Here is a 144,179-nt window from a genome sequence, read left to right on the forward strand (position 1 = left end):
TTCGTCACTATTCAAGTGGTAAAAGGTTTAAATTTATAGATCAGTGTAGCTAAATGTATCATGATAACGATTTGGTTCTATATATATATCACCGTGAGCAAATTAAGTTATTTTCGCGGATATTTGTCTTATTGCGTTAATCTTCTTTACTTTACTTTGAGGTGATTTTTTTGGCCGATTTTCATTACTGCAAGTTAATGTCTTTAAAGTAAAATAATACCAAAGGGGCAATCAACATCTCAAACCATGAATCAAATAAAGTTAATTAAAACCATGAACAAAATAAAATTAAAGTCCAAGAGACGAACAACAGTCCAAAAAACACAGCATACCATGAAAACGAACACTCCTAAAACAGCGAATGATCTTATGAGGTCAGGAAGGGTATTTAACTTTTTCATTTTGTTATTTCACAACTGCTTATAGTGTTTTATGAGTTTTGAACAGCGGTTTTGAACAGCGGTATACTACTGTTGCCTTTATTTACATAAACAATGACATGCATTTGTATTTGTAAAGCTTATGTAGAAAATACTCGAAGCATCATTTATTCAAATAGTTAAAGCGATTAAACTTCTCAACACATTTAATATGACTTCCTATAACACGATTTTAAACTAAATAAGAAGCAGTCGCATTTTATTTAGTTCGTTTACATCCCGCTTTAGACAACCAAGTGTTTCTAAACAAGGTTACTTATTTCAATGTTGCCTACGATTTAGTCGCAAAGTAATGTTTGCATTTAAACATGATTACAAAAAGAAAAGTAAAAAAGTTTGACTTCGTAAAAAACATATTTTAACCTCAATTACCTCGCATATATTCTTTTCTTACTTTAAATACCCCTTCTTTTATTATGGAAAATCATTTTCCTCCCTGATATTCACAATTAGCGATGTGCTATTTTAACATAGATTAACAAAATGATCGCTATTTGCAGATGGCAGATTTTTGGGCAACTGCAAACACTTCAATAGAAAGCTGTTTCATGAACAATAATTAATTATAATTGCATCTTAAAATTACAAAACAAATATTCCTTGACCTAAAACATATACATTTATCTATTTTTTTAGCATACAAATATCGATTCCCCAAGATATATTTTGCTTTTTGAATAATTTTTCATTTTTTTAGGATTTGTGATAAATTTCAATTTTCGGGAAATTTTGTGCATCGAATCTCTTATTTTTTGTTAGATTTGGAAATTATGTATCATGTTCCATAAAGTTCATATGATCTTTTGGAAAATTTTATGGTACAAGAATTAGAAAATGGCGTTTTATTTAGTAATCGCAAAAATTGGAATGTTTTTTTCATGACCTTTGACCTTGATTTAACAAAAATTGCACCGTACGATTTTTTTACGACCGGGCAAAACAGAAAGTACAGATTAACAGCTTTCGAATGATATATAATACAGCCGTGTGTTAGGTGGGTGCATTAAAGTCGTTAACTAAGCGTCTTTTTGAAATAAGTCACTCGCCTATTAAATCAAACGTGTCTAAATATCTATATCTGTTTACCTTCAAAGTTCAATAGTCCCAAAAGACCAATCTTAGACACAAAAGCGTCGATTTGAAAGTGCGACAGAAAGGCGAAAATTAGTTTTTATATATTTCATTGGAAAAATAACCTAATGATTGAAAATTTGTTAACGGTAGTAGCATCTGTATGACAGGCAACCTTTTTTATTTATTAAAAAAAGTTAATGTCCATCCTTTAAAATTCTGCAAAAAAACCCTCTAAAACTTAAAGACAATAATAGATGATTTAGGTTATTTTTATATTTTGATGCTTTCATGTTTATGTCTGGACATCAAAGAATAGACTTCGGGGTATAAATACAAAATTCAAAATTTGCTAGTCAATTCAATATATATACATTGTTGGGTTGATGTTAAGACGAGTTGTATATACATAATGTACACAGCCATGTATCACCATCATTGCTGGTGATCCGATGGATTAATCTGTTGTAGAGTTGTCACTGACTCAGACGTACTTATCAATATAATTATTTTCTGTGACTGTATCTTGCATTAATTTGTAGGATCCTTTACTATAGATAATTGAGCTGATCTGTAACAATAACATCTTCATGCCTTATATATCATGTACTGTAGTACGACGCTAGATTAAAACTGACGAGGAAAGGTAACACACGGCCACCGAAAGCTTTATTATTGTGAGGCCCAGGTGGTCGTGTGGTCTAGCGGGACGGCTACATTGCAGGCGATTTGGTGTCACGATATCTCAGTAGCATGGGTTCGAATCCCGGCGAGGGAAGAACAAAAAAATTTGCGAAAGCAAATTTACAGATCTAACATTGTTGGGTTGATGTTTAGACGAGTTATATATATATACTTATATATAAATATAAGTACGTCTGAGTCAGTGACAACTTTACAACAGATGTATCCATCGGATCGCGATCAATGATGGTGATACATGGCTGTGTACATAATGTATATACAACTCGTCTAAACATCAACCCAACAATGTTAGATCTGTAAATTTGCTTTCGCAAATTTTTGGTTCTTCCCTCGCCGGGATTCGAACCCATGCTACTTTGATATCGTGACACCAAATCGCCTGCACTGCAGCCGTCCCGCTAGACCACACGACCACCTGGGCTCTCAAGAAAAGAGCTTTCGCTGGCCGTGTGTTACCTTTCCACGTCAGTTTTAATCTAGCGGCGTACTACAGTACATGATATATAAGGCATGAAGATGTTATTGTTACAGATGTACTGTAGTACGCCGCTGGAGTTTTAATCTAGCGTCGTACTACAGTACATGATATATATGGCATGGAGATGTTATTTTTTACAGATCAGCTTAATTATCTATAGTAAAGGATCCTACAAATTAATGTAAGATACAGTCACAGAAAATAATTATATTTATAAGTACGTCTGAGCCAGTGACAACTCTACAACAGATAGATCCATCGGATCACCAGCAGCGATGGTGATACATGGCTGTGTACATTATGTATACACAACTCGTCTAAACATCAACCCAACAATGTTAGATCTGTAAATTTGCTTTCGCAAATTTTTTGTTAATATATATATATATATATATTGTGTGTGTATCAGGAACATACATTTTATTGTTTTTAAAACCAGTATAAAAAATCTAGGAATAAACATGAATAGATTGCATTTTACATGTGCAGCCTCAGATACGATATCACAATTAAATCTCAAGACGTAAGTAATAGCAAACTATATCAGCCAGCCTTTCCTAGAGGCTTAAGAAGTGCTAACAATATTCATGCAAGTTATAAAACATATGAAGAAATATATATTTTTCTTAAATCTGGGTTCATTTTAATTTAAAAACATTTGACCTTTAAATGTATTATATCTTCGTTTGATGTGTTTGCGCTTTTGATTTTGAAATTTGTTACGGACTTTCCGTTTTAGATTTCTTTACTTTTGTTATTCAACTTTTTTTAGAAAAACAATAAAATTCAATTATTCCTTAAAAAAAATCAAACCTTAAATAAATCAAATAATACTATAGTAAAGAAAGATGATATTTAAATCCTATTCCATCGCATACTCGATTAGCGTATACTATTTGATTTACATAACTTGATACAAAAAAAAATAGATACCATTGAAACTATCGGATGTAAACTTATGTGCTTTGGTAGGGTAAGCGGATTCTTATCCACTAGTGTCAACATTGAAAACAACACGTTTAATAATTTTTGCATTCGAAACGCTTTTCCGGATTTACCCTCATCAACCGTCATGTTGATCATGGTAGGCGAAAATCGGTGATGAGTCGAATTCTCTAATTTCACAATCAATAAAAGTAGGACGTCACAATGACTAGAACAATAAACACATATTCATGTTTATCAATCCATTATAATCATTCACATCATTTTGGAATTAGAAAACATAACTCTTGTGTTTCCACTCATGCAATTTTTAAATTTGTTATGATAACATCGTTATATTTTTGATCGTATCTCATGTATCTGTTGTGTACCCCGAGCGGGGTTTCTTAGGTCCTCTATGATGTTTCATTTTCATCAATAATATACCACGTCAAGTGAATTTCAATGATGAAAATTAACACTGTATATCTGTTTAAAAAATTGAACATTATAAGTAGGATTTCATAGACAGATTGAAGGCTTAAAAGTTGAAGAGCAATGAATCACAATAACCCAAACAATTATGTCAAATCTGACTTAGGCCATCTCTATGCCTTGGATAAAAAAAACTAAGCATAAACACGCACACATAGATCATGATATGGTACTCATTGATAAATTGGAGAAAAAAAAGTAATCAATGACAAACAGCAACAAACAAGGTCGAATGAAATTAGGTTTAGAAATGTAACAGGGTTAGACATTTTCAAAAAGCGATGTAAACTCGTGAATTCATTTTGATATAAAAACCAATAGTACAAATCTAGAAAGAACCGCGTGTATTGCAAACGAAGAGACACTTATTCTTCGATTGCATTATTTACAGTTCGAATCCGCTTCTATCAATGTCATTAGGAATGTCCAATACCGAATATTGGAAAGTGACGGCTGCATAAAACTGAAATAGCTGACAGGCTTTGGTAGTCTCACTTTTTATAACAATAATATAATTGATTACAATAAAAGCATGTACATTCATAGCTAAAACATTTCGAAAGGAAAAACCAAACACGGAGTTTTTTGTGCATATCATTTAGACTTGTTCACCCCCTCATAAACTGTACATCAAAAAGTAAAATTACAAAAATACTGAACACCGAGTAAAATTTAAAACTGAAAGTCCCTCATCAAATGGCAAAATCAAAAGCTCAAACTCATCAAACGAATGGATAACAACTGTCATATTTTAAACTTGGTACAGGCATTTTCTCATGTAGAAAATTTGGGTTGAATATGGTTTATAGCTAGCGTAACCGCTCATTTGTATGACAGTCGCATCAAATTACATTACATTCACAACGATGCGGGAACAAATCAAACAGACATAATAGATAAAAATGTCAATAATACAGCAGTCAACATCGTGCCATAATCATAATCACTAAAAGAAACATACAAACATATAACAAAGAAGCACAAAATGGTATACAGACCAAGCATATTAGTAAAAATTGACAAGAATAAAAAAAATTACCATATTACAATTACACAATGACGGGATGTAAAAGAACAGTGCCACGCACGTCATGTATGTAGCGATGAAACATAAAAGGCATATAGACAAAGCACATATCTAAATTGAAAGACAAGCAACAAACAAGTTAAACAAATAGGTTACACAATGCATGCAAACATATATTAACAAACGGAAATAATTATTAAAATGATAAAGCACTAAATTTGAAATAGAACAAAATAGTTGTTTTTGTGTTCTTTCAACTTGAGCTGGAGGCTAATACATTTTGCTGTAATTTAATGATGATGCATATGTAAAAGGAGACTTCGTGCAAGCTGTAACGAGACAGCAACATGAAGAACAAAATGCCTATTTAGAGTTTCTAAATGATGTCAAATAAAAACATCAAAATTATATGGGGTTCCATAAAAACCCAACGAATTGCTTTTACCTTTGATAATATTACGTTTGTCAAATCTTTGCACTGAAACGCTTGTAACGCAATATCAAATAATTAAAAAATAACATAATTTTGATTTTATTCTACCAAGCTTTTATATGGTAAATGTTTGCATACAACTATTGATCACTCTCGTTATAAAGTGATGTTCAGATCAATTAAAGCACCGTTAATCCAATCAGAAAGAGCAAAATTTGTACTGTTAAAAAGACCCATACAAAACATTACATAACTGAAACTCAGTCAGATAATCGGGAATAAGTACACTCATCGTTGTTAAGATAACAACTGCGATTGATTGCACAATATACATGACAATGGCTGATTTCAAAACAATAATACTAATGACACTTTAAATGTCTCTTTGTGTTGTCAGGTTTTAGATCATATCACAAAAATTCATCAAAACGAAAAACACACGAATAGTTTCTAGTGATACCTCAAAAAGAACATCAAAGGCCAGATCAGGCATAGAATGTTCAGCAGTATGCACCAGTGATGAAAACTGCTGTTCCAGCAGCTATGACACTCACTCAAATATGTGTTCATTATTTTCGACCTGTTCGACAGAGTATTCAGAAGGATGCTCAATAACGAAAAAGACCCCTGAACCAGGTAAAGTTTATTTTTTTTATTACACATGAATGTAATCAAATTACACAAAACGTAATTATTTATTCGAATATTTGTGTCATATTATCTAATAAGAATTAGAAAAGCTCAAAAACTGTATCGTGAGTAGGTACACTTAAGCCTGATACGATAATTTTGGTATTTTGATATCAAGCTAGGAAAACAGGACTAAGTCTAAGATTCAGTACAGATAAAAAAAAGAATGTGTGCGGTAAACTGTAAAGAAACATCCACTAAAACGAAAAATCTTTTAAAAAGGTCTATACTTTAGCAAAACGTTCTTAACGATTTTTTTTAATTTATATGTGTTGAATCGCCATAAAGTCTGGTTTGGTATCTTTGGTTATTTCTTGAATTGAAACATGCAATAAGGATCTGAAAATGGTGTTGCAGTTATATCAGATGCCACTTACGAAAGCATAGCATCATTAGAAATTAGTGAGTGTAAATATCCTAAAAAGTCATAAGTTCAAACTCTGATTCTAAATATCAAAGTCAAGCATATATATTTTGGGACTGTTGTACCATCCAGCCTCATTCAGCAATAACATCAAATAATAATAATGGATTATAGATAAGAAGAAATTAGAATACATATGTATTGAGGAATCAGAACGGTGCTCAAAATGGCAATTAAATAAATTTTGAAATATAAACTAAAAAGGTGCAAGAGTAGAATAAGACATTTACTTTCCCTGAAAGAAAAAGATGACGAGCGCATACGTAACTTTGCTGTGAACATTTATTGTATTATTATTTTAACGTATTCCAAAGCATGGCAATCCCTTCAATTGAATCTCTATATCGTTTGCAAAAGTATACGTGCTTATGGTCAATAACACTCCACACAGAAAAACATCACCAGGAAAAAAGAGTGTGCAATGTACAAATAAACTACTAATTAATAGTTTATAGGTGATATACTAGTGCTGTCAAATTATACAATATTTACCTAACCGTTTATTCGAATAATCTTTCAATCAATTAACTAGACATAAGTGATCCATTGAACAAGTATATAACACTGAATGTTCAGAGAAAATGTACCCTAAGGGTGATTAAGTAAGATAGATATGGTTATTTTGGGGTTTCAATTAACCTCAGGTAAAACACTTGCCAAATTGGGGCATCCATTTAGCTGTTAGAAATTTATAAATTTGCATACAAGTCTGATCAGAATGGGGACAAAAGAGCTTCTGTCTCGCGTAGAGAAAGGGTCCGGATCTTCTCACGTTAATACTCCTTGCATCAACTCATTAAGGATTCCGTATGTGACCTGTTGCAAAAGTTAATAGCTGTTCTTGCTGTCCCTATTAAATGTACGTCTGTCATTTGAAAGAAGCTTTCCAAATAGCCGACGCTCCATGCCGGTCATCTCTCAATGCAGGACCTGCCTATTGAAATAATTGTAAGTTTACTCTCATCCTAAACATTCACGAAATATTTTCAGCTGAGCGTTACGCAAAACACAATCAAAAATAAAAATAATAAATGTCGGCAGTTCTGTACCACGAATGTAGAGATGTATCATTCGACGTTATCGTCATATATTATCCTAATACATTACGGTCAGTTCATGTCTGCATAGTACTGCAATGACCAGTATACACTTAGTTTGCTTTTCACAAATATATAGTTTCAAATATCGTCACTGAGCCTTTGAGTTTGACGATTTTACATGTTTCTTCAACACAGCGAGAAAATCTCGTTCCCGGATGCAGGCTTCAATAATGTGTAATATAGGCGAGTGACATATTTCAAAAAGACGAAAAGTTAACGACTTTAATGCACGGCTATATTATATATCATTCGAAAGCTTATAGTCTGCACCTTCTGTTTTGCCCGGTCGTAAAAAAAATCGTACAGTGCATTTTCTGTTAAATCAAGGTTAACGGTCATGAATAAACATTAATTTGTTTTGCGATTATTAAACAAAAAGCCATTTTCTAGTTCTTGTACCATAATATTTTCCAAAAGATCATATGAAATTTATATAACATGATACATTATCCATGTTATCATGGTCAAACAAGAAATATGTTGGAGTGATAGCATGGACAATCGAGTCGACGGTTGACCGTACCCGCCCTTGCTTGTTACACCCTTTGTTTGCTAAAGAACCCTTGTGTTAATTCTTTTAGGGGCTCCCTAGTTGACCTATTGAAATTTCTTACTATTTTGGATCTATATTTTGTTGTGTTGAATTTTATCAAATCATTGACTTTAATTAATTTTTGGTCAGTATATACTATGTTTGATACTGAACATAAAGTAAAAACAACTAATCGATCATTTTTTTTTTTACTAAATCTTAGCCCCCATATAATTTGTTGTTTCTATGGCAACACTATCACTAATAATGCCTTGAATGTTTTTAATATTTCCTCAATATCTGTATAATGTAAGCAAAAGTGTATACATTCATTCTTATATGTATAGAAGTTCATTAAACGAATTCATTAAAAATTAGCACTTATCAAAATTTTTGAAAATGCATAACGCGACGGTACCCAAATTGCACCTATTTTGACAGTTTTTTTCAACTACGTTTTTTATGATTAAGACAAAAGTCTCCATTTTGTGTTTATTTTGTAGCCGTATCCTTCTTTACTATATAAGTACACCAATTTGAATTTCAATTCATATGGAATCATAGAAAAATTGGTCTGAACTAACCTCCAAACCATCAATGATTCTGTAAAAAGGAGTACCCAAATTGCATCCATGTTTAAATTCGCATCGTCAAAAGTCGAATAACAGAGCTTTTGTTTATTTTTTTCAAATATTTTAAACAATTGGATATTTGTCCATGCTTACTCTTCTTTTTTTAAGAAATGAATACTTTAAACATATTGTATTTGCTAATTTTAAAAAGATGACATTTTGATGACGTCGCATGGCGACGTTTCAGTACATTTTGCTTTTTCAGTAAACACTTCATCTGTTATTAAATACTGTGAACGTTTTGTGTATATCTAAATATATTTACCTATTTTGAAAGACATGTATAGTATCAAATCATAAAAATAAAAATTGTTAAGTCTCTATAGGAGATCTTGTAAGATTTCCGCTGCTATTTTTGCTAAATAGGTGCAATTTGGGTACTCGTTGCAATTTGGGTACCGTTACGTTAGCTTGTTTCCATGGCACTACATTCAATGGCAAATATTGAACAATTGAATATATGATTTTTTATAAATGTTTTTATTTGTTCTTTTTAATTTTTCTTGTTAATTTTTTTATGATCATGAAAACAGACTGAAATTTCTTCATAATCAGCACTTGTATCCAGATTAGAAAAATTGTATTTGTTTCCTTAAATTAAAAGTGATAACACCATATCGATATGCTATACTAGCCAAATTATTTACATACACATGTGTGTATACAGTGAGACTTAATAAGTGTTTTAGTTCTACTTTTGTGCAAATTTAAGAAACTAACTGAAACTTTTTCAAAAGGTATTAAACTTGAGTATCATCATAAAACTGTTTCCATAGCAACACAGTAAAAACTATCATACCATTATATATTTATATGTTTAAAATTTTGATGGTTACAATGATTTCTACAAATTTTATATATTATTCATTTTTTCTGACTGCAGAATTAGGTTTTAAAACATTTTTTTTTCAAAATTTATCAAAAGTTTTTTTATGAAAAAATGAAATCTAGGCATTTTGTATCCATGGTAACAAAAACATGAGACGTACTTCCCCATGACTTTTTCACATCATTGATAAGATAAGACTATGGTTCTTATGAATTCGAAGTCGACTTAAATTCAGGTGTCCGCAAAAAATTATTGTGAGCATTCAAAAATGACCAAAAAAGTTTTTTTTTTTACCTAATGCAAACCACATAAAAAGGGGGGTGTAAGTGATTATGATTGAAAATGAATATGCAAATATGCAAATATCAGTTATTGAATCAAATTAATAAAATGCATATATTTAATAAAATCATAAAAAAAAACTTTTTCTTAATCATTTATTAAAATATACGATTTTTGTTTAATTCAGAAGTTAAATGGTCAACGGGAGATAACAATGAACATATCTTTGAAATGTTAAGGAGTACGTCAAAAACTTAAAATTCTCTATCATAAGACTAATCTGTGACGTTCAGATCAAAAGAGTTATAAAGCCAAACAAGTACAAAGTTGAAGAGCATTGAGGACCCAAACTTCCTAAAAGTTGTGCTAAATACGGCTTAAGCAATCTATCCCTGGGATATGAAAATCCTTAGTTTTTCGAAAATTTCAAAGTTTTGTAACAGGAAATTTATAAAAATGACCATATAATTGATATTCATGTCAACACCGAAGTGCTGACTACTGGGCTGGTGGTACTCTCGGGGACGAAACATTCACCAGCAGTGGCATCGACCCAGTGGTGTAAATAGTTATCAAAGGTACAAGGATAATAATTCAATACGCCAGACGCTCGTTTGAACTCTTAAGACAGTGGTAAATCAAAAAGTTTGGCGCGTTCTTCGTAAGGAATCTGATTGAGGATACAAAATTGAAAATGAAAACAGGTACATTTCTGTGACAGTGTCAATGTCAAGAGAAGTGTTTTGAGTGCTAGATATATTTTCATGTCGCATGTTTGCTTGTGTTTTTCAAAAGACAACCAATAAGTTGTGTTTTGAAGACGCAACAAAGAACTCACATGCATATATTTATACATCTGATGTACAGTGGTTGTCTTCTGTTAATGTATTTAGGCTTAAGGCATTTTCTCTATTCTTTTTAATTTTTGACCATTATTCTACATATTAGATAATCCTTATAATTCACATCCTTATTATCTATTCTTTATATTTTTTGGTTTCTCTATTCTTTACAGATATTCTACTATTTACTACATTCCAACCCTTCTAAAAGACAAACAGAAAAAACACCTTGCGAAATTCTTTAATTTCACTTTCCGATATATTGATGATGTCCTATCACTGAATTACCCATATTTCAGCCAATACTTGCATCTCATATATCCCAGCGAACTTGAAATTAATTTAAGGATACTACTGATTCTAGAAGGACTGCTTCTTACCTTGATCTTTTCCTCAATATAGACACAGATGGACGACTTCACACGAAAATCTATGATAAACGGGACGATTTCAACTTCCCAATTATCAATTTCCCATTTCTCAGCAGTAAAATAACATTTGCCCCTTCGTATGGTGTTTACATAACTCAATTATTACGTTATTCTCGTGCATGTTCACACTTTACGGACTTCATATACAGGAGTGTGATCCTAACGCAGAAACTGATCCAACAAAGTTGTCATGTTGTAAAAATGCGTGAAATTGTGAATTTTAGCATTTTCATCTTTTTGTGTCGTGTTTGGTATCAAAAGTCATTATTTCTTATGAGTAATTAAGTTTCAATATTTTTATTATGCTAGAAGTGCATTTTAGTCGGAAAACAAGATTTTGAATTATTTTTGAAATGATTTTATAAAAGACATGTATTAGTCGTTTTAGCGTTACTAGGAAATATTAATGGATTAAGATTAAGATTAGATCGTGAGAATACTTTTTGACAACAATGGTCATCAATGTAATTTATTTGTCAACACCTAAACTGTATATAGAGTGAATAATGTCAATTAACACTAAGTCTTAATTTAATCTGTTTTTGCTATATTTCATTATTTAGAAACTTTTTGTTTATAAGTACCCTTTTCCGTTTTCATTGGTCAAAACGTTTCTATGATAATGTTTTATAAAGATGACTTTTGAAACGAAAAAGGGAGAGAGAAAAATAGAGAGAACCATGTGACGCACCGGTTCGCCCCGCTCTCGATCTACGAGCAGCGGCGGGTAAATGTATATTGCCATGATTACTGTTTTGTAAATATTGTTTATGAACTGTGAATGTATATATGTTGGATGGAAAAATAAAGTATGTGAACGTTCATGTATCCAGTATCGTGTATTGATTTATAACAACTTTCCAGTATGGACCTTCTGTCATCAAAACCGGGCCTAAATTGTTTGGATTGTAAAATACTGTTATTCATTTCCGACGGACTATAGAGTTAACAAAAACAAAACACAACAACAAAACAACCACATGTATGATCGACAATTCAAATTACGACAAACTAGGATTTTCTATAACGTCAAATATTAAGGAAATTCTAAATGTGTCAAAGTTATGAGGAGGACATATTAAAAATGACACTCCGTAAATTTTACGGACACCATCACGAATTGGTTGATCCATACGATGTATCTTTGTCCAAACTAACTATGGACATTTTTACCACGTGTTAGATTGTTGGTTGTCATTACGTCGTCTGATCTTTTTCAGTATTACCGAACGTGATTTATTCCCGAATGTGACTGTTTTGCTGAGTGTAAATTCGTTTTGCGTTAAGACGTGGCACGGTACTTTTCCATTCCAAATCAATTTGTTGGGTTTTGATGATGTGTTTGTTGTTGTCATCGAATTTTGTCAAATCACGGTCTCAACTTTGTAGTTGTAAATCGTATTTTTTTTCTGTTGTATTCTTGTGTTGTGTTAGGGATAACTACCACAGGCACTTGTTTCTATCCATAGGAAGGTCGACTATCCATATACTTTATATGGATAGTCGACCTTCCTATGGATAGAAACAGGTGCCTGTGATAACTACTCATCCAGTTCATTTGGTAGATTCAATTATGGATTAACGAAATTTACACTATATATTTGGTTTGCAGTTTGATCAGAAGAAACTCCCACAAAGGTAGATAATACAATTAATTATCTATAATTACTACTAAAATTAAATATTAATTAGTATTATAATTTTCACTGTTATTGATATAAGTTAGATAAGTCATACAAATCTAATCTTGAATTTCATCCAAATTCTTTCTTAATTTTCGGAACACGTTTTAGAAATATAAGTGTGACGTCACTTTGGGCGTTGCATTGACTCATGATGGCTAACAGGGCTGTGATTTTGTAATGTATTCGTTTTTATTCTATAGCTAGTCACCACAAGTAAAACACAGTTTAATCATGCATATCTTTTATATAGTCATTTTATAAAATTTACTGTTTGCAAAACTATACATTATTCTTGATAATGATGTTTTTGTCCCAGGCGGATAACCATGATAACCCTGGCCTCACAACTTGGAACTTTTGGTCCTCGGAGATCTTCAACTTTGTAGTTGTTATGGCTTTCAAACTTTTAACAACTGAGCATAGTTTTGTCTGGACGTAGAGCGCGTCTGGCGTATGCAAATATTTTTTAACCTGTTACCCTTTGGTGGCTATTATTCGTTTGTTTCTCTGTCCTATATTTTCTCCCATTTATCTGTTTTATATTTATTGTAACCCTGTCGTGAAATGTTGTCATTTTAATGTTATAATTAACACTGCCATTAAAGCCGGAGGTTTAGCATGCCACAAAACCAGGTTCAACCCACCATTTTTTCATAAAATTCCCTGTACCAAGTCAGGAAATGGCCATTGTTACATTATAGTTCGTTTGTGTGTGTGTGTTACGTTTCGGTGTTGTGTCTGTGTTGTGTCGTAGTTATCCTGGTTCCCGGTACTACGTTCCAGGTATTAGCTATTAGCAATACTCTCTCACGAGGTATATGTGTAACATACTGAATATTGCGATCGGGAACCAGTCTATGTCGTAGTTCTCTTTTCAGTTTGTAACCCGGATTTGTTTTTTCTCCATCGATTTATGAATTTTGAACAGCGGTATCAACTTCCGAAGCAAGGTTGTCGGCTCTCCGGACATTCCCGAAGTTCTGCGTTTAACACCCTTGCCTTCAGCCGTACTCACACCGTGCAAGATCTTGCAGAGATTAAGCATCCGCAGCGCATGCATACATTTTTTCGTTAATTGCATAAACATATATTTAAAACATGTTTTTGTATTAACTTTAACGGTTCATTTTTAAACATACGACAATTTGTAGCCGTTTGACCATTCTGTGGAAAGTGCGTACATGCGAACTACTTTGTTTACGTTTTCCAAGTTGGCGGCCGCCAGCGTACAAACCATACAGGTATGATTTTTTACTTATATTAAACGATATAACTATTTTAAATCAATGTATATGACAGAATTCAATTGCATAGGTGTCAGGTCTGATCGCTGGTGGACATTAAACAAAATTGCCGTTTCTTGGAAGGAGAAATAACAGAAATTTAAAAAAGGGGGAGGGAGTACTTAAAAAAAATGGTATCACACTTTATTTTAGCTGCCGCCTGCGGTACCATACTGTGGCATGCATAAATTTATTCTCATAGACAGAAAATAGTGTTTGCTGGATATTAAAGATAGTATGATTACAGTAGGATCACCCCCTCCCCCCCCCCCCCCCCAAAAAAAAATAACCCACTGCATTATCATTATTGTTTGGCATTAGCATGATCAAGGATTTGTACTATACAAATCCTTAGTAAGTAAATCAGTAATTAAGTAAGTAAAAATTTATTTGGATTCAGCATATTGACAAACAGTACAAACATATGCTCTAATGAGCTTTTCACCGAATATAAAAACATATGCAATAAAAAATAAAACAAGGCATGCGGCATGCAAAATAAATTATAAAAAGCAGCACCAAAAATTGGCTCTAAGCAATAGCATATACATGTATCTGCTATTGGAAGCCGCATGCATGATTAGGAATCAAATGAGCTAGCAATCAAAGGTTACCTATGAAATTATGGTGTCATTATTTATTTGTACATGTATGTTATGAAAAGAAAAAATCTACTTCACAGGTTTTGAAAACTAATTATATATTTTTCTCTGTGTCTATAATTTCTAAACAATTAAAACATTTAAAAGCTGGAGTATATATCAGTAACACTCAAGAATGTGTCCACTGCTTGAAAGGAAGATAGATAGATAATCAGAGGCTGCAAATACTAATAGTTATGTTCAAATGCCAGAATCATGTATTTTAATTTACAAAAATGTACAAGTACAATGCATAATCACCCATTTTTTTTACTATGTATACAAAATGTACATGTACATTCCATTTATCAGTTGGATCATCTAGCTACTAATGGCTAGTTTACAGAAAACCAGGCATATTATATAATACTTTTATATTCCACTAACCATATATTATATGATTATATATTTTTAATTTTTGTGTTTTTGTTGAATTTATGCTATTTTGCATTGGTGTCCTTGTCTTCAATTTTCCCCCTTTAAGACTTGCATGTGTAGGCTGAAGGTAAAGACACAGAAGAGTGCAGGGGGAATTCATGATCAGTACCCTTCTTTTGTTGACTAGCTGTATATTTTAATATAGTGCTGATTCTGATGATAGATAATTATTTTTTTAGGTTTCTTATACTAAGTAACTGATTATCATGACACTGTCATAACATGAGGTGCCAGGACAGGCAGGAGATGTGAGAAGTAGCAGTTTTAAAATTTTATTGCGGGAAATGTTAATTTCAATAGTATTTTATCTTTTGGTAAGTTTTAGATAGTCTTATTGTCGAGCCTGCAACTTTTGTTGCAGAAAGCTCGACATAGGGATAGTGATCCGGCGGCGGTGTTAGCTAACTTCTTAAAAGCTTTATATTTTAGAAGGTGGAAGACCTGGATGCTTCATACTTTGTATATAGATGCCTCATGTTACGAAGTTTCCGTCAGTCACATGTCCAATGTCCTTGACCTCATTTTCATGGTTCAGTGACCACTTGAAAAAAAAGTTCAGATTTTTTGTAATGTTGAATTCTCTCTTATTATAAGTAATAGGATAACTATATTTGATATGTGCGTACCTTGCAAGGTCCTCATGTCTGTCAGACAGTTTTCACTTGACCTCAACCTCATTTCATGGATCAGTGAACAAGGTTAAGTTTTGGTGGTCAAGTCCGTATCTCAGACAATATAAGCAATAGGGCTTGTATATTCGGTGTATGGAAGGACTGTAAGGTGTACATGTCCAACTGACAGGTGTCATCTGACCTTGACCTCATTTTCATGGTTCAGTGGTTATAGTTAAATTTTTGTGTTTTGGTCTGGTTTTTTTCATACTATATGCAATAGGTCTACTGTATTTGTTGTATGGAATGATTGTAAGGTGTACATGTCTAGCGGGCAGATGTCATGTGACCTTGACCTCATTTTCATGGTTCAGTGGTTATAGTTAAATTTTTGTGTTTTGGTCTGTTTTTTTCATACTATATGCAATAGGTCTACTATATTTGTTGTATGGAATGATTGTAAGGTGTACATGTCTAGCGGGCAGATTTCATGTTAAGTTGTTGAGTTTTGGTCTATTTATCTAATACTATATGCCATAGGTCAACTATATTTTGTGTATGGAAATATTTTATGATCTTTATGTCAGTAGCGCAGGTTAAAATCAAACTTAGTTTAATTTTGGACCCTTTGGACTTTAATGTAGACCAATTTGATAACGGGACCAAAAATTAAGAATCTACATACACAGTTAGATTTGGCATATCCAGTCTTCATAACGAGTGGCAGCCCAGGCAGCCCAGGCTGGTAAAATTGCTCTCGGGCTTGTAAAAATCAGATCTACAGGCCAACAGAATCTAACTAAAAAATTTCAAAAATTGAGCTGCGGGCCTGTAGATTTAGCAGTTCAGCGTGAAGACTGCATATCAAAGAACCCCAATTATTCAATTTTTTATGAAATCAAACAAAGTTTAATTTTGGACCCCGATTTGGACCAACTTGAAAACTGGGCCAATAATAAAAAATCTGAGTACATTTTTAGATTCAGCATATCAAAGAACCCCAAGGATTCAATTTTTGTTAAAATCAAACTAAGTTTAATTTTGGACCCTTTGAACCTTAATGTAGACCAATTTGAAAACGGGACCAAAAATTAAGAATCTACATACACAGTTAGATTCGGCATATCAAAGAACCCCAATTATTCAATTTTTGATGAAATCAAACAAAGTTCAATTTTGGACCCTTTGGGCCCCTTATTCCTAAACTGTTGGGACCAAAACTCCCAAAATCAAACCCAACCTTCCCTTTATGGTCATAAACCTTGTGTTTAAATTTCATAGATTTCTATTTACTTATACTAAAGTTATTGTGCGAAAACCAAGAATAATGCTTATTTGGGCCCTTTTTTGGCCCCTAATTCCTAAACTGTAGGAACCAAAACTCCCAAAATCAATCCCAACCTTCCTTTTGTAGTCATAAACCTTGTGTCAAAATTTCATAGATTTCTATTCACTTAAACTAAAGTTATAGTGCGAAAACCAAGAAAATGCTTATTTGGGCCCTTTTTGGCCCCTAATTCCTAAAATGTTGGGACCAAAACTCCCAAAATCAATCCCAACCTTCCTTTTGTGGTCATAAACCTTGTGTTAAAATTTCATTGATTTCTATTCACTTTTACTAAAGTTAGAGTGCGAAAACTAAAAGTATTCGGACGACGACGCAAGACGCAAGACGACGCAGGACGACGACGCCAACGTGATAGCAATATACGACGAAAAATTAAAATTTTTGTGGTCGTATAAAAATGATATGCAATGCTGTACATATACTATAAATCTATTAATTAATGATTTTTTCTTCTAGAATTGACATATATGGAACTGTAACACGGAGAAGCTGACTTGAAAGAAATATACTTAGTATTTTGTATGCTGATAGAGAATGACAGTCACAGACTTTTATTAATGTTGTAATTCAAACAATTATCATACACACAGGAAATAAACATATATAATTTTTACTTGGTTTTATTTTAAGTCAATCTATGGAGAAGGGTCATAGTCAAAAACTAGTAAATTTTGATGTAAGCCATTACATACATCCATATGGCCTTTACTAATGAGAAATAGTTCTAAGCCTAACATATGTTAATGCACCAGAATACATTTTAAGAATACATAGGCGGATCCAGGGGGTCCGGGCCCCCCCCCCCCCTTTTCGTGGGAAAAATTTGGTTGATTATATTGGGAATCATTGAAGCATGACTGGAGTGGGCCCCCCCTTAGGTCAGTCAGCCCCCCCCCCCCCCCCTTAGGAAAAGTTCTGGATCCGCCACTGGAATACATGGTAATCTCTACTGAGTTTTAGGTGCTAAGGTCAAACATGAAGAGATTATGAAATTGCATGGTCAATCTTTTTTTGATGATGTGCCATTAATTTATAATTACGATGATAAAGAGTTGAGTCATTTTTTAGCTCACCTGGCCCACAGGACCAAGTGAGCTTTTCTCATCACTTGGCGTCCTTAGTCTTCCGTCATCTGTCGTCCATCAACTTTTACAAAAAATCTTCTCCTCTGAAACTACTGGGCCAATTTAACCAAACTTGGCCACAATCATCATTTGTGTATCTAACTTAAAAGAATGTGGCAAGTGACCCGGCCAACCAACAAAGATGGCGGCCATGGCTAAAAATTGAACATAGGAGTAAAATATAGATTTTGGCTTACAACTCTGAAACCAAAGCATGTAGAGTAAATCTGACACCGGATCATATTGTTAATCAGGTCAAAATGCATTTGTTCTGAAATTTTCTGATGAATGGGACAACCCATTATTGGGTTGCTGCTCCATAATTGGTAATTTTATGGAAATTTTGCCGTTTTTGGTTATTATCTTGAATATTGTTATAGATAGAGATAATCTGTTAACAGCAATTATGTTCCGCAAATTAAGATACACAAATATGTCAAGATGACAGAAATGGTCAGTTGACCCCTTAAGGAGTTATTGACCTTTATAGTCAATTTTTTTAAAACTTTTACAAAAATCTTCTCCTCTATAACTACTGATATATAAAAAAAAGAAGATGTGGTATAATTGCCAATGAGACAACTATCCACAAGAGACCAAAAATGAGACAGAAATTAACAATAAGAAGTAACCGTATGGCCTTCAACAATGAGACAAATTGAACCAACCTTGCCCACATTCATCAATAGGGTATTTATTTTTTAAAAATGTGTCCGATGACCCTGGCGGTGAACTAAAATGGCTGACATGGCTAAAATTAGTACTTAAGGTAGAATGCAGTTTTTCGACTCATATCTCTGAAACCATTTAAAGCAAATCTGACGAGGATACAAATGTTCATTAGACCCAGATCTATTTGCCCTGAATTTTTTTAGGCCAATCAGGCAATTTGTTGTTGGATTGCTGCTTCTGAATAGATAATTTTAAGAAATGTTTGCAGCTTTCGGTTATTATCTTGAATGTTATTATAGATAATACAAATACTACAAATAAGTCAACATCACCAAAATGGTCAAGTGACCCCTTATTAAGGAGTTATTGCTCTTTATAGTAAATTTTTAACAATTTTCTCTTCTGGGCCAAATAAAGGCAACAGTAGTATATCGCTGTTCGAAACTCACAAATTGACTGAGAAAGTAAACAAATCCTGGTTACAAACTAAAACTGAGGGAAACGCATCAAATATAAGAGAACACATAACAGAAACACAACATACACATTGTGTAACACACACAGAAACGAACTATAATATAACAATGGCCATTTTCCTGACTTGGTACAGGACATTTTAAGAAAAAAAATGTAGGGTTGAACCTGGTTTTGTGGCATGCCAAACAACCCGCTTTAAGGGCAATGTTCATTATAGATAGAGATAATTGTAAGCAGCAGGAATTTTCAGTAACGTTAGATCTACAAACACATCACCAAAACACAATTTTTGTCATGAATCCATTTGTGTCCCTTGTTTAATATGCACATAGACCACGGTGAGCGACACAGGCTCGTTAGAGTATTTTGTTTAGATGCTATAAGCAACTGGCTAACTATATAGTTTAAATTTAAAATTTTGGTGCTTTAATAGCTACTTATGCCGTATGGGTTTTGGTGATTGTTGAAGGTCGTATTGTGACAAATAGCTGTTACTTTCTGTGTCATTTGGTCTCTTTAAGAGTTGACAAAGTGGCAATCATACAATATCTTCCTACTAAGCAATATTGCCGTAAGATATGAACAATCATCTTTGCCATATGTACATAAATTCACCATATGTAGACACTTATTTCATGATAATGGAACACCGTATCGGTGGTCACTTGGTAGCGTGTTTGTCTAGGGGTCGTGTGTTCAAATCATGGCTGTCTGGGTCAAACCAAAGACTGTAAAATAGGTGTTTGAGGCTTCTCAACTAAGCACGTAGCATTAAGGGAATATTTTTTTTTATCATAATGAACAATTGAACAAAACATATGGGACGAGAACTGTCATTTGAGACAGATAATTTGAGATTTTTTGGTTGAACTAGTTTTGATTGATTGATTAGAAGTGTTTAACGTCCTGGCAGCGATGAATATTACACATATATATCTATGTATATATAAATATGTTCCGGGCCATACGAGTATGGTCATGACCGTATGGTTATATACTCATACTGTAAACTTAAATATTATCCTTAGCATATAAGTTCCCAAGGGACAATATATTAAGTAAAAACTATCCCTACAGATGAAATATTAGTAAATAATGGATATTTTTTACCTTTAAAAGTTGTCCCACTCTAAAAAAGATTATCCGCTACGAAGGATAAAATCAATGTAGATATAATATCCTAAGGATAAAAGTGAGTAGTAAAATAATTTCCCATGGGGTAATATTACCAAGAAATTTATCATTTCTAGGGATAATATTTCTACAAAATTATATCCATTTGGGATAATATTTCAGTAAAATTATATCCGATGGATACAATGTCATGTAAATACTATCCTACTGCATCTTGATCAATGAAGTGTTTAAACATATGGCACATTGCTTTAAAGAAACAAGTAAAATGATAATAGATAATCATTTGTGTCAAGATGGATGGAGAGGAGTATAACGTTTTGTACAAATATCTGCTGAATAAAGAATACCCCCAAAACAGCTCTTTAAATGAGAAACAAGCATTACGAAAACGTGCCCAAAGCTTTTTAATTAAAAACAAATAAGCTGTACTACAGAATTAATGAAGGTAAGTTTTATATTTATATTTGTATAATCATCAATAATTAACAGTGTTTGTTTTGAAATATGTTTTGAATTAAATAAAAGAGATTTTAAACCCAAAAATAATCAAATATCGATCATGGATCAGAAGATGTAGATAAAATAGAACTATCCCATAAATAATATCCACAGGTTATAATACATGTAGTATACAGATATTCCCTAAATTTCCTACTAAGGACTGTTTTTAATTTTTTCGTAAAATGATCCGGGAGATAAAATGTCTTTGAATATTTTATCCTCTAGGATAGAAAATTGCAACATTTTATATCCCACAACACTAAAATAATATCCATCATTGTGGATATTTTTTTAGTGTTGGAGATATAATTTGTGGCAATTTTCTATCCTAGAGGATGAAATATTCAAAGACATTTTATCTCCCGGATCATTTTACAGGGGGGATCAAATTAATTGTTACAATACGAGTATGGTCATGACCGTATGGTTATATACTCGTACGAGTATGGTCATGACCGTATGGTTATATACTCATACGAGTATAGTCATGACCGTATGGTAATATACTCATACGAGTATGGTCATGACCGTATGGTTATATACTCATACGAGTATGGTCATGCCCGTATGGTTATATACTCATATAGTCGGGATCATTAACAAGTTTACAGTAAATACTTTTAAAATCTTCATAAGGTATAACATTTTAGTTGTAATGTCATTATAAAAGGTATCAAAGGTCATTTTATTATATAATAATGATAAAAGATTAATTGAATAAAAATAAGCAGTTTCAAAATGTTCTTGTATGACATTATTAAGATTGCATCTTTTAATATGTTGTTCTATAAGTACTGTTTGTTTTGATTTGCTTATGTAAAGGGTTATTTGAATGTTAGAGTGGGGTGCTCATTTTCGCCATAACTTTCCATGTTTTCTTCAGTTTATGTTCAGGTCCGAAGTTTTTATTTTTGAAGTATACTGATTTTTCTATATGAAGATAACTTCAAATGCAAAATATTCTTAGCTTTAAAACGTGTTTGTTTTGAGAAAAATCATCTGAAAAGTTAGATTAAGGGTGTTTGAATTTCCTGATGTTTTGTCAATGGCGGACACATATTCGCCGTTTTTACACATCTATTTTAAAACCAAATAACTGCAGCTTTAAACAATATTTATCAAATAAATTCCTTTATAGATGAATAGCAGACATTTGAAAGGTGTAAAAAACTGAAATTCAGGGCAATCAGTCAAAGAATTTTTAAGAAATACTTCTTTGAAATCGTTTTTGTCATTCAGAAAATTTGCTGAAAATCGTTGTCCGTTTTTCGGTCCTTTACGGTAAGTGCCGAAATTTGGTCTCATTGCCAAAAATAATCATACTTGTTATAAAAATATAACTTACCGGCATAATTCTTACATTTCAACCATCCTTTGACGTTTTTACACCTCAAAATCATAAAACGGCGAAAAAAGTGTCCACGGCAAATATGAGCGCCCCACTCATGTAATTAAAGTAACTTTTAATGAATTTTTCAATTTCAAAATTCCACATTTTTTTTTTTAAATGACCCATATGTAAAGCTTTGAAATAAAAGTAAAATTGAGAATAGAAATGGGGAATGTGTCAAAGAAACAACAACTCGACCATAGAACAGACAACAGCAGGTCTTCAATGCAGCGAGAAATTCCCACACCCGGAGGCGTCCCTCAGCTGGCCCCCATACAAATAATAATTATATATACTAGTTCAGTGATAATGAACGCCATACTTAACTCCAAATTATACACAAGAATACTTAAATTAAAAATGATACAAGACTAACAAAGGCCAGAAGCTCCTGACTTCGGACAGGTGCAAATATGCAGCGGGGTTAATATGTTTATGAGATCTCAACGGTTGAACCCTCCCCCTATACCTGTAGCCAATGTAGAAAAGTAAACGATAAAAATACGCAAATTTCTATTCTGGCAAATATTGATAATAAATTTCCAATATCTTAACCTGAGGAAAAAAGCAATTAAATAATTTAAATAAGTCTTATGGTAGATTTTTTTCAAGCTGTCTTTTCGTTTCCACTTGCAGTTTCGACTTTATAAAGTAAATGTTTTTCTTTTCATTTTAACAATTCATTTAACTCTACATTTAATAAAATGCAAACTTGAAGAAAACCTATCGAAAAGTTACAAAAGGTAACTGAAATTTCAATAAATCGAATCGTATATTATCAGCGTCAATTCATTTCTATTTCCTTTTTGGGTCTTTGGTGTAAACCCCCAAAAAGTAGTTCCGACCACAAAGAGTAGTGTCCCTTTGAACGCTTGTAGATTACAATAGAAACTGGCAGTTTCTATATCGTGACGTCACAATACAAAATAGCAAGTCCGCATAAACGATCAGTGACGCAGAAAATACAAAATACCGGTGACGGCAAGGATTGATTGCAGAGTTTATGAGCTTGGAAGTTGCAGCGGTATACTACTGTTGCCGTTCTTTATCTACTAAAGTGGCGAATCTCTTGTATCCCCGAGGAACCAGTAATGACGCACCTAACGTTGTGTTTGTCTCTGCATTTAATCTACCATTTAAAAGAAAAAGAAACACGGAATAGAATGAAAGATTGATCACTTGTTAATGTATTTCAATCATTAAACAGTTGATTTTTGAAACAGTAAAAGCAATAAAAATCATGTTTGCTAACATTACAAACGGACTGTCAACTTATGATGGGTACCAGTAATGACGCACTATAAACAAACCAGTAAAAACCACTTGCAGTGTACCTGATGTTCGAAAAATTGCTTCAATCCGGATAATTTAAAGTTAACACTATTCAGCAAATTTAATTTTAATAACAAATTTTGACATTTACAGTCACTTTTATGATCATGTTGATAGCAACACAATTTTTTTCATTAATTTAATTGTAACCTATATTTTATTTCAAATTTTATATAAAATTGTTCAAAATTTATCAAAGTGACATATATATTTCATATACTTGAAAATAAGAAGTAATTGCATTCATAAAACAACATTGACATTAAAACATTCACACGTACAATGAATGAAAAAAATCGATAAACAATAGAAAATTATATAAGCGACGATCATTTGTTCTACAGTGATTCCCGCTTAAATGTAAAACCATGTCACATGACAGTCATATGATTTGAAAAACACAAACTGGGGCAGCATGTGCTTACATACTTTTTCCGGCCAAAGTGGATTTAGGACTGATAATCATTCTGGGAAGGGTAGACTGTTTTTGACCTTAATAAAATGGCGGAAATTGCATTATCTTTACTAATTCAAGCAATAATAACATTTCTGGACAGAGTTTGAGGCATCTATGTTGTAGTCATATGACCTTCACCATCATGTTCTGAATAGTAATTATCGATGACGTCACAGCTTTTGTTTAGAAATCTAAATGGGTGCGTCATTTCTGGTCCGCGTCAAAACAGGTACCAAGACGATATGATATGTCTGTTTGCAGGTTATTCTAGTGTTCATTGCAGTACGTTTTGATCTAATCATACATTTCTGTCTTCAGATAGGCCATTCAAAAACGAAAGTAGGATTTTTAAGTATTCCATTTCAAGTTATCTAGAGATTAAACAGATTGAGAAGGTAAGTCACATCTCAAGGGATCATCTGCGCAACACATATAAAACAAACTGTAGATTCAAGAGGAAATGGTAGGAATTGACAAAATTGTCACAGTCAAAGATCACAGATCACAAGCCTTCACGGTGACAAGCCCAGGAAATCAAAAATATGGCAACAACCCAAAAAGTACTTCTACTTGTGACATACATGTAAAGTTCTAAAGAATGACATTTCTTTGTTATATTCCAATATACATGTTCAATGTACATGTACCAAATATACAAACACCTGAATTTCATCGGATAAGGTTAGGAAAGGAACTACCATAATTTCTATTTATTTTAGAGGGTAAGGGGGAGAGGTGAAGAATGGGGTCGACAGGGGGTCGTACGTCTTTTTCTAATTTCCTTGTCCAAATAGTTATGACATCTCAAAAGGCTCTTTTTAGCTCACCTGACCTGAAAGGTCAAGTGAGCTTTTCTTATCATTTGGCGTCCGTCGTCGTCCTCCTTCCTCGTTAACTTTGACAAAATCTTCTCCTCTGCAACTACCATGACTACTGAGCAAAATTTAACCAAACTCATCCACAATCATCATTTGGGTATCTAGTTTAAAAAATGTATCAGGTGATCCGGCCAACCAACCAAGATGGCCACCATGGCTAAAAATGGAACATAGGGATAAAATGTAGATTTTGGCTTCTATCTCTAAAACCAAAGCATTTATAGCAAATCAGGCATGGGTAAAATTGTTCATCAATCAAAATAAATCTGCCCAAAATTTTCAGAACAATCAGGCTACTTGTTATTGGGTTGCTGCCCTTGAATTGACAATTTTAAGGAAATTTTGCCGTTTTTGGTTATTATCTTGAATATTATTATAGATAGAGAAAAACTGTAAACAGCAATAATGTTCAGCAGTGTAAGATCTACAAATAAGTCAGCATAACCAAAGTGGTCAGATGACCCATAAAGGAGTTATTATCCTTTATAGTAAATTTTTTACAATTTTTTTACAATTTTTGTAATCTTTTACATCTTTTACAAAAATCTTCTCAGACTCTTAAACTACTGAGACAAATTTAACCAAACTTGTCCACAATCATCATTAGGGTATTTAGTTTTAAAATTGTGTCCGATGAACCCGCCCGCAAACCAAGATGGCCGACATGGCTAAAAATAGAACATAGGGGTCAAATGCAGTTTTTGGCTCACATATCTGAAACAAAAGCATTAAGAGCAAATCTGATGATGATAAAATTGTTCATTTGGTCAAGATCTATCTGCTCTGAATTTTCAGATCATTCAGGCAACCCGTTGTTGGGTTGCTGCCCCTGAATTGGTAATTTTAAGAAAAATTTTGCAGCTTTTGGTTATTATCTTGAATATTATTATAGATAGAGATAAATTGTAAACAGCAATATTGTACAGCAATGTAAGACCTACAAATAAGTCAACATGATCAAAATGGTCAGTTGACCCCTTAATTTTTTACAATTTGCATAAATTTGGTAAATTTTTACAAAATATTTTCCACTGTAACTACTGGGCCTAGTTCATTAGAGATAGAGATAATTGTAAGCAGGCAGAATGTTAAGTAGGAAAGATCTACAAACACATCAACATCACCAAAACACAATTTTAACATGAATCCATCTGTGTCCTTTGTTTAATATGCACATAGACCAAGGTGAGCCACACAGGCTCTTGGTTTATATGACTGAGAAAAATAATTGGTGAAGAAAAAAATCATATGGTCATGATGCAGTGATGGTGGTGTACTTCTATTTTTGCTACAGCCTTTTAAGACTAAATGAAAGTACCCATTATTGATGATTTTCCCAATTTTCATAAATTTTTACCTATTTAATCTTTTTTAATACTTTCAATAAAGATGAAGTGGACCAATCTGAATAAATTTAACTAACAAAAACTATAGGTAGGTGATATTTTTTTATAAATATTTTACCTGTACAATTATAAGCCATCTGTAAAAGTCTTATAAAATCATTGTTATTTTTTAATAGTTTTTGAGAACTTAAACTTGTCAATGATAAAACTATGACAAATCAAGAGATAACATTTTCCTGCCAAACTTTCCAATGGCTAATATCTCGAAAACAAGTACATTAACTAGCATATTAATCTATTGTAATAAAAATTCATCTTATCTAATAAAATTTGTAGATTTAGCTAACAAAGTCCTTATATTTGTATAAAGTAACATAAGTTTATAGTGGAAAATTGTTTTAACGTTAAATAAGCTACAATTAAAAATGTCTCGCTAGTCCCTCTCTGTGATTAATATTAATTTAGATAACTCTGGTAAATTTCCCAATCAATCTATCATGAAGGGGAGATATATAATTCGACATTCATTTATAGTCTTTTTTTGATGAACGGTTTTTATACGCCCGTCTTTTAGACGGGATGTATTATGGTATACCGTTGTCCGTCCGTCGTACCGTCCGTCTGTCCGTCTGTCCGTCCGTCGTCCACACTTCGGACAATAACTCAAAAACACTTTCACCAATTTCCATGAAACTTAAGTGAATTGTTTATATCTATTGATGTAAGCTCCCTTTCAATTTTTATAAATTTCAGATTTTAAGTTTTGGATTTATGGGGCTTTATTCATAAAAAAAGGAGGATTTTCAACACTTCGGACAATAACTCAAAAAGGCTTTCACCAATGTCCATGAAACTTTGGTGAATTGTTTATATCTATTGATGTAAGCTCCCTTTCAATTTTTATAAATTTCAGATTTTGAGTTTTGGATTTATGGGGCTTTATTCATAAAAAAAGGGGGATTTTCAACACTTCGGACAATAACTCAAAAAGGCATTCACCAATGTCCATGAAACTGGTGAATTGTTTATATTTATTGATGTAAGCTCCCTTTCAATTTTTATAAATTTCAGATTTTACATTTCCGTGTTATGAATTTTTATGCTTAAAAAAGGGGGATTTTCCAATTTTGGGACAATAACTAACACTTTCACAAAATTTTATGCAACTTTGATAAATGTTTATATCTATTGACATAAGCTCCCTTTCCATTTTTATAAATTTTAGATTTTACGTTTTCTTAAGTAATGAATTTTTATACTTAAAAAAGGGGGATTTTATGAAACTTTGGTGAATATATTAATGTAACATCCCTTTTGATTTGTATATATATTTCTAGTTGATCATATAAATTCATTTAAAGCATAAAAGACAAGTTAAAAGAGCAATGGGCGTATTATGCGCTAAAGCTCAGCCCTTTATTTATATTGGTATGTAATCATTTTAAACGTTTCAAATTTATGAAATTATATTCGTACATCAATGTTTTTGATACACCTATAACAAAAACTGAAATATATTGAATACATTTTGTAATTATTCAAAATCATATCAGAATAAAATTGAGAATGGAAATGGGGAATGTGCCAAAGAGACAACAACCCGACCATAGAAAAAAACAACAGCAGACGGTCACCAACAGGTCTTCAATGTAGCGAGAAATTCCTGCACCCGGAGGTGTCCTTCAGCTGGCCCCTAAACAAATATATACTAGTTCAGTGATAATGAACGCCATACTAATTTCCAAATTGTACACAAGAAACTAAAATTAAAATAACACAAGACTAACAAAGGCCAGAGGCTCCTGACTTGGGACAGGCGCAAATATGCAGCGGGGTTAAACATGTTTGTGAGATCTCAACCCTCCCCCTATACCTCTAGCCAATGTAGAAAAGTAAATGCATAACAATACGCACATTAAAATTCAGTTCAAGAGAAGTACGAGTCTGATGTCAGAAGATGTAACCAAAGAAAATAAACAAACCTATACTTAATTATAAAATAATAAACCTGTTAAAGGGAGACAATACTCCCATAACTTTTTTTTCGAATCGGCACATAATACAAAGGAATGTCACTCTTGCATACAAATGACACATCAATATAATTAATTAACTGTGCATTCGTGCTGCACCTTCAATGAAGATTCTAAATTATAAATATAACCAAAAGATGTTAATCTATAGGATAGTGAAGACTAATGAAAGCTAACCCACTGTAAAAAAAACTCTTTGAAATTTTTTAAAACTTCCTCAGAAAAATGCTGGAGCCACTTGACTTTCATAGCTCATAATTAACTTTTTTACACAATATTTTAGTAAAGTAGTAAAAGATTATTTGCTTCGCAAAGTGTAAGACGCAATACAAAACGTTTGCTTGCATCATCTTATTCAAATACAGATTTAATTAAGTCCTGAACATTTCGACATTTGTTTGTTAATTTTCAAAAATACCGGTTTGTAACAAATCACAAGTACATGTTAAGATCCGACTAAATACCGATATCTCGATATCGTCAGGTAAATATGCTACAATGATTAACCTATTTTATTTTTGCTATTTTGGTTCCTTGGTTAATCTTCTATCAATATATACTAGTGTTATGAAAAGCTTGTTGTTTTGAAAACTGAGTGTGGAACTTCCTTTAAGAATTGATTAAAAGAATTAAAACATGATGACCTCTTAATATAAATATATGTAGTCTGAGTTACAATGTGTGTTATTGATCTGTAAGTTATATATGTCGTGTACATGTTGTTATTTTGTACAGGTTATGACTTGTACAAATATTTCATACAAGTAATTACTTGTATGAAAAAAATTACTTGTATGAAAAAGTAAAATCACAAAAATACTGAACTTAGAGGAAAATCAATTCGGAAAGTCCATAATCACATGGCAAAATCAAATAAAAAAAACCGCATCAAAAATGAATGGACAAGAACTGTCATATTCCTGACTTGGTACAGGCATTTTCAAATGTAGAAAATGGTGGAAGCCATCATACAGGTTTTTACTTGTACAAATACAATTGTACAAGAAATTATTAGTACAATTTTTACTGCGAAAAAGATAATAACTTGTACAAATCATTATTCTACCATAGCTTATTTGATGCTCACATCAAATCGTTTCCCTTTTATAAGGATGTACAGTCCAGAGCTCCAGATAAGCTGCGTATTTGCGTGATCACGCAATAAAAATAATTAAAAACCCAATGCAATTGCCCCTGGATTGCAGGGTTCAATAACCCAATTAATTTAAAGGAAAACCCAATTATATGCCAAAACCACGAGTTTTTAACGCTTTTACTCGCTATCGTTTGCGTTATTTACCCTTATCTGATCACAGTCGTAGCGTAAATCTATTTTATAATATTTATCATTGACATTGGAAATGTCCTATCGTTCTAAAAATAGAACCCTGCATCAAGTAGCTGAAATGGGTCCCTGTTGGAATTTTCCGTTGCTCAACAGGTACACGTGAATATGAAAACATTTCGATCTTCTCGGCGTTTATCCAATTAGCGTGTGTCATGTTGTCATATTTTTTCGAATTGCTCGGGACTTATCATAACATACAATGATTTAAAACGAAAGTAAATGTCCGCATGTTTTCATCTTCTTTCTTTTTGATAACTTAGGGAAAGTTATGATAATAACAAAACTCAGCTAGTGTTTTTATGAAGCATCCATCAAACGCACGTGCGTGTTTGCATACCTTAACGAGAACATTGCTAGATAGATAAACACGGGGTTACGTCAAAAACGAAATCAGTTGTAAAAAGTGAAAGGTATATCTCAAATCTGGGAACTACTTATTATTTTTTTTTTTAAAGTAGGTCTGGCAAATAGGTGAAAGTACTGGCAAAACTTTCTTACAGCACCTAAATTTCACATAAAAATCTAAACACTTAACCGGCCCACGCCTACCCCAACTAAACTGTAGGGTTATCATATGGGATCTAGAAAGGTAATTAGTTACTGTCCAACTAGTGACACCATGCAGTTGCAGTTTATTTATAAGTTGTGAGAAAATAAAAAAAAATGGAAGAACGTTTAAAACGGGACATAAATAAAATGTACAATTGCTCGTCAGTGAATAAACTAAATAAAACAGCTAGCACATATATACTAAAGATGGAAAAACATCTGAGGTTGATATAATGTGATTATGCCTGAATATTCAATATTGTGTTGATGAAAAAACCCAATACATAAAGGAGCTTAGTGGTTAAAAACCCAATTTGATATTTGCTTGAGGGGTGAACTGAAATTGATAATGCAATTAAAAATCTTTATTACCCAATTACGTAAAAAAATGGTGGGTAAAAACCCAAATTTGTGAATTATCTGGAGCTCTGAGTAGGGGCAGCCCCGATGTTCCGACACCCCGTTAGTCCGACACCCCATTGGTCCGACACCCCACTGGTCCGACACCCCATTTATCCGACACCCCATTAGTTCGACGCCCCATTGGTCCGACACACCAATAGTCCGACAATACAATTAATCCCGACCAATAGTAGTAAGCTGATACACAGAAACTTACTAATTTGTGAACCTAGTGTTAGACCAGTTTTTTAGAGCAATCAGGGACACATCGATAGTACTATTATGTAAATATTTATCTTTACGAGGAACAACATAAGATAACTTGCATACCGAAACTGTGAACACACACTTTCCACATCAATTAACTTGTCAATTCCCCCGCTATTCGAACAGAATTGCTTACCCCTCACCCTCAATTGCGGGAGATGCAAACAACAATCTCCAACTTCAACTCATTTATTGGTAAATGAATTGATTCAATATTGTTGATTACAGATATTGATTCATTGGTTAGTTTGACCGAAACCGAAAACTTTGAGTTCTTTCCGTATTTATTTGATTGTTTATTGTTTGTCCTATTATATAGATCTATTGTATTTGAAATAAAAGTTAACACAAATTCAGGAATTTTGCGACTTAGATGAAGGGGTACCCCTAGAGTATCTATATCAAAGGCAACAAAAAAATCGACCTATTATGAATATAAGAAAAAAGGACAATACAAATATTCAAGTAAAACAATCCCTATACATTTTTGTTAAAGGGCCAACTGAAACACGCCTCCGGGTGCGGGAGTTTCTCGCTGCATTGAAGACCCATAAATGGCCTTCGGCTGTGGTCTGTTCTTTGGTCTGATTGTTGTCTCTTTGACACATTCCCCATTTCCATGCTCAATTCGAATATTAAGAAAAATGAAAGTTGTCCAAAGCAAAAACTCGCACTCACAACCTGAAATGTAACTAGGTGATCTGGAGGATATAAACAACACTACAAAGAAAGTCTCATCAGAGGATCGTTATATTCTTACTTGTTACCGGTATTCGATTGTGCAATAGTAATTTCACGGAACCAAGAAAAACAAGAGTGCACACGCTGAAATGTCTCGCCTTCTTTACTAATCATTGATTTTATGTTGATAGTTTTAAATATAAAGCTTTATTACAAATGTCACATAAACTTAACATTAACAAAGAAAACTAAACATTGACCAATGAACCATGAAAATGAGGTTAAGGTCAGATGAACCATGCCAGGCAGGCATGTACAGCAAACAATTCTTCTATACAACAAATATAGTTGATCTATTGCATCCCTATAGTTTAAGAAAAAACAGACCAAAACACAAAAACTTAACACTGAGCAATGAACCATGAAAAGGTCAAATAAAACCCTCGGGACTGACATATAGATCATAAAAATATTTCCATACACCAAATATAGTTGACCTATTGCATATAGTATTAGAAAAAAAAGACCAAAACTCAAAAAACTTAACTTTGACCATTGAACCATGAAAATAAGGACAAGGTCAGATGACACCTGCCAGCTAGACATGTACACCTTACAACCATTCCATACACAAAATATAGTAGACCTATTGCATACAGTAGAAGAAAAACAGACCAAAACACACAAACTTAACTTGAACCATGAAAATGGGGTCAAGGTCAGATGACACCTGCCAGTTGGACATGTACACCTCACAGTCCTTCCATACACCGAATATACTAGACCTATTGCTTATAGTATCTGAGATAGTGACTTAACCACCAAAACTTAACCTTGTTCACTGATCCATGAAATGAGGTCGAGGTCAATTGAAAACTGTCTGACGGACATGAGGACCGTGCAAGGTACGCACATACCAAATATAGTTATCCTATTACTTATAATAAGAGAGAATTTAACATTACAAAGTAGTCACTGAACCATGAAAATGAGGTGAGGGTCGTTGGACATGTGACTGACGGAAACTTCGTAACATGAGGCATCCATATACAAAGTATGAAGCATCCAGGTCTTCCACCTTCTAAAATATGAAGCTTTTAAAAAGTTAGCTAACGCCGCCGCCGGATCACTATCCCTATGTCGAGCAGGCTCGACAAAAACCACGTACATATATATTATTACAAAAAGTATCTAGCTAGGCAAGGTATCAAAATATCAACAAAATAATGCAATTCAAATATTGAAAGTAATGTTATGGCAGTTCTGTGTTTGTCTGTGTTTTTATACGCACGTTAAAATTTTGACTGGACGTATAATGGTATACAAATGTCCGTCTGTCCGTTTGCTAATCTGTCTGTCCGGCGTAAACATGTCGCATCGTAACTTTAGAACGACTCATCAAAATTTCATGAAACTTATAATAACATAGTTGTTTCTTATGATTATCGAACGATCTGTATACTTTTTGATGACAATAAGATTAAAACTTTTTGAGTTACGGGACTTTGTAACTAAAACAAGGGTGTAATTTTTTCGCCCGCTTCATACAAAATGTACTTTGGTCAACGCTTTTACACCCCAATAAATTTACAAAAAGAGCATTCAATTCTTAAATAAAATTGAGAATGGAAATGGGGAATATGTCAAAGAGACAACCACCCAACCAAAGAGTATACAACATTTCTTTGTCAAAATGTTCAAACTTCTTGAGAAATATATATCAGCAAAAATCATGCATATCATAGTCATGATAATATAATGCATATATAACAGCGTTCGCAGCTACCTAGATACATGGGTCGTCTTATTGGCCATAATGCACGCGAATGCATTACAAGAATTGTATGCATGCTCCTTATTAACATAATATTACGGACGTACTTATACAGGCATTTACCTTTGAAAACTACCTCGTAGTTTATAACATACATAGACAATATATACTGTCATCTCGTGACTGTACATAATTCAACTAGAGGCTCTTAAGAGCCTGTGTCGCTCACCTGCATTTACTGATGCTTAGATAATCATGTAAAACAAGGTTAAAATCATAACTAATAGTATTAAATAACGATAACAAAAAACTGCAAAATTTCCGTAAAATTACAAACTCAGGGACAGAAACCTAACAACGTGTTGTCGGATTCGACTGAAAATGTCAGGGCAGATAAATCTAAATTCAATAAACATTTTTGCTACCTGTCAGATTTGCTCCAAACGCTTTAGTTCCATAGATATAAGCCAAAAACTGCATTTTATCCCTTTGTTCTATGCTTAGCCATGTCGGCCATGTTGGTTGGCAGGCGTGGTCATCGATCGGACACATGTTTTAAATTAGATACCCTAATGATGATTGTGGCCAAGTTTGGTTAAAATCGGGTCATTAGATTCAGAGAAGAAGATTTTTGTTAAAGTTAACAGACGACGACGAAGACGGACGACGGACGCCAAGTAATGAAAAAAAGCTTACTTAACCTTTCAAGTTAGGTGAGCTAAAAATGTACCTATTTATTAGCATATGCATGATAGCCATATTACACGGAGTCTAATGAACAGCTTCGTTATCATTGAATAGAATTAAGGAGTAGTTGATAACATAAATAAAATAATTTGAAGTAAAAGTTAAGTAATCAGAATATATTACTGTAACAAAATCGATTGATTGATTGTTGGTTGCTTTACGCCGGATTAGCACAAACAGGCTATATCGCGGCGAGAGCATATTTTTAAAATAAGACAAAAAGTCCTTCAATATACTAAAATTCTAGACTACAGCAAATTGATTATTTACAAATAAAAATCAACAGTAAGATAACGTGATAAAAATTAAAAACGACTTAAATATTATAACATTTTTATATTCTATAATAAATTCCAATTTCTTTTAAAAATGCAACAATATTTGTAAATGGAACATTATTAAATAAATCATACATATTATTGACATTGAAATGCTTCTTACGAATATCAGCAAAATCAATACAATTAATTAAAACATGTTTAATAGTATACATTTGTGTACTTGCAGTTGCAAGATACACATTGTGGTTCATCTTCATTTTTTAAAAGATATTCGTGTGTTATTCTAGTATGACCAATACGACATCTAGAAATAACACACTGATCTTTTCTGCACATAAAATTATTAAAAGATTTGCCTAAATTAGGTTTAATTTCATGTAATTTATTATCATCTTTTTTACTCCATTCATTTTTCAATATATTAAAAACATATTCTCTAATATTAGATTTAAAATCAGTATATGGTATATCACAGTTAGATAAAGGGACACCCAGGGCATTCTTTGCCTCAAGGTCTACAGCTGTGTTTCCAAGGATTCCAACATGACTCGGAACCCATACAAATATTATTTCTTTCAGAAGAATTTTTAAATTCCTCATTACATATACAATTTTGAGAATTGTTGGGTTTTTAATTTTAGTATTTTGTATAGCTTGTAAGCATGAAAGTGAATCAGAACATATAATAAATTTGGATTTATCTGAAGAAGCAATAAATTTCAAAGCCAAAATTATTGCTTCTGCTTCAGCAGTAAAGATGGATGCATCAGATGGCAAACGGAGAGTTGCGGCTCTGTCCCTGAAGACAGCAGCAGATGCAAATCTGTCACCATCTTTTGATCCATCAGTATAGACAGTTGAAAAATCTAGATAATCAGCTTTAATTTCAGCATAGTGTTGCTGAGTTAAAAGAGGATTTGTTTTATTTTTATTGTGTTCACGGAGATCAAATATCATTTTTGGTTTGGGAAGTTCCCATGAAGGACATTTGCAAGTTTTAACTTGAGCAACAGATTTTAAATCAAAAGAAGCTAAATGTGGTTTTAAACGTATACCTAACGGAGGAATTTTATTTTCATGTTTTGCAAAAATATCTTCATAAATCGGATTAAAAACACAGCTGTAGGCAGGATTATCTGGATAGGCTTTTAGTTTGACAGCATATTGAAGTCCAAGCTTCAAACGTCTGTTAGAGAGTGAGTGCTCATCAGACTCTACATACAGACTCTCAACTGGTGAGGTTTTAAATGCGCCAAGACAGAGACGCAAACTCTGGTGATGCACAGTATCGAGAATCTGTATGTAGGACTTCCTTGCAGAGCCATACACTATAGAGCCGTAATCTAGTTTAGATCTAACTAGAGATCTATATAAATTAAGTAAAATGTTGCGATCAGCACCCCAGTCAGTACTGCCGACAACTTTTAAAATATCTAATGCTTTTAAACATCTCGATTTCAACATTTTGATATGGGGTAGAAAGGTTAACTTTTTATCGAAAATTAACCCAAGAAATTTGGTTTCATTAACCATTTTAATTGGGTTGCCGTACAAAGTTAGCTCTGGATCAAGATGCAATTTCCTTTTGTTACAAAAATGCATCCCGACCGTTTTTGACGTGGAAAATTTAAAACCATTTTCCGAGGCCCATTTTTCAATTCTTCTAAAATCGACGTTCCTCGCTTAAAGTTTTTATGATTTTGCTAATTTTCAGGTAGGCTTCAACAAGTGGATATATGAAACACCTTTTAGGAATTTATAAGTCAACTGCGATTGTCGATTCCCTGAAATGGAACTTGTTTCCCCTAAAATTGTGTGATGATGTTGTTTTAATCGTGACGATATATATATAAAAAGGAAGATGTGGTATGATTGCAAATGAAACAACTCCGCACAAGAGACCAACATGACATTACAACTATAGGTCATCGTACGATCTTCAACAATGAGGAAATCCCATACCGCATAGTCAGCTTTAAAAGGCCAAATAGTTAACACATAAACAAACGACAACCACTGCATTCCAGGCTCCGACAGGCACATACATACATAATGTGGCGGGATTAAACATGTTAGCGATATCCCAACGACCCTCCCCCTAACCTGGGACAGTGGTACAAATGTATAACAGTACAAAATAAGAACGAACTATACAAATCAGTTGAAAATGGCTTAACTCATCAAATGGACAAAAATACAAGTGGACGTGGCCGGGTACTTGTACATCCCAAAAAGAAATTGACAATAGGAACAGATTTGTTAGCATGTGTTTTGAGTGTAAATTTTATATATCTTGTAATGTACGAATGTAGTTTGCAATTATGTTTTTCAGTATTTCAAGCATTTGCATAGTTGTATATAATGCCATAATATATGTTAAAAGTGTCGGACTAACGGGGTGTCGGACTAATGGGGTGTCGGACTATTGGGGTGTCGGATCAATGGGGTGTCGGACTATTGGGGTGTCGGACCAATGGGGTGTCGGACTAACGGGGTGTCGGAATATCGGGGCGACCCCTCTGAGTACACCTCTAAGGAGGCAAAAATCTCTAGAATTAAACTTTTTTTCTTAGCCTGAATTTTTGGTTAATATGACTGTAAACAAAATAATTGGTGAAGAAAAAATCATATGGTGGTGCACTTCTTTTTTTGCTACGGCCTTTTACGGCTGTATGAAAGTACCCAATATTGATGATTTCCCTAATTTTCATAAAGTTTTACGTATTTTTTTTCTTTTTTTTTTCAGTTTCACAATTAATCTTTTTTCATACTTTCAATAAAGATGAAGTGGACCAATCTGAATAAATTTAACTCACAAAAACTATAGGTTGGTGCTAATATAAGAAAGTTTTATCGTATTTTGATGTTATTTTGCGTCTTTACCATGCTGTCCATTTTGTGATTTTTCTCTGTTTTTATTCAGAACAAAACACATATTATTTCAACTTTTTGGTTAGAATTGATCGAAAAAATACATATCTAAGAAATTTGAAAATGAAATAAAATGATATGGGATGTACACGTTTCTGAAAATATAATTTGTTTACCCCTCACCACTTTTTTTTAAATTTGGCTAAAAAGACTGACTTGATTGTTAATAAAATTTGAAAAAAAATAATTACTCAAAAATTACTCATTGTAAATATTCATTTTTTTTTCCGCAGAGTTAAGATTGAATATAACAATTTTTTGTAAATTCATTGATATTTTCCACTTGTTTCACATTTTTTTTTATATAATTCCAGAACGAGACTGAAACGTCAGATTGCATAATAAACAAAAATATGAGCAAAGCATTTCAGTTTAGTAGTCAAAACTAAAGTGTAAGATGGAAAACAGTGTAGAAAAGAAACTTTATGATGAAATAATTAACTTGTGCCATGACAATAATTCTTTTGGTAATTTATTATTAACAAACCAAAGAAACAGATCAAGACTTTAAATAATGTAATGGAAAATTTAGTTCCAAATGACTACATGTACTTACAATATTATACTCTTATATCTTGTCATAGTTTTAAAATATTTGAATTTTCTACACTTTTTTTAAGTATTCCCCATTCCAAACTAGAAAAACCAATTGAAAGAGTTGGTATTGCTTTGTTTCATGAAAGAGAATGGCCAACGTAGATACAAGTATCTTGTCTTAGGGAGGGATACATTCTATTTTGTAAAAAATCGCACTTAAAGTTCAAACAAAACATTCTCTGAAACAAACATTATCAAGATTCTTGATTTCATGATTGACAACTTATTTTTTACGTCTAAAGGACAATGTTTTTTAACAAACTATCGGCATTCCATGAGAACAAGCTGTGCCAATCTTCTTGCCTACTTGTTCCTTTATCAACTCAAATAAACATTTGAAGAACAGAAATTTCAAAAATACATCCGCTGAGTGATTATGATGATCTACTAGGAAAAAACAAACAAACAAATAACTAAGAGAAAATAGTAAATGAAAAAAATCCCGGACAAATGACAAAAAAACTCACAAAGCCAAAGAAAGGGGTGTCAAAAACAGTGAGTTGTACAAGTTGTTATTTTTTTCTCCACAAAAGTTGTACAAGTAATTACTTGTATAGTTATTTTGTACATGTAATATCTTGTATGATGACATCATACAAGTATTGTATAAAGTTTTTGTACAAGTAAAAACTTGTACAAAATAATAATATGTACACGACATATATATATCTGCCATCCATAATAATTATCTAGTATGTATATATTTGGCATGTTGACCATTTCACAGATATTTCATGCTTAACAAATCTCTGCAGATTTCAACTTTGTTTAGATTTTAAGATTGATATGGTTTGGATTAAATGACCAATGCCATGGTATAAACAAAATTATTTATTGTAACCTTATTATCAAATTTAAACCATATCACACTCTATGTTGTGCTAAATATTTTGTCCCGCTTGGTCTTTTACCAATTAACAGAAATGACAGGTTTACAAAGTAAATATTAAGACGGCCGGTACAATCACTATATAGTTGTGCACTATGTAAAAACCATTATACAAATTAAAAATATAGATAATAAAGAAATCTAAACATCTCAGATTTAGTTATAACAAGCTACAGTTATATAACTGGAAGTTGTTATTTTTGCTCTCTTAACAGTGGGACAAAATGACGTCATACAATTGTCGCTTTAACAGACAACCATTGTCGAAAAAGAAGTAGGTGTATGCAATTAAAGGCAACCTTACTGCCTTCAACAACAAAACATACAGTATTATCAGCTATATATGAACAATTCAATTCAGAAAACTGCATGTAACCTCAACGGTAGTCCTATAATTTAAGACTTTGGAGTTTCATATCATTTACACTCAATGTTTTTTATGGGATATTATTTTTACTATCAATGTTGAAACCCAAAACGTTGAATGTAAATGATATGAAACTCCAAAGTGTTATATAATCTGATTATAGGACTAACTGTAAGGGGGCCACTACATATATACACAAGGTGAAAAACGTTCCGGCGGAATAGGTCACTTTTTCAAGCTTAAAATTATGTGAATAGGTCAAGAAGACTATCAACAATATATGATTAGGTTGATAAAGTTCCCATAACTTCATTGTATGTCATCTTTTTTGGTAGCCCCAACATCTAACAGCTTGAATTTATAACAAAACAATTTGACAGACATGAACCAAAAACAACCACTGAACCACAGGCCCCTGATGCCATTCAAAAAAGATTCTTTTTTTCCCTAACCTTAATTATCAATGATACATTTTTGTACTTTAATTGTTTGATAATTTCTATAAAAATGTTTAATTTCTCATTCTTTAAGTCAAATATATCTTATATCAATATAAATGTTATATATATTATGTACACGGTATTTGTACATCAAAAAGTAAAATCACAAAAATACTGAACTCAGAGGAAAATCAAATCGGAAAGTCCCTAATCACATGGCAAAATCAAATGACAAAACACATCAAAAACGAATGGACAAGATAGTTTTTGTTATACGGCCGCACAATTTTTGCAGTCGTATATGCCATCACATTGTCCACGCTGTAACTGTCAGCATCGTCTGAAGACACTTGGTTTCTAGACAATAACTTGAGTATAAATGAATAGAAATCTATGAAATTCAAACACAAGGTTTATAACCACAGATTTGGAAGGTTGGGATTGATTTTTGGGGTTGTGGTCTTAAAAGTTTAGGAATAAGGGGCCAAAATGGGGCCCAAATAAGCATTTTTCTAGTTTCCAGACAATATTTTATGGAACGGTGTATTGATATCTCTGAAATCATGCATATACCACAAGGTTCTAAATCAGAAAGTTGATTGGCTTTTTGGGGGATTATGGATTTTTAATGGCCTGCCATGGGACAGGCACATAAAGAATGTGGCAAGGTTAAACATGTTTGCTGGCACCAAACCCTTCCCCTAACCTGAGTCATTGCTGTAACAGAACAACATAAGAACAAACAATAAAAATCATTTGAAAAGCTGTCAAACGATTTACACATGTTACAGGAAAGAACAATGCATGATTAACTGAAAAGACCCGAAATGGATAGAAAAAAAAATGAACAGAAACAGCATTCAAACCTATGATTGCGTTGGATACCTCAATTTTTATACGTGTGCATGTAAAACAAATTTCGTCGTAGACGTCAGGGGACTTACTTAAATAAGTGATTTTCTAAATCACTGATTTAAGTAACATTATTTCCATAAAGGTTGGAAGTTAGAGTTGTCTTTCTTTAATAATCACCTATTTAAGTAGTACAAATTAATCACTAGAAGAAGTGATTTAATCTTATTGTTGCTTTAAATATAGAATACTAATGATCCAGGGACTAATTATGTTTCTAAATTTATCAGAACCAACATCTGTGTTGTCTAGGATGACCAGGTCATTTCAGGTGATGACCTTGTACTGAATCTAGGATAATGACATAAAAATCACTTGTTTAAGTATCAGACCTCAATTTCCTTCCCAAAAATCACTTCTTTAAGTATCATTCTTTTAATAATCCCTACTAATTTCAACACCCCCGAACAGTGAGATTTTTATCGCGAACAGTAGAATTTTATTACATAATCTGAAAGATGAAAACTTGAACTTCATAGGAAAAATACTCCCACTGCTGGGAAAAATCTTTTAAGAAAGTATCAGTTCATTATGTAAAGCCATTATAATAGCATTTTTTCAACTAAAATAGAATTTTCAGCTAAATGATAGCATCAAAGGCAGAAACCTTTCTACTTAAATGAAGCAAAAAGTTTTTGTTTTTTTTAATTTTACTAATTAAAAGATATTATTTAAACCTATGTGTTTAAAATTTTGAAAAAAATACAAAATTCCAATTTGTGACAAAACCATGATTTTGCTACTCAAATAAGTGATTTAAAAATCACCTATTTCAGTAAGTCCCCTGACATGGTAGAAGGGTCTAAATACAGCACAAACAACATTTTCCAAAAGACCAAAAAAGTGGAAAAGTATATTTAAACAAAACGCAATATATATATTGTTATTGATTATTCATAATAAGTGAATGGATCATTCAAACTTTATCTTAGGAGATAACTGTATTGAAATTTAAGATTGGCCCTTGTAAAACCTAGATTTTAATGTCGCAAACTGAGTTTTCCTAGTGACGTGAGACTACATAGATTCCACCTCCCCAACTGTATTTGGAATGAAAAAATGTTGATGCTAAAAAATATTAATAATCAGTAAAACAGAAATCCCCTTTTCACAGCACAGTACAACATACCACTAACAAAATTTCAAACTTTTTTTGCAGGCACCTGAATATGTGACATGGTTTAACTTTGACATAGTTGGGAAGGCAAGACTTTAATATACTGTTTCTGGTGGCGGCGATGGCTTTAACAATGTATTAGTTTGTGATTAGGTAAGTTTCAGAGTAACCATAATCAGGTTGGCACATCACATTTTCATTTTTAAAAATGATTTGGACTGGACCCTAAGTCATGGTCTATTGTGATCTTGGAAAATGTTCATAGAAAAACATGCAGTAAAAGATCAACATGCAATAAAAAAAAGCACAGGAAAAGCACTTAAACTCTAGAATTACAGTCATGTGACAGTATAAAACAAAAATACAAGAACAAGCCAATAATGTTTTAAGATTCCCGATGAAGTTAAATAAAAAAAAGAGCTTATGACCAATCAAATTTTAAAGAAGCTTTTTTTTTATATAAATTGCTAATAAATTAAGGTAATTGACAAATTAAGCATGTTATCTCATCTTTGAAAATCATGAGAATAAAAAGTATTGACAAAAACTGTAAACAGTAAAAGTGATAAGCAATACATGAAAATTTATATACAAAAATGCAGAAATCACCATGACGGCTTAAACCATGAACTAAAAAAAAAGAGAAGGTATGTGTGGTATGATTGCCAATTTGCAATGAGACTACTTTCCATCAGAGATCAGTTGACGTAGAAGCTAGCTAGTAACTATACATATAGGTCACCATACAGTCTTCAACAATGAGAAAAACCCATACCCCATTGCAATGATTGCATTAAACATCATTTCATGTTTTATTTATTATCTTAAGATCTGCTGAAAATAAACATAACTGAACCATCAATTTTCTCCAAATTAAGAGATATTGTCTTTTAAAGAAAATGTTCACGAACTTTAATTGTGATTTTAGATATCTATTTTTTAATAACCCATACAGAAAAAATGATAGGATGGCCAAGTGCATTGCTCTACTGGCTGCCAGTTTAACAAACAGTTGAGGCAGTTGAGGGCCAGTTGAGGGCTACCTGGATTTTTGCCATGCAAATTAGGTAGCCCTCAACTATCAATGCTCAACTTCATGCAAATTAGTTGAGCAAGGTTGAGAAAATATCATAGTTGAGGGCTAGGTGTCAACAGTTGAGCAATGAGAGTTGAGGGCTACCTGGCCAACAGTTGAGCACCAGGTCATTAAAAGCTGAGGGCTTGGTGGCCAATAGTTGAGGGCCAGGTCATTAAAATATGAGGGCTAGGTCTTTAAAGTTGAGCAGTATTTGGTAATTGCAAACTGATGACTACACATTGTAGAAAAAACTGAAATTGTGTATTTTATGAAGCCAAAATACTGCTGAAAGATCTCAACTCACAACTGACTACATGACTGCTTTATCCTTGCCTTTTAAAAGTTATCTAGTAAGTGAAATCTAGTTACTCCTGCAGCCATATTAATTTTTAAGCAAGGAGATATATATTGAAATACTCTGAACAGGAAGTGTTGTTCAACCAGAAAATATATATATATATATATATATCTTTGTGCAATGATATTCAACACTTTTTAGTGTTTTGTTTTCCATCTATTTATCGGTATTGTTACACAATCTTTCAGACTCATATATATATATATATATATATATATATATATATATATATAAACAAGTCTAAATTGAAAACTACGTTCAAACCTATGATTGCGTTGGATAAAAACCGCAATTTTTATACGTGTGCATGTAAAACAAATTTCGTTGTAGAAGGGTATAAAAACAGCACAAACAACATTTTCCAAAAGACCAAAAAAGTGAAAAAGTATATTTAAACAAAACACATTTGACTAACAGGTCGAACAACTGATGTTCTTTAACCCTGCTGACTGCTATTGGCGATTGCCAAATAAAATTGATCACAAGATGTAACAAAATGGATCTTAAAATAACTTTAATACTAAACAGAAAACAATTAACTAGTGGCTAAGATGTTATGCCACAAACATAAGGTGTTCATATTTTTTTGTACACCAGATCCGGATTTCGACAATAAATGTCTCTTCAGTGATGTTAGGGATCGAAACGGTATTTGGAAGGCCATATATAATGTACCCTCGTTTTAAGATAGACTCTTGAATTTTAAAGAGTCAATAGGATGAACGGATCATATAAACCGGAGGGAAAATATGATACAAGCCCAAACGAAAAAATATAAACAAGTCTTAATTGAAAACTACGTTCAAACCTATGATTGCGTTGGATAAAAACCACAATTTTTATATGTGTGCATGTAAAACAAATTTCGTTGTAGAAGGGTCTAAAAACAGCACAAACAACATTTTCCAAAAGACCAAAAAAGTGAAAAGTATATTTAAACAAAACACATTTGACTAACAGGTCGAACAACTGATGTTCTTTAACCCTGCTGACTGCCATTGGTGATTGCCAAATAAAATTGATCACAAGATGTAACAAAATGGATCTTAAAATAACTTTAATACTAAACAGAAAACAATTAACTAGTGGCTAAGATGTTATGCCACAAACATAAGGTGTTAATATTTTTTTGTACACCAGATCCAGATTTCGACAATAAATGTCTCTTCAGTGATGTTAGAGATCGAAACGGTATTTGGAAGGCCATATATAATGTACCCTCATTTTTAGATAGACTCTTGAATTTTAAGAGTCAATAGGATGAACGGATCATATAAACCGGAGGGAAAATATGATACAAGCCCAAACGAAAAAATATAAACAAGTCTAAATTGAAAACTACGTTTAAACCTATGATTGCGATTGCCATTGCCATTGGCGATTGCCAAATAAAATTGATCACAAGATATATATATATATCTTTATCTGTCATTTGTGGATAGATGTCTCATTGGCAGTCATACCCCAGATTTCTAGTATTTCACAAATTCATTATATTAGAATATTCTTATTTTATTAGTAATACTTTCTTAAACAAATTTTCTTAATAATAAGATAAATATGTCTCCTGTCTTACACATTTTGATAATATATAAATTAATGCATAAATATATTGTCTAAATTTTTAGCTCACCTGACCTGAAAGGTCAAGTGAGCTTTTTTCATCACTTGGCGTCCGTCGTCTGTCATCCGGCGTCCGTCGTCCGTAAACTTTTACAAAAATCTTCTCCTCTGAAACTACTGGGCCAAATTTAACCAAACTTGGCCACAATCATCCTTGGGGTATCTAGTTTAAAAAATGTGTCCGATGACCTGGCCATCTAACCAAGATGGCCGCCATGGCTAAAAATAGAACACAGGGGTAAAATGTATATACTCAAGCCAAGTTCAATTTTTAAATGTTTGAAGTTGTTTAAGGTATTGTGACAGTGTGATCCCTTTGAAATTTGCCCCTAATAATAACTGTTAATTACCTAAATCTTGAAAATTTGATATATCTTAAATGTTTTTTTTTATCTTTATGTTAAGTTAAATTACAGAAAAATGTATAAAAATATGTGCTTCCCGTTATTTTGCCTCAAACTCAAATATGTACATGTATAATAATACTTCCTGTCCATTTGCACTTTACACAGAGATAAATGGAAAACAGATGGCACATAACATTTATATCACCAGGTCATATTTCTAATTGCTCAACATAAAAAATCAAAGTCTGAATGCTCAAATTTTCCTCAACTACAAAAAAATCGAATTCTGAATGCTGATTTTTTGCTCAACTATATGAAAACCAAAGATCAATTGCTCAACTTTTCCTCAACTTTATGGCCAGCTTCAATTGAGGGCCAGTTGAGCGACATCTATCAAACATACAGTGCTTGGCCAGGTATGAGTTGAGCTTAGATGTTCAACACCTAGCCCTCAATTATTTTGCTTAAAACATCTAGCCCTCAACTGTCTACCACATGGCCATCAACTGGCACTCAAATTTTTTTTCTGTAGGGGAAGCAAAATGCACATAAAAAAGATTGAAACAGTACAGATATTATAATGGTCAAAATGGTCACCCAGCATCCAAATTGACCTGTTCAGACATTTTAATTCATTTATATCTTTTTTTGCAGAAAATATACCAGATCATGCAGATTTCATAGTGTTTTCTTCATAAGATGGACAACAACCAAAATTTAAGCCTATATTCATGATAGTATTGTCACATAGCAAATAACTTATTTAGAAATTGTAGTAAAGATCGTTTGCTTGATATAATTCTGCCAACAGTAAGGAAAGGAATATAGGAGACTTAACTATGGCATCTCTCTCTGTAGAGGAAGAAAACTATGTTAGAATGAGTTTGTTATTAACAGGAATTTCTCCTCGTGCAGCAAGAACTTTCTTTGATAGTGAATTTGCTCCAGTATGTTTAGAATCTACAATAAAGAAGGGGTATAACAAATTGTTTGACTTAAAAAAGAAGAATAGAGTCAACCAACCACAGTGGAACCTCTTGTATCCCAGATTTCCTGGTAATTACATATTACAATGTTGTATCCCTTTCCTAGATATGGGCAAAATAAATGGTTCCTTGCATATAAAGCAATATTTATCAATAATGCTGATCATTTATAACTTAATTTAAAATGATGTGGCTTGATGTGTAGAACATTTCTGCACACATCTTTGGAAAATATCATGTTTTAAAAAAATGACATTAAACATGCTAAAAACAGACGCCAAAATTGTCAGGTCAGTGCAACTCTATTTTGTGACATTTATGATTATGACAACTTTTTTTTTAAAGACACAGTAAATTGTTTTATGGAGGTAGGTGCCCTGGATTCTTATTAAAATGTTTAACAACTATTATGTCTTAGTGATGACTTTAACTCACAATGAAGCTTTTCCATTAAACAGTTTTGGGACAAGTGAGCTTTTGCCATCACTTGGCGTCTGTCGTCGTCTGTTTTTGTTCGTCATGGTTCGTCCTCAACCATCTGTTGTACGCTATTTCTTAAAATATGGCCGCCATGGCTAAAAATAGAACATGGAGGTAAAATGCAGTGTTTGACTTAATCTCCAATCTGTTCATTTGGTAAATTTCTATCAGCCCTGAAATTTTCAGAGGAATCTGATAACCCATTGTTCATGTTGTTGGGTTGCTGCCAATAAATTGGTTATTTTAAGGAAATTTTTCAGTTTTTGGTTATTTTGAATATTATTCAATTGAATATTATTAATGATAAAGATACACTAAACAGCAATAATGTTCAGAAACATATTAGATCTACTAATAAGTTGATATGAAAAAAATTGTCAATTGACCCCTTAAGGAGTTATTGCATTTTGAGGACAATTTTACACATTTAATTTATCATGTTTTCTAATTTTAAAAATCTTCCCCTCTGAAACTTTTAAACCAATTCCAACCAAACTTCAGCTGATTGATGCTTAGGGTATCTAGAATGAATTTTGTGTTTTATTTTCTGTTTCGTCTATAAACATGGCGCCATGGCTTAAATATAAAATAGGAGTCAAATGCAGTTTTTGGCTTGTATCTCAAGCACTAAAGCATTTAAAGCAATTCTGATATGAGTTAAATTGTTAATTAGGTCAAGTTCTATCAGCCATAACATTTTTAGATGAATCTTTCAACCCATCGATGGATTGCTGCCACTAAATTGGTAATTTTTTGGAAATTTTGAAGTTTTTTAATTATTATGTTGAATATTATTTTTGGTAAAGATAAACTGTGAACAGCAAAAATATTCAGCAAAGTAAGATCTACAACAAAGTTTACAATCTTCAATCAACCCCTTTAGGAGCTACATGTACTGCCCTTTTTAGACAATTTTTTCTGAATTTGTTCATCTAGTTTGCTTGCTTTTAAACTGCTGAACTAATTTCATGCCTCGTTCACACGGACATTTAATTCGAATTGAATTCGAATCCAAAGCGAATCGAATTCGCTTATCATGCTTATCGCGTTCACACACTCTTCTTTTTTTAATTCGAATTGATTTGAATTAACTAATTCGAATTAGTCAATTCGCATTAGAAATACGTTTTTGTTAATACGAATTTAAAAAAGCTAACGTCGTTTGGACAGTAAAGAGAATTTGACGCGCATTGCAATTTGAATTAGAATTGACGTTAGGACATAAAACGTTTCGAATGCGAATTAAACTAATTCGAATTTGTTAATGCGAATCGAATTCGAATTACGTGTGAACTCAGCATAAGCAACACTTAGGCTGAATTAGTTTCAGAATATCTAGTATACATTTTGTATTTTATTTCCTTGTATGTCAAGAAACATATATAGCCACACTAGGACTAAAATGGAGGGTAATATGCATATTTTTTTCGCTTTTGAAGAACATATGACAGATCTAAAGAACATTTAAATGGAATGTTTAAGACACTCATTAATATATATTGAAAAGCAAAATTGTCATAGTGGAAAGATTTGAAGCAAAAGATAACAGGTGAGCGATTCATATGGAACGCCAAAACTATCTTGTTATGACCATTTTCATTATATGATGTGCATTTACCTTTATATGATGTGCACTTGTCATTATATGATGTGCATTTACCTTTACATGATGTGAACTTGTCATTATATGATGTGCAAACACCTTTATATGACGTGCAAATATACTTATATTATGTGCAAGTATCTATATATGATGTCCAAACATCTCTTTATGATGTGCAAATATACTTTTATGATGTGCATATATACTTATATGATGTGCATAAATACTTATATGATGAGCAAATAGTCTTATATGATATGCAAACATACTTATATGATGTGCAAACATTCTTATATGATGTGCAAATATCCTTATATGATGTGCACATATAAACTTATTATGTGCAAATGTACTTATATGATGTGCAAACATCCTTATATGATGTGCATTTGCCTTTATATTATGTGCAAATATCTTTATATGATGTGGTTGTGTCATTATATTATGTGCTTGTAATCTTATATCATGTGGTTCGGTTAAATTCATTATATGATGTCGAAACGTCATTATATGATGTGCTTTCATCGTCGTTATGGTCAATGAACATGATTATGATTAGAATTATTACTGTCTACGTCATAACTGATTCCGATCTGCTTCTGCAGAACTAATATAAACCCGGGTCAAATCTGTAGCTATCGTTTGAAAAATGGTTGAGATGTAAAAAGAAAAAATCCTTGACATGTTTGTTCCTCGATTTAAGATGAAAAAATCACACCAGATATTATTGGAAAATTGTCAAATTGTGAATTGCAAAGTTTAGTTTTAATCAATGGGTCTACAATGATGAACATACGAGGTCTGCAATAATAGGCGTACAGTTAAAATTTTAAAATAAAGAAAATTAATGATTCTTGTATGCCATGCTCTAGGCTCATTGTACTATGCTTATAGTTGACAATATCTTTATATCTAGTGTTAGCGTCTTTTTTTTAGAAGTAAATACATGAATTTCCATTTTTGTTTTGTAAAGTTTGCTTTGCTGATCATTTTAGCTGTGGAAGTTTGTCTTTATCTATCACTTTTCTGTAGAAAGACACAAAAATGGACAAAAACCGGACATTGATAGGGTAATGACTAATATAATGGACCGGTCATTTGCAACCCCCATAAAGAGGGGATAGTAAGAAATTAAGGGAGCCTTTAATTTTGATTTTTTTAAAAATAAAATGGTCGTATTCAATTGTTTATATTTATAGATTTGACGCAGTATAATGTTTTTGCGATGTGTTCGTTGTCAGACAAAAACGTTTTAGAAAAATGGGGCCATAACGGCACTTAAAACAAGCAATTCTTAGGGTTCTTTGATATGTTGAATCGAGCAATATATTTAGATTTCGGATATTGGACAATATAATAGGTAATTGCCCAATTTCAACTTTTGAAAATCATAGACCACATTTATTATGTGTCACAAACCTATGTTGCGTCAGATATTGTATAATAAATTAATTCAAATTCAGACCTGTATAAAGCCTGAATGGTTATGTCCATACTTGCCCTAACTGTTTAGGGTTCGACCGTCATCGTACCATTGCGTACTCCCCCCCCAGTCAAAATTAATATTAATAGTTTTGACTCGAAAGACGTCAATTTTACGCCTAGCTCCGCTAGCCTCATCTGTTAAAATCTAAATCCTTATTTTTTCAACAAATAATTTCTTCTAGCAGAGTATGGTTTCATCTGAAACAAGTAATATTGAATGAAGGTGTGATAAATATCAATGAGACCATAACCGACATATCCAAATTAAATTCCAAGTCGCAAACAACTTCCTCCGCACTTGAAGTTCTAGATCCACTATTGACGTACGTGCTATTATAAACTTATATAATGCAAAAGGAATTTAATGCGGTTTTTTTTGGTGTTATTACGAACAAATGTATTGAGAAAGGTGTGTGTAATTGTTCTGTGGTGAGTTTTTTATAGGGGGGTGTAAAGTTTATGTCTTTGGAATGATTGTGTTTTTTTCCTATTTCACGGTAATGACTTGGGAAAAATTTAGAGGAATTCTTTCCTACCCGTCCCCACCACCAATAACGAAAATGACAATAATTATAATTTACTTATTTTTAAATCTGTTTTTAAAAAAAAGAAGATGTGATATGATTGCCAATGAGACAACTCTCCAAAAGAGACCAAAATGACACAGAAATTAACAACTATAGGTAACCGTAAGGCCTTCAACAATGAGCAAGCCCATACCGCATAGTCAGTATAAAAGGCCCCATGATGACAATGTAAAACAATTCAAACGAGAAAACTATTTTGCTAAGAAAAGGTTTCTCTATAAATAAGTATCAAGATAATAGGCAATAAAACAACAAAACTCATAAGAGCCAAAATTGCCCAAAATGGGACCTTAAAATTTACCATAGCATATATTTAGACACATTGCACTATTATTTTTTTTGTAGTTTTAAAGATTAACGCAAAATATTAAAAGTCGACCACCGCCGTAAATCTTCACTAAGAAAAATTTAAAACACAACTCTCTATCTGTCAGAGACCACCAGGCCTCAGTAAACAAAAAATAAATACAGTGTTTTTATGTTCATTCAGACACAAATCTAATTAAATTACAGATATTGTGTGTCCAAGCTATGCTTACGCGGATCTGAAAACGCTCCATTCTATTTTCTGTTTAAAGACCATTTGGGATTCTCAGTTTTGTCGGATTTATATACACCTTCAAAAATGTGAAGGCTGAATTTCATTGGCTGATGTAATATTTACTAGAACACAGTATCAAAGGACTGAAGTACTGAACATCGGATGACCGCAAGTTCTCGTGGATGGTCACACGCACTTGTCTAAAAGAAAATCACATCTCAATACCTGAAAGTGTGGTTAACTTACAGAGATATTTTTTTCTGAGACAAGTTCGTGCTTGGATGATGAATAAATGACAGGGAATTCAGCCACCCCGTAATCACAATTATATTGTAGTGATACAAATCAGTATACTCTGGTTTGTTGTTATATATTAAATTAATATTTGTATATAGCAGTTACATGTATACATAATTTTGATCCAAATGCTATAGCATTCTATTCTACTATTCGAATAATAGTGCAGTGCAAGTGTATGGTGAACACTCTTCTGTAATAATTCGGATTTTCTAATAGTTTGGATTTGTGTAGGCATTCATTTTTCCCGCATAAACGTTCTTGAGATATTCTTCCGCATGCATTAACACAATTGTTCTGTACGTGTGCATATATATAACTTACAAATGTATAAATATATTTCTAACGACGCAAAATTTTCATATTATTAATTTTAATGTTCTAAAAAAAATGTTTTTATGAGTATTACTTGAAGCGACAAGGAATGTTATTTTGCACTCGATTATGTCTGCGTTTTTATACGATCGGTACATGTACCAGTCAAAATCTCTGTTGCGACAATACATCAAGAACAACAACAAAACATGAAGTGTGGGCAGGAGGACGTGTACTTCCTTGTTCCAGGACAAACATATTTTTCGACTTTATTGAAAAAAAATAAAAATTATGGTCATTTTTTTTAATTTGATTATTGTTTTATTTTTTCTCTCATTTTCAATGAAAACAATTATTTATGAAAAAGATAAAATATCTTTCAAGAAACTTGGAATCAAACATTTAAAAAAAAACATGCCCCCCCTTTCCCCCCCCGCAATCACCCAAAAAAAAATCAATGGGCAGTATGTTAGCCCTGTTTACGGAGTTGTATATCTGAAAGGCTTTCCTTTTTTTTTTATATTACATGTAACTGTCAAGTGGCGGTGCTTTCATGGTAGCATATTAGCCTCTAGTGTTGCTGGTCGTAGGTTCGAATTCCGACCGGTTCAAAACAAAAGAATTTAAAATTGGTATTTACTGCTCTGCTAAATTAAGGAGTAAAATCAAAGACTTGTTTGGCTCAGAATCAGAATAATCTGTCCGGGTAAGTTGAAATGGATTTCTGCGAAGTAGCATGTTAAAAATCCGACTCATGGTGTCGGTCTATTACAAAACAGGGTTAATTTTCATTTCACATTAATATGTTCCCGTACGGATATGCACCTGTCCCAAGTCAGGAGCCTGTAATTCAGTGGTTGCCCCATAGAAAAAGATGACAAAATTCCATTGGAATTCCACTGGAAAGCCACTGGCAAAATCAGTGGATTAACCACTGGATTCCAGTGGAATTCCAGTGGAATCCAGCGGTAAAAAATGTCTGGCATTCCACTGATCTACTGGAATTCCACTGATTTACCAGTATTAACTCCAGTGGAATGCAACAAGTTCCAGTGGAATTCCAGTGGTATTTTCTCTGGCATTCCACTGATCTACTGGAATCTTCACTGGTAAATCAGTGGAATTTCAGTAGATTCCACTGGAATTATCACTGGTAAATCAGTGGAATTCCAGTAGATTCCACTGGAATTATCACTGGTCAATCAGTGGAATTCCAGTAGATCAGTGGAATGCCAGACAATTTCTCTCCAGTGGAATTCCAATAAAAAATTGTTGTATTGAATAATTTGCGGTCACAGTACTTGTTTTGGAAATTAGGGTTTCAGTAAATCATGCATCATGCTAACTCACAGTTTAACAAAAACAACCATAAATCTTTGTGGTATGATCATTCTTTAATCTTCACTATAAAAAATTCATTTCTACTGAAAGTACAAATATAATGAAGCAATTATAATATCCACACTATAAAAATTATACTGCATGAAAATTCCAATTTAAATAAAAAACTAAAAAGTTATGAGACATAGGATCAGCGTTTTCTTCAGAAAATTTGTTCAGATGGGGATATAATCACAAGCCCGCCTTGTTCTTAAATTGTATTAAAGAATACACCATTTTTGAAGGGGCATTAATTGAGAGGGATCTCCGTCATCCCTTGCTCTGAAGAAAACCCCTGAGGATGCCCCTATTGTTTTCTACACCTCTGAAACCGCTTCGCCAATTGGAACCAAACTTGGTCACAAAAGTCTTTGAGCGGTCCCATTTCAAAATTGTATCCGTCATGTCCACACATGATCCAAGATGGATGCCATTTTGGGAAAATGTATTCAAAGATCTCCTCTTCTGAATCTACTGTACCAGTTGGAACCAAACTTGGTGACAATGGTCCTTAGGTGGTTTTCTTTAAAAATTGTATCCGACATGTCCACACCTGATCCATTATGGCCACCAGCAGGGAACATAGTTTAACATTGGACCCTAGGGGAAAAGATTGCTCATTTTGTTCCAATTTGTCAAAAAAACATGGACGGTTGCTGCTGTTGGGTATCCAACAGGTTACCAGGTGTGCAGCTCCAGGCTCCAGGGAGCCTCTGGTTTTAGGCCTTATATATATTGTTTGTTCAATTATTACACGTTAATTTTGTATTTTTTTATTTTGTAATTAGAAATGTACATATGTCATTTGGGATCTATGCATTGTATCAGTATTTATGTTTATAATTCATATAGATTTACTTAAATTATATAAATTTAAAAAGGGCATGTTGTTTGTTATATATTATATTGTTTGTTCAATTATAACTTAATTATATGTACATTTAAAATAAGATATTTTTTTTTCCTTTTGATAGTGAGTCCCTGCGAAATGATTATGAATAATTCATGAATGTTCATGGATGATTCATGAATGATTCATGAACACAATTCATGAATTGTTCATAAAAGATTCATGAACAGTTAATGAACTAGACATGAACTACAAATGGACATGCATGTTCATGAACCAGTGAATAATGAACTATTCATGAACACTTTGTGTTCATGAACTCTTTGGTTCATTAAAGTTCATGAACAAAAATAGTTCTTGAACTTTTATTATTCATGAATTGTTCATGATTTTATAGTTCATGAACACGCTTGTCCATTTGTAGTTCATGTCCTGTTCATGTATAGTTCATGAATTTTTTATGAATGATTCATGAATTTGTTCATGAAATATACCAGTCCATGAATCATTCATGACAGAACACATGAACTACTGTGTTCATGAACTGTTCATCAGTAATTTAATTCATGAACATTGTTTGTCCACTTGTAGTTCATGAACTGTTCATCTAAAGTTCATGAAATTATTAAAAAGGATTTTCTTGAATATTCATTTTTGTGTTATTATCATAAGTAAACTCCTCTTCCTGTCTGTAATTGAAATTGCTGGACTTCCAACTAGAAATGCTACATAACATCTTGGTGAAGTTGTTCTGCTTGAAATTCTTCCCAGTTGAACAGATCTTTTAATCAATAAATGCATCTAAGTTTCCCCCTGCAAAATCAAAAATCACTCCACAAAGAATCAAAAGTCCTTGATATTTGTTTTACATAAACACTCAAGATTAAACAGTTTCTAACAGGTATAATACAATGTAATAATTTAATTTAATAATTGTTGTTTTTATTAAAATATCAATAGAGTATTAAGATTAATAAGTAAACATGAATACTACTTGCCTTTTCATGACATTTCAAATAATGTACCCCCCCCCCCCCTTTCCCCTTTTAATTTGCCCACACACAATCATAAGAATGGCTGAAGCATGAATTATGTTTACCTTGAAATAAAATATATTGTACAAATCTATCAGTTATTCCTGAATGGAAAACATTAAACCAACACTGTAAAATGTAAAGGTTACTTTCACTTTCTGGTGTTTTATATTTATTATAATTAATCAATAATTATTATAATGCTTCAACAAATAGTTATTCAGCAAAAAAAAAATAATCAAAAATATATATAATTTACTTATCTGATAACAAATCTGCTTTATTTTGACAGCTTTATTACTTCATCTTCATTTGTATTGTAAGCGTCAAAACCACCATTTTGCTGACGTAATTATGACGTTTTTCTATTCCCAGTCACTTGTAATCATTTGTCTGCATTGCAATCTTTTGTCAAAGTCATTGAAGCGTTTTACAATAGGTAAACGTAATTCATTAAATATGATAATTATTGACACCGGTCTGCAATGTTTGGGAAAGAATGAATTGTCATTAATCTGGGCTTTGTTTCCAAGTTCCTCTATGTGCCGTATGATGGTTAAGAAAGGCACATGTTTGAACTTGGAGAGACAATCAGAAATTACATCTTTAGAAGAAAGAAATTAAGTTTACCATTGTCATGATTGTAAAAACGAAACATGAGAAACATCTCCAGCTCAAAGTAAGTTACAAAACTTCAAAGTTAGTCCCAAATTTTGTATGACTCTCAAAATGTAACACTCTTCTGGTGTAGTATGAAAAAAAAAGAAAAAGGTGCTGAGCTAATTTCTGTTGTTCAATGAAAAGGAAATATTTTTTATGGACATACTTTTGCTTATGATTACTTAAGCTTACACTACATTTGTAAACACATTTGTATCACATGTATTGAAGTAATATGAGGCTCTACCTGCATGCTGTGAAAGGGAACTAATCAAATCTGTATGATTTTTTTTTAATTTTGCCTCTGCCATAGCGGAGGGGGCAATACGTTTTACCCTTGTCCCTCTGTATAGATGTACATGTACGTCCCAAAGTTGGTTTCAATTCTTTAAACTTTTGGGGAGTCGCAGCACAGCAAAAGTGAGTATATCAGTGGTTGTCGTTTGTTTATGTGTTATTTGTTTTTCGTTCATTTTTTCACATAAATAAGGCCGTTAGTTTTCTCGTTTGAATTGTTTTACATTGTCTTATCGGGGCCTTTTACAGCTGACTATGCGGTATGGGCTCAATGCTCATTGTTGAAGGCCGTACGGTGACCTATAGTTGTTGATGTTTGTGTCATTTTGGTCTTTTGTGGATAGTTGTCTCATTGGCAATCATACCACATCTTCTTTTTTATATATTTATATTTTTAATGCTTTTTGATAAACAAACATGTACATGTATTTACACTTTTGCTATTCAACTGAATTTTGTCTCAAAATGATCTCAAGATCTGTAAATGAATAACCTGGAGGTCATGATAAAAGCACTTTAATTGTGATGTCATAATACAATGTATAGATGTTTATGAGAACTTGTATGACAGTCAAATTTATGAATTTATTTATGAACTTAATGAATTCATTTATTCATTAAAAGTTCATAAAATGTTCATGAACATGTGTTATGAACAATTTATGAACATTATGAACTGACTCACAGTTCATTAAAGTTCAGAAAATATTCATGAACTGCATTTTATGAACTATTCATGAACTAAATTCATGAACAAACTTAATGAACTCATTATGAACAGTCATGCATTGTTCATGAACATTCATGAACAGTTCATGGTGGTTCATCATCAGTTCATGAATTTCATCTCGCAGGGGTCCAGTGGTATTCCACTGATTTTTTTTCCCACTGGTATTCCACTGATTTTTTTTTCCACTGGTATAATTTATTCAAAATTCCAGTGGAATGCATCTTTCCACTGGAATTTCAATGGTAACTCCACTGGAATACCACTGGAATAAGTCATTCCAGTGTTGTCCAGTGGTATACCACTGGTTTCCACTGGAATACCAGTGATATTTTCTATGGGGTGTCGTCTGTTGATGTGTTACATACCGGTATTTGTTCTTCGTTCATTTTTTGTACATAAATTATGCCGTTAGTTTTCTCGTTAGAATTGTTTTACATTTGTCATTTCGGGGCCTTTTATAGCTGATTATGCGGTATGGGCTTTGCTCATTGTTGAAGGCCGTACAGTGACCTATAGTTGTTAATTTCTGTGTCATTTGGTGTCTTGTGGAGAGTTGTCTCATTGGCAATCATACCACATAGTTATCAATTTTCCGCTGGACGTCAAGCACACATTCATAATCATGTGAGTGTGCAATAAATGCATGAAAACATAATCAAAAGATGCAAGCAAATATCATGCACCGAGTTGAAGGTCATCCCATATCTCCTTTAATTACTTTTTTCGGGGGGGGGGGGGGGGGGGGGGGCTGGGTGGCCGAGTGGTCCAAGTTTCTAGCCTGTCAACACTTACATGTAAGTTGTGAGTTCGAATCCCACACATTGCAGGTAAGCTCGATTCCAATCTTAATTGAATAGAATTATTAGTTTGCGTACCGAAAGTCGGTGGTTCCCTCCGGGGACTTCCACTTCTTCCATCAATATAAACTTACCGCCACGAATTAGTACGATAGTGTTGAAAGTGGCGTTAAAAAGCAATCAATCAACAAATTAATCAACACATCATCCATACCGGTATAATTATATATGCAAGAAAGGATAATTTTGTAGCTATCGTTATAAAATATTTTTAAAATTGACTTTGAGTTCATTGGTGTCTTTTGCAATGAATAGAAATAGGAAGATATGATATGAGTGCCAATGAGACAACTCTACATCTAAGTCATAATGTGTAAAAAGTAAACAATTATAGGTTAAATTACTGCCTTCAACACGGAGCTTTTACTCAAACCGAACAGCAAGCTATAAATAAGAGCCACACAATTTGTTTTATCATATTTTCGCCGCTGCCGGGAAATTCTTCAACTAGTTCCTGTATTAATTGATCTTAATCTTCCGCCGAAATGTTTGAAACGTTAATTTTTGTTAAAATGAACTGTCTCACTTTATCTTAAAAATCCACTTTCGCTTAAAAGATTAAAGATCTATTTCTAAAACGTAATAAGTTAACCGTATGCTCATTATTGTAGATCCCGTATATTCATTATTGTAGACCCATCGATTAAAATTCATAATTTGACAATTTTCTATCAATATTTGGTGTGATTTTTTTTCATCTTAAATCGAGGAACAAACATGTCTAGGTTTTTCTCTTTTAAATAACTTATTTGATCCGGGTTTATATCAATTCTGCAGAAGCAGATAAGAATCAGTTATGACGTAGACAGTAATCATTCTAATCGTAATCATGTTCATTGACCATAACGACGATGAAAGCACATCATATAATGACGTTTCGACATCATATAATGAAGTTAACCAAACCACATGATATAAGATTACAAGCACATAATATAATGACACAACCACACCATATAAAGATGTTTGCACATAATATAAGGGAAAATGCACATCATATAAGGACATTTGCACATCATATAAGTACATTTGCACATCATATAAGTACATTTGCTCATCATATAAGTATGAATGCACATCATATAAGTAGGTATGCACATCATATATGTGGAGTTGCACATCATATAAAGATGTTTGTACATCATATAAAGATGTTTGGACATCATGAAAAGATGTTTGGACATCACGAAAAGATACTTGCACATAATAAAAGCATATTTGCACGTCATATAAAGGTGTTTGCACATCATATAATGACAAGTGCACATCATATAAAGGTAAATGCACATCATATAATGACAAGTACACATCATATAAAGGTAAATGCACATCATGTAATGAAAAATGGTCATAACAAGACAGTTTTGGCGTTCCATAGATTCAGGCTATTGAGAGTCCTTGTTATAAAATACATTTGTATCAAAACGGTTTTCAAAACAAGCTTCATTTGCAGCAAAAATCATCACAAATACATAATAGTTGTAATATAAATAAGAATCTATGTCATATCATCATATAACAAATTGCTGTGTCTATAAAAAAGTATTTTTAGCTCACCTGGCCAAAAGGGCCAAGTGAGCTTTTCCCATCACTTTGCGTCCGGCCTCCGGCGTCGTCGTCCGGCGGCCGTCGTCGTCATCTGTAGTCGTTGTCCGTCGTCGTTAACTTTTACAAAAATCTTCTCCTCTGAAACTACTGGGCCAAAATAAACCAAACTTGGCCACAATCATCATTGGGGTATCTAGTTTTAAAAATGTGTGGCTTTACCCGGCCAACCAACCAAGATGGCCACCATGGCTAAAAATAGAACATAGGGGTGAAATGTAGTTTGGCTTATAACTCATAAACCAAAGCATTAACAGCAAATCTGACAAGGAGTAAAATTGTTGATCAGGTCAAGATCTATCTGCCCTGATCAACAGATCAATCGGACAACCCGTTGTTGGGTTGCTGCCCCTGAATTGGTAATTTTAAGGAAATTTTGCTGTTTTTGGTTATTATCTTGAATATTATTATAGATAGAGATAAACTGTAAACAGCAATAATGTTCAGCAAAGTAAGATTTACAAATAAGTCAACATGACCAAAATGGTCAGTTGACCCCTTTAGGAGTTATTGCCCTTTATAATCAATTTTTAACCATTTTTCGTAAACCTTAGTAATCTATTACAAAAATCTTCTCCTCTGAAACTACATGGTCATATTATTCCAAACTTGGCCACAATCATCTTTGGGGTATCTAGTTTAAAAAATGTGTGGCTTGACCCGGCCAACCAACCAAGATGGCCACCATGGCTAAAAATAGAACATATGGGTGAAATGTAGATTTTGGCTTATATCTCTGAAACCAAAGCATTTAGAGCAAATCTGACAAGGGGCAAAATTGTTCATCAAGTGAAAATCTATCAGCCCTGAAACTTTCAAATGAATAGGACAACCGGTTATTTGGTTGCTGCCCCGAAATAAGTAATTTGAAGGAAATTTTGCAGATTTTGGTTATTATCTTGACTATTATTATAGGAAGAGATAAACTGTAAACAGCAATAATGTTCAGCAAAGTAAGATTTACAAATAAGTCAAGATGACCAAAATGGTCAGTTGACCCCTTTAGGAGTTATTGCCCTTTATAGTCAATTTTTAACCATTTTTCATAAACCTTAGTAATCTATTACAAAAATTTTCTCCTCTGAAACTACATGGCCATATTAATCTAAACTTGGCCACAATCATCTTTGGGGTATCTAGTTTAAAAAATGTGTGGCGTGACCCGGCCAACCAACCAAGATGGCGGCCATGGCTAAAAATAGAACATAGGGGTGAAATGTAGATTTTGGCTTATAACTCATAAACCAAAGCATTAACAGCAAATCTGTAATGGGGTAAAATTGTTTATCAGGTCAAGATCTATCTGCCCTGAAATATTCAGATCAATTGGACAACCCGTTGTTGGGTTGCTGTCCCTGAATTGGTAATTTTAAGGAAATTTTGCTGTTTTTGGTTATTATCTTGAATATTATTATAGATAGAGATAAACTGTAAACAGCAGTAATGTTCAGCAAAGTAAGATTTACAAATAAGTCAACATGACCAAAATGGTCAGTTGACCCCTTTAGGAGTTATTGCCCTTTATAGTCAATTTTTAACCATTTTTCGTAAACCTTAGTAATCTATTACAAAAATCTTCTCCTCTGAAACTACATGGCCATATTAATCCAAACTTGGCCACAATCATCTTTGGGGTATCTAGTTTAAAAAATGTGTGGCTTGACCCGGCCAACCAACCAAGATGGCCACCATGGCTAAAAATAGAACATAGGGGTGAAATGTAGATTTTGGCTTATAACTCATAAACCAAAGCATTAACAGCAAATCTGTAATGGGGTAAAATTGTTGATCAGGTCAAGATCTATCTGCCCTGAAATTTTCAGATCAATCGGACAACCCGTTGTTGGGTTGCTGCCCCTGAATTGGTAATTTTAAGGAAATTTTGCTGTTTTTGGTTATTATCTTGAATATTATTATAGATAAAGATAAACTGTAAACAGCAATAATGTTCAGCAAAGTAAGATTTACAAATAAGTCAACATGACCAAAATGGTCAGTTGACCCCTTTAGGAGTTATTGCCCTTTATAATCAATTTCTAACCATTTTTCGTAAACCTTAGTAATCTATTACAAAAATGTTCTCCTCTGAAACTACATGGTCATATTAATCCAAACTTGGCCACAATCATCTTTGGGGTATCTAGTTTAAAAAATGTGTGGCTTGACCCGGCCAACCAACCAAGATGGCCACCATGGCTAAAAATAGAACATATGGGTGAAATGTAGATTTTGGCTTATATCTCTGAAACCAAAGCATTTAGAGCAAATCTGACATGGGGCAAAATTGTTCATCAAGTGAAAATCTATTAGCCCTGAAACTTTCAAATGAATAGGACAACCGGTTATTTGGTTGCTGCCCCGAAATAAGTAATTTGAAGGAAATTTTGCAGATTTTGGTTATTATCTTGACTATTATTATAGGAAGAGATAAACTGTAAACAGCAATAATGTTCAGCAAAGTAAGATTTACAAATAAGTCAACATGACCAAAATGGTCAGTTGACCCCTTTAGGAGTTATTGCCCTTTATAGTCAATTTTTAACTATTTTTCATAAACCTTAAGTAATCTACTGTACAAAAATCTTCTCCTCTGAAACTACATGGCCATATTAATCTAAACTTGGCCACAATCATCTTTGGGGTATCTAGTTTAAAAAATGTGTGGCGTGACCCGGCCAACCAACCAAGATGGCGGTCATGGCTAAAAATAGAACATAGGGGTGAAATGTAGATTTTGGCTTATAACTCATAAACCAAAGCATTAACAGCAAATCTGTAATGGGGTAAAATTGTTTATCAGGTCAAGATCTATCTGCCCTGAAATTTTCAGATCAATTGGACAACCCGTTGTTGGGTTGCTGCCCCTGAATTGGTAATTTTAAGGAAATTTTGCTGTTTTTGGTTATTATCTTGAATATTATTATAGATAGAGATAAACTGTAAACAGCAGTAATGTTCAGCAATGTAAGATTTACAAATAAGTCAACATGACCAAAATGGTCAGTTGACCCCTTTAGGAGTTATTGCCCTTTATAGTCAATTTTTAACCATTTTTCGTAAACCTTAGTAATCTATTAAAAAAATCTTCTCCTCTGAAACTACATGGCCATGTTAATCCAAACTTGGCCACAATCATCTTTGGGGTATCTAGTTTAAAAAATGTGTGGGGTGACCTGGCCAACAAACCAAGATGGCCACCATGGCTAAAATAGAACATATGGGTGAAATGTAGATTTTTGCTTATATCTCTGAAACCAAAGCATTTAGAGCAAATCTGACATGGGGCAAAATTGTTCATCAAGTGAAAATCTATCAGCCCTGAAACTTTCAAATGAATAGGACAACCGGTTATTTGGTTGCTGCCCTGAAATAAGTAATTTGAAGGAAATTTTGCAGATTTTGGTTATTATCTTGACTATTATTATAGGAAGAGATAAACTGTAAACAGCAATAATGTTCAGCAAAGTAAGATCTACAAATAAGTCAACATGACCAAAATTATCAGTTGACCCCTTAAGGAGTTATTGCCCTTTATAGTCAATTTTGACAAATTTTTTCGTAAATTTTTGTAATCTTTTACAAAAATATTCTTCTCTGAAACTCCTGGGCCAAATTTAACTAAACTTAGCCACAATCATTATTGGGGTATCTAGTTTTAAAAAATGTGTGGCATGACCCGTCCAACCAACCAAGATGGCTGCCATGGCTAAAAATAGAACATAGAGGGGAATTGTAGATTTTGGCTTATATCTCTGAAACCAAAGCATTTAGAGCAAATCTGACTGGGTAAAATTGTTTATCAGGTCAAGATCTATCTGCTTTAAAAATTTTCAGACAAATCAGACAACCTGTTGTTGGGTTGCTGGCCTCGAATTAGTAAGTTTAAGGAAATTTTGCAGATTTTGGTTAATATCTTGAATATTATTATAGATAGAGATAAACTGTAACCAGCAATAATGTTCAGCAAAATAAGATATACAAATAAGTCATCATGACCAAAATTGTCAATTGACCCCTTAAGGAGTTATTGCCCTTTCTAGTCAATTGTTAACAATTTTCATAAATTTTTGTTAATTTTTGTAAATTTTTAGGAAATATTTTCCACTGTAATTACTGGTCCAAGTTCATTATAGATAGAGATAATTGTAGCAACAAGAATGTTCAGTAAAGAAAGATCTACAAACACATCACCATCACAAAAACACCATTTTGTCATGAATTTATCTGTGTCCATTGATAATGTGCACATAGACCAAGGTGAGCGACACAGGCTCTTGAGAGCCTCTAGTTTAAAAATGTCAAGAAAAAGTGTTTACTCCTGACAACTTTGGCATCTTTTTTTAACATCATTTTTGTTTTATATATATATAAATACTCGAGGTTTCCAAAAGATATTTTGCAGAATTAATTTACACAATAAGCCACAAAATTCAGCCCATTGTTCCGTGTAACACTTATCAATTCAAAGTTTTAAAAAGTTTTGAAATTTTAGATTTTTGGAATTTTGATCAAAGTTTTAAAATATCTAAATTTCAAATTGTGTAAAAGTTTTGAAATTTTGAAATTTTAACCAAATTATTAAAATATTGAAATTCTAAATATCGTTTTTAAATTTGATAGTTTAATTAGGAATTTGATCAAACTTTTAAAATACTAAACCTTACGTGCAATTTTGATTATTTCACTTTTTGAAAGTTTAATTTTTAAAATTTTTAATTAAAATATCAAAAATAGAAAAGGGGCAAAAAGAGGGGTACCTGTAAAAAGCGAAACGAAATAAAAGCGAAACGAAATAAAAGCGAAACGAAACGAAACAATATGAATTGAAAACATACTGATACTTAAAAGTTTATGTATGAAATAAAACCACAGACAGACAGTTGTAAGCGGTAAAAATTGGATGACAAAATAAATATTTCTCAAAAGAAGAGAATTCATTTCAAAACTAGACGTACGGCTCTGATATTGGCCATTTTACTTGCTGGTTTCCAGTAAAAACTGAACAACTCGCAGTAGGTCAAATAGTATGGTTAGGTTGAGCATGTATATATATTTTCTACTGATCTCTAAGCAATAAAAACTAGGCTCAATACACGGTGTATTATCTCTTTTGATTTCAAATTTTTCTGTTTTGCTCTACGACTTCTTACTTTCTGCAATCATGTTGGCTATAAAGAATATATCATTTCATGTACATTATGAACGATCATCCTTAACGTTTTGATCTGTTCTTTGTTAGTTGTGACCCTAAATATTCAGCTTTGAGCGTTCCCTAAGAAGGTCGATCAAGAAAAGCGCTTCGGTCGTAACTTTTAACGTTATGTTTTCATTTTTATCGGTTGTATGACGATCATAATTAAATTGACTTGTATCAATGATTTTAGTTAATATTTTTTTGGTACGGTAGGAATACTGAATGCATGGTGTCCCAATTAAGGTTGTGCTAGTCTACAATGTGGGAGGTTTTTAATATTTATATATATCTTATTTACGCTGAAATTAAGAGTACTAAGATCAAATATTAGTAGATTGGAGCCAAGATACTGTTACAAGGTATCTATAAAAACTCATCATAGATGGATACCAGGATATAAATTTTGCCGGTTTTTGCGCCAGACGCGCGTTTCGTCTACAAAAGACTTATCACTGACGCTCGAATCAAATTAAGTTAAAAAGGCAAATAAAGTCAAATAAAATTAAAAACGCCAAATAAAGTAAACGTTTAAATCCAACTTATAGCTCTGGTTTTGTAAAAGTTGAAACCTTTCATATCATATATAAACGTATACCATAAACATTATTTTCACGAGCATTCATATTTATGATATAGTTGCCGCTGTACTACATTGCGCCCATCTAGCATTCATATTTATGTAATAGTTGCCGATGTACTACATTAAGCGCCCATCTATCCATTTGTAGGTGTCGGCATTTTGAAAATTGAAAATTCTTTTCAAAAGTTTATATCAGCAATAAATGGTAATCTTTTGGGGAATCCAATATATAGATAGTCACTTTTTTTTTACTTTGATACTACCACGAGGGACTTCGATAATGGTACATTAAAAAATTCTGATCCCCAATTTGATGAAAAAATAATATTCTGTGCCAGCAGAGGACAAAAGAAAAATTCTGAATCCAAATTTTCTCCATGCCTTATAGTGTTTAATTTTGAACCAGACAATTTGATTAATAGCGATGAAAAACGTAATAAAATTGTTAGCGCTTCGACAAAACAATTACACCCCACTTTTAAAGTTAAATGGTTGCTCCCTTATAGACAACGTTTGGACTGGTTATCATATACGTAGCTCCAGGTCCTAAATCAACCACTGTTTTTAAATAGTAAATATAAGGAAAGTGATTTTTTTGTATTAAGGGATATTATTGTTCCGTATCTGCATTTTGTTATTTGAGCATTTTTAAGTTATCGTACAACAATCGACTTTAAGCAAACTAAAAGAACACATGTACATCCAGTCAGAATGGGGCGTGTAAAGAGAAGCCACACTGTCAGCTGCATGATGGATTTTTCCATTTTTGGCCGTACACCAATGTTGCTCTCGAAAAACCAGTACAATGTAAAACGCTGAATTTTAAGTAAAGAATTCACCTACGGAACGCTGAAACTGAAATTTTCAAGTCAAGAAAAATAAGAACCGAAACAATTGAAGAGGTGTTTGGTCAAAGTGAAGTTGAAACATATCAAAATCCATCTATAAGGGCTACTTTGTCCTAGGGAGTTGAATCCTACGGTTCTTCGTAATGTGTATGTAAACAACCTATTTTAAATTATCGATTTTTTGTTGTTGCCAGTGGCAAATATTTCATGAATGTTCCAGAACAAATTAGCAATAAATGCAACAGGGAGAGAGTGTGCATAATGAAGACATATAAAACCTTTCAATTAGTTTAATTGAGGTCTGGAACTGGCGTATGGCAGTAACTGCTAGACTTATATATAGTAGTCCTTTGTTAATTTATTATCATTGTCATTTTGATTAGTTTCTTTTGTTTCCTATTCTGACATAGGACTTGTATTTCCTTTTCAAGTGCGTTTTACTGTTCGTATTACTGTGTGTTTTTTCATTCTTTATTGGCTAGAGGTATAGGGGAGGGTTAGGATTTCACGAAACATGTTTAACCCCGCCGCATTTGTGCGCCTGTCCCAAATCAGGAGCCTCTGTCCTTTTAAGTCTTGTATGATTTTAATTTTAGTTCATTGTTATATTTCGGAGTTTAGTATGACGTCTATAATCACTGAACCAGTACACTTTTTTTGTCTAGGGGCCAGCTGAAGCACGCCTAGCACAAGGTTCATTGCGACGCTATACATTAAGTATTCCTTCCGTATCATTTCTTGGAACTGAAATAAATCATAAAAGGCAATATATTATCGTCATGCAATCGATAAAAAAGAAAACAAAATGTTTAAAGTTGCATGCGACCGAAGCGCTTTTTCTGGATCTACCTTCATCAGAAACATCAAAAAGGCGAATAATACTATTTGGTTTACTGCGAGTTGGTCAGTTTTCACTGATACTTCTTAATGTTGGGCACTGGTTAACACCAAATAGCTCTAAATTATTTATCTCAAACGCTAACCTTATATAAGACATTTAAATCAACTTATTTGATTCCGGTTTAAATACCGTAGGTTTAAGTTTGTTTTTTTAATAGATGCACAACCTTAAAATTTCGGGATACTGTTATCCCATGTGATGTCTAATATGTTTCATAAAAAGCGACTTCTTCTTTTCATTATTTATTTTGTAATTAAAAATGATTTGATATATTTCGTGCTATTTATTTATAACTAAGAATAATTGTTATCAGAGCCGTGTTAACATCAGTGTTCACAGGTACCCCTATTTTCGCCCCTTTTCTATTTTTGATATTTTAATCAAAAATTTAAAAAATCAAACTTTCAAAAAGTAAAATAATCATATTGCACATTAGGGTTAGTATTTTAAAAGTTTGATCAAATTCCTAAACTATCAAATTTATAAACGATATTTAAAATTTTAATATTTTGATAATTTGGTTAAGATTTCAAAATTTCAAAACTTTTTCACAATTTGAAATTTTGATATTTTAAGACTTTGATCAAAATTCCAAAAATCTAAAAATTTCAAAACTTTTAAAATCTTTAAAATGATAAGTGTTACACCCTTCCCTAGATCCTCCATCAATTTCTTCATTTTCCATCAACACTTGATGGACAATTGATGGAAATTTGATGGTACTTGATGGAATTCCATCCCAAAACAAAAATATCCATCAAAGAATGATGGAAATTAGAAATATTTTTTCCATCATCATTCTTTTGATGGAAAATTTGATGGAATCTTTAACCCCTGATGGAAAATTGGATGGCATTTTTACCCTTTGATGGAAAATTGGATTGCATTTTTACCCCTGATGGAAAATATGATGGCACTTATTCCATCTGATGGTAAATAGGATGGAAATGAAAGAATTTTGATGGAAATTGGACTTAAACATTTTCTTTGATGGAAAGAGGGATGGTATTTGGACTCTGTCATTTTTCTTGATGGAAAAAAACTTAGAAATTTTTTCCATCACAGGTGTCAGGTGCCAATCTGTTTTCCTTTAACCTTTGTGTACAGGATGTGACATCATAAATGAACACAGAGTTTGAGACCCAATGAGGAGAGCACATGTTTTTATGCATTCTTCTGCAATATCTCTAACTTATAACATAAAGATAAACTACAAACTATAAATACATATTTTTTATATAATTTATAGCAATTATTCAAGATTTAGATAATTAACAGTATTTATTAGGGGCACATTTCAAAGAAATCAAATTGTCGCAAGACCCTACACAACCTCAACAACCTCAACAAATCAACAAATTAAAATTTGAACATTCATGAACATGCAGACAAGAAGCAAAAAAAAAAGTTAAGATGGCTGCCAATAGAGTAGTGAGTTGATTTTTAGCTCTGCAGTTTTTGGCAATTTAAAGCAGGTTTTTGAAGGAATTTATTTATGGAAATCATATCATGATGTTTGGAATTTGATGAACTTTACAAGAATATGATTTTCTTCACATTTTGTTGAAAGATGGATTTACTATAGTGGATTTATATATTTTGGATTGGAAAAAGTATTTGTGATTATTGATTTTTGAGTTGTGTTATCTGTATTACAACCATGCCTGGGGATAATAAAGGTGTAAGAACTGTACAAACTATGTTAGCATCTAAAAAGCCTGGGAGCAATGATTCCTCTAAAGACTCTACAAAGGAAAAACCATCCAAGCAGAACAAACGATCCCATTCAGATGTTGCAAATGAGAGTGTAGAAGGAATTGACTTGACTGGTATTCAAAATGATTTAAGTGAAATTAAAAAATCTCTTGAGGGTACAGTTACAAAGACTGATCTTAATAGTGCTATGGTTAATTTAGTACAACAAAAGGACTTAAAAAGTTTAGTTAGTGACATTGTCCAGAAATTATTAAATCATTTTGAAGAGAAGATCACCAGTAAGTTTGAGTGTAAAATAAGGGAGTCAACTGGAAAACTTGATGATAAGTTAGATACACTGATGATAGAGAATGAGGATCTGAGGGAAATAATCAGGGCAAAAGATAGAGTTATTGAGAACTTAGTGGAAAAGGTTGGTGACAATAATAACAGATCTATTGATGCATTGAAGTTAGCCAATTACAATGAGCAATACAGTCGGAAACATAACATAAGAATGCTCAACTTTCCTGAAAAAAGGGGTGAGAACTTGAAAAAAGCCTTTGTTGAACTAGTAAATAGTGACCTAAATGTAAATATTGAGCCCAGTGATGTGCTAGCCAACCACAGAATACCTGGAAAAGAAGGTTACCAGAAGCCTGTTATCGTGAAGGTTAGAAACACTGACACTAAAATACGGATAATGCGACAAAAAAGATCCTTGAAAAATGAACTTAAATTTCATGATGATATAACACAACGCAATATTGGACTTATGGCAAGACTTAAAAACACTGAAAAATTTGAAAATGTATGGTTTTACAACTGTAATGTGTATGCCAAAACTGAAACTAGTAGTAGAATAAGATTTGACCTGTTTGATAATGTAGATGAAAAAATGAAAAAGAAATTGAAAGAGGGAACTTAATCAGTCTTGTTTAGTCAGTTACATCATTTAATTTAATTTTTGAATAATGTCCAGCCTTTTATTATTTTCAATAGATAGATATAAATGTAAAAGATAATTGCTGAAGTAAAAAGTGTTTTATATCAGTCGTGAATTACATATTCCTATATAAATACATTTGTAGTAAAGAATATAAGAGATATTCATCTTGAAAAATTTGATTCAAATAAATTATACTGTCACTATACAGTAAAGGGGAAATAACTCTAACATTTATAATGATATAAATATTCAATTTTATCTCCCTTTTTAACATCTATTCCTTTGATAGAATTATGTATATACCCCCGCTTTAAAAAAGGGGGGGTATACTGTTTTACCTCTGTCTGTCCGTCCGTCCATCAGTCTGTCAGTCCGTCCATCAGTCCGTCCGTCAGTCAGTCCGTCCCATGAAACTTTCGTCACATTTTTCTCAGGAACTACACATCCACCCTTTCTGTAATTTGGTATCAACATTTATATATGTCAGCCATACCGTGTGATGCGTTTTCAGATTCATCACTTGACAACTTCCTGTTTACCGAACACTTGTCTGATTTTACACATGATAGCCAAGTTGAAAATTTTTGTCGCATTTTTCTCAGGAACTACAATACAAGGATTTCTGAAATTTGGTTTCAGGATTTATATAAGTCAGCTATACCGTGTGATGCGTTTTCAGATTCATCACTCGACAACTTCCTGTTTACCGAACACTTGTATGAATTTACACATGATAGCCAAGTTGAAAATTTTCGTCACATTTTTCTCAGGAACTACAATACAAGGATTTCTGAAATTTGGTTTCAGGATTTATATAAGTCAGCTATACTGTGTGATGCGTTTTCAGATTCATCACTCAACAACTTCCTGTTTACCGAACACTTGTATGATTTTACACATGATAACCAAGTTAAAAATTTTCGTCACATTTTTCTCAAGAACTACAATACAAGGATTTCTGAAATTTGGTTTCAGGATTTATATAAGTCAGCTATACCGTGTGATGCGTTTTCAGATTCATCACTCGACAACTTCCTGTTTACCGAACACTTGTATGATTTTACACATGATAACCAAGTTAAAAATTTTCGTCACATTTTTCTCAGGAACTACAATACAAGGATTTCTGAAATTTGGTTTCAGGATTTATATAAGTCAGCTATACCGTGTGATGCGTTTTCAGATTCATCACTCGACAACTTCCTGTTTACCGAACACTTGTATGATTTTACACATGATAACCAAGTTAAAAATTTTCGTCACATTTTTCTCAGGAACTACAATACAAGGATTTCTGAAATTTGGTGTCAGGATTTATATAAGTCAGCTATACCGTGTGATGCGTTTTCAGATTCATCACTCGACAACTTCCTGTTTACCGAACAATTGTATGATTTTACACATGATAACCAAGTTAAAAATTTTCGTCACATTTTTCTCAGGAACTACAATACAAGGATTTCTGAAATTTGGTTTCAGGATTTATCTACGTCAGCTATACCGTGTGATGCGTTTTCAGATTCATCACTCGACAACTTCCTGTTTACCGAACAATTGTATGATTTTACACATGATAACCAAGTTAAAAATTTTCGTCACATTTTTCTCAGGAACTACAATACAAGGATTTCTGAAATTTGGTTTCAGGATTTTTATAAGTCAGCTATACCGTGTGATGCGTTTTCAGATTCATCACTCGACAACTTCCTGTTTACCGAACACTTGCATATTTTTACACTATTAATATTATCCACTTGCGGCGGGGGTATCATCAGTGAGCAGTAGCTCGCAGTTTCACTTGTTATTACTTGCCATACTGTAAATTAATTAATACATTCAATGCTGAATGAAGAAAATAATAAGCAACATCTTATGTTTGTATGTGTGTATGTTTGTGTATGTCAGATTTGTTACAATTGTATATTTGTGCTTATGAACTTACTTATATGGTTTTTAAAACATCACTTCATCTATAATCATTATAGATGAAGTGATGTTAATAAAATTACGTTCTTCCAAATGCCATCACTGTCTTTGAATAATGTAAACATAATTGGGAGGACTTTTATGCCAATTTTTAGCATTGAAATAGCCAGACCATATACAAATTTCCAGGTGGTCCACAGGACTACTGATTAACCATGTTTTGGTAGTCCTCCTAGATTTTAGGGGGGCACCGGACTACCGGACTACCGTTAGTGTCGAACCCTGTAATCATGGATAATAATGTAACGATATTATCAATGAATGTGAGGGGTCTTTTCTCAAATTCCAAAAAGAGGGCAGATGTATTTGATTGGGCTAAGAGTAAAAATACTTCAATAGTGTGTTTCCAAGAAACTCATAGTATTAAAGACATTGAAAAAAATTGGGAGGATGAATGGGGAAGCACATGTTTTTTCAGTCATAAAGACAGTAAAAGTGCAGGTGTCTCTGTTATGTTTAAAAAGGGTCTGGATTGTGTTGTGCATAATTCTGTTACTTATGATAATGGTCGTTACATTGTTTTAGATTTAACAATTTTTTCACAAAGATTGAGTTTTGCCTGTTTGTATGGTTATAATACTGATGAACCTTCATTCTTTGATATACTTATGCAGAACATTTTATCCTTTAAAAACACAAGTGTTTTATTATGTGGTGACTGGAATGTTGTTTTAGATAAATTTATGGATACATATAATATCAAACATAATAGAAACCCTAACTCCCGTAAAAAAATTGATGAAATCATTGATGTATTTGAACTACTTGACCCTTGGCGTACATGCTATCCAGAAGATAGGAAATATACTTGGCGTCAGTCCTCGCCTATAAAACAAAGTCGTTTAGATTATTTTTTAATTTCAGAAGACCTTTTTTCACTAATGAAAAATACTAAAATTATACCAGGTTATAGAACTGACCACTCAGCAATTATTTTCACCTTCTCAGCTTGTTTAGAGAAACGGGGCAAAGGTTACTGGAAATTTAACTCTCAGTTACTCAGATCTAGAGATGCAGATTATATACAAAAGGTTAAATCATGCATTAAGGATACTATTTTGGAATACTATCTGTCAGGTGATATGGAAGATCTTCTTTCTGTTGATTTGTCATGTAATGATCAAACATTTTTTGAAATATTGAAAATGAAGATTAGATCTTTGTCTATAAATTACAGCATAAATAAATCAAAGGAGGAAAAAAATTTCACCCTGAAACTTGAAAATAATATTTTACATTTAGAAACTATTATGAACCATTCTCCAAATGATGAGGTTCAAAAATCTTTACTTGATAAAAAGCTTGAACTAGAAAATTGTCGACAAAAGAAGGTTGAAGGTTTGCTGCTTAGATCCCGCTCTAACTGGCATGAGAATGGTGAAAAATGTTCAAATTATTTTTGTAAATTAGAAAAGAAAAATTTTATAAAGAAAACAATAACAGAACTAATAGATGATAAAGGTCAACATATATCAGAGCAATCAAAAATTCTAACTGAACAACAAAATTTTTATAGAAATTTATACTCAAGCAAAAAATTAGATTGTGATGATTCATCATTTTTTAATCATAACATTAAGCTCACAGAAGAGCAAAGAGATTTTTGTGAGAGAAATTTAACTTTTAAAGAGTGTGCTGATTCGTTAAAATTTATGACAAATGGTAAAAGTTCAGGTTCTGATGGGTACACAGTAGACTTTTATAAAAAAATTTGGAAAGATATTGGTCCTTTCATCTTTCGGTCTCTACATTTTGGATATGAGGTTGGAAAATTTTCTGGTTTTCAGTATCAAAGTGTAATTACATGCATTCCTAAAGAGGGGAAAGACAGACAGTATATAAGTAACTGGCGCCCTTTTAGTCTTTTGAATACTGATATGAAAATAGCTTCTGCTGTTATAGCTAATAGACTTAAACCAGTTTTACCATTTGTCATAAGTGATACACAAAAAGGTTTCATCAAAGATAGATTTATGGGTGAAAACACATGCCTTTTATATGATTTAATGCACTATCTTGAGGAAAATAATAAGACAGGTCTTTCATTACTTGTTGATTTTGAAAAGGCCTTTGATTCCTTAGAATGGTTATTTTTAAAAAATTCTTTAAAAAGCTTTAATTTTGGGCCTTCAGTTTGTAAATGGTTTGAAACTTTATATTCAGGGGCATCAAGTTGTGTTATAAATAATGGACATACTTCTAATTTTGTTCAATTGGAAAGAGGCTGCAGACAAGGGGATCCTCTATCACCCTATTTATTTATTATTGGTGTTGAATTACTATCTTTAAAATTAAAAGATAATCCTGAAATAAGGGGAATAACTGTAGATAATAATGAATCACTTTTAAGCCAGTATGCAGATGACACATTTCTTATGTTAGATGGAAAGGAAATATCGTTGAGGGAAACACTTTCATGTTTTGAATCTTTTTATAAAATTTCGGGTTTAAAAATAAATGCTTCAAAGACAAAAGCACTATGGGTTGGAAACAAAAAGTATTCAGATATGATTCTTTGTCCCGATTTAAAACTTCATTGGTCACATTCAAATTTTAAACTTTTGGGGATTGAATTTTCATTAGATTTAAACTGTATCACAGAAATTAATTTTGCCAAGAAGATTAAAGAAGTCTCTGCAATCCTGAAAAGCTGGCAACATCGTAAACTAACATTATTGGGGAAAATTACAGTAGTTAAATCTCTTGCTCTTTCAAAATTGGTACACTTAATGACTGCATTGCCAAACCTTTCACAATCCAGGTTAACAGAGCTCACTTCACTATTTTATCATTTTATTTGGAATGGAAAACCAGACAGAATTAAGCGTAACACATTTATTGGTGATATTTCACAAGGTGGACTTAATATGGTACATCTTCATTCCTTTAATATCTATTTAAAAATTAGTTGGATAAAAAGACTGATGTCAAACCCACTTGGTGGCTGGCAGCAGTTGTTACTGGCAGACCTCACAAAGTATGGGGGTGAAAGGGTTTTACTTCTACAGAAAGAAAAGCTAATTGAGATTTCTAAAAGATGTAAAAATCCCTTCTGGAAGGATGTTTTACTATGCTTTTCTATAGCAAAACCTATTACTGAGAATTCTGTCAGTGACATTTTATCATTAGATATTTTGAACTTTTCTTCTCTGGATGATTTCCCATATTATATTCAATGGAAACAAGGAGGTGTGCAGTCAGTAAGTGACCTTATTAATAAAGAAAATATGATTTTTTATAAATTTGAACAATTTCAAGAAAGAGTAAAAATCAACAATTTTATCAAATATCATGGTCTGATTTCAAGAATCCCTCAGACTATAAAAAAATGCCTTAAAGAGAACTGTTTAAAGCAAGATTTGGATAAGCCTGATAATGGTGATATTTTTTTTAAAGAGAATTATAGGTAATGTGAAAGCAAAATTTGTATATAAAAATTTAGTAAATAAAGTTATAGAACTACCAACAGTCAAATTTTCGAAATGGGAAGAACTGTTGATTATTGATTTAACAGAATGGTCAGAATATTTCAGGATAACCAAAAAATCTTGTAGAGATGTTTATTTAAGAACCTTTCAATACAAATTTCTGCATAGAATCATAGCAACTAATACCTTTTTATACAAAATTAAATTAAAAGACACCAAGATGTGTACTTTTTGTAAACTTGGTGAAGAAAACCATTGAACACCTTTTTTTTGAATGCCCAGTAACTTTTCAATTGTGGCAATCTTTTTCAAATGCAGTAAATTTTTTTTTTGTAAACTTTGTTCTTAACAAAGAGAATGTGTTTCTTGGTTGCAAACATGGAAGTTTATTACTGAATCTGTTAGTCATAATTACAAAGAATTATATATACAAATGTAAATTAAATGAAACAAAACCAAATATGGTTGGGTTAAAGAATAGAATAAAGAAATACCAATTTCTTGAACATTATATTGCAGAGAAAAATAACAGAGTCCAAGTGTGTGAAAAATTTTGGTCTCCTTTACATGTAATATTCAACTAATTATTGTTACATATAAATGAGAAATTCTATTTTTATTTTTATATATATTATGAGCAAAAATTTATCCTTGAGCTTTTTATTTTTTTTTTTATTTTTTTTTTGTCTTTAAAATATATATATTTTTTTTAAATGTAAGTCAAGATACATATTGTAGCATAACAAATGAGTGAAGAGTATTTGTAATGTATGAGAGAAAGTCAGAGAGCGAGAAAATATTACCAAATAAAACTTATATGTAACCTTAAATATTATAATTGTAAAAATCAATTTGTCAGTGATAAAAATTGTATACTGAATTATTTTCTATAATATGTAACCCCTTGATACCCTTGTCAGGTGGTAGTGTAGGGGTACATGTATGTTAAATCCTGACTATTGAAAAACAAATAAAAGATAAAAAAAGACAAGAAGCAAAGATGTCTTCTGTCATTAACAAATTATGAATTTTACAATGGATTTAGATCAAAAGGTTCTTATTAATTCTATTGACTGGGATTGAATAGTGCAGATGTATTCTTCTGATGACATAATTGTCTCTTGGATTTAAGAAGATTAGTGTGTACACATGTTCTGGATTAAATCTTTTGGTAAGTACAATGTATTAGAATTTCCACCATTTTGAATATATGTGCATGCTCTTTAAGTTCAAAGTTAAGTGACATTTAAAATGTTTTATTAGCTTTTCAGAGTCAAGAGAAAAAAACTAGACCATAGATTTATAGAAATTATTAATCAAGAAGATGTGGTATACATGGTATAATTGCCAGTGAGACAACTATCAACAAAAGACCAAATGACACAAAAAATGTCAATATACATATCATACAATTGTGTACGACAGGAATCATATTTGAGGGGGAGGACAGGGGGTACCCTTCCCCCTTCTCCCACCCCTCTTCTCCTTTCTCCTACCCCCGTTCTCCTTTCTCCCATTAGAATAAAACATCTCCTTTTGAGATATTTTTTCTTGAAATATTAGAATAAATTTTAAAAGGAGAGATATTTTATTTTTTCTCCTTTCTCCCAGCCTTCCTCTCCTTTCTCCTACCCCCTTTCTGCTTTCTCCCACCCCCTTTCTCCTTCCCCTTTCTCCCTGTCTCCCTTACCCCTGTCCTTCCCCTCATATTTTGTATCATTTTAAAACATTATTTGTTTTATAAAATTATTTAGTACTTAATTCCAATAAAATAATTTTGCTTTAAAATTAGAGATCTGTGGTATGACTGACAATTATACATTTATATATCCACAAATGACAAGTAACTAATAACCTTACTTTATGTCTTTACAATGTTAACTTATTTTAATTTATCATGTTTATAATATGCTAGATTCTTTTATTTTTATTTTGCAGAATTTGCCATCAACTAATTCAACTTTAAGAACAGAGATTCCAATGGGATACTGAACTAAAAGATACACACATGTAACTGGACTACCTATAGACAACAGAGAACAAATATTGTTTTATAACATCACAGAAAATGCCATATATGGAAAGATTTTCAAATTTCCATCTGATGGTCAATTCTCCATCAAGTTTCATGCATATTACATGTAATGGAAAATATTCCATCAGTTAAAATGTTCCATCAATTATCCATCAGATGGCAAAAATACCATCAATTATCCATCAGATGGAAATTATGCCATCAGTTTTCCACCATCATGAACAAATATTCCATCAAAAAAATTCCATCAACCATTTTCCATCATTGATGGAAAGTTGATGGAAAGCTGTTCCAATACTCCATCAAGATGATGGAATTTGATGGCATTTGTTCCATCACAAAATTCCATCATGTTTGATGGAAAATCTAGGGAAGGGCGTGACGGACCCATTTTAAAATTACAAAGACTGCCAAACAAATGATAGGGAAATGTGATGAGACCTGAACTCATGTACATGATGTATAAAACAATATATATAATCATGATAATATACAATGTACACATGATATAGTTAAAAAATATTGTTTTAAATGAAATTTAAATGTTAAATCTGAAAGGTGTATACACTGTATCTAGAAATCATGGGATTTTTTGATGATGCATAACTGTTATGATTAGATATATATTGAGTGTCAGAGGTGCATCAAAATAGGAGAAATAAAGTACCATATAAAGTTAATTATTTGAAAAGTCCAGAAAAAAATTGAAGATTGCAGGTCTCTTTATAAGTTATCAAAAAACGATTTTGCTGAATATTTAATAGAATTTAGTTGAACTTCATAGTTTGGAAGCTTAAACTCATTTTAAAAATAATGTGTCAAAAAAATCAATTTGAATATGATCCAAAGTGCATAAGATGCAAATAAGTCAAAATAGAAATAACATTTCGGTCCTTATAGACAAGCAATGATTCCAAATTTTAAAAAATTAGGATTCTTTTGCTCTAGTTTCTGTATTTTTTGTTTGGGGTAAAATATAACAGGAGTCTGCAACACAAACAAAGAAAATTGGAATGCTGAATGTATTTTCTATTTGATATATCTTCTTTATTAAAAGATTTATCAATCACTTTGTTTCCTCAGTGAATTTGAAAAAGGGTTAATTTTAATATGGAGAAGTTTTTTGTATCACTTTAAAAAGTTACAATCAAAGACACAAATGAAAGAGAAGATTATTAATTTATGCATCAAAATTAAAGTTTGGATCTCTGCAATCAATTGGGGTGAAAAATATAAATAGTTGATTATCTCAATGCTATATAATTATATAAATAAAAAAAAATTATGTACATATATGTTTTGATGAATGAAATCCTTTAATTAGACAATAATATATTTTTATTAAGGTATATATATTTCATTACATTAAATTGTGTAGATAAAAAATGGTGCCATTTTATATATAAGTTACAAATCTATCTATATTAGTTTGTGACAAATGAAAGAAAAAAATATTTGGAACTATGTATTATGTTTGATTATAATTTTTGAATAGATATACATTGTATTAAATCATTTCTAATTTCAGAGAACAATTAATCATATCTAATGTTAGAGTGTTTTATAAACTTTTTTCATCATGTTTGAAGGTATTGATTGATATTAAATTGATAATATTGATTGATCACTGTTAAAATATTAATATTTTTATCATGACAAGCTAAGTTACAAATACAGTTAAAATATTTGTTTCAATCTGATAATTTTGTGCAGAGTTATGGTTCTTGGACTTGAAAAATAAACTCATATAATCAATTCTCCACACTGTTTATTCATGCTTGAAGATATTGACCTGATATTTTCTTTTTACTCACACCATGACAAGTAAAAGAAATATTAGCAATACAACAATACAAGTTTTTAAAAACCTTAACTGGCTATATAGCCCTTGCACAGTCGAAAAGTCTAAGTTGAAAACAATATTCAAATAAATAGTGTTATTAAATTAGACTTTTTTCAAGACAGTTAAATTTATGTTGTTTTGAATCCCTTATTCGCAACTGTAATCAATGAACTCACTATACATTTTTTTATTAGAATATTCTCAAGTATTGATTTTGCTAAAAATATATCATTGAACAGACTTGCTATTTGCTTTTACTTTTATAATCTTTATTATCTTGTATCATGTATGTATTTTCTAGATGTTCCAGATTCTAAAACTTTTGATTTGACTTTAATGATGCTATTACTGAGGAATTTGATTCCAATCACCCCTCCTCTTTGTGGATTTGACTGTCTACCTTCTGCTATGGAAACCACACCAGCTGCAGACTTAGCTAGGATCAAACACTACAGGAATTACCTGGCGCATCTGGATGATGGCAAACTAGACACAGAGTTCTTCAATACTGCTTGGAAAGATGTAACTAATGTATGTATATATATATTTTTTGTAATTATACTGAAGAGATGAGTAGTTGTCATTTCTGTACTTTATTTGGTGTATAGAAGGTTTGCAAGGTGTACATGGCCAACTGGCAGGTGTCATCTGACCTTGACCTTATTTTCATGGTTCAGTGGTTTTAGTTAAGTTTTTGTGTTTTGGCTTGTTTTTCTAGTACTATATGCAAAAATTCTACTATATTTTGTCTATGAAATAATTGTAAGATGTACATGTCCAACTGACAGGTGTCATCAGACCAGGACCTCATTTTTATGGTAAAGTTGTTGTTTTTAAGTTTTTTTGGTTTTGATCTATATTTTTAATACTTTATGCAAAAGTTCAACTATATTTGGTGTATGAAAATATTTCACAATGTACACTTCAGTCTGGCATGTTTTTTGTTAATTCTGACCTCATTTTTAGCTCACCTAGCCTACAGGGTCAAGTGAGCTTTTCTCATCACTTGACGTCCGTCGTCCGTCGTCGTCGTTAACTTTTACAAAAATATTCTTCTCTGAAACTACAAGGCCAAATTTAACCAAACTTGGACACAATTATCATTGGAGTATCTTGTTTCAGAAATGTGTCTGGTGACCTGGCCAACCAACTAAGATGGCCGCCATGGCTAAAAATAGAACAAAGGGGTAAAATGTAGATTTTGGCTTATAACTCTGAACCCAAAGCATTTAAAGCAAATCTGACAGGGGGGGGGGGATTGTTTATCACGTGAAGATCTATATGCCCTGAAATTTAAAGATGAATCAGACAACCGGTTGTTGGGTTGCTGCCCCTGAATTTGTAATTTTAAGGAAATTTTGCCGTTTTTGGTTATTATCTTGAATACTATTATAGATAGAGATAAACTGTAAACAGCAATAATGGTCAGCAAAGTTAGATTTAAAAATAAGTCAATAAGACCAAAATGGTCAGTTGACTCCTTAAGGAGTAATTGCCCTTTATAGTCATTTTTTAGCAATTTTTCGTAAATTTTTGTATAATCTTTTACAAAAATCTTCTCTAAAACTACTGGGCCAAATCTAACCAAACTTAGCTACAATCATAATAAGGGTATCTTGTTTTAAAAATGTGTGCGGTGACCCAGCCAACCAACCAAGATGGCCGCCATGGGGGAAAATAGAACATAGGGGTAAAATGTAGATTTTGGCTTTTAACTCTGAAACCAAAGCATTTAGAGTAAATCTGACAAGGGGTTAAATTGTTTATCAAGTCAATATTTATCTGCCCTGAAATGTCAGTTCAATTGGACAAGGGTTTATTGGGTTGCTGCCCCCCAATTGGTAATTTTTAAAGACATTTGGCCGCTTTGGTTATTATCTTGAATACTATTATAGATAGAGATAAACCGTAAACAGCAATAATATAAAAAAAGAAGATGTGGTATGATTGCCAATTAGACCACTGTCCACAAGAGACCAAAATGACACAGACATTAACAAACAAGTATAGGTCACCGTAAAATAATGTTCAGCAAAGTAAGATCTACAAATAAGTCAACATGACAAAAATGGTCAGTTGACCCCTTAAGGAGTTATTGCCCTTTATATGCTGTTCCCGCGTATCGACAAACCTGAAGATCATAAACGTCATTTTTTGAAAATTAAATATTATAGCAGAGGTATTGATTTTATCAACTTATCTAGTATATTTAATGACTCTACCGTTCAAAACTTTATACCTCCCTATTTTGATAATATAGAACCACCTATAATTTCATACACATACAAAAAATCCAGCAGAAGTTTAATTTTTAATTATACGTCAGTTACATCAGACGTGAATATAGATAGTAATACTCCCTTAACTTGAAACTGTGAATCGTCGAAGTTTAGATATGTTCCCTATGGCCATGTTATTACAGGGGACCTCAATATTGTCCAGGACAGAGAGGTTAAAAACTTTTTGAAAAAAGGACCAAAATATCGTCCTCCATCTAGAATAGATTGGAAAGAGTGTCGTCAAGTCACCAAAGATGCTCTTTCCTCGTTTTGTAAAAAATGGTGTAAACGGGAAAAATCTGTTAAAAAATCTCTTGATTCTTATTTAAATAAATGTATGAATGTGGTAGATAAGAGAATATCACATATTCAAAATAATTTAGAAGTAAATAATAGAGTACATAATACACCTATTTCCAGAATAAGAAATAAACTTCAAATACTTTCAAAGCGGTTTGTGTTTGTACCGGCCGACAAAGCAGCCAACAATGTGGTGGTGGTATGCTGTAAATACTACACGGACGTTCTTAAGAAAAAAATTTTAAATTCATCTACATTCAAGTCCATCCGCTCCACAGAGAGTCATATAGTAAGCAAGCATATCACAACCACATCAAAGCTTAAGGTAGTTCGGGGGTTTAAATTTCCGCGCCGTCTGCGCATAAAGTTGCGCAATGATATCGTAAGTCATGTACATTGTCGTAATTTTCCATAACAATAAAATATGATCATTTAAATAATCTTTTTTATTCTAATACATTGAGAAAGAGCTGAATAACTTTTAAATGCCATTTTAAAACTTAATAAAGTGTCATTGTCGAAAAAGTACTTCCGTTCTAAAAATAAATATGGAGCATGTTTTGACGTAGGAGAACGATGCTAAGAGAAGAATGAAGAGAGAATAACTCACATTAATCGAACATGTGAACTGCTTTTCATGAATACTGTAATGCAGATCGTAATTATAGATAACGATCTTCATTTTGGTAGCTTATGAAGCAGTTTCACCTTTGTCTTACACTAGAAAAGGTCTGACAAACATGAGAAAGATGGATGTAAACAAATCATGAAAAGGGGGAAATTTAAACTGAAAAGTAAGTACTAACGAAATTGAATATACATGCTCAAAGAGCGATTCACGACCACTGAAAAATAATATGTAAGCGTAAAATTAGCGGAAATAATTTCAAAACAATATCCGTGTCGAACAACAAAACAATGACACCCCCCCTTTTCAGGCTGAAAATAAATTATACATGTAAGTTAACCATAGGCATAGCTCATGGTACTTCTATCATGTAATAGATTTGAAAATTTGAGGACCTGAGAAATACAATGTATGTCATCTGCATAGGGTTCAGACCATTAGCGTTTCTGGGAGAAAAAGTCATGATTCATGAAAGTAGGCGGTTTATATAATTACATTTATATGCAAACAGAATTTTCTTGTTGTAAACTTGGATTATTCGAACGCAAATGCAGTTGATTTTGCCCGGATTCCAGTTGTTACATTTTTGGTTAAGCATGCACACTTAAAATTTAGAACATATCCCATCTATATAAAAAGATGTGGTATGATTGCCAATGAGACAACTTCAATGTATCCACAAGTGACCAAAATGACACAGACATTAACAGCTATAGGTCACTGTACGGCCTTCAACATTGAGCAAAGCCAATACCGCAAAGTCAGCAATAAAAGGATTGATATGACAATGTAAAACAATTCAAACAAGAAAACTAACGGCCTTATTTGTATAAAAAAAATGAACGAAAAACAAACATGTAACACATAAACAAATGACAACCACTGAATTACAGGCTCCTGACTTGGGACAGGCACATACATAAATAATGTGGCAGGGTTAAACATGTTAGCGGGATCTAGACTGTATAAATTATTTTTAAAAATGAATCATTTCACAAAACTACCTTTCCTACTGATAGTGGGAGATATTATGGACATAATTGTGCAAATCGTGATACAAGCATGAAATTTGGTATAGAGGTTGACTAAATTTCATTTTTTCAAGATGGCCACCACACATTTCGGAAATGGCGTCATTACAAATTGACAATAATTCGTTAATCCTTTAAAAAGTGTGTTATATGTTAAATCCAATGTTAGATTTGATAAAAAGTAAATGACAGTTCCTAAATTACGACTAGACAATACATTAATGAAACTAAAGGTGACTTCCGGTTTCAAAATGCCAGCAAAAAGGTCAAAAATTTCAATTTGTATACTTTAAAGCAACTTCACGAGGGATGTATAATCCAATGTAAGTTATGATAAAACGTTAAAAAAAAAAGTTCCTAAGAACGACGAAACAACACATAAATGAAGAACAATAGTGACTTCCGGTTCCAAAATGGAGGCAAATACGTAGAAAATATTTTTATTATTTCCATCAACTTAACAAGTGTTAACACTCTTTGTTAAGTTTAAATGCCTAGTTTGGTTAGAAAGACAGGTTGCTTATTTTATAATTATCTGATAGTTGCATATACAACAACCCGTTCAAGGAAGACCAGAACGGTAGCATCTACAGTTACCAACACAGCTCGGTTTTCGGCTCCGCATTTCAAATTTGTCTGACACGAGGATGCAACGGCAGTCAAAGAAATCCATTTTGGTTTCCAACTGTCATTGATTCTTTCTTTCATACAACCACAGTGTTCATGACTTGGAACACGTACCTGTCGAATACCTGAATCAGGCTGAGCCCAAGCAACTCCTTCTTGATATACTTCTCTTTTGATATGCTCTGGAAAAGAACCTCTTGTAGGCGGAATTGCATCACAATGCCGCTGCTTCCTGGCAAACAATTCACATCGTGCCTCGCTCCGTACTTAAGCCTAAAAAAAGTATCATTTACATCTGGAAAACCTTCCATTGTTAGCCAAGCTGACCTTTTGCCTTTCTCATGAAAATTCGACAAAGTGCCACATCCACTAATAGTCCATCAGCTGGTAGGGCAAAAATGCAGTTCTGTGTTACACCCCAGGGTACCGCAATTTTTTTGTATAGATTTAAAGAGTAATATCTGAAGAACATTTTAAGAGGTGTTAGACTTTTGAAAAAGTGTCCAAAAGGGACTAAAAAGGGACTTATTTAAGGGTACATCAAAAATTTTGTTTTGCACATATTTACAGAAAAATGTAAAAATAACCAGGTATTCAGTACTATACTTTTTGTTAAATGGAACACATCATATCTTATTAAAACGCAGGCTAATTTTTAATAAACTTTTAAATCGTAGAGGACAAGAAAAAAAAGGGGGAGGGTAGTTTCCAAAAGTCATGATTTTGAATGAAAAGTAGCATACGTACTAATTTTCTTGATAAAATGGCATATTTTTTTCACATTGAAACATAATGCATAAAGTATATACAAGCTGTTGAAAACAATTTAAAGGTAAGAAACAAAAACATTGAATCAACGACACCCACAAACATAAGCAACCAGAAATGCACGATTCTGTCACAAATTTATACATCACATTCATGTAATAACTCACATATTAAAACACACAAAACTGTCAGGGTTTTCTAGATTTCTATTTTTTTTTAAAATCTAACAAACGAATCACCATATTTTAAGGTCATTCCATAGAATCATCATTAGTTTGGTCACCTGCATCTACCGAATTATCATTATCATCATTTCCATCATCTTCGTCGTCATCGTTAGCAATATCAACGATTTGATAATGCTTACATCTACAAGCTTTCGAGCATTAACATACAGCTATCTGTTCAGGATAAACCTTGTTAAATACATGAACATCTTTGTTGGCACAACCAGCTTGACATGAACAGCACATCAGAATTATCAAAGCATCTAACGCTGGTGGTTGGTCTAGCAAATTGATACTGATCAAAGCGCTCTATTAAAACATCCAACCATAATTGTTTGTCAACATACCAGTGTTGTGTTTAAGAGCAGATTACCAAATCTTCGTCTGAAAGTTGGCTTGTTTAATATGCTTTTACATTGCATCTTTGGCATTTCAAAACGTTCTGATCTTTATTCGTCGATATTTTTAATTTCGTAGCCATATATAGAACACGAAAATCTCTCCAGTGTTTTGACAACTCGTCGCCAACCTATTCAAAGGTTACAACAAGATGGAATAGACCTTCTGAAAACTCCACATAACGCGTCAAAAAGCCGAATGCTTTGCTTTTTTTCTTTACCAGACAAATCACTTACTGAATCACAACCTGTATTGCCGTGAAATCCTGGCAGTTTTCTACATACATTCTCACCAAATTTCTCACACATTGATTGCACATTTAATAATTTGCATTGATATGCAGCTGTGAAAATAGTAAGCCAATACTTCCACATCAGTGTCAGATGGTCTTTTAACAATGGAGTCATAACCTTTGTCAGCTGCTTGTTTTTGCATTAAGAAACATTTTTTTATGGGCTTCTTCCTGTTAGATTATAAGCAAAAACCATTCTACGCTATATCATTTTCAACATATGTTTTGTGACACATACTTTCATGTGATACAAATAAATCTATACATTCAAGTGTAAATCTATAGGATTGTTTCTCTTTTCAAAACCAAAGAATTCAACGAAAGCAACTAACAAATATTTCTTCCATTCCCAAGAACACGATTGTGATGGTTTAGAACTTATCGTAATGATTTGCCCTCCCAAGGACTTGTCGTTCTAATTTCTTTATGCATATTGTGGGATACTAATCAGTGACAAAATCAATGCCGGACCACTTTTCGAAACTAAAAGGATGGTTTTTAAAATAATAATTACCAAATCGAAGACAATGCTTGGTATCCTAGAAATGGTTTGAATAACTGCCATGTCATCAAATATCCACATGTTTTCCTTAGGAATGAGCCTTTTCTAAAAGACCACTTAGGACAGATTTTAATTTTTAATGTGTCTGAAACAATTTCAAAACATCAGTTTCATCTCGCTTCATTCGAGTTTTTCTGAGTTCTTTTTTGGCGGATGTTTCAGGGTCAACCATTCCTACCAAATTTCGACATTTTAAGGATATTGAAGCTCTTTCATGTGCAATTACAAAAAAAATATTTATCAACCAACGTTTATCAGAATCTTTATTTAAACTGAAACCAAAAAAAAACATTTTTTTTGCATCTCTTAGAAACCTAAGAAAGTAAAAAGTATTACCGAATCAAACAACTGACTGTTTGTCGATTCAATGACTTAACAATCGTTAGTCAATCACTACATAGCTAAAACACAAAATGTTATCAAGCACACCTTTATTGAGTTCGATAGAGTGCACCTTTTCTGAACGCAAAAAAATCACCTTAATTTGTATTTTTTTCATAAATATTTCGTTACACATTCACTTTATAAAATAATTTGTCTCACAAAAACATCATAAATCGACAATTAAGTGTTTGTTTTCAGTTGCAAATTGATAATGTTTATGTGTGAATACATTGTACATGTTGTATACTGAATCAAAGACGGTAATTTCATGATTTCCGGTTTTTCACGAATATTTGCACGTACATGTATTTTATTAAATAATTCATATTTTAGACGATATATAAATACTGCAAATGAATTGAACATTGCATAATGATTAATTCTCAAGTTTAATTAACTAAAACGGGTAATTGTATAACGATTTTTTTTATGAAAGGAGAAAATATGCCTTAATTTTAACCCAAAAAATTGAATTGTTTGTAATGTAAAAAAAATAAAAAATTTTAAACCAAAAATCTTCCGAGTTACATTTATTATGATAGTTTTGTATCTGTTTTAGTTGTTTAAACCTGTACTTTATTTTTTTTTTAATCGCTTTAAATTGAAAATTTTAATTAAAAATTACTTAGTCGTGATTGCTAAATGAGGGGACCATTGGAAGGGACGTTTTTAATCCTCTTTTGGACACTTTTTTTTTAGTCTAACACCTTGTATTTTATCAATAAGATAATGAAGTTGAATTCTATCAAAAAAAATCGCGGTACCCTGGGGTGTAACACAAACTCCTTAACTAGCGCGCTTTTGAGAACTAGCTGATGGACTATAAATGCATGGACGAAAGGAAAAGCAGCTACACAAGGACCAAACGGCTTTGATATGTCACGTGCAAGAAGCCATCAAAAGTCGTTATTCCTTCCATAAACCAATCCGCAATTTGTTCTACCTAGTTTTGCGATTGCTGCAATTCTTGATACTATTACATCTGTGTCAGTACTACCTAAAATTACATTTTACAACACTTTTCATAATCATGCCGAACATGGACAAACATTCGTGTATCTGCTTCTTCATGATTACAAGGGGATAGATAGCAAGTATCTTTATTGAAATTGCAAAGAATATTTTCACCATGAGTTACATACACATTTGTATTAGTCTCTTAAGAAGCAATTTTGTCATCAAGAAACTTGAACAATTCGTTTTGTTGTCATCTTCACAGAGAAAACTACTACATACCCTTGGTGTTCTACCAGAACCAACACCTTTCTATCTGGCACAAGAACCTTGTCTTTGTCTTGTCACAGCCTTTAAATTATTTATTTAGTAAACATCAAATACAATGTCTACTTTTGAATACTTATCGATGCAAGATTTTACATAAGGCAGTATGACATCATTAGCATAATCATCAAATATTTTGCCCAACTTTGTAAACTGGAATTAACCATTGCTGCCCCACCAACGATAAATGCGTCCGAATTCGGATCAGTAAATCGCAGAATGTTTCAAGTAAACCCATTTGCAGCGAATTAATACCACTATTTCAAGTGACATCCTGAGATAAAGACGGAGGAGCAGTTTGGTTTCTATGCATAAAGAAATATTCCAAGTAAACTGTCTACTGTGACAAGAGATGAAAAGTCTAGAAAAGATATCGCAATCACTTTTAAGGTTCTCTAGCTTTGTTTTTGACAAAGACATTTCCAGTTTCATTTTGCGGCCAACACAGGAAGTTGTTCTTTTTTATTTGGTTATATAAAGCAGGTTTTCCTTCGTTTTGCATTTGCTTCAAAAGATCTTCGTATTGTTTAGACCAATATCTTGGAGTTTATTCACATATCTTACCTGTTTCCCAATCAACAATTTCCTAAATGAAGTATTTTTTTTTTTTACAAATCTGACGACTCTTCCAGAAATGAATTTCCAAACTCGCTCATACTTGCAAAGCCTTTAAAGCTGTTTAAAGAAATCTTTTTGTGTTTTCGTAGAGTCTTCATTATGTCGTTCGTCTGTTTTAGAATGACCCAAACCACTAGATCTTTCAAATTAATCTTCTAGTATACTGACTCCTGGTCCAGCTACCATCCATTTGTCTAAACGAGATCTTCGGTTAATCCTATGGCACCAATATCGCCCTTTACAATTGCATTCTGTTTTTGTGCTTGATTAATTGTGTTACAAGAAAGAATTTACTGGTCTTACGTACAGTGAAATTATCATTTTCAAATTCTATTGCCACCTGTGGGTGATGTTCAGGAAGGGAAGTCACATCTAGGAGATGAGTCGGTAACGATCGAGCATAATTTACATGATCAAGACCTAAAATAATACGCTATCATGCTCTATATGGACTGTCTAACTCATGAAATGAGCATAATACCAAAATCAGAAGAAGTTCTAAATTTATAATTGAACGCCAGGAATTAAACTATGGTCGAGATGACTCTATTTCCTTACACCAGTCTTTTAAATCATTGAACATCACAGAGTCATGACATAATTATATATTCTGAGTTTAGCAATTAACAAATTAACAATTTTTAAGCAAAATACATGCAGTTGTCTGATGCGCCTGTCTAGTCCTAGGTACATTTGAACATACATAAAAAGAATCTGCCGTTCTTGGTGTTGCAATATTGGCTTCAGTAAGACAACATGTCTATCCCCTATCATGCAATATATCACCCAGAGTTTTATAAAAGTCATTTCAATGTGCAATCCACCAAACATGACGATACACATATATTTTCCTTACAAATCAGGCCATTCCCACTGAATTTGCTTATGCATTTCCAAAAGTGGCTGATCTGCAGTTACATTTGATGTTTCTCCAGATTAACTACATTTTCGCCTTAACCATCGAATACCTGAGAATTGCCTGGTAGTGCATACAAATCGCTCTTGATGTCTATAAATAGTTTGCACATGCGCAAAAGTGTGAAACACATGTGTTTCATAACCTTGAAAAATGTTATTAAACCAATTCATAATATCATTAGAAATCCAAAAACACTAAATATATAGTAAATAGCTCAAATGTTTTTGAAAGAATTTTGTTACATTTTCACGCATGCGCAAATACTGGATCTGTCAAATATTCATTTTCAATAAATATGTGATGTAAGGAAGGTAGCCACCAAACCTGGTAATTGGTTTTTTCTAAAAGAAATTCAAAGAAAAGATTTTCAGAAAAATCAGTATTTTCAAACTAAAGAAAACAGCCAGTTTAGGAAATGGCCGTGGCCATCTTGAACAAAAATAATTTTTTTAATGGCCAGCAGTTATTTCTTACAAAGTATATAGTAATGACGCTTTGTGGTAATTTTCATGCTTGTATCATCATTTGCACAATTCCCTCGATTTTGCTTGCTAATATCTTCCACTATGATGGTCTGGATGGAGGGTCCTTCATTTCATTCTTATCTAATTCTTTATACCATTTATCTCTATTTATTTTTTTGTTTTTTTCCATTTTTCTGTAATTCTTATAATTTAACACCCGTTTTTTCTTCATTGTTACATGTACATGATGTATGTCTATTTTCTTTATTTACAAATGTATTGTGAACATTACATGCATTATTCTCTATTCTTTAAACTTTTCCTGACCCTCCTATAATATATTTGATCCTACAGAACCTTCATGAGAGAAAAACAAAACTTTTACTACCTAAACAGGAAAAGGGGTCTAGTCATACAATGATTTTTTTCTAAATTTAAAAGCTTGTTAGGTCTCTACAGAGTTATTTCGAAGTGCATTTCTTTAACATGTTAAAGACATTAAATGCAAACTTTTAAAAGTTACACCTGCGCTAAGTGGGTGTTATATTCTCTTGATGGCTTCAGAACTTTTTCAACCTTTTTCAGCTGGTCCATTCATGATCAAAAGTTACAGTATAATTTCAACTCCTAAAATACTTCCTCTTTAAGGCATATTTTTTAAAGGTGTATGAAAAAAAATTGCAAGATGTGTAATGTTCACACTAGAGTCTATATTTTGCAAATAAAGATAAAATCAAAGGATAATAAATTAACTTATGTTCCTATCTAATAGGATAGTAGTAATTAACCGATCTTAACCAACTTTGTGTGACCAGAGCTTACTAAATTAAAAGCCTGTGGACCAAGTTTCATGGCAATTATAAGATATATATTATAGACAAAATGTTTTTAAAGACTAATTTGATGTACATGTATCAGACATGTCGAATGTATAAAAGTTATTCAAAAGTCAAAATTATAAAAATGTATGAGTACCGTATGTGCCTTATAGCATGTTTAGGAGGTTTTGGATGAAAAAAAAGGGGGGGGGGGCTTGTATGAAGATGTGATATTTTCCAGTAATTTAAAACTCGTGAATGTTTTTGTTGAATAAATAATCCCAGTGACGGATCCAGAATTTTTCATAAGTGGGGCTCACTGACTGCCTAAGAGGGGACCAGCTCAGGTCATGCTCCAGTGATTCCCTATATTATTAACCAAATTTTTTCCTGGGCCGTCTCTAGATCCTCCCATATGTTCAAAATGTACTTTAAATAGAAAGGAAATTACAAATGGCATAGTATATTACATGTAATAATTTAATAGTACGTTATGTTTTAAAAAAAACTTGGGCCAAAAACACTTGAAATAATTCAGGGTCAGTTTAGGCCCTAGCACATACATTGAATTTACATTTAAAAATGCATACTTCAGCTATAGTTATTAAAATTTGCTTTTTTGGGGCTGATTTCTATTGTATGTAATTTTAGTCTCAAGAGGCATACATGTATATTTGAACCACTTACTATCCTACAGTAGAAAAGAAAAATAACATGTGAAATACAGCAGTTACAAAAGATATTGTAAAATGCGAATATACTGAAATCTTTAATTTTATGACAGACTTTTATGTACATACAAACCTCGTCACATTTTTCTTGCTTCATAAAGGTTGTAAGACAAGGATCCTGACTATGCATCAGGCATGGGGTAATCGTAATCAGTAATCGTAATTAGCTGTAATCGATTACATTTTGCAGTGTAATCCTATGTAATCAGTAATCATGCCATTTCTGTAAGTAATCGTAATGTAATCGATTACATTGCCAAAAACAGGTGTAATCATGATTACTTTTAGATTACTTTAAGATTACATTCTTATGATTACTTGCTGATTACAAATCTTGTATACTGGTATATAGGAAAATAGTATTTGATAGGCAATATGAAAATGTAAAGCAGGAATAAAAAAATCATAAAACTAGTATTCACTATGATGGGACTTTGTTTAATGTGATAAATAGTATCATCTATATAACAAGTTTTGTATAACCAAGTGTTTTATTTTGTTAACAGTTTACTAAAGGAATTTGCTTTTCAGTGTTTGTGAGATTGAGCTCTTATGATATAAGAGTTTGTCTTAAAAGCATATTTGTTCATTGATTGAACACTTCTGATATTAACTCAAATTTCATATAAGTATGCCCAATATTTTTATAAAACTACAATGAAATTCAAAAGCAGAAACCATTTAATTCCAATTGGCTTTAAGGGTGGACATACATAATAGTCCGGCGGCTACAAGCATATTTCAGACGAATTGTGCACATCCTGTTACAAGCATGAAATTTGGCATAGACCTTCCTCAACTATTACTCTTTTATTTCAGATAGGGAGGCATTTGAAAAAAATGTCTCACTTCCGGTAAAATCCAAAATGGCGGACGTCATACTTAAATCAGCCCAATATCGAAGGCTAGCGTGTAAAAATGTGTTATTATCATGCTAATTTGCGCCTGTCCCAAGTCAGGAGCCTCTGGCCTTTGTTAGTCTTGTATTATTTTAATTTTAGTTTCTTGTGTACAATTTGGAAATTAGTATGGCGTTCATTATCACTGAACTAGTATATATATTTGTTTAGGGGCCAGCTGAAGGACGCCTCCGGGTGCGGGAATTTCTCGCTACATTGAAGACCTGTTGGTGACCTTCTGCTGTTGTTTTTTATTTGGTCGGGTTGTTGTCTCTTTGACACATTCCCCATTTCCATTCTCAATTTTAATATCATAATATTTGGTACAGACCATTGTTTTTTACTACTTTTGGATAAATTAAATAGATTAGATGTCTTCAGAAACCCCACTTTCGGTTAAAATCCAATATGGCTGACATTGTACTTAAATAAGCTTATTTTTTAGGAGGGTAACTGAAATGTGTTTTAACGTATTGCTACTATCATTACATTGTGTATGAACCTTTCTTTGGTGTTTCTGATGGATACAATGCATAAGACATATGTCTTAAAAACCCTTTCTTCCGGGTATATCCAAAATGGCGGACAGAGAAATATCAATTTTTTATTCAAATTTTAATTTTTTTCAATATGTAAAGAAATGATTTTATTTTGTGCTGGTCATTAAACTTTTGGTTTAAAGTTATCCTCAAAACCACTTATTCAAGCATGTTGTAAATATTTAGATATAAAGTTGACACTTCCGGTTAAAAATATGACGTAAATTTCAAAGATGAGTCCTCAATCTATTTCTTCGATTTAGAGTTTTGGATAGATTGATTAAAACAAAATAAAATCACTATAGTACTAAAAATTATTTAAAATTATTACTATTTGGCCAAGAATACATGTTTATTCACAGTCACCATGACATGCACACATCGCAGTGCACGGGATACCCGATTTTCCACATTAAAAAATGACCGCGGAATCCTTTCTTACATCCACAATGTATAAGCTTTTGACAAAATGATGAGGCCTCAAAAAGAATTTTTCAAAAGTTATCCTCTTTGTCCGCGCCTGGAGTGGGTAGCATAAGAGCCACTCCCAAGCTCGTCTCCCTAAACACCTGCCTAAGTATATTGCATTATTTACATGCTGGAAAAGACTAGACCAAGTTGAGGGAATAGCCTTGAAAAGCCGTCCCTGTTGCGCAAATAGTTATTTTTTTGCTTCGTTAACCATGTTATACCCATCTGCTAAGTTTGTGCGATCTTACAGTAAAACCCCGGTGATTTAGTCTGATTAATCATCATTCTTTTTGTTAAAGTCACATCTTCAAATGCAATCAATGTCTCCCACATAGTCTTTTCCCCCCTTTCAAGCAAAGAGAGAACCATATCACAACAGGTAAAGACATGGATAACAATAAGTGTTTCAGATCACCCAGATCACTCATTGCCTAGTGCATTTGAAAGGCCATTGATAGATATTAATCCAAAGTCTTTTGCCCTCCCAAACACAACGTCTACCCCTATGTCACGGAATAGCGAAACAGTATTGACAACATCATCATTAACGACTGTTTGAATCATGACTCGTTTAAGTGCGTGTTTCACTGCATCAGACACATGCACCATGATTTTAGTGTCTGCCTCTAAATGTGAACTTGGTGCTGAACTTGAAATACATTACGTGGTGGATAAGATAGAATATCCTGACCATTTGTTGCTATAACTACCATACGCATCCAAGACTTCATCCACTCGTATTTCAGTTTCAAGGTATTTTATTTAGGTAAGGACATAATACCCAATCAGCATACTCAGTAGGCCGCAATTCACAATCGGAGAGCTGATTTCCAACATTTACAAAGACTGTGGTATTGTTTCTCACATCTTAATAAATTCTGCAAAAACACATATTTTCTTGCCTTGTTAACCTAATCTGTTTCTTTTTTTTTTATCTTCCAACAAAACCACGTATCGTTTTCAATGATATTAAACATCAAATCCATATGGTGATGTTGGCTGGTCAATCATCATTCTAAATGCTATAGTCACATCTTCAAACTCCATTAATGTCACCAACGCAGTTCCTTTTCCAGCGAACGTGTTATCTTTTAATGCCTAGTGCATTTGAAAGGTCATTGATTGATATATATCTTATACTTTTCCCCTTCTAAATGCAAACCAAAGTTTGTCTGCCCTATGTCACGGAATAGCGAAACAGCAATGACATCAGTATCGACTGTTTGAGTCATGACTCAGTTAAGTCTATGTTTCACTGCATCAGACACATCTATCTTGATTCTAGTGTCAGTCTCTTCGTGTAAACATGGTGCTAAACTTGAAACATCATCAAGTGGTGGATAACACTAAACATCCTGAGCATTTGTTGCTTCAACTACCTTGTACTCAAAATTGTATTGAACAAGCTCCTGTGAATGAAAACTTAAAAGTTCTTTCTTACTGTCGTCATCTCTCAGAAAACTTTCCCATCTTTGAGGATGTTTTTAATCCTGGGTTCGTCTGTGTATTCCCTTTCCCCTAAATGTTGCCCTTGCTTCTTTTAGCAGCTTTAAAACTACCAGTATTTCGCTATTCCGTAACAAAGGGGCAGACGAACTATTGATTGTATTTGGGGAGGCAAAAATCTTTGGATTAATATCTATCAGTGGCCTTTCAAATGCACTAGGCAATGAGTGATCACACACTTTTATTTCTGACCAATACCTTATGATGGGTTGTGATACTGTTCTCTCTTTGCTTGAAAAGGAAAAAAAAGACTGCGTGGGAGACATTAATGGTATTTGAAGATGTGACTTTAACATAAAGAATGATGATTGATCAGCCTAAATCACCGGGGTTGTACTGTACAAACTTATCAGATCTAACATGATTAACAAACCAAGAAAGTCAATTTTTGCACAAAAGGGAAATCTCATTTTAAGTGAGGCTATTCCCACGACTTGTTCTAGTCTTTTCAAGCATGTAAAACGTGTAATATACTAATGCAGGTGTTTAGTGAGACGAGCTTTGGATTGACTCTTATGCTACCTAGTCTTGTCACTAATGGATTGCGAAGGGACAAAGAGGGTCCCTTTAAAAAAAAACTCTTTCTGAGACCTCATCATTTTTTCAGAAGCTTGTACATTATGGATGTAAGAAAGGATGCCGAGGTTATTTTTAATGTGTAAAATCGGGTCTCCCGTGCACTGCCTTGTGTGCATGTGGTGGTGATTGTGAATAAGCATGTATTCTTGGCCAAATAGAAGTAGTTTTAAATATTTTTTAGTACTATAGTGATTTTATTTTGTTTAAATCAATCTATCCAAAACTCTACATCGAAGAAATAGATTGAGGACTCATCTTTAAAATTTACGTCATATTTTTACCGGAAGTGTCAACTTTATATCTTAGCATTTACAACATGCTAGAATAAGTGGTTTTGGGGATAACTTAAAGCCAAAAGTTTAATGACCAGCACAAAATAAAATCATTTTCTTTACATTTTGAAGAAAGTTGAAAATTTGAATAAAAAATTGATATTTCTCTGTCCGCCATTTTGGATACTTCCGGAAGTAAGAGTTTTTAAGACATATGTCTTATACATTGTCTCCATCAGAAGCACCAAAGAAAGGTTCATACACAATGTAATTATAGTAGCAATACGTTAAAACACATTTCAATTACCCTCCCTAAAAAATAAGCTTATTTAAGTACAATGTCCGCCATATTGGATTTTAACCGGAAGTGGGGTTTCTGAAGACATCTAATCTATTTAATTTATCCAAAAGTAGTAAAACACAAAGGTCTGTACCAAATATTATGATAGTAGCATGATAATAGGACATTTTTACACGCTAGCCTTCGATATTGGGCTGATTTAAGTATAATGTCCGCCATTTTGGATTTTACCGGAAGTGAGACATTTTTTTCAAATGCCTCCCTATCTGAAATAAAAGAGTAATAGTTGAGGAAGGTCTATGCCAAATTTCATGCTTGTAACAGGATGTACACAATTTGTTTTACAAAGCCGCCGGACTATAACTGCATGAGCCCTTTTAATTCAAAATGGAATTTATTTAATTCATATTTCATTTTTTGACAATTTTAATAAATTTTGTTTTCCATAAATATTATGATATATATGTATTCAAAATTTTCAAACAAATTATGACAATTAACCACTTATAACTTTATTGATATTGCAATTAAGACAATAACATTTTAATACCCAAGCTCACCTATTGTTTGATAAAAAATGGAAGTAGTGATTAACACCTGTAAAAACATTTATGGATGTGTCAATTATGTCCTCACAGACAATAAAACTATACTTAATTGATTTTTCATTATTTGTCCAGGTTTTTTGTGAATTTGGCAGTTGGTTAAAATTTGTAGAAAAAATAAAGTTATATATTTTACATAGAGAAAGGACACTTGTCTATAGCAATATGTTATCAAATTACACATGTTACACTGTACTTGTCTAAATTCTTTTAAATAAGATTAATAAATTATTGCTTTAAAAAAATCACCAAAATTAGCTTTTTCAATGACAAAAAGTTATTAGAAATTCTTTAATATTGCAATATACAATGTCATCATAAGTAATCACAAGTAATCATGATTACTTTAAAGAAAAGTAATCTAATGTAATCAATTACATTTGAAATAAGGTGTAATTGTAATGTAATCGATTACATTTTATAAGCAAAGTAATTGTAATTTAATCGATTACATTTTAAAGTAATCGACCCCATCCCTGCTATGCATACAACTCATTCTGCAAATGTATCTGTGATAATCTACTTTTCGCTAGATTCAGAGTTCAAAAATGAATAATACAAATTGATAAAACCCATATGTTGTACCAATTTACACCACAGGCACTGTCCCAGGTTAAGGGGAAGGGTTGTCACCTTCAAACATTAACCCCACCACATTTTGTATGTGCCTGTCCCAAGTCATGAAGTTTTAAACAAAAACAAAAAACATGAGAAAAGTCAGGTACTTAAGCTAACTGATGCAATGATGGTTCCTGTATTACGATACACAGAAAAATGACAAAATACCGAGGATAATATTTAATTTATTTTTAGAATGAAGAAAACAAAACAGTTATAAATAATTGTATTGCATATAACACTTCCAATTACTTAGACACATATATCTTATGCATCCTCTCAGTTACATTTAAGTATCCAGCTGATCATTGACCGTCAAAAATATTTCTTTGTAAAACGTCCGGCTGTCGTCAGGAAATTTTGGAAGCCTTGTCATGAACCTGTAATTCAGACAGTGGTTGTCTTTTGTTGTTGTGTCACATATTTTTTTGGTTCATCATTTTGTACATTAAATGCCTTCAGTTTTCTCATTTGAATCGTTTTTCATTATAGTCATTGAAGGTCCTTTTACAGCTAACTATGCGATAACGGCTTTTGGACTGTAGCTGTTAACTTCTGTGTCATTTCGTCTATTGCGGAGAGTCGCCTCATTAACAATCAATTATCATACCACATCTTCCTTTTATATTGAAACACAAATATTGACACATAAAAACCTGTCAGATAGAAAGTCAGAATGAGACTTATGGATAAAAACTTAGCAGACTGTCAGCTCACACTTTTCATATGTTGTCACAATCATGGTTTAAGCACAATAAGCACAGGGCACAGCTTTATACAACCGCAGAGGTCAAACCCCAACGGTTTGGGTTAGTATTGACACATCATTCAAGCTGGATACAGCTCTGAATTTGGACTGTGATTAAATAGTTGACACAGCATAGGTTTCTGACACAGAATGAATGTGGTCTAATGAACTTAAAATATTTTTTTGGCTTAAATTGAGCAATTCACTTTGGCTGTTAAATATTAATCCTCTAAAAAAAAATATTTGAAGAAATTCGGATTTAATTTCTGAAATATGAAATTAGAAAAATTGACCCCCCTTTCCCCTATTCCAACAATGATCTCAATTCAAATTTCTAATGCAAGAATTACTACTCATTTAAATCCATCATAAAATATTAAAATATAACATGTCATACAGTCATGGTTAAAATTAATATTAATCAATAATAACTTCTAAAAAAATAAATGGGGAATGAGTCCAAAGGGACACAGATGATGCCCGCACTGTCATTTATTTTGCTCTGAAAATTCAATCAAAGAAATTTTATGTCTTGTTTTCCCTATATTTAGCCTATTTGCACTAATTTTCAGAGGTCAAAAAATCTCTTGGATGTCTGGTGACCCCCAAATTGTATTTCAATTTTATAAAATAGAGACATCAAGCTTTACAGTATGAAATAATGAGCAACTTCTGTCATTTATTTTGCTCTGAAAATTCAATCAAAGAGATTTTATGTCCGTTTTCTCTATATTAAGCCTATTTGCACTCATTTTCAGAGGTCAAAAACTCTCTTGGTTGGCCGTTGACCTCAAATTTTATATCAATTCTATAAAATAGAGACATTAAGCTTTACAGTATGAAATAATGAGCATGTTAAACTTCTGTCATTTATTTTGCTCTGCAAATTCAACCAAATAGATTTTATGTCTGTTTTCCCTTTATTTAGCCTATTTGCACTCATTTTCAGAGGTCAAAAAATCTCTTGGATGGCCGGTGAACCCCAAATTTTATTTCAATTGTATAAAATAGAGACATGAAGCTTTACAGTATGAAATAATGAGAAACTTCTGTCATTTATTTTGCTCTGCCAATTCAACCAAAGAGATTTTATGTCTGTTTTCCCTATATTTAGCCTATTTGCACTCATTTTCAGAGGTCAAAAATCTCTTGGATGGCCGGTGACCACCAAATTTTATTTCAATTGTATAAAATAGAGACTTGAAGCTTTACAGTATGAAATAATGAACAACTTCTGTCATTTATTTTGCTCTGAAAATTCAATCAAAGAGATTTTATGTCTGTTTTCCCTATATTTAGCCTATTTGCTTTCATTTTCAGAGGTAAAAAAATCTCTTGGTTGGCCGGTGACCCCCAAATTTTATTTCAATTCTATAACATAGAGACAATAAGCTTTACAGTATGAAATAATGAGCAACTTCTGTCATTTATTTTGCTCTGAAAATTCAATCAAAGAGATTTTATGTCCGTTTTCCCTATATTTAGCCTATTTGCACTCATTTTCAGAGGTCAAAAAATCTCTTGGTTGGCCGGTGACCCTCAAATTTTATTTCAATTCTATAAGATAGCTCGAGACATTAAGCTTTACAGTATGAAATAATGAGCAACTTCTGTCATTTATTTTGCTCTGAAAATTCAACCAAAGAGATTTTATGTCTGTTTTCCCTATATTTAGCCTATTTGCACTCATTTTCAGAGGTCAAAAAATCTCTTGGATGGCCGGTGACCCCCAAATTTTATTTCAATTGTATAAAATAGAGACATGAAGCTTTACAGTATGAAATAATGAGCAACTTCTGTCATTTATTTTGCTCTGAAAATTCAATCAAAGAGATTTTATGTCCGTTTTCCCTATATTTAGCCTATTTGCACTCATTTTCAGAGGTCAAAAAATCTCTTGGTTGGTCAGTGACCCCAAAATTTTATTTCAATTTTATAAAATAGAGACATCAAGCTTTACAGTATGAAAAAATGAGCAACTTCTGTCATTTACTTTGCTTTGAAAATTCAACCAAAGTGTTTTTTTGTCCATTTTTCCTATATTTCCATATAACCTATTTGCACTCATTTTCAGAGGTCAAAATATATCTTAGATGGCCGGTGACCCCCAATTTTTTTTGCATTTATTCATTTACAATACTTCAAAGTTAAATTTCACAAAGTATAAGAAAATTCTGTCATTTTTTTTCTATACCCCTGAACTACCTTAAGGCAAGCTTCTTTTGAACATTTGAAGGTCCCTACTATGTATTGGCTACTTAAACTACACAAAAAACCATTTAAATATCGTTTCATCTCGGCCTCTAGTAAGTGTTCTACAACTAATCTTTCAGTGCTCTTAACTAGTTCATTAACTACTATTAAAGAGCTTATCATAAACTATTGTAATAAAATATATGAACATAGTGGTATAAACCATTTTTGGAGTGTAAAACATTCTATGGATGTTTTAGATAAATTACGTGATTTTGATGGTCCTTTTGATTCTGTTAATAGTTTTGATTTTTCTACTCTTTACACTACACTTCCACACTATCTTATTAAACAAAAGTTTTCCTATTTAATTAAATGGTCGTTTGGTAAAGCTGAATGTATATATATTTGCTGCAACTCATTTAAAGCCTTCTTTTCAAATGAGAAAGGTAAATTTGAGAGATATACTTACTGGAGGTGTGATGAGATGATTGAAGCTGTTAATTTTTTCCTTGATAATATTTATGTATGTTTCGGCAACAAAGTTTATCGACAGGTTGTAGGTATCCCCATGGGCACTAATTGTGCTCCTTTAATAGCAGACATAAAAATAAAATTGAGAATGGAAATGGGGAATGTGCCAAAGAGACAACAACCCGACCATAGAAAAAAACAACAGCTGAAGGTCACCAACAGGTCTTCAATGTAGCGAGAAATTCCCGCACCCGGAGGCGTCCTTCAACTGGCCCCTAAACAAATATATACTAGTTCTGTGATAATGAACGCCATACTAATTTCCAAATTGTACACAAGAAACTAAAATTAAAATAATACAAGACTAACAAAGGCCAGAGGCTCCTGACTTGGGACAGGCGCAAAAATGCGGCGGGGTTAAACATGTTTGTGAGATCTCAACCCTCCCCCTATACCTCTAGCCAATGTAGAAAAGTAAACGCATAACAATACGCACATTAAAATTCAGTTCAAGTTATGTTTTTGTACTGTTACGAATCACAGTTTATGACTAAACTCAGTAAAGACCCGTCGAAATTGCATTTAATTGATAAATTCAACAACACTTACCGTTAATATCTTGATGATATTTTTTCGTTAAATAATCAAGAATTTTCTCAATATACTGCTGAAATTTACCCCAAGGAACTTACTTTAAATAAATCAAATTTATTCGGTAATAACTGTCCTTTCCTGGATTTAGATATTTCGGTTTTGAACGGGAAACTCCACACTAAAATTTACGACAAAAGAGACGATTTTTCATTCCCTATTGTTATTTTTCCATTTTTAGATGGTGATGTTCCTTTGGCACCATCTTACGGTGTTTATATTTCACAACTTGTTCGCTATGCCCGTGTCTGTTGTGATGTTTTTGATTTTAACGAACGCAACCTATGTATTAATTATTAAACCAGGGATATCGTTACCATAAATTACTTAAAACCTTTACTAAATTTTTCCGTAGATATAAAGATTTGGTTTTGAAGTTTGATTGTACCTGTAGAAAACTTATTTCAAACGGTATAGCACATCCTCATTTTTACGGAAATGTTGTTAACCGTGCCCGGAAATTTAGAAATGATCCATATAAACTTGTCGCTCCTTTAAATAAACTTATTCTAAAAGGTAACCTATTCAACACTGTTATAAGATCATTGAATATTGTTTTATTAGCTCACCTGACCTGAAAGGTCAAGTGAGCTTTTCTCATAACTTGGCGTCCGTAAACTTTTACAAAAATCTTCTCCTCTGAAACTACTGGGCCAAATTTAACCAAACTTGGCCACAATCATCCTTGGGGTATCTAGTTTAAAAAATGTGTCCGATGACTTGGCCATCAAACCAAGATGGCCACCATGGCTAAAAATAGAACACAGGGGTAAAATGTATATTTTGGCTTATATCTTTAAAACCAAAGCATTTAGAGCAAATCTGACATGGGGTAAAATTGTTTATCAGGTCAAGATCTATCTGCCCTGAAATTTCAGACGAATCGGACAACCTGTTGTTGGGTTGCTGCCCCTGAATTGGTAATTTTAAGGAAATTTTGCAGTTTTTGGTTATTATCTTGAATACTATTATAGATAGAGATAAACTGTAAACAGCAATAATGTTCAGCAAAATAAGACCTACAAATAAGTCAGCATGACCGAAATTGTCAGTCAACCCCTTAAGGAGTTATTGCCCTTTATAGTCAATTTTAACAACTTTTTTATCATTTTTTGTAACGTGTACAAAAATCTTCTTCTCTGAAACTACTGGACCAAATTTAAACTAACTTGGCCACAATCATAATTGTGGTATATAGTTTAAAATATGTGTCCGATGACCCCACCTACCAAACAAAATTGCCGACATGGCTAAAATTAGAACATAGTGGTAAAATGCAGTTTTTTGTTGAGCCTGCAACTTTTGTTGCAGAAAGCTCGACATAGGGATAGTGATCCGGCGGCGGCGGCGGTGTTAGCTCACTTTTTTAAAGCTTTATATTTTAGAAGGTGGAAGACCTAGATGCTTCATACTTTGTATATAGATGCCTCATGTTACGAAGTTTCCGTCAGTCACATGTCCAATGTCCTTGACCTCATTTTCATGGTTCAGTGACCACTTAAAAAAAAAGTTCAGATTTTTTGTAATGTTTAATTCTCTCTTATTATAAGTAATAGGATAACTATATTTGGTATGTGCGTACCTTGCAATGTCTTCATGCCCGTCAGAGAGTTTTCACTTGACCTCGACCTCATTTCATGGCTCAGTGAACAAGGTTAAGTTTTGGTGGTCAAGTCCATATCTCAGATACTATAAGCAATAGGGCTAGTATATTCGGTGTATGGAAGGACTGTAAGGTGTACATGTCCAACTGGCAGTTGTCATCTGACCTTGACCTCATTTTCATGGTTCAGTGGTTATAGTTAAGTTTTTGTGTTTTGGCCTGTTTTTCTCATACTTTATGCAATAGGTCTACTATATTTGTTGTATGGAATGGTTGTAAGGTGACACATGTCTAGCGGACAGATGTCATCTGACCTTGACCTCATTTTCATGGTTCAGTGGTCAAAGTTAAGTTTTTCAGTTTTGGTCTTTTTATCTGATACTATACGCCATAGGTCACCTATATTTGGTGTATGGAAATATATTATGATTTATATATTAGTCGCGCAGGTTTTATTTGACCTTGACCTCATTTTCACGGTTCATTGCTCAGTGTTAAATTTTTGTGTTTTGGTCTATTTTTCTTAAACTATAAGTATTAGGTCAACTATATTTGTTTTATGGAAGCATTGTTAGCTGTACATGTCAGCCTGGCATGGTTCATCTGACCTTGACCTCATTTTCATGGTTCATTGGTCTTTGTTTAGTTATCTTGGTTAATGTAACGTTTAAGTGACAGTTGTAATAAAGCTTTATACTTAGGACTATCAAAATAATATCAATGATTAGTAAAGAAGGCGAGACATTTCAGTATGTGCACTCTTGTGCTTTATATCTTTGAAACTAAGACATTTAGGGCAAATCTTTCAAGATTTAAATGTCCATCAGAATAAGATCTATCCCCTCACAAATTTTCAGATGAATCCTACAACCCGTTGTTGGGTTGCTGCCCTAAAATTGGTAATTTTAAGGAAATTTTGCAGTTTTTGGTTATTAGCTTGAATACTATTATAGATAGGGATAAACTGTAAACAGCAATAATGTTCAGCAAAGTAGGATCTACAAATAAGTCAACATGACCAAAATTGTAAAAGAACCCCTTAAGGAGTTATTGTCCTTTATAGTCAATATAGAACAACTTTTTGTCATTTTTGTAACTTGTACAAAAATCTTCTTTTCTAAAACTATGGGCCAAATTTAACCAAACTTGGCCACAATCATTACTAGGGTATCTATTTAAAAAAAGTGTCTAATGACCCCGCCTACCAACCAAGATGGCCGACATCAGTAAATACAGTAACAGGTGAGCGACACAGGCTCTTGAGAGCCTCTAGTTGGTATAAATATTGATTTTATTATCAGTAAATTAAAATTACACTAGTAAAACTTGACCTGTGGCCTAGCTTGTGTTTTAATCTTGACCCCCTTTTATGGAAAAAAAATAATGACTAAAACTAGATATAAAAAAAGAATCTAAATCTTCGTGCAAAGCAAAGAACTTGCTATTTTTATTACATTTAATTTAATTTCAATAGTATCAACATACTTATCATTTCTGATATTTCATGTATTCCATTTAAATATTAACAACCCTCCTCCTTTTTCACCCGGGCTTGGGACCGGCGTTGGCAGAGTTATTGATTTTTTTTTGATTTTTTTTTTCTTATATTTTGCTTAATTATTTATTGATACACTACACTCAGTGGTATTAATTTATCTATTTATTAACTATTTTATGTCGGAAAAATAATGTTCAAATTTATTTCAAGAATAGATATTGTTAACATTTTTAAAATTTATTTCAAATTTATCAAAACTGTAAATCGGGGCCTGTAATTGCTATAAAATTTCAGTTAAAATATCTATGAACTTCGCAGAACCAGCTGTTTCCTCTCATCATATTTGTTTTGGCACAAGACCGATGTGTCCAGACATCACACATTGTAAGCACTGTTTTTCCTTCACAACCTACCATATCCTCTATTGTATCCGGTTTTCCACAGTCACAGTTTATTGAGATAATGTGGGTTTTAGTTTTCAGATTTTTTGGAGCTTTACCGAAATAATTTTTTGGAAAATGTGTGAATTTACCATTTTCAAGACAATGAATTAAATGTTCTCTCATATATTTTTGCTCGTATGTGATATGAGTACCTCCTTTAAACCCAGATTGACAAAATTCAAGAGCATTTGCAATTGCAAAAAGTCCACGATCTATGCTGTTTTGTTGTTTTTGGACATCGGGTATTCTTATTATTAATTTTTTCTTGTCTTTACCGTAGATTTGCGTTAACTGATATTCTAATGAAGTTGTTAAATTTAATGATAAGCTGTCTAGAAGATAGATGTTTCCATCTCTAGTTTGAAGAGACAAAACCCAATGAGCATTACCATTATGGTGTATTTGTACACTTGGTGACTCTTGTGATTGAAAACCTGTTCCACTTACTCATTTACCATTTACCTTAACAGGCGCTAAAGTTGTTTCCTGGAACCCATTTATTTCTGGAAACTAAAATTTCAGAAGATTTTGCGTTGAAATAATGATATCAGAACATAGATACTGATTATTTAAAATATTTTGTTTGTGCTGTTGACTGCAATACCCTATCCACGGGAGATCTGATAGAGTTTTTTTTTTTTTTAGTGGGGGTTTCCATTTCATCTAAGTTGATATCGTCTATCTTCTTTCTCTTTTTCACAGGGAGTGATTTATTAATTTCGGTCGATTTTTTTTTTTCTCATCTATAAAATTTTTTCCTCAGCATCTTCTTCGATTACACTTAGTTCAAGTTTTTTTTTTCGATTTAGGAGTTGAAAATTCGGTTGATATTTTAGGCGTTTTGTTAGGTTTTATGCTACCATTCGTTGAAGGTGTTGTCATCAATTTTTGCTTTAAAGGAGTATTTATAGAAAATTGTGAATCTGGCGCAGGTTTGAATTCAATTCCATAATCATTTGCTCTTGGTTGTTTTCTTCTTGATTTTTTGTCAATTTTTTTCTTGCTATTTTTTGAAAGTGTCCTTAAACTAACGACGTTATCTGTTTGTGTATATTTATGACCTTTTCATTTTCAAACATAACTTTAACACCAGTCAAATAAGGTAAAATACCGCCCCCATGTTGTGGTGAAGAGGAAGGTGAAATAGACTGAACACTAGAAATAGGGACTGATGAAATAGACTGAACACTAGAAATAGGGACTGATGAAATAGACTGAACACTAGAAATAGGGACTGATGGAATAGACTGAACACTAGAAAGAGGTACTGATGGAATAGACTGAACACTAGAAATAGGGACTGATGAAATAGACTGAACACTAGAAATAGGGACTGATGAAATAGACTGAACACTAGAAAGAGGTACTGATGGAATAGACTGAACACTAGAAATAGGGACTGATGGAATAGACTGAACACTAAAAACAGGTACTGATGGAATAGACTGAACACTAGAAATAGGGACTGATGAAATAGACTGAACACTAGAAATAGGGACTGATGGAATAGACTGAACACTAGAAATAGGGACTGATGAAATAGACTGAACACTAGAAATAGGGACTGACGAAATAGACTGAACACTAGACAGAGGGACTGATGGAATAGACTGTACACTAGAAACAGGTACTGATGGAATAGAATGAACACTAGAAACAGGTACTGATGAAATAGACTGAACACTAGAAATAGGGACTGATGAAATAGATTGACACTAGAAATAGGGACTGATGGAATAGACTGAACACTAGAAATAGGGACTGCTGAAATGGACTGAACACAAGAAAGAGTAACTGATGGGATAGATTCATCTCTTAGAGATGAACGAAGGTAATGGAAAAATGAAGTAGCCTCCGAAATTAACCCCTTGTACATCAGCCTCCGAAGAGCCATGAGGTGTTGGCAACCCATGCCCTTACCATCACCATACTTACCAGTACCCCAATAATTGTCATTAACCATGTGAATCAGTTCAGATTTTACAGAACCTATTAGGCACTTTGCAAATTTTTCACACTGCAGATATTTTAGCCAGAAAAGGTTATACATAAAAACACCTCTAAACATACGCCAATTTGATGAGATCTTATGATAAGGTTTTGAAAGATGTTCTGCATCTTCAGCTGTCTTTGAATGCCAAATTTGTTCTGCCAAAGTAAAATGTGAATGCTCGACAGCTTTAACATACTGATACAAATGTTCAGACGATGGGAAAAACATCCCTCTAAGTACTTAGGTACATATCAAAAAAATTAGACAAAGGCGACAACGGCCCCTTGATGTAAATCGGAGGCTCTGTAAATGTACGACTAGCCGCGGTCGGAGGTGAAAAGTCTCGATCGCGTACTGGGGAATCAGGCGGTGTAGCAACACGACCACGAGAATGAACTGAAACACGAGGCGGAGATGCCACACGAGAATGAGATGCGTCACGAGAGTGAACTGGCATACGAGAGCGTACCGAATCACGAGATGGAGATACGACACGATCGCGTACATCTGGTGAAACACGACCACGAAAATGAACTGAAACACGAGGCGGAGATGCAACAGGAAAACGTACCGAATCACGAGATGGAGATACGACACGAGAGTGAACTGGCATACGAGAGCGTACCGAATCACGAGATGGAGATACGACATGAGAGTGAACTGGCATACGAGAGCGTACCAAATCACGAGATGGAGATACGACACGAGAGTGAACTGGCATACGAGAGCGTACCAAATCACGAGATGGAGATACGACACGAGAGTGAACTGGCATACGAGACACTACCGAATCACGAGATTGAGATACGACACGAGAGTGAACTGGCATACTAGAGCGTAACGAATCACGAGATGGAGATACGACACGAGAGTGAACTGGCATACGAGAGCGTACCGAATCACGAGATGGAAATACGACACGAGAGTAAACTGGCATACGAGAGCGTACCGAATCACGAGATGGAGACACGACACGAGAGTGAACTGGCATACGAGAGCGTACCGAATCACGAGATGGAGATACGACACGAGAGTGAACTGGCATACGAGAGCGTACCGAATCACGAGATGGAGACACGACACGAGAGTGAACTGGCATACGAGAGCGTACCGAATCACGAGATGGAGACACGACACGAGAGTGAACTGGCATACGAGAGCGTACCGAAACACGAGCTGGCGACAGATCCCATATACTTACTTCACGTGATGGTAGAGATTGAAAGTCGATAACTATCAATGGTTTGGTGTGAGTTGCTGGTTGTGTGTACTGAGTAGGAATCTTTACTGCATCTGAGTATGGTGTCGGTTTTGGTAGTTGATCCTCTTTTGTAGTAGTACCAGTTGACTCTTGCTTGTAGTGGACTGAGTATGGTCTCATACTTGGTAATCTGATGAACGGTATTGAAGTAGGTGGTCCGGAACGGTTTCGGCAAAAACGGTTGGCAATCGACAAGAAATGGATGCAATCTGGACTCAATCGGCAGAAAAACAGCAATGAAAAATTTCTCCAGATCATTCCCGTTCCATAGGACACCGTTCATAATACACAGAACATTGTTAAGATTTTGATCCGATACAGCAGAATCTGTCACGACATAGGCACGATTGTAATCCGACTAGACAAAATTGGCTGAGTTTCCCCGAATGTTACGGGACGCACTTATTTGTCGGGGTGCTTCGCCGAACTATTTTGACCCTTCCCGACCCGTAGGAATCTGTAACGAACTTAAACGACTGCATTCAGACAATGATAGGACATTCCAGATAATTGAGGATAGTAATCCGACTTTTTCACTTTTCGTGTCGTATCCCTGTCTGATCTCAAACGGGAGCAATAATCGGCAATGTGTGAACCCCGCATAATACCGCAGTCCCACAAGGCCACGATCGCACTACGATCTTTGAAAAAATGCAAATTTTGATGATCGTAGTACGAACGTGTAGATCGCAGTAAGGTCGTATCACGGTCGTGGTGAGGTCTTCAAGATCGTGATGAGCGTGACCAACTTTGAACATGTTCAAAACAATCGTGGTGCGGTCGTGGCGAAATCAGGTCGTAGTAGAAGCGTAGTGAGAGCGCACTAAGGTCGCAGTAAGATCGCACAGGTCGCTGTACCATCGTAGCGAGAACGTACCGAAAGCGTGATTCTATACGGAGAGACTGCACTACGATCTCACAGCGACGTAATTACGACCATCACGTTCTCACCGCGACCCAGCTACGCTTCCACTACGACTATACCACGTTTACACCACGCTGTTCAAGACCATAGTACGATTCTAGCACGCCCTTGTCGTCCTCGTGTCGCTCGTACGACCTGACTACGTTCATACTACGACCATCATTCTCATTGTCATTTTCACATAACATGTATTATATATCTTCAGGTTTTGTTTGTCTGTATTTAGTTCTTGTCCATGTTCTCTAACGGCTCAACCATGCTTCTCGTTTATATAGATTAGACTCGGTTTTCCTGTTTGAATGGTTTTACACTAGTAATTTTTGGGGCCCTTTATAGCTTGCTGTTCGGTGTGAGTATTGCAGGCCGTACCTTGGCCTATAATGGTTTACTTTTATAAATTGTTACTTGGATGGAGAGTTGTCTCATGTGTTTTAGAAGATTTTGATGGCATGACTGTTTTTTTCCGAGAAATCTATGTTTTAATCAGAAATAGAAGGAATGGAATATTGTATTAATATGGAACACGATGTTGACGTTATTTACTGATAACGTAGTAAGATCGCGGTATGAACTTAGTATAATCGTGGTCAGAACATATTATATTTATAATCCCAGTAAAAGCGTGGTGAGATCGGATTACTCGTGGTATGGTCGTAGTGAGAACGTGATGAGCGTAGAAAGATCTTGATAAGCGTAGTGAGGTCGCAGAATAAGCGCGGTGAGAACGTGGTATAATCGTAGTGGGATCGTTGTAGAAGCGTAATGAGGACGTAGTAGCATCGTGAAAGCAACGAAAATTTATTTTAGATCGCGGTGAGCGTAGTGCGATCGTGGTCTAATGGGACTAGGGCATAACTAAAGGGCCAAGTTTATTATATATAGAGAAAATTGTAAGTAGCAAGAATGTTCAGTAAAGTAAGATCTACAAACACATCACTATCATCGAAACACAATTTTGTCATGAATCCATCTGTGTTCTTTGTTTAATACATGTATGCACATGGACCAAGTTGAGCGACACAGGCTCTTAAGAGCCTCTAGTTATTGTTCATTGCTCAAATATAAGTTTTTGGTTTTTGGTCTGTTTCACTAATAATATTAGCAATAGGTCAACTATATATGGTGTATGGAATAATTGTAATGTGTATATGTCTGTTTGGTAATTAGCATTTAGCCATGACCTCATTTTCAAGGTTCATTTGTCAATCTTAAGTATTTCTGGTTAATTCTGTTTCTTATATACTATATGCGAAAGGTCTGACAACTAAAATTAAAGCCTGTTATAAATGTAAGGTACATGTTTATAGGTTCATCTGACCTTGACCTCATTTTCATGATTCATTTATTAATGTAAAGTTTTCCATGTTAAGTCTGTTTTCTTAGATGTAAAATTGGTGAACTATATTAAAAGAAAATATGATGTATGGAATGATTGTAAGGTGTACATGTATTTCCAGTTGTTTTTTTTTACCGGACCGCTGCCTCATTTTATCTGATCATGTTAAGGAAAGCAAGACATTTCAGTGTGTGCAATCTTGTTTACCCTCTTGTGTGTTATGAATTAACAACTAAAGAAGATAAAGAGAAACTCAACAGACAAAACTATTAGCAAAACAAGATCAACAAAACAGAGATTTGTGTCATGAATTCAATTCTTGTCTTCACAGAAAGTGTCCTTTGTTGAATATACACATAGACCGAGGTCAGTGACTCATAGCTCTTTAGAGCCTTTAGTTTTTGGGGAAAGACGGCTTCAAGCTGTCAATTCCCTAATGGGGTTGGCCAGAGTATCATTCCCTCACGTCAATCATTTTGTTTTGATAGTTTGGAAACCCCCTCAAAATGTCATACTGAAATTGATGACAAGGAGAACAGATTGACTTTAAATACATTTTTTACACATTTCCCTTCTGTTTCTCATGAAATTATCGTATATTGAGCTTTCTCTTACACTATATACGTTTCTTTTACAGTCCGGAAAAATCAGTATTACAAAATATTCTAAATATATCTAACCTAGTGACGTCATTGTTGGAATGCCACACTACACAGGGATATCCTTTATTCATTATAAAAATCATTCACAGTATTTGTATACTAATTTAAAATCCGTATTTGTTAAATATAAACCTTATGATGTTTGCTGTAATGTAGATGATTCACACACTAACATGCAATGCTTTAATCTGAGGCTATAATCAGATAATATGTAGGTCAACTTTCGCGGTAAACAATGTCAATGGGGATACATGAGATTGGGGAGAGAAACGGCAGTTTTATTGTTTCTGTAAAGTTCTGTTATTAGAATCTTCCTCCAATTCAGGAGCACCTCAATTGATGAGTAATTTTACAATAAAATCAAAGTAAATATTTCTGAACATTTAAAATGTGACATTTAGTATATAGTCTTCTATATAAAAAAAAAATGTGTACCAACATAATTATTGAAATGGTTAAAGTTTATACCTGCAGTTTTCATTCTTTCTGTAAAGTTATGTTTTTAGAATCTTTCTCCAATTAAGGAGCACCTCAATTGATGAGTAATTACCCACTAAAATGAATGTATATGAACACTAAAAATGTCACATTAAGTATATATATGATAAGTAGTCATCAATTAAAAAACAAATTTGCGTACCAACATAATTATTGTAGTGGTCATTTTTTTTTCATTTTTTTTTATATATTGCTTTTTGTATTTTAAAGCTATTTATTCATGAATTTTACAGATATATCAAAATGTGGGCTCTGGAAACAAACTTCACACAGCTTATATCAATCATATTTGATTTTATAAGTACATGTATCCCTGTGATGAGAGTTGTAACTGGGAATTTTATCAATGGAAAATTAAAACTGAATAGATTTTTCAGTCCTCACTTTCTTGAGAATGGTCTTAGCCTGACGTTCAGTTGTACATAATTAAAATTCTAAAATATATTGTAGTAGTTGTTAAATTCAATTCAATTTTAGATAATTAACTCCCAACTTTAATCAAATGTTTTGATTTAGAAGGTGCAGATCTCATTGGTCCAAATTGTCTCTATGATGAATTCTTGACTAAGTAAATGAAATAACAATAAACAACAATTAGTTTCATTATTGTCAGCCTTTCTATATGTTCTAGCTGTTCTTTTGCTCATTCTTTGTATGTTGACTATCAAAAGATACCCCCCTAAAAATTGAAACAATGGCCGTCTTTTCCCTCAGAGCTCTTCAGCTCTTTGATTAATATAGATGAGAGATGATATCATCAAATGTATAATAATTTATTGATTTCTATGTTTTGCCATTTGATTTTGCCATGTTATGTACTTTCCGATTGGATTCTCCTCTGAGTTCAGTATTTTAGTGATTTTACTCTTTGATATGTTTGAAATGAGACATATTATTGCATAGCAATATAATATTTCCTACAGAAAGTAACAAAAGTTAGCCTGCAATAAATGCCAATATTGCACTAGTGCAATAAATGTTCAAAATTCATGACGTCAGCAACGACAAAATCTTAGTTTAAACCAATTTTTATTTTCAAATATTATATTGCTATACAATAAAAGGGTTCTTGCATGAATATTGGGGAATATTGTCCCTCGTAGTACATATAGATTTCTACTCGGGACGATATTCCCCAATATTCATACAACAACCCTATATTATTACCTTGTCTGTTTCAGAGATGTCATTTTTTTTCCATTTTCTTAATTATGCCATCTGCAACAGCAGATTAATCCAAGAACGTGTGCAAATTTTGTGGAAATCTTAAAACTGTTAATCAGATTGTCAGATTTTTTCAAGTGAATTTTATGAATTAATTGTCATTGTGTTTTCCTAAACGTTTATGAAATCAAACTTTCGAATTTCAAAAGTTTTGGAAGTTTTATAGATGTTCTTGATTGTTGTATATATTTATTATCACACTTTTCGGCTCGTTTCATTTAACCATATTATAAATGATAATTATCCCAACTAGCATATGCACATTAAGAAAAGTAGCAAGCCCAAGTTTCGAAAAATATAAATGAATGAGTGTTTATTATACTTAGGATTCATGTATCAAATTTAGTTTTTCATGGTTGGAGGCGGTTTTTGCAATGTTTTTGAATGAGGTATTTCCTGATTTTGAACTTTCTTGTATCAAAGGATCAAGCACTTTGAATTGTGCCAAGGATGGTATATAAATATGATAATTATCAATGATAATAAATCAATTGTAATTTACCAAGGTGATTGTTGTCTATCAGATTTGTTTGAGCTGTTAGATAATTGCTATGATGATTGGTTCTTATTAAGACTAAGTATAACAATACTCCCTTTTGAACCTGCAATATTTTTTCAAGTTATCAAGACTTATTAAGGGAAATAACTCATTACATAACTTAAAAATATATGTTGCATAATTTACAGGCCATAGATAGATTAGGTGGGCAGCAAATGAAGCAGGAGTGTGATCATCTGAAAACCAAACCATTAGATCAAACGAACCAAGAAATAATGATGGACATCAAACATTCCAATAATGAAATCCGGGAACTGAAAGAATCATTTGAACGTCTGAGGCGTTCACATACTGAAATGATAAAATCTCATGAGACGTTACAGGATGACCATAGGAAAGTAACAAACGAGTTGGAAATAGTTAAGACTTCACAAAAGGATACTGTGCCTTGGAATTTAAGAGGTAAACAGTTTGAGGAAACTTGGGGTTCATCTACTCATCATATTTGGAGATCAGGTTTTAATTGATTCCTGTGAATGTGATTAACCATCTCAATTGTTGATTGGTAAATGTCTTGGCTAGAGGTTAAATATTTTGTTTTTTAGAGGTTATCAACATGAGAGGTCAGGTTATTAGTTTGGGATGCTAGAGATCAATTCTGGGAAGTCATCTTATTAACTATCAATGAAAAAGGTCAACAGAGAGGTAAGTTTGATAGCATGAAATGACCGAGGTTAAAACAGAGAGGTCAGGTTGATATCTTGTAGATAAATATTTAAGGGATTCTTGGTTGGTAAGATGTAGAAACCGTTGGATGTGCAAATTAATCAGAATGTCAAATCTGGCAATATTCTTATCTAGAAAGTATTTGGGTCAGCTTTTTGAGGCTGTTAATTTGTAACTTTATGATTTTACATAGCGCAATATTTTAAACTTTCCTGGTAGATGCTTGATTTGTAACTTTCTCATTTCATGACATCCCTCGTACCTCGTCGTCTGTTAGCTTTCCAAAAAATCTTCTCCTTTCTCAGAGCGATTCCTTTAAATATGTTAAATGACAATTTTGTTTACCCTTTTTGTGTTTGGGCAACAATTAAAGAAAATAGAAATTATCAGCACTACCAAATCAACAACACAGATTTTTTTGTCATGAATTGTATTCTAGTCTACAGTATTGGAGTGTTCATTGTTGAAAATGCATATCAACCTTGATGAGCAACACAGGTTCTTTTCACCGGTACTTTGTTAAGGCTGCCATTTGTCAATTTTGTTGTATTGTGTATTGTGTATCAATCAAACAAAAAATGAAATTAGGGATATTGTAATGGGAACAATATTGGAATTTTACAGCAAAATTATGTCATTGTTTTTATATTATTGTAAAATTAAAAATATTCCAACACTATATGCAAATTCACAACATTCCAACATAGAATAAATAATGATAGGAAAGATTTTTTTAGAAGGTTATAGTAATATTGAGAACATTTATTTACAAAAAAATATATACACAGAGATGTTATACAGCAATCAGCTGATTATTCCTGTAATAAAATGTTGAACTACTGTGGATTTAGTTATTTTTGTGGGTACCGATTAATATCGATTGAAGAAATCTTGTAATTACACTGATATTTGATTTTGTTGTTTTGCCAAAGTCTGCATTCGACGCATGCAATATAAACTCATCATAGATACCAGGACTAAATTTAGTATATACGCTAGACGCGCGTTTCGTCTACAAAAGACTCATCAGTGACGCTCGAATCCAAAAAAGTTAAAAAGGCCAAATAAAGTACGAAGTTGAAGAGCATTGAGAACAAAAATTCCTAAAAGTTTTGCCAAATACAGCTAAGGTGATCTATGCCTGAGGTACCTCGCAGATGTTAATGAATCCACAGTATATTATCTAGATATATCTTTTTTAGTAAGGATAAAATATTTCTTTATCTATATTTCAGCAAGAATTAACGATTCACTTAAAGATTGGAAGGACAATGATGATACAATGTTTATAAATACAAGAGCTGCCCAGCATGTACTCGAATGTATCAAGAAAAACAGTTGTGTAACCATTACTGCTAGTTCTGGTGTAGGGAAGACCGCAACTCTTAGACATGTAGCTCTACGAATGGCAGAAGAAGAAGGATATGATGTTCTTATAGTGACAGAGCCAGGTGACATTCTAAGGTTTTACCATCCAAACAAGAAAACATTGTTTCTTGTTGATGATTTGTGTGGAAACTTTTCACTTGACCAGAGTGACATAAAGAATTGGGAACCAATCATGGAGGATTTAATACAAAATCTTGATAAAACACAAACAAAAATACTTGCAGCATGTCGGTTACAAGTATACCAAGATGAAAAGTTTGATTCTTTATCAGTTTTTAAGTCATGTGTATGTAACATTTTATCTAAAAACATTTGCTTGTCAAAAACTGAAAAAATATTAATAGCTAAGTTGTATCTCAACACAAAAGCCTCTGAGATAGGTGACTTTTATGATATTTATGACTGTTTCCCTCTTTTATGTAAATTGTACCATGATAATCCTGAACTTATTGTAAAAGATTTCTTCCAAAACCCATTTTTAATTTATGAGGCAGAGATTGCCAAGTTTCTGAAGAAAGGGCATTACGCTAAATACTGTGCTTTGGCTTTATGTGTCATGTTTAACAACAAATTAAAGGAAGAAATGTTGACAGAACAAGTGAATAAAGAAACCAGGATAATCATTGAAAACACATGTGAGGCATGCAGATTAGACAGGGGAACATCAAGACTTGTATTACAAGGTGAACTTGACTCACTCACACATACATTCATAAAGAAAGAAAACAATATTTACAAAATTCTACATGATAAAATATTTGACTTTCTTGTTAAGATCTATGGACAAAACATAATCTATTGTTTGATAAGAAATGCCGACAGTGGTTTAATCAAGGAAAGATTTTTATTAGAAAGAAAGGACGACATGGACCACTTTATCACTTTAATACCAACAAAGTATCATCAGATGTACACACAGAGAATGATTGAGGACTGGTCAAAGGGAAAAGTTCAAGATGTATTTAGTAACATCAATATGAAGATACCTCAGTTCAGACAGAAATTGTACAACTATTTGAATACACTAGATATTTCTTACCAGAGACAACTGGCAAATATCTGTGATGAAGGTAAAACGTCTAAAAATCCTTTTTCCCTGATGTTTAAAAAGCATGATGATGATAAATATGAGACTTCTTTATTACATTGTTGTTATTTAGGAGATATTTCTTTGGTCAAGTGGTGTTGTCATCATGGGGTAAATGTAAATAGGTGTACATATAATGAAAGGTCTCCAATAAATATTGCTTGTGAACATGGCCATACAGAAATAGTAAAAAAGTTGTTAGACAAAGGAGCAGACTATAAGAAATGTGATAATAATCGTGAATCACCTGTAATGAAGGCTTGTCAATATGGTCATACAGAAATAGTAAAAATGTTGCTCATGTTGTTAGACAGAGGAACAGGTTGTAATACATGTGACTGGAGAGGTCAGTCACTTGTAATGAAGGCTTGTGAACATGGTCATACAGAAATAGTAAAGATGTTGTTAGACAAAGGAGCAAACTTTAATAAATGTGATAGAGATAATCAATCACCTGTAATGAAGGCTTGTGCAAAAGGTCATGTAGAAATAATGAAAATGTTGTTAGACAGAGGAGCAGACTGTAATAAATATGATAAAAAGGTTCAATCACCTGTAGTGGAGGCATGTGCAAATGGTCATACGGAAATAGTAAAGATGTTGTTAGACAAAGGAGAAAGCTATAATAGATGTGATAAGAATGGTCAATCACCTGTAATGAAGGCTTGTGTACAAGGTCATGTAGAAATAATGAACATGTTGTTAGACAGGGGAGCTAACTATACGAACTGTGACAGTCGTGGTGAATCGCCTATAATGAAGGCTTGTGAACAGGGTCATACAGAAATAGTAACAATGTTGTTAGATAGAGGAGCAGACTTTAAAGGATGTGATAATGTCAGTGAATCCCCTGTAATGAAGGCTTGTGAACATGGTCATACAGAAATAGTTAAAATATTGTTAGACAGAGGAGCAGACTATAATAAATGTAACTGGCGGGGTGAATCACCTGTAATGAAGGCTTGTCAATATGGTCATACAAAAATAGTAAATGTTTTGTTAGACAGAGGAGCAGACTATAATAAATGTGAAAGGAGTGGTCAGTCACCTCTAATGAAGGCTTGTGAATATGGTTGTGCGGAAATAGTTAAGATAGTATTAAATACTGGAGCAGACTGTAATATTTGTGACCATCGCGGTCACTCCCCTGTAATGAAGGCTTGTGAACATGGTCATACAGAAATAGTAAAATTGTTGTTCGACAGAGGAGCAGACTATAATAAATGTAACAAAGATGGGAAGTCACCTCTTCTTAAGGCTTGTGAACATGGTCATACAGAAGTGGTGACGATGATGTTAGACAAAGGAGCAGACTACAATAATTTTGACGATTCGGGTCAGTCACCTCTAGTGATGTCTTGTGAACATGGTCATACAGATTTAGTAAAGATGCTGTTAGATAGAGGAGCAGACTATAATAAATGTAACAAATATGGTCAGTCACCTGTAATGAAGGCGTGTAAACATGGTCATACAGAAATTGTTAATATATTGTTCGAAAGGGGGGCAGACTTTAATAAATGTGACAAGTGGGGCCAGTCACCTCTTCTGGGGGCTTCTGAACATTGTCATAAGAAAATAGTAAAGCTGTTATTAGACAGAGGAGCAGACTGTGATAAATGTGATGAAGATGACAGATCACCTCTAATGGCGGCTTGTGAACATGGTTATACAGAAATAGTGAAGATGCTGTTAGACGGGGGAGCAGACTGTAATACATGTGACAGGGCGGGTCAGTCACCTGTCATGAAGGCTTGTGAACACTGTCATGCAACAGTAGTGAAGGTGTTGTTGAACAGAGGAGCAGACTTAAATAAATGTGATGAAGATGACAGATCACCTTTAATGGTGGCTTGTGAACATGGCAATACAGAAATGTTAAAGACGCCGTTATGTGATTTAGATGAACATGAACCTTTAATGCGATTAGTGTCTTGTGAATCTAGTCATATAGAAATAGTAAAGATGTTGTTAGACAGAGGAGCCGACTATAATAAATGTAACAAGAGGGGCCATTCACCTTTAATGGAAGCTCGTAGACATGGTCATAAAGAAATAGTAAAGATGCTGTCAGACAGCGGAGCACACTATATCAGTTTTTTCAAAATAAAGTCCACATTCGAAATCTGAACTTTTCCAAAAAAAAGTTACAATAAATGCAAATTAATTAAAAAACATAACAGCATATTGCTTTGTAAACATGTTTTTCAAAATATGTAATCTTACCAACACCCGAGAACGATTTTTTTAAATGGTGTGCCAGCTGATGTTCAATTTTGTCCATCCTGTTACTTTTGTTAACTGATAGCACAAGTAATAAGAGAAAAAAAAATATCCAATGAAAAGGGTGGCTCACACTTGCATAGCAGTGTTTATTTGAAATCACATTTTCATTTATCTTTTATGTAGATTACCCAAAAAAAAATCTGCAGATAGTCTGTACGTTCAGAAAAATAATCACATTTCTTATTTTTCAAACGCTCTTAAAAATAACTTGTGGAGACAGTGGCAGCGAAAATTTACTATAATGTCCCTTTTCAATAACACTGACTGAAAACTTATTCAATAGATCATGCAGTTATGTTGATTGTCAAAATTATTTTACACATATTTAGGGGTAACAGGAACTAACAAAGGCAGTAATAGGGTGGACAAGGTGGTAACAGTAGAGGCAACATATAATTTAGGTCACAAAAATCAATAACAAAAAACTCTTTTTAGTCGAGCTTGCGTCTTTTGTCACAGAAATCTTGACAAAGGGATAGTGATCCGAAGGCGGCGACAGCTTTAGCTAACGTCTTAAAAACTTTATATTTTAGAGGTGGAAGACCTGGATGCTTCATAATTTGTATATATGTATGCCAGATGTAAACAAGTTTCCGTCAGTCACATGTCCAATGTCTTTGACCTCATGTCCAATGTTCAGTGACTACTTGAAAGAAACGTTAAGATTTTTTGTAATGTAAAATTCTCTCTTATTATAAGTAACAGGAAAACTTTATTTGGTATGTGCGTACCTTCAAGGCTTGCAAGGTCCTCATGCCCGTCAGCCAGTTTTCACTTGTCCTTGACCTTATTTTATGGATCAGTGAACATCACGTTCTCTCTAGTGTTCTTTATGACATCTTTAAATATAAATCACGATCTGCAATTCTCAAAATGTCCATTGCATACGCGAGTTTGTCATCCGACACCTCATCCGGGACACTTTCAGCAACACATGACACTTTTATTGATATTAAAGATTTTCGCATACGCAAACAGAAGGCCGGACTAATAGAGATTTTTAATTATTCGTCCGTTTAATGAATGTGTATATCATCATTTCGTTTTTACGTTCTGTATTGCCCATGGATCGGCATCGTTTAACATATATTTCAAGATAAATTAAAGGACATGGCTGACATTTTCTAATCAAGAGATAATGTGTATTCCTGAAAGTGTATTCAAATAATTATAGTGGGTTTTTTTCTTCAGACCGTAAGGATGACTGGAAAATAAAAAGTCTTCTGTCGCCAATAAAAATTGAATGTCCCATATTGCTATGAGGGATGCATAAGTATGCGAACACGGCCGATCAAAATAGGGATGTAACATTCGATTCCTAATGTTGTGAAAGAGATTCATCGCAATAAATCTTTGTTTGGTCCGCAGACGGCCCGTTGTAAGACTAAATGTCTGTCCTTATTCAATATGTCTTAATCGCCAAGTCTAAATTTCCCACCCTTCATCCCGGACAAGCCCCATTATAGGACCCACACAATTATTGCTTTCTAATATTGTTAAATCGTTCTCTAACTGAACAATTATGAAGTACTTGCAGCTGGACGTTATCAAATAACAATCAATCATACGTTTCAAATTGTCGCTTTTTTAATAACTGGTGTCGTTCATACCTTAAAAACGTGAGCACAAAAATTAATTTTATGTGAGTTGATATTTGTCTAATGACCTAATATTGACCCGTTTCTGTCTTTTGTTTTGTGTTAATTTATATACTGTATCCCTATGCTTCTTTTTTTTCATATAAATATTTTCATAAAACTGTCTTTTATTTTTGTTTGTTACATTTTGGTATGTCGAGCCTTTCATGACTACATATTATATACAAAGTTTTTGAACCAAGCATTAGTACAATATTTTTGTCGGAAATATAACGTAAAATGAAAACGTTAAACGGCCTTAAAGTATTTGTATGAATTTTCACATTTTAAACCATGGTATGTCTTTTATTTAAGAATTGAATGCTCTTTTTTGTAAATTTATTGGGGTGTAAAAGCGTTGACCGAAGTACATTTTGTATGAAGCGCTTTATACTAAAAATGTGCGCACGGTCAACGCTTTTACTTAAGAATTGAATGCGTCTTTTTGTAACTTTATTGGAGGTGTAAAAGAGTTGACCGAAGTACATTTTGTATGAAGCGCTTCCGCGCTTCATTCTAAAAATGTGCGCACGGTCAACGCATTTACAACCCTATGAAATTACAAAAAGAAGCATTCAATACTTATAATTACGTTTTTTTAGCTAGGATCATAAAACACGATTTACATCAAGTTTTTATTTAATTTACCTATGCACTTTATTATGGGACCTCGTGTCATCATGAATGATAAGTTTTATTGTGGAATGTAATTGCTTACGGAATAACACGTGATGTGCAGTTAGCCAATCAGAATAACGTATTATAATGAAACATACATCTAATGTAATTATAACCCTATAAAATTACAAAAAAAAGCATTCAATACTTATAATTACATTTTTACCTATAGGATCATGAAAACACGCCTTTTGTCAAGTTTTTATTTCATTTATCTGTGCACTTTATTGTGGGACCTCGTGTCATCATGAATGAAAAGTTGCATTGTGTAATGCAATTGATTAAGGAATATCACGAGATTGCTAGTTAGCCAATCAGAATAACGTATTATAATGAAACATACATCTAATGTAAATTATTTTTGTTTGTTAGTTTTTAGTTTCATAATTTCATCAAACTATTGCATGGTTAATTCATTCAAATCGTTTTACATTTTGGTATGTCGGAGCCTTTCATGACTACATATTATATACAAAGTTTTTGAACCAAACATTAGTACAATATTTTTGTTGGAAATATAACGTAAAATGAAAACGTTAAACGGTCTTTAAGTATTTGTATGAATTTTCACATCTTAAACCATGGTATACCTACTTGGAAAATAGATCATAACTCTTATAAAAATATACAAATTATTCATGTTAACTTATTCTTTTTTTTTTTTTAGTAAAGTCGTGGTAAGATCGCAATGGTCGCTATATCATCGTAGCCTCAGCGTAGCCGATACTAGTCAGGGATACTGCGCTACGATATCACAGCGCCTTTACTTCGACCTCACTACGACCATCATGTTCTTATCCCAACCCAAACACGCTCCCACTACGACTTTACCACGTTTATACCACGCTGTTCAAGACCATAGTACGAATTAAGCACGCTCATGCCGTCCTCATCACGCTGTTTTTACGACCTGACTACGTTCATACTTTGATCATCATGGTCATTGTTATTGTCATATAGATCTATAAAAGCTTTTCAGCTTTTTTTGTATGTATGTTATTTGGACCATTTGTCCTTTATCTCCGTTGGCTCAATCATGCTTGACATATTTGTGATATCCCTACTATCATTCTATCTTGATGGACCAGCAATAAGTTGTGATTCAGGTTGGATTGGTCGGTCCGACATATACATCTACTGGATCTCCCTCTGCCTTTACCAGTACTATTACCCTTACGTAGATTTTGTTTTTATGACTGATTTGTTCCCGAGAAACTCGACGTATCAATGATAATATTTATATAGAACACGATATTGACGTTATTGCTTGGAGCGTAGTACGACCGCAGTATGAACGTTGTATGGTCGTAGAATGGTCGTAGTATGGTCGTGGTAAGAGCGTGCTATAATCGCAGTAAAAGCGTGGTTAGATCGTGTTGAAATCGGATTAATCGGTGTATGGTCTTAGTGCGGACGTGATGAAAGATAGTGAAAATCGTAGTGAGGTCGCAGAATCAACGTAATGAGAACGTGGTATAATCGTAGCAAGAGCGTTACATAGAATCGTAATACCGCAGTCCCGATAGGCTACGATCGCACTACGATCTGTGAAAAAAAAAGGAAAATTTTGACGATCGTAGTACGATCGTATATAGAACGCAGTAAGGTCGTATCACGGTCGTGGTGCGGTCTTCAAGATCGTGATGAGCGTGGCCACTTAAGCCCCAGTCCCACTAGACCACGATCGCACCACGCTCACCATGATCTGAAATAAATAAAGATCGTGGTGAGGTCGCGGTATGGGCGGCATGAAAATGTAAATTTTCGTTGCTTTCTCGATGCTACTACGTCCTCATTACGCTTCTACAACGATCCCGCTACGATTATACCACGTTCGCTTATTCTGCGACCTCACTACGCTTATCAAGATCTGTCTACGCTCATCACGTTCTTACTACGACCGTAACACGAGTTATTCGATTGGAACACGATCTTACCACGCTTCTTCTGCGATTATAGCACGTTCTTACCACGATTATACCGCGATCTTACTACGCTCTCAGCAATAACGTCAACATCGTGTTCCATATGAATACAGTTCCATTCCTTCTATTTCTGATTAATACGTAGATTTCTCGAAAACAATAGTCATGCCACCAGAATCTACTAGAACACGTGGGCGTGGTGGTAGGGGTTGATGTAGAGGCACAGGGAGCTCTGATAGTAACGAATCTTGATCAAATAGTTATGTCGGACCGACCAATCCGACCTAAAGTAAAACCTATTGCTGGTCCATAAAGCTGAAATGACGATATTTTAGTGAACGATAGCAGAGATTACACAGATGTGTCAATAGATATAGGAAGATGTGCCAATGAGACAACCCTCTATCGCCAAGTAACTATTTAAAAAAGTAAACCATTATAGGCCAAGGAACGGCCTTCAACACGGAGCCTTGGCTCACACCGAACAGCAAGCTATAAAGGGTCTCCAAAATTTCTAGTGTAAACCCATACAAACGGGAAAATCAACGGGTTAATCTATATGAAAACGAGAAGCATGGTTGAGCCGTAAGAGAAAATGAACAATAAGTCCCAATTACATACAGACAAACAAAGCCTTGAGAGATTTAATATATTTAATGTGAAAATGACAATGAGAATGATGATCGTAGTATGAACGTAGTCAGGGCGTAAAAAGAGCGTGGTGAGGACGACAAGGGCGTGCTAGAATCGTACTATGGTCGTGAATAGCGTGGTATAGTCGTAGTGGAAGCATAGTTAGGTTGCAGTGAGAACGTGATGGTCGTAGTGAGGTCGTAATAACGTCGCAATGAGATCGTAGCGCAGTTTCTCCGAATAGAATCACTCTCTCGCTACGATGGTACAGCGACCTTTGCGATCTTACTACGATCTTAGTACGCTCTCACTACGCTTCTACTACGACCTGTTTTCGCCACGACCGCACCACGATTGTTTTGAACATGTTCAAAGTTTGCCATGCTCATCACGATCTTGGAGACCTCACCACGACCGTGATACGACCTTACTGCGATCTACACGATCTACTATGATCATCAACATTTACATTTTTTTCACAGATCGTAGTGCGGTCGTGGCCTAGTGGGACTTGGGTATTAGAAATTTCCTTCGAGGAAATTTGGAAAACAATGTTTTCCTTAGAGGAAATGTTTAGTCTTGAATTTTCCCTCAAGGAAAAGTGTTTGTCAAACATTTCCTCAAAAGAAATTGTAGTTGACAAAATTTCCTCACAGGAAAAAGTATTTCCTGTAAGCTGAGACTCTAATTCAGATATTAACACTAGGTCATCTGCATATAACAATCAAGATACATTTTTGTCGAGCCTGCAACTTTTGTTGCAGAAAGCTCGACATAGGGATAGTGATCCAGCGGCGGCGGCGGCGGTGTTAGCTAACTTCTTAAAAGCTTTACATTTTAGAAGGTGGAAGACCTGGATGCTTCCTACTTTGTATATAGATGCCTCATGTTACGAAGTTTCCGTCAGTCATATGTCCAATGTTCTTGACCTCATTTTCATGGTTCGGTGACCACTTGAAAAAAAAGTTCAAATTTTTTGTAATGTTGAATTCTCTCTTATTATAAGTAATAGGATAACTATATTTGATATGTGCGTACCTTGCAAGGTCCTCATGTCTGTCAGACAGTTTTCACTTGACATCGACCTCATTTCATGGATCAGTGAACAAGGTTAAGTTTTGGTGATCAAGTCCATATCTCAGATACTATAAGCAATAGGGCTAGTATATTCGGTGTATGGAAGGACTGTAAGGTGTACATGTCCAACTGTCAGGTGCCATCTGACCTTGACCTCATTTTATTGTTCAGTGGTTATAGTTAAATTTTTGTGTTTTGGTCTGTTCTCATACTATATGCAATAGGTCTACTATATTTGTTGTATGGAATGATTGTAAGGTGTACATTTCTAGCGGGCAGATGTGACCTTGACCTCATTTTCATGGTTCAGTGGTCAAAGTTAAGTTTTTGAGTTTTGGTCTTTTTATCTTATACTATATGCCATAGGTCAACTATATTTGGTGTATGGAAATATTTTATGATCTTTATGTCAGTCGCGCAGGTTTTATTTGACCGTGACCTCATTTTCATGGTTCATTGCACAGTGTTAAGTTTTTATGTTTTGGTCTATTTTTCTTAAACTATGAGTAATAGGTCAACTATATATGTTGTATTGAAGCATTGTTAGCTGTACATGTCTGCCTGGCATGATTCATCTGACATTGACCTCATTTTCAAGATTTATTGGTCTTTGTTTAGTTATCTTGGTTAATGTCAAGTTTATGGTACAATTGTTATACAGCTTAGCTTTATACTTAGGACTATCAACATGATATCAATGATTAGTATAGAAGGCGAGACATTTCAGTGTGTGCACATTTTGTTATCCTTTAATACAGTAGGATCACAAGAGCTGTCAAATATGTTAACTAAGTCATTTATATAAAAAGAGAACAATGTAGAGCTTAAAATGCACCCTTGCTTTTCACCAACAGTGGAGCTGAAGAATTGTGTTAACCCTTCACTTAACTTTACTGAAAATTGAACCTCTCTATACATGTTTTGTTAAATTTAAAAAAATGATCCATTAATATTATAATTATACAGTTTGTGAAAAAGTGCATTTCTATTTATTGTGTCAAAAGCTTTTTTAACGTCTACAAAACAGACACAAATTTCCTTGATGATTTGAAAGCTTTGTCAATAATAGTTTTAAGTGTTAAAATATGATCACTTGTTCTGCAGGCACTTCTAAATCCAACTTTATTATTTTTCTCCAAAAACTTTTCTAATCTATTCTGTAAAATTCTGCTAAAAAATTTCCCTAAACATCTTGATAGGGCTACTCCTCTATAATTTGAGGGATCATTGAAGAAATCGGTTTGATAAAATTTTTCTCTCCTACCAACTGGATAAATCCCAGAGTTAAATATAAGATTAAATAACTTGACATATATATCTGTATTAACTGAACATGATATTTTTATCAACTAATTTGTAACACCATCAGCTTCACAAGCTTTATTATTCTTTAATTATTTTAATGCAAGTATCACCTCCTCAGTTGTCATGTCATAATTGAGAATATCAGAGTTAAACTGATCAATTAACTTATTATCATTAGAAAAATTATCATTCTGATTTACATTCATTAGTTTTTTTTAAAGTATTCAAACCATTCCTGATGAGTTATATTTGAACTAGGATCAGAATTTGTATTGGATTTAAAAAAAATTATGGCTTTCCAAAATTCTTCAGGATTGCGTTTTTCTGCCTCCAAAATATTATCCAGAACTTTTTGACGAAAATGTCTTTATTATTTATTTATTTCTTACTAGCTTGTTATTTTTCTGTTGTAATACATATAATCTCAAAGTTTTATCCCAAGGTGTTTCACACAACCTTCTACTTAAACATTTAACATTTCTGTACATAGTTTCACACTCCCCATCATAATATGGTTTCTTTATTTTTCTATGTTTCATTCCTTTTTATACGACCGCAAAAATTTTAATTTTTCGTCGTATATTGCTATCACGTTGGCGTCGTCGTCGTCGTCCTGCGTCGTCGTCGTCGTCCGAATACTTTTAGTTTTCGCACTCTAACTTTAGTAAAAGTGAATAGAAATCAATGAAATTTTAACACAAGGTTTATGACCACAAAAGGAAGGTTGGGATTGATTTTGGGAGTTTTAGTCCCAACATTTAAGGAATTAAGGGCCAAAAAGGGCCCAAGTAAGCATTTTCTTGGTTTTCGCACTATAACTTTAGTTTAAGTGAATAGAAATCTATGAAATTTTGACACAAGGTTTATGACCACAAAAGGAAGGTTGGGATTGATTTTGGGAGTTATGGTTCCTACAGTTTAGGAATTAGGGGCCAAAAAAGGGCCTAAATAAGCATTATTCTTGGTTTTCGCACAATAACTTTAGTATAAGTAAATAGAAATCTATGAAATTTAAACACAAGGTTTATGACCATAAAAGGAAGGTTGGATTTGATTTTGGGAATTTTGGTTCCAACAGTTTAGGAATAAAGGGGCCCAAAGGGTCCAAAATTGAACTTTGTTTGATTTCATCAAAAATTGAATAATTGGGGTTCTTTGATATGCCGAATCTAACTGTGTATGTAGATTCTTAATTTTTGGTCCCGTTTTCAAATTGGTCTACATTAAGGTCCAAAGGGTCAAAAATTAAACTTAGTTTGATTTTAACAAAAATTGAATCCTTGAGGTTCTTTGATATGCTGAATCTAAAAATGTACTCAGATTTTTTATTATTGGCCCAGTTTTCAAGTTGGTCCAAATCGGGGTCCCAAATTAAACTTTGTTTGATTTCATCAAAAATTGAATAATTGGGATTCTTTGATATGCCAAATCTAACTGTGTATGTAGATTCTTAATTTTTGGTCCCGTTATCAAATTGGTCTACATTAAAGTCCAAAGGGTCCAAAATTAAACTAAGTTTGATTTTAACAAAAATTGAATTCTTGGGCTTTTTTGATATGCTGAATCTAAACATGTACTTAGATTTTTGATTATGGGCCCAGTTTTCAAGTTGGTTCAAATCAGGATCCAAAATTATTATATTAAGTATTGTGCAATAGCAAGAAATTTTCAATTGCACAGTATTCAGCAATAGCAAGAAATCTTCAATTGCACAGTATTGTGCAATAGCAAGAAATTTTCAATTGCACAGTATTGCGCAATAGCGAGAAATCTTCAACTGCACAGTATTGTGCAATAGCAAATATTTTCAATTACTCAGTATTGCGCAATAGCAAGAAATATCTAATTGCAATTTCAATTGGAGTTATCTTTCTTTGTCCAGATTAGTAGTTGAATCAACTTAAATTTTTGTTTTATACAATATATATAATTAATATTTCAATTGGAGTTATCTTTCTTTGTCCAGAATAGTAGTTGAATCAACTTAAATCATTGTTTATACAATATACAATGTATATTCACTTTTTCTACCAACTGATAAATTAAAACCATCTTTACCATTCAGTGATAACAAGCACTTTATTTTACATTTTAATATTTTATGATGTATTTAAATGAGTAGTTATTGTTGCAAACTCCATTAGAAATTTGAATTGGGATCAGTTTTGGAAAAAGGGAAAGGGGGATGTGAAAACAAATGGGGGTGGGGGGTTAAATTTTTCTCATTTCAGATTTCATAAATAAAAAGAAAATTTCTTCAAACATTTTTTTGAGAGGATTAATATTCAACAGCATAGTGAATTGCTCAAAGGCAAAAAAAATATTTTAAGTTCATTAGACCACATTCATTCTGTGTCAGAAACCTATGCTGTGTCAACTATTTAATCACAATCCAAATTTAGAGCTGAATCCAGCTTGAATGTTGTGTCCATACTTGCCCCAACCGTTCAGGGTTCAACCTCTGCGGTCGTATAAAGCTGCGCCCTGCGGAGCATCTGGTTTACCTTTACTCTTTGCATTACCCACAAAAGCTGCATTATAAAGCATAGAGGATACTTTTGAAACAGTTTCATTTACTCCTTTTAAAAGTGGACTGTTGGGATCCAATAAATTAAGATCATTATTATTATTATCATTATCCAATACCAGTGAGTCTATTTCTTTTTTAATTAGACTAAAATCATAGCATAACATATTAGCTTTAAATACTTCTTCCCGAGCTCCATTTATGTTAATTCTTTTCAAGTTATTTTTATGTAACTTGAATACGGTCTCTTGTACTGACTGAGATTAAAATCTGCACTGATATTGGACAATGATCAGAAAGTGTAGGACAGTATTGTCCAACTGTAAAATTGTTAATATAAGATAGAAATGATGCACTGCAGATGCAATAGTCAACAATGGACACACCCATATGATTGTAAAAAGTTATTTTCCCTTTAGAATCTCCCAGTGTTCTCCTATTTAGAATTATTAGCTGGGACTCTGTACCTATCTCAATTACTGATTTACCATAATTGTTAGTACTTTGTGGAATTTCTGTATTTCTAAGTTTATGAATACAGTCAGCTTCATAGTTGACGGGGAGAAAATCATCTAAAGTATCGTCAACTTCATTTGTAATAAAATCTAAGTCATCACATTTTGCATGCGCGTTTCATGTATTTGGTTTTGATGTTATATTTGTTATTCTCGTAGGATTTTGTCTGATGCTTGGTCCGTTTCTGTGTGTGTTCGTTACATTGTAGTGTTGTGTCGTTGTTCTCCTCTTATATTTATGCGTTTCCCTCAGTTTTAGTTTGTTACCCCGATTTTGTTTTTTGTCCATGGATTTCTGAGTTTGAACAGCGGTATACTACTGTTGCCTTTTTTAAAGTCTCCTAATAGCATTATATCCCCTGAAGTACCATACTTGGCTACATCATTGTATAATTTGTCACATAGCTGTTTGTCGCAATTGGTACGAACAGTATAATATAAAAAAGAAGATGTGGTATGATTGCCAATGAGACAACTATCCACAAAAGACCAAAATGACACAGACATTAACAACTATAGGTCACCGTACGGCCTTCAACAATGAGCAAACCCCATACCGCATAGTCAGCTATAATAGGCCCAAATAAGACAATGTAAAACAATTCAAACGAGAAAACTAACGGCCTTATTTATGAAAAAAAAATGAACGAAAAACAAATATGTAACACATTAACAAACGACAACCACTGAATTACAGGCTCCTGACTTGGGACAGGCACATACATTAATAATGTGGCGGGGTTAAAAATGTTAGCGGGATCCCAACCCTCCCCTAACCTGGGACAGTGGTATAACAGTACAACATAAGCACGAACTATAAAAATCAGTTGAAAAAGGCTTAACTCATCAGATGGACAAAAATACAAGTAGACGTGGCCGGGTACTTATACATCCCGACACAAAAAGACGCAATGAACAGATCTGAGAGTACTCGCAGTTATCTGACAGCTAGTTCAAAGCCACTAACAACTAATAAAAAAATCATGCATCTAAGACTTAACAATCAATCCGTACACATCCAACATCCAATGGATTTAGTGTAAAGACTTCATAAACAGCCAGAAAAAAACATGACATTGTGCAATGCAAATTACAGGTATCGACAGATTGTAGATCCATGAATATATATATATATATGTCTATAACATACTAGTAATATTTAGTTAGCTTTTAATTTACTGATAACAAAATCAATATTTATACCAATAAAAACAATATTCAATGATCTTATTACAGTGTTGAATAGGTAACCTTTTAGAATAAGTTTATTTAAAGGAGCGACAAGTTTACATGGATCATTTTTAAATTTCCGGGCACGGTTAACAACATATCCGTAAAAATGAGGATGTGCTATCCCGTTTGAAATAAGTTTTCTACAGGTACAACCAAACTTCAAAACCAAATCTTTATATCTATGGAAAAATTTAGTAAAGGTTTTAAGTAATTTATGGTAACGATATCCCTGGTTTAATAATTTACCAGTAATACATAGGTTGCGTTCGTTAAAATCAAAAACGTCACAACAGACACGGGCATAGCGAACAAGTTGTTAAATATAAACACCGTACGATGGTGCCAAAGGAACATCACCATCTAAAAATGGAAAATTAACAATAGGGAACGAACAATCGTCTCTTTTGTCGTAAATTTTAGTGTGGAGTTTCCCGTTTAAAATCGAAATTTCTAAATCCAGGAAAGGACAGTTTTTACCGAATAAATTTGATTTATTTAAAGTAAGTTCCTTGGGTTAAATTTCAGCAGTATATTGAGAAAATTCTTGATTATTTAACGAAAAAATATCATCAAGATAACGGTAAGTGTTGTTGAATTTATCAATTAAATGCAATTTCGACGGGTCTTTACTGAGTTTAGTCATAAACTGTGATTCGTAACAGTACAAAAACAAGTCTGCTATTAAAGGGGCACAATTAGTTCCCATGGGAATACCTACAACCTGTCGATAAACTTTGTTGCCGAAACGTACATAAATATTATCAAGGAGAAAATTAACAGCTTCGATAATCTCATCACACCTCCAGTAAGTATATCTATCATATTTACCTTTCTCATTTGAGAAGAAGGCTTTAAATGAGTTGCAGCAAATAAATCTACATTCAGCTTTACCAAACGATTATTTAATTAAATAGGAAAACTTGTGTTTAATAAGATAGTGTGGAAGTGTAGTGTAAAGAGTAGAAAAATCAAAACTATTAACAGAATCAAAAGGACCATCAAAAGCACGTAATTTATCTAAAACATCCAAAGATTTTTTTATACTCCAAAAATGGTTTATACCACTATGTTCATATATTTTATTACAATAGTTTATGATAAGCTCTTTAATAGTAGTTAATGAACTAGTTAAGAGCACTGAAAGATTAGTTGTAGAACACTTACTAGAGGCCGAGATGAAACGATATTTAAATGTTTTTTTGTGTAGTTTAGGTAGCCAATACATAGTAGGGACCTTCAAATGTTCAGAAGAAGCCTTAAGCTTTGATGTGGGTGTGATATGCTTGTTTACTATATGACTCTCTGTGGAGCGGATGGACTTGAATGTAAATGAATTTAAAATTTCATTCTTAAGAACGTCCGTGTAGTATTTACGGCATACCACCACCACATTGTTGGCTGCTTTGTCGGCCGGTACAAACACAAACCGCTTTGAAAGTATTTGAAGTTCATTTCTTATTCTGGAAATAGGTGTATTATGTACTCTGTTATTTACTTCTAAATTATTTTCAAAATGTGATATTCTCTTATCTACCACATTCATACATTTATTTAAATAAGAATCAAGAGATTTTGTATCAGATTTTTCCCGTTTACACCATTTTTTACAAAACGAAGAAAGAGCATCTTTGGTGACTTCACGACACTCTTTCCAATCTATTTTAGATGGAGGACGATATTTTGGTCCTTTTTTCAAAAAGTTTTTAACCTCTCTGTCCTGGACGATATTGAGGTCCCCTGTAATAACATGGCCATAGGGAACATATCTAAACTTTGACGATTCACAGTTTCAAGTTAAGGGAGTATCACTATCTATATTCACGTCTGATGTAACTGACGTATAATTAAAAATCAAACTTCTGCTGGTTTTTTTGTATGTGTATGAAATTATAGGTGGTTCTATATTATCAAAATAGGGAGGTATAAAGTTTTGAACGGTAGAGTCATTAAATATACTAGATAAGTTGATAAAATCAATACCTCTGCTAATATATTTAATTTTCAAAAAATGACGTTTATGATCTTCAGGTTTGTCGATACGCGGGAACAGCCTATGGTGGCAAAAAGCTGTAATTATACGAGAATATCATACAGTGGGCTGAAGAATGAGATGGTGTCACTCTTTGAAAATATCGTGTAATTTACTAATGGATATTTGACCCAGTTTACATAATAATTGATGTCTACCATTGTTTTTAAATATAGATAGGAGATTATCAAGTGTATAATTCATACGATGTTTAACTCGTTGATTTCGATTGATACGTTTCCCATGAGACCTATTATTTCGTTGTTTTTTATCAATAATATTCATGATATCAATAGAGGAAGTAGTAGATATGTTCCCTTGTCCAAGTATATTGTCATTTAGGCCCAGGGGATAAGCTTTTTGAAGTCGTTTAATCCGAGACAGTTCGATAATTTTACGGGAATCTTCAAATTGTTTATGCGACTGCCCTTGTTGTTTCTGGACCGTTTCGAGCGGTTGAAATCTAATAAATTTAATATTGTGGTTGTGTTTACCTAAATGTTGATAAATTATGCTTTTGAATTTCTTAGGTTTTCGGAAGCGGTATAGATGTTCATGTGTTCGTTTAAAAAAACTCCCGTCCTGTTTGTCCTACATATTGTATACCACACTTGGGGTTAGTTCATGTAACCAGATAAATGAGGCTTTGGGTTTTTCATGTAATGTCACAGGAAAAGGAAAGCGAAAAAGCTCTCCCGTTCACTGTTGACCTTTTAGTATTATAAGAAGATAATCTAGAACAAGTTTGTCATTTTCTGGCATTGCACGGTAATATTTGTGGATATCCACGTGCATTTTTATTGAATAATCTGGCTGCAGCAGCATTGCCACCTTTAACACAATTATAAAAGCTGCTAAATTTAGATGGGGAATTTCGATTGACGGCGGTTGAATTAATATTTGGAATAAGGTTTTTATAGCACGTGAATATCCTTGAGGGATTGGAGTTTAGTGTTTTCTTACCATTTCGTAAAATCATGATTATTTAAAGAATTATGAGAAGATAAAATGAGGCCGAAAGTCATAACATTGAATTAAGAGTTACAGTAACGGAATATATAAACAATTTATAAAACAGTCGAAGAATTCTTATAAAAACTATATTGAACAGCCCGACAAACAATGAAGTAATATAACAAGACAGACATGAAACAAATATAGGTCCGAGCAAACAGTTATGATGTAGTGAATTTATCTATAACAGAAAACAACAAAAATCTTTTAACAAAAATTAGCACGTGCTCGATTCAAAAAATATTAGTGTAGTGTATTAATTTTGGGACACATCCTAATTTATGACCTTTTAAGATGATAAGATGAGTTTGCTGGTGAAATATAAAAAAAAAACCATCCCTTGTCAAACCAAAATATTTTTTATCAAGCTTCAGCCACATGATATCAGAGTTATCAATCAATTTAATTCCTGTCAAAATTTCTTTTCTAACGAATATTGCCAATCCATCCCTACTTTTATTTGAATCAGATCTACAATTGACATGACATTTGTATCCGTCTAATGCCAAAATATCTTTAGAAGAAGCATGAGTTTCTGACAGTCCTATAATATCAGAGGACATAAAAGTTCATCATCTAGTTTAGAAGTCCTAAGACCCCCACTTAACCTTCTAAAAAACCTTTTACATTCCAACTTGAAATGGATATTTTTTGGACACTTTAATATACATGACAATAACCCCAAATTAAAATAAAAAGCATAGACCTGACATCCTTATACAGTATAAACAATTCTGTTTTAATATTTCTATTTTAAAGGTAAAATTTTTTTTTTATTCACAATCCTTTTGTTTTCTTAAAACATATTTATTAAAAACATTGTTAAAATTGCCCCCAAAAAATATGCTCTATGTCATCGTACAAAATTATATATATAAGTATTAATGTTGTTGGGAAATACATGTAAAATTTCAGTTTTAAGTTTGCACAAAATCCCTGAAAGCACCATCATTAATGCGTTGATTTGATTCATGTCTCTTGTGATCTTCCGTATAATGTGGTTCGCTGGACTGACGACCATCCCTTCTTTGAATGGAATGACTGCTCCCATATGGATTATACTTATGATCCTCTGTCAGATATGCCTGGACAGGTTCATGAAATGACCAACTGTTGTAATTTGTATTCCCTTCATTGTAACTATAGTTCTGGTGATTTCCCATTGCTTCACTTCCTACATACTTGTCCTTATTGTGACTTTGATAATTCTGTTTTGTGCCCCTATTATGATTATTCACAGATCTTCGTGAAGAACGTGGAAAGAGGTTGTTTCTAATATTGCTTGCTAGAACCCGTATACCTTGATCTCGTGACAGGCGGAAGCAGTCTCTATAAAGATGAGGAAGCACCTGTCCGTGATGAGAGAAATTGTCGTGTGAACAAAAATGTATATTATCTGCATAGTAGAGATGATTGTAAAGTTGATTATTAAAGTTTTTGATTTTCTCATTGAGCTCTGAATATTTGGTTGGAACAACTAATGAGATAATTACTGTGTCAATTTTCTTTAATGCCTCATCTACCATTAACACAAACTTTCTAACAACAGCATCTGCACTTTCTTTCTTTAAAATTTAAATTATTTATTCCTACAAGCAGTAACAGATTACGAGCGTACTGTAACGAACTTATGAATTCTCGTGTTTTCTCTACTGTGTATGACGTGTGTTTGATACCCTCGTAAACAGATCCTGATAGGAGTTTCCGAATATCAATGAAATTGCAAATGTTATCATGCAGAAACAGAAAATCAAAATTGACAGCTTTAGCATTATCATTCCCTGACTTTTTGTTAACTTGAGGCAACTTCTGATTAGCAACGCTTGGAGATTTACTGGCCTCTTTTGAAGAAAATTTTAAATCAGAGTCATTATCTCGGATTGGTATATCAGTAGGTCTTGTTGTTTCAGGAGATTTTACTTGAAGGTCATCCTGGTTGGAAGCTTCTGGATGGAGGTTATTAAGCTCCTTTGTAAGCAAATTATTCTCATTGTCAACATCTCTTTTGGTTTTTGATTGAATTTTCCCTATGGTTCTCCATTTTTGTCATAAAGGAAGGACTGAATCCTATCTTTAGTCTTTTCTTGAATTCTTTTTTCAAGGTCACTCTTCAAATTTAGGGTTTCCTTTAAATTCTGTTCATTGATGAAGGTTTACTTTTCATTTTCCATTTCACAATTGATTTTCTCCTTTCTTAGCTCATTTATTTGTTCTTTAAGGTGTACTGTACATTTTTCACTCTCTTGCGCCAGTTGTTTTAGTTCCGTCTCTTTGTTAATTTGCATCTGATCGATTGTTTTTGATAATTTGTTAATTTGGGTGTTCTTATCTAACAATAGTTTTTCTTGTTCCTGGAAATCTTGACAAACTGGAGTTGAGTTTTTCCGACGTAGACGGTATAGTTTCGGTTTGTGCCCTTTGAACTTAAGGACGCTTAACTATGGCAACATAATACGCATGCTCGAAAATCCTTTCTGTGATTGGACAAAATGCTGTCATGGTGGGTGATTTGGTTGTGCTTGAAAAAACGTCTCGTTAATTATATCGTGATGGAGAGCAAGTGAAAAACTATAAATATTTGAACTAGATCTTACAAAGATTTATATTTTTATTAAAATAATTGTTTCTCCAATAGCTCTTTGCATTCGTGACAGCTGTTTATTCGGGACAATTATAAATTTTTTAATGTAAACTTTGTTGTACGAACGTACATGACTTTTAGATACGAGGACCGAGAATACTGAACACAAACAGAGAAAACGTATATTTAAATGGTATCTTTGTGCCTCTGAAGGTTATCGAAATGATAGTTTTAAACATATACTCAAATTTAAATACGTCGGATATCTTTTTTAAAGATAGTTCTTGTTTGAATTAGCTAATTTTTGTATTTGAAGAGTTATTTCTCTTTTATGTTGATTTTGAAGGGTAGCTGTGTTTGTAAGTAATGAGGTCATTTTTACCATTGACTCTTCCAAAACTAGCATTTTGATAGAGTCCATTGCTAATTTCTGCTGATTTGGTTCATTGTCCAAAGACGAAAATTTTGATGTGGAGTGATCACCTTCGACTGAATTATTTTTTACCATACTCTTTATATTCATGTTGTTATTATCATCTGTTTAAGAATTTTTTGATATGGACTCTTGGCTAAATTCAGTTGTTTTATGTTGAGTAACAGGCTCACAAGTTTTTAGTACAGTTTGATCATCTGAATAATTGTTTTCAGGCTGGATATGTTCGTGATATGTGTTTACAGATGATTTTGTTGTTTGTTTACTTGTGTCTTCTTCAAGCTATTTTGAACGGAAGAAAGTTGTGAAACTAATGATTTACACTCCTCAAATTTATTATCACAGAAATTTTCCCAATGTTTACCTTGAATCATGATTTTTCCTTTCGTTAGGTAAACAATTATTTTGTAGATGAAGTTATCATCCTCAAGGATTTCTTTAGTTTTATTTAATAAGCTCGTTAATTAATATATTAGGTGCTTTTAAGTTATAATGGTGATTGTTTACCCATCTAAGGACACAGTTCGTGCTTCTTAACGTGCATTTTGTCAAATACTATAGACATAATAATTGATTTTGGTTATTTTCTTGGCCAATTAAATTCGTGCATGTGGTTCATCAACGGAACCGGGAGAATTCAAGCAATAGTATATACTCTCAATTTTGTTCTTACATAAAGAAAGGACAAGAAATCGTCCTGAATATGCATGCAATATTTGCCACTGGACGTTATGTGTCTCCTTTGTGACGTTGTCTCCTTTCCTTTTGTGTGTGTGTGTGGGGGGGGGGGGGGGGGGGGGGTCAGTCATATCTTCAAAACAGGTCGTTATTTTTTTATAAAAAAGGGGCAAACATATTTCTAAATTCCAATTGACTGAATGAATACAAGAAACCTAAAAAGGAATCAAATGTACATGACATTGAACTAAAGACATCTTTTTTTTTAACCCTATATATACGTATTTTTCTAAGGTATTTTGGTAAACAATAACAGAGACACTTGTCTAGCTACACAATTTTAACTATCGCAAGATTAAGTCGTCTGAAACAAGTAAATTGACATCTAAAATATTAAATGCTTATTCATCTCTGTATGATATAAGTTGGACGCAAAATGACTGTCAATTAATGTTCCTAAAAAAAGTTTTTTGTCCGTCAGTGAAATAGTAGGACGAATTGGCAATTTATAGCCTGTTGACCAAATGAAAACGTCATCGAAATGAAAATGTGAATGATTTGATTGGTTAATCTTATTTTTTACACATTACATGCATTCATCATGAAAACTTCTAACGAGCTTGAAACAAAGTTAATCCATACAGGTATATATGTATACAATAACAACTTGTGAGATTTAAATGCGTTATATGAATTTATTTCAATCTTAATCATCAATTTCTTCGTCTGTTGAAACTTTTACGATTTTTTTCTCAGGACCGTTTTGTTTTTATAAAGGGACGTAACACCACTACTAACCGTGTATGAAATAAGCCCCGCCTCCCTACTACCTTATATGGAATATAAAGGGACGTAACTCCACTACTAGCCGTGTATGAGATAAGCCCCGCCTCCCTACTAACCTAATATCAAATATACACAGTCTCCACGAGGGCACTTTTAACCAATCACATTCCTAGAAATGTATAGGAGGTAAGATAAATATGTATATTATAATAGTCAACACCACGGCCTTCAGCATTGAGGAAAACCAATACTGTATAGTACTTTATAGAATTTGATTTATTTGTTCAACTAAAAGCATGAAAAGAGTAATCCCACAACACGATTGTCAATAGATGAGGGAGGATTAAACGTTCAAAATATGATTAAACCTGTTATATGATTAACTATGTCTGTCCGAAACTAGCAGTGGTCGTTAATTACTTTCTTTTTTTTTTTTTTTAGTTTTTAACATAATTTTACATTTGATCGTTGGTTTGCTCTATTGAAAAGCACATTTCACATTATGTTGTACCAGTATCTTTTTAAAGTAAACTATACTGTCACTTATATTGCTCATAGTTCGAGACCGTACGATGAAATATATAAAAATGTGTGTGTGCCGCTTTCAAACAGTACGCTACATGTATATTTATAAAAACAAGAAAATAGGTTTATGATTTTCTTGATAGAGGGTTGCTGCTCACAAGGAAGCTATTAAACCAAGAGTTCCAAATGCTGAAGTCAAAATCATCCCATCGTAAATTGTACGGACGCCATCACGAGTTGGTTGACCGTTTCACAAATGATGTCGGATATGTTCCTTACGTCGTAACTACAACACCCTTCCCTTTCGTGAATTTGACCTACCGAATTAGACTATTTACCGGATTTGTTATCACATAAGCAACACGACGGGTGCCACATGTGGAGCATGATCAGCTTACCCTTCCGGAGCACCTGAGATCACCCCTAGTTTTTGGTGGGGTTCTTGTTGCTTCTTGTTGTGTCATGTGTACTATTGTTTGTCTGTTTGTCTTTTTCATTTTTAGCCATGGCGTTGTCAGTTTATTTTCGATTTATGAGTTTGACTGTACTTTGGTATATTTCGTCCCTCTTTTTTAATTAGTTGATTAACTAGCAGGACATAATTGTTCAATGAAAGGGTATTTGTGTGTTTATATTGAGAATGTGTTAATGTGTGCACGTATTTGTACATATACATTTTGAGAGGCATTTAATTTTTCAATCGGACTTCAAGGCCGTGTTTTATACTGCCAAGTGTCTTAAATTTCTAATTTGTGTTAATATTTCCCCCATAGCAATCGATTTTGTTTACACTTTTTTCTGAACTAAAACTGCTGGACGTCCTTTTAACTGTGCGGGATGTATAAATACGCAGCTACGTTCGATCGTAACTTGGACGGATGCTTCATGTCTACAGATATGCATGTTCAAACTTTGAACGGAAAAGCCCTTTTTTTTTTAATCAATATATCGAATCCTGTACATGCATGACACATTTGACACTGGACGTAAACCAACGACCTTCAATCCAAGTATCGCTGCTGCGTACAGATCAAGTAAAAAAAAAGAAGGTTGGTACCTTACGATATCATTAGCACACCAAATATTGTTTATTAATTTCATAGCCCTCTAATCTCACATCTTTCTATAGTCGTAGCGGTATCTCTGGTAAAAAGCCATGAATTCGTGTTTTCTATTGAAGGGTTTCTGTTGAATTATGAGATATATATGACTTTTTTTTAAATGATTAAACTTCCTAAAGGCGTTATGTTTAAAAGCAAAAAATTACAACCACAAATCAACGGCAGCAGTTCTTTTGCGCCACCTACTGTTTTTCAGGGGTATCATTTGCGCCATATTTTGTTTTCCAAATGCATCAATTGCACCAATATTCGGAACTCATTTGCGCCCATTTACCTAAACACATATATATCATAAATTTTAATGATTAATATATATTTATTCTTATTTGTGGTTTAAAAAGTATCACATGTTCGGAGATATTTCAACAAGAAGATAAGCACCTGGAGAGAAATGACGTAACATGCATTAGACAGTCAATGTACAGTGAGAGAATAAAACTTATTGCTTTGCTGAATATTTAATACAAGATATACCAAAAGAGAAGAAAATAGAAGCTTTGGCTAATTATGTTTTAGCCACATATGTTGATGACACAGTGCTTTACCGCAAGACGTACCAGTAATGGAGCAGAAGCATTCCACAGGAATTATTATGAACTGTTTTATGCATTTCACCCTTCAATGTTTGTGTTTTTGGACAATAAAGGGAAGTTACGAGCTACTGCATATTACATTAATGTTGGAAGTACTCATACAGCAGCAGTAAGTAGAAGATATTTTTCAGAAAAGGAAACACTTGTCCTGTTAACTGCCGGTTCCAAGTTCTAATAAAGGAGGAGGGAAGTCATTTTTTCTTCTAATTGTAATCGTATGTTTTTATTTTGGCGCAAATGATACGATATATTTTTCCAACAGGTGGCGCAAACATAGCATTTGCCAAAAAAAACTGTGGCGCAAATGGACGCATTTTTTTTTAACGCAAACGGACGTCTCCCAAATTTACATTGTTAGGCAACAAAGAAAGTCATTAACGAACTGATTAGACACTACATGTCTTACTTATACAGAAAGTCGAGTTGCAAGTTGACTTGCAAGTTGCGAGTTAACGAAAGTAAAGTGCGATTTGAAAGAGTCGAGCTGTAACAACTTAAAAATAGTAGATTTGATAGTTAAGCATGTTTAGAATATTTCAAAATAAAAAATAATATACATATATAGTAGTCCTTGAAATAACCAACATGCATTCATATGAAAACATGATTTGATTTCAACTAATTTTGCTACATCATTCCAGAATAAATGAAAAACCTATAAGTCACTGCAAAAAATAATAATAATTGGCACAGCACCTTATCAAGAAACTAATAAAACCTTCGAATAAAAAAAATAAAAACATGAGGACCTGACAGACTGAATAATGTGTACAAACGATAGAAAAAAAAAAAAAAAAAAAGTGTGGCAAAGTTGTAGTAATACGTAATGAATCCAAGCTTTATGATAGTAAGTAATTTAATTCCAATAAAAAGGCCAATGGCTGAAACGTACGGAATCTACTGGCTTATACTTTCATTAACTGCAAACTTTTTTTTGGTATGACATTATATTTCAACATATAATTTTACTGTTACATAATGTGAAATTAACGCGTTATTACAGAGTAAACTGTTTTAGTCAGAACTAGTTTGCATTAAACATTCGCGAATGTATTGTATAAAATTATGAATGAAAATGGGGAATGTGTTGAAGAGACAACAACCCGACCATAGATTAAGTATAAGATGCATGATTTTTTGTATTAATTTAGTTATTTGTGTCTTTGAACTAGCTGACAGTTACTGCGAGTACTTTCAGATCTCTACTAATTGTCTTTTTGTTGTTGAAATGTACAAGTATACCCTGCCACTTCCACTATGTGTACAGTTGTATTTGTATCTATCTGATGAGCTAAGCTTTTTTTAACTGATTTTTATGTTGTAATGTTACACTTCTCAGCGGCATGTAATTCAGTGGTTTCCGTTTGTTTATTTGTTACTTATTTGTTTTTCGTTTATTTTTTTTTACACATAAATCGGGCCGTTAGTTTTCTCGTTTGAACTGTTTTACAAATATCATTTCGGAGCCTTTTATAGCTGACTATATGGAAGTTTCTTTTCTCATTATTGAAGGCCGTAAGGTGACCTATAATGTATAGTTGTTAATTTCTGTGTCATTTGGTCTCTTGTGGAGAGTTGTCTCATTGTCAATCATATCAAATCTTCTTTTTTATATTTACATGTAATGATTGGGGTGTCAGATCATCGTTTCTATAGTTATATTTCTTTATCCCCCTACAATTTCGCTCTATTCTTTATTCTTCTGCTAATTGGTATTTATATTAGTCCTAATCATGCATGAAATACTTGTCGCCATACGTTAAGCAACCAACAATCAATCCCATCTTTATATTTCATCCCCTGCTATTTATATTTATTATTCACTTTTCTGTATATCCCATTCATCTCCTCATAAATGGTAACCCATCGTGCATAGCCTCATACATGTTCATGGTAATTGAAACAGAAAAGAAAACGGAAAAGAACATATTTCATACAGTTTCATAACAAATCTTGTGTGAAAAAAAAATGTGTTGTTGAATTAAGCTACAAAAAGACAGTTTCTAAAGAATAAATTATTCACAAGAAATAATGTGAGAGTTTTGTTATATATCGATACCATTATTCTTGGCACTAAACAATACTATTTATACATATTTGTTTATAACACACATTTTAGTATGTAATTTCACTCCTGCACGGCCGGCACTCGGTTAACCGAGAGATTGATCGGTTAATCTATTTTAAGTATGCGGCTATATCGGCGGTTGGTCTGTTAATCGGGTTGGCTAAAGTCTGTTAATCAGGTGTTATCGAGAAAATCATTGCAAGTATGTTTCATTGTATAACTTTTTAATATATTTTTGTCATAAAAATTATTAATGTCTGACAAAACAATTCAATGTACTGAATCCAATGGTGATTTTTTTTTCTGGCTTCGATAAACGATCCATAAAATAAAAAGGCGGGTTACTCATCAATAAATTTTTACACATTTCACACACACATATTGTACACAAAATGACACATTGGTTGAGTTTACTTGCATGCAATTGTTTGAACATCGAATAAAGACAGGCATTATGTTTGTTAACGATATTAATAACATTGTGTGAAAAATTTACACGAAAATCTGTATTTTGGTGACATTAATCAATTTTTATTTAAAACCTGGTCTGTTAATGGGTCGGATGTATAAAACCCGGTCTGATAATTGGTCTGTTAAGAGTTATGAATGGCAATAAAAATATAATTTTATTGCTATAGGGGTGTTATCGGATCAAATGGGTAGGCTCAAGACGAGTGGCTTCAATATATGGAAACAACACATGAACAATGAAACATAAAATATACGGAAACAACACACGAACAACGAAACATAAAATATACGGAAACAACACATGAACAATGAACAATTTAGACAATGGAAAATGAAAATTGATAAAAATGGTTTCAAAAAGGGTAATATTAAAGTAATATTAATTTCATCACAAGAATGGTCGCATATAGCATTTGGATTCTGTTTAATTGTAATGAATGAAACCAATTTGTCATATACATTGGTAACCAGTATACAAATCAGAGATAAACATCGTAATGTAACTTAACATCAGTAAGTAAAATAAATTGGGATGCTAAAATATAAAGAATAGAAAAAGAATAATGAGTAAATTAATTAAAATGTAGAGAAAAGTAACATAACAATTTAAAGAATACAGAAATAAACAACACCCCAATCCGGACCCTCATGGTATATACACGAGAATCTGGATGGAGACGCAGAATATAGAACAGAAGAGAGTATTGCATTGCAAAAAAGAGAGAAAACATAACAATTGTTTAAGAATACAGACATGGGTGTTGAAACAGTAACGGATTGCGATGTACTCAAATTGGTGACAAATGCTAGTAGTTTACAGTTTCTCCTCTGCATTTATGTAGAAAGAAACTAAACGGAATAAAAACTGAAAGATAACCAAATGTAGCTGTATTCGCTCCTTTCCATTTACTTCTTTAAAATGATTTGTCAACAACATATGATTAAGTATTAGAAGAAATGAACCAATTGGATGATGCTGACGAATTAGGAATTAACGTTCAGTGACAAATATCATGTGCATATGGGAACGACAACACGTTATATGTACCCTGTGTTGTATTAGAGAGACACTTTTTTTTCAGTCGGATTTTAGAACGTGCTACTTTGAACAGACACATAAATTAATTGAAAACGTTGATAATAAATTCATGCATAATATTCCAGCGGCCAATCCATATCACGCTATATTGAAGTGATATACCCTTCAATAAAATGCAAAGAAAGTCAAAATAAAAATGTTCTTACTAGAAGGATACTGTTGCACCGTATTGTAATTTTTTTTACGCAAAGAACATCTCATTCTTAACTTTTTCAATGGGAAAATATAAAGGTAGCAAAACTATTGTCGTGGCTAAATAACTATTAACTGACACAATTTTAATTGTCCAACCCATTAACAGACTTTATTCCCATAATTTTCACTAAAACGTGGTATTACTCACGTTATATTACAATTATGAAATATTTACTAATGTCAATTTATGTTTGAGAACCAAAAGACTATTTTGTGTCCTTTAAATGATATCTAAAATTGTTTGTTTCGCCTTTTATTAAAAAAATTGCTAAGCGTATAAGCATAAATACTACATACTTGCGCGACGCCTTTTAGTTTTACTGAAAAGTGCACAGACTATGAACTGTTTATACAGTTGGAAAATGTTCTATGATAGATATCATTTTGTCAGACACTTTTCTTTTTTTTCGTTTGGTTCTTATGATATACCAAAAATCTGTATATTTAACAGAGTTTAACATTAAATTGTGTGTTTTACTCTTAATATAACAGACGTATAACCAATCCGATTAACAGACCAACCGCCCATATAGCCGCATACTCAATATATATTAACCGACCAAGCTCTCGGTTAGCCAGGTGACGGCCGTGTCCTGATTGAAATATTTCACCTGTTAAAATATTCGGACTATTATATGTACATGAACTTTATATCAAATCTTTTTAAAAGAGACATTACTCACAGGATTCAATTTTTACCCACTCATTGGTAAGCTGATGGTGATTCACGTTATATGAAGTAAAAATAAGGTTTTGTGATTTATTTTCGCTCTAGACAAACAGATCTTGCAGTGAAAACGTTTTGTTGAACATTTTATTGAATTAGCGAGTCGGGCACAGTGCATTGCTATTTGGTACCACGATATCTCAGTAGCATGAG

The 144,179-nt window shown here is 33.1% G+C and overlaps 1 protein-coding gene and 1 long non-coding RNA gene across 2 annotated transcripts; both read left to right on the forward strand.

Annotated features, from left to right (window-relative positions):
- The first annotated feature begins 14,019 nt into the window (after positions 1-14,019).
- Positions 14,020-17,954, forward strand: LOC139523344 (uncharacterized). Its single transcript, XR_011664600.1, has 3 exons — positions 14,020-14,261; positions 15,562-15,696; positions 17,798-17,954. It is a non-coding gene; the product is annotated as an uncharacterized lncRNA (long non-coding RNA).
- Positions 17,955-24,773: 6,819 nt separating this feature from the next.
- Positions 24,774-118,020, forward strand: LOC139525015 (uncharacterized). Its single transcript, XM_071320191.1, has 6 exons — positions 24,774-24,894; positions 42,033-42,143; positions 46,051-46,452; positions 78,864-79,093; positions 112,877-113,150; positions 114,650-118,020. The coding sequence occupies exons 3-6, from the start codon at positions 46,236-46,238 to the stop codon at positions 118,018-118,020; spliced, it is 4,092 nt and encodes a 1,363-aa protein (XP_071176292.1). The 5' UTR covers positions 24,774-24,894; positions 42,033-42,143; positions 46,051-46,235.
- Positions 118,021-144,179: the final 26,159 nt, after the last annotated feature.

Source organism: Mytilus edulis, chromosome 5 (genome assembly GCF_963676685.1).
Source record: "Mytilus edulis chromosome 5, xbMytEdul2.2, whole genome shotgun sequence".
NCBI classification, from domain to species: domain Eukaryota; kingdom Metazoa; phylum Mollusca; class Bivalvia; order Mytilida; family Mytilidae; genus Mytilus; species Mytilus edulis.

Excerpts from the sequence above, each read along its gene's own strand:
- LOC139525015 (XM_071320191.1), top strand. The coding sequence starts at position 46,236 with ATGGCATCTCTCTCTGTAGAGGAAGAAAACTATGTTAGAATGAGTTTG. Across the intron at positions 46,453-78,863 it reads CTTGTATCCCAGATTTCCTG|ATGTTCCAGATTCTAAAACT; the intron begins GTAATTACATAT and ends TGTATTTTCTAG. Across the intron at positions 79,094-112,876 it reads CTTGGAAAGATGTAACTAAT|GCCATAGATAGATTAGGTGG; the intron begins GTATGTATATAT and ends CATAATTTACAG.